Source organism: Pyrgilauda ruficollis, unplaced genomic scaffold, assembly GCF_017590135.1.
Source record: "Pyrgilauda ruficollis isolate IOZ18807 unplaced genomic scaffold, ASM1759013v1 scaffold52, whole genome shotgun sequence".
Lineage (NCBI taxonomy): Eukaryota > Metazoa > Chordata > Aves > Passeriformes > Passeridae > Pyrgilauda > Pyrgilauda ruficollis.
The window spans coordinates 3,636,704-3,777,381 of record NW_024526822.1 but is presented as its reverse complement, the minus strand read 5'-3'; the positions used below and the strand labels follow the sequence as shown (position 1 = coordinate 3,777,381).

The following is a 140,678-nucleotide window of genomic DNA, read 5'->3' as shown; positions in this document are numbered from 1 at the left end:
ATTTCACCTTGGTGAAGATTTACATTTATGTTGACAGAATATCTTAAATTTTCAGGAGTAGATGGGCATAAATACTTGGGAAAGGAATATCTTGCTGAGGACTGGGGCACAGCAAGCAGTGCTTTAATTGTCTTAAATTCTTCCCTGTTTAAGGCCCCTTCGTGGCTTTGAGTTTTACAAGGAAAACGGGAAAAGGGTTTGGTGAGCAAAGTTCAGGATTTGGAGAATGTGAAACATCCCAGCAGGGAAATATTTCTTTAACTCCTGTAATGTGTCAAGGAGAGAAGCACAACAGCCCAAGAGCTGGGGATGTTTGCCAGCTTCCTCTGGAGGACACTGAAATCCCTCCTGGCTGTTTATCCAAAAAACCCCGCGGCTCCGTGGTTGGCAGGCCAGGATAAGCAGGGCTGGTTTGTGCTCTGGGGATGGCAGAGGAGCGCAGGCACCTCCTGCAGGGCTGCCTGTGGGAGCTGCTGCTTGGAATGGCTTTGCCTGACTGATGAATTTATTCCTGCTGATGATTAAAACCGTTTGTCCCAATGAAACCAAACGCTGCTCGTGTTCACGCCGGTGTTAGGAAAATTCATCCACAAACACCAGAGGCTGATGTCCAGAAAGGAGACAGAGGAGTCCTGGAACTTTATTCCAATAAGGGGAGAGGCCATGGGGCATTCCCCTGGGATCTCTCCGATTTTTGGAGGACTCAGCCTCCTTTTAATCCCAATTTCCCAGCCACATTTCCCTCTCTCTTTCCCCACTGGCTGAGGGACTTGAGAGGTTCAGACTTCCCGGAACACCTGATCCCAGAGATTCCCCTCTAATGTATAACCCTGCCTTTTAATGTTTAATTCTTATGGAATTTAGGGTTTTTCCCCATAGTTTCTTTCATCTTTCAATATCCAATTTCATTGATCAGCCAACCTACATTTTATTTGTACAAGCAAATATCTTTTTCCATTCACCAATCAGTGGACTCCTTCCCATTGTTTCTTTTCTCTCTCAGTGCTGGTTTTATCTACCAGCAGCCCCACGCTGGTTTGTAAAGACAAATCCGCTATTCCTGTCACCTGGAAAATGTAAAATCCTGAGCCTAGCTCTTGCTGTGCCAATGCTGATCCTTAATCTAAAGCTCAGCTTTGATTCCCTTCACAAGCACACGGTGAAAACCAATTCTGAGTTGGTGAACAGTCAGTGAACAAAAAAATCCTGGAGTTTTGATGGCTCTGCTCCAGTGAAAGGATAATTTACCTCTTGGGTTTGTGATGCCTTTTCCCCATAGGTTTGTTTTAACATTTGGAGAACTCAGAATTTTGCAGCTGTAAATAGCAAACCTATTGTTTTAACAAAGGTTTAAATAGGTTATTAGGTTAAAATAGGTTTAAAAGTTTGTTTTAAGTTTTGTAGAACACAGAATTTTCTAGCAGTAAATAGCAAACCTATAACAAAATAGGTTTAAAATATTTAAATACATATCAATGTTTGCTTTAACTTTTGGAGAATGCAGAATTCTCCAGCTGTTAGTAGCAAACCTATTTTGTTTTAACAAAATAGGTTTAAATTAGCTTTAAAAGGTTTAAATTGGTTAAAGGGTTTAAAAGTTTGTTTTAACTTTTGGAGAATGCAAAATTTTCCAGCTGTAAATAGCAAACTTATTTTAACAAAATAGGTTTAAAAGGTTAAAATAGGTTTAAATAGGTTTAAAAGTTTGGTTTAACTTTTGGAGAACGCAGAGTTCTCCAGCTGTAAATAGCAAACCTATAACAAAATAGGTTTAAAAGGTTTAAATTGGCTAAAAGGTTAAAATAGGTTTAAGTAGATTTAAAAGTTGGGTTTAACTTTTGGAGAATGCAGAATTTTGCAGCTGTAAATAGCAAACAGGTTTGAAAGGTTAAAATAGATTCAAATAAATTTAAAAGTTGGGTTTAACTTTTGGAGAATGCAGAATTTTGCAGCTGTAAATAGCAAACCTGGCTGGAGAGATGGGCTCAAACACTGGATCTGCTGATGAGACAAGCGAGGCTATTCCCGAGCCTTGGAGGGAGGGGAATTTTATAAATTAAATGTTCTGTGAGCCGGGTTTTGGCAAGCAGTGGGGGGAATGTGAAACCCGGCCGGGCAGGAAGAGGTTTGAGAGTTGTTGGTGTAAGATTGCAAAACCATGGAATAGCAGGGGCTGGAGATGGGGGCAGGCAGGAAGTTTGTGTGCCCTGGAATTCTGCTCCTGGGACAGAGAAGCTTTGCCTGACATGAACTTCGTGGCAAACGAGAGCAGCTCCTGTGGAGCCTGGCTGGTGTGAGCTCGGGGTCTGTGGGGTCACAGCATTCCCTGAGCTCAGGGCTGGGGAAGGACCCAAATCCTTCAAATCACTCACATCTGAATCCCCAAATCAGTGTTTGGAGACAGAGCCCTTTACAGGGAAATAGAAAAGAGAGAAAAGAGTGGGAAAGGGAAAAAGAATGGGGAGAAAACACTGAAAAAGGGAAAAAGAATGGGGAGAAAAACTGGAATTTTATAACACAGTATCTTTTATAACCACTCAAAATATTCCTTAAGGATAAAGCAGCCAAATGCTGTAAAATATCTCTATTTTTTTTGTCTCTGGAAGGATTTCCAGGCACTCCTATATCTGTTGGGGTGTTTTCTGTGCTGTCCTGACCCTCATCAAAACTTCATGAATGAAGCAGGCTGGGACCAGCTGGGAGGGGAGGACTCCTGTGAATCCCCAAATCAGTGTTTGGATACAGAACTCTTTACAGGGAAATAGAAAGGAGTGGAAAGGGGGAAAATAATGGGGAGAAAAGAGTGGAAAATAGAAAAAGAATGCGGTGAAAAACTGGAATTATAGCACGTGTCTAATTCAGTACCTTTTACAACCACACAAAATGCTCCATAGTGATAAAACAGCCACATGATGTAAAATATCTCTAATTTTTTTTGTCTCTGGAAGGATTTCCAGGCACTCCCATATCTTTTTGGGTGTTTTCTGTGCTTTCCTGACCCTCATCAAAGCTTCACGAGTGGAGCTGGTCCCCGCTGGGAGGGGAGCTGCAGATAACCAGCTGCTCTGATAGTTTCAATAAACAGCATTAAATAATTTGTCTGGGGTTAGTGATCTAGCAAGTGCTGATTAAGGATTAGATTTGACTCATTTGCTGGAGGCTCCTGATCTATTTAAATGCTTATTTCACCATGAGAGAGCAGCATATGTTCACCTCAGAGTGCCACTGAGGGAGCTGGGGGTAACAGCAGCAAACTGAGATGTTGAGGGTGGCTGACTCTTGGCCTCAGTGACTTTAGCACAACCCAACAATAAAAACATGCATGGCTGTGGTTTAATCTTCTGGTTTATGCAGCAAATGGGAATTTCCAGAAGGTTCCTGTTTCAGAGCCTGTATTCGTAATGTCCCTTTAAAGAAGGGATGTTCAATAATAAATAACAGATATAAATAAATGGTATAGAAATAGAATACTATAATAATAAATATAAAAATAATTATATAATTATAATCTAAATATAATATTATAAAAATATATAGATATGATATATCTAATATATATGCTATATAAAATATATCTAGATATACTATTATATAAAGAATAGCATATTAATATAATATAATAATAATTATTATTATTATCATTATAATTATTATTAATACTACAGTTTTTTTCCAGAGAGGCTGATCTGGTGATTTTTGTAGACAAATGGGATGAAAACTTACCAGGAATATTTCAACTTCCTTTCAGAGCAGGCTGGTGCATTTGTCAGGCCGTGGTGTGACCTGACAGACTTGTCCCAACCCCAACCCTTTTTAGCCTGGATCACCTTTGGTTTGTGCCAGGCTCCTCCCAGCTTTAGGGGAGGTGTGGGAGATAGTTCAGCCGTGTGGGAAGGTGTTCGTGGGGTGTTTTAGCCATGAACTGGTGTTTTGGGGGTATTTTAGCCATGTGAACAGGCATTTGTGGGGTATTTTGGCTATGGTATTTTGGTCTTGGGGGGTATTTTGGCCATGAACTGGTGTTTGTGGGGTATTTTGACCATGGTATTTTGGTTTGGGGGGCATTTTGGCCATGGTGTTTTGGTTTGGGGGGTATTTTGGCTGTGAACAGGTGTTTGTGGGGTATTTTGGCCATGGTATTTTGGTTTGGGGGGCATTTTGGCCATGGTATTTTGGTTTGGGGGGCATTTTGGCCATGAACATGTGTTTGTGGGGTATTTTGGCCCTGGTATTTTGGCTTGGGGGGCATTTTGGCCATGAACAGGTGTTTGTGGGGTATTTTGGCCCTGGTATTTTGGTTTGGGGGGTATTTTGGCCCTGTGGGCACTGCAGTCACTGGCCAGACCTGATCCCCAGCGTGCCAGGAGCTCCTGTGCCAGCAGCCCCCCGTGCCAGCCCGGGGCAGGCAGTGCCAGCTCTCCTGGTGGCAGGGCTGGCACTTTGCAGATTTAGCTGATATCATCTTCCCACACCAACCCCCTCGTTCATTTCCTCTGACAGCCAGGGCTGGTTTCCATGGAGCTGCTTCATCCATACCTTTAAGAAACCTTTTTTTTTTTTTTTCTGTTCCCCTATAGACATAATTCCAGGTTTCTATGGCAACGTCTCGGGAGGGATGGGCTGTGATGTTTTCAGCAAGGCTGGAGTGATCCCTGGTACCCCCCAGTGTGGCTGTGTGCCTGGTGTTGGTGGGGTATTTTGGCCATGGTATTTTGGTTTGGGGGGTATTTTGGCCATGAACAGGTGTTTGTGGGGTATTTTGGCCCTGGTATTTTGGTTTGGGGGGCATTTTGGCCATGAACAGGTGTTTGTGGGGTATTTTGGCCCTGGTATTTTGGCTTGGGGGGCATTTTGGCCATGAACAGGTGTTTGTGGGGTATTTTGGCCCTGGTATTTTGGTTTGGGGGGTATTTTGGCCCTGTGGGCACTGCAGTCACTGGCCAGACCTGATCCCCAGCGTGCCAGGAGCTCCTGTGCCAGCAGCCCCCCGTGCCAGCCCGGGGCAGGCAGTGCCAGCTCTCCTGGTGGCAGGGCTGGCACTTTGCAGATTTAGCTGATATCATCTTCCCACACCAACCCCCTCGTTCATTTCCTCTGACAGCCAGGGCTGGTTTCCATGGAGCTGCTTCATCCATACCTTTAAGAAACCTTTTTTTTTTTTTTTCTGTTCCCCTATAGACATAATTCCAGGTTTCTATGGCAACGTCTCGGGAGGGATGGGCTGTGATGTTTTCAGCAAGGCTGGAGTGATCCCTGGTACCCCCCAGTGTGGCTGTGTGCCCCTGGCACACACGATGGCACTGTTCCCTGCCCTGTTCCTTAGTCTGGAATTCTGGATCCTGTCTAATATTGTGGGAAAAAAAAAACAAAAAAAAGCCTGAGGGACTGCCTGGCTTAATAAAGCTCAAACTCTGAAAGTCATAGATCAAAAAGGGAAAAAAAAAAAAAAAGTCAAGATTTTAGCTGTGCCACTTGTGTTGCCATAAAGGTGTTTGAGATGGAAAAGGAATGGTGGCATAAACTTCATTCAGTGGCAGTGAATATTCCAGGAGGGCAGTGATTCCTTGAGGAAAGCTTTGGGTGTTAATATTTAAGGAGTTCTGGAAGAAATATATTTAACATAAATTGTTTAAAATATTTTAACTGATTGTATATCTAGAGAAAAAGAGTTTAAAAGAAAAACTTGCAGTATTTTTGGGAGGAGGAGGAAAGTAAAATATTCACAGTAAATTCTGCAAAGAATTCCACACAGAACTGTGTAATTCCAGGAGAGGCAGGAAGTGGAGCTGCTTTGTGTTGGAAGCAGAGCAGAGATCAGGAAAGGACTGGAGCTGAAAGGGCAGAGTCTGATTTGAGCCTCTGAGCGTGGTGGGGCTGATCTGGAAAATCTGGAAATCTGGTGGAAAATCTGTGTTGGCACTGATTGTAAAAGGATATTACACATTTTTGGGAGAAAACGTGAGGGCAGGCCTTAAACTCCCTGGAACAGAGTTTGGCCACATTCTTACAACACCCAGCAGCTTGAACTTCAATTTGCACTGACTGGGGGAAGATTTGTACATCTAACAAAAACTTCTGATCTCTGATTTGTGTCACCAAAGAGTCAAGAACAGCCACGTTCATGTTCCCACATCCTCCACAAATCCAGGGATGTTTCACTTGTTCTGATCGAGATGGGAGCTCTGGATGCTGAAGGGATTTCTGAATCACATCCTGTGACTGCAATCTTGCAATTCTTCTTTCTTTGAAGAGTTCTAGAGAAGGAAAAGGGGGTAGAAACTCTCCCAAGGAAATTAGTCCTGCCTGTGTCACTCCAGTGATTTGGGATTGTATTCCAGTGGAGTTGAGTGAGAGGAAAATGGAAATGCTCTGCTAATGACTCATCAATAGAGGAAAAATTCTGTCAAGTTTTGTGAGTTTGGCTGAAGTGCTGAATTCATTGGAGTGTCTGGAGGTGGATCATCAACTGCTGCATTAAAGAAATGATGTGAGCCTTGAGTCTCCTGCTGGAAAACTGCAGCTCTTTTGTGTCCCTGTCACTTCTTCTGGAGCTGGAGGTGACTGATGAGGACAGTGGCCCTGGAAGGGATCAGCTCAGCCCTCACATGCATCTCTGCTGCTGGGATTGCTTCATCCACTCCTTGTGTGGATTTTCACTTTCAGCAAGTGAAGAAACGTGTGAATGTCAGGAAAATTCATCCACAAACACCAGAGGTTTGTGTCCAGAAAGGAGACAGAGGAGTCCTGGAACTTTATTCCAATCAAGGGAGAGGCCATGGGGCATTCCCCTGGGGTCTCTCCAATTTTTAGGGAATGCAGCCTCCTTTTTATCCCAATTTCCCAGCCACTTTTGGAGGACTCAGCCTCCTTTTTATCCCGATTTCCCAGCCACATTTCCCTCTCTCTTCCCCACTGGCTGAGGGATTTGAGAGGTTCAGACTTCCCAAATCTCCTAACACAGACCCCCCTCTAATGTGTGCCCTCCTTTTTCTTTTCCTTGTGTCAATCACTGAAATTCCTATGGAATTCATGATTCTTCCCATTGTTTCTTTCATCTCTCAGTATCCACTTTTATTTACCAGCAGACCCACAGTTTGTAAAGGCAAATCCCTCATTCCTTTCATGTAGAAGCCAAATTCCTGCTGCAGCCCCACTGACAGTTCCGGGCAGGTGGGAAGAAATCCCTTCAAGCTTTACACACCTAGCCAGGCTGACCCCTCCTGCCGTGAGAAAGGATGGGTGGAATTCCTCTTTGCTCCCAAAAAAATCCTGTCTTTAATGTTCTCTGTGTCACATGAGCTCCTCTCACCTCTCTTTGCCCCCTGTCCCAAAACCAGCTGCTGCAGACAGGCGGCTCCTTGGGGCAAGCACCGTGTGGGGACACATCAGGACGTGCCTGAGACCCTCCTGGCAGCTCTGCTGGTGGGGAGGGGGCTGGGATGGGTTGGCTGAGCCCCTGTTATCCCACAAACAGCTCCAGTGCCTTCCCAGGCATTTTGTGCCACAGGAGAGGGAGCACTGCAGGGTTGTGCTCTCGTTTCACCTCTCCATTTGCTTCCCCCCTCTGTTGATGTTACTTCAGAGTGTTTTGTGCATAAACCCTGTGCTTTAGGGGGTTATTATTAGCCCCTATGAGCCCACCTGAAATAAAACCTGAATTTGAGATATCCAAGCTGTGCCCACCTGAAAAACAAACCTGAATGTGAGATGTCCAAACTGTCCCTGGCAATGGGGCAGATCAGTGTCACATCCCCTGCTCTCCCAGGTGGGAACAGCTCCCTCTGGAATGGAGCCTGGGCTGCTTCCAGGTGTCCTGGGGCAGCTCTGGGGGCAGCTCTGCTGGTGGGGAGGGGGCTGGGATGGGTTGGCTGAGCCCCTGTTATCCCACAAACAGCTCCAGTGCCTTCCCAGGCATTTTGTGCCACAGGAGAGGGAGCACTGCAGGGTTGTGCTCTCATTTCACCTCTCCATTTGCTTCCCCCCTCTGTTGATGCCCTTACTCAAGAGTGTTTTGGTATTTTTTTTAAAAAAGGTCCTTTGAGACAAGTAATTCATGGTTTTCTATTCTTCTAGTCTTAATATTTGGTGTAGGTTCATTAGAGAAAATGATTTGTGGAAGCACCTGCTGAGGAATTGTGCTCCTGCCAGGCTGCCCTGGTGCTCCTGCAGCTGCAGGAGGAGCAGTTGGTGCTGCAGTTGGTGCTGCAGTTGGTGCTGCAGTTGCTTTCTGAGCTTGCTTAAACTCCAGGGAAAATCCCTGAAATTCCTGCAGATCAGGGCCAGGGTTGTTGAAATGTGAATTTTTTTAGTCACAAAATGTTAAATTTTTTGTTTGCTGCCTCTGGCTCTGAGAGCACTCCTGGGGTGGTGCTGGGAAGGGAATCCTGGAATCTCCTGCCTGATTGTCCTGCTTCATCCAGCAGCATTTCCCATCACCTCCCATTTCCCCCTCCTTCTTTTCTGTCCATCCTGGGTGTGCCTCCCCTCCAGCACCCTGCAGCTCCCAAAGGGGCTGGGACAAATCCCCAGTGCTTTTTTGGGGAATAAATTACCCCAGTGCTTTTTGGGGGTGATAAATGACCCCAGTGCTTTTTGGGGGGACAAATGATCCCAGTGCTTTTTGAGGTTATAAATCCCCAGTGTTTTTTAGGGGATAAATGACCCCAGCACTTTTTGGGGTACAAATTATCCCAGTGCTTTATTGGGGGATAAATTACCCCAGTGCTTTTTTGTGGGGGATAAATTACCCCAGTGCTTTTTGGGGGATAAATGACCCCAGAGCTTTTTGGGGGATAAATGACCCCAGTGCTTTTTGGGGGGACAAATGATCCCAGTGCTTTTGGGGGGATAAATTACCCCAGTGCTTTTTGGGGGATAAATGACCCCAGCACTTTTTGGGGGGACAAATGACCCCAGCACTTTTTGGGGGATAAATTACCCCAGTGCTTTTTGGGGGATAAATTACCCCAGTGCTTTTTGGGGTACAAATGACCCCAGTGCTTTTTGGGGGATAAATGGCCCCAGAGCTTTTGGCAGAGGTTTCCCCATGGACTTGGCCCAGGGTGGCTGCCCAAGGTCTCTGCTGAGTGTTTAACCCCATAAGTGCTGCACAACCACACACATTTCACACTGGCTGTTAGAGATGTGTGCTCTGCTGGGTGTTTATTGTGTAAATATGGCAATTTTAGTTCAAAAACAACAACAAAAAACCCAGCTACCAGAAAGGAGAAAAGTGTGAGTAGAGGATGTGCAGCTGTGCTTGTTGATTGTAACTTGAGGGGGTTTTTATATGAAACAACAGCAGTTTCCCTAAAGTGTTTGTGAAGGAAACTGCAATAAATGTGGAGGAGTTTGCTGCTGGAATTGGAGTGTCGATGCTAAACAGAAAAAGAATTGCTGTGTTATGTAGGTCAGTTTTGTAAAACAATGCTTCTTGGACAGGGGTGTGCAGAGGAAATGAGGAATGTGGCTGTGCAGGTTGTAAATATCAGTCTCCAGTAGAATTATTTGAATTATAAGGATGGCAGAGGCTTTTTTATCCTCAGAAATAAGCTCAGTAGTGAGTGCTTCCAGTCACAGATGGAATTGCTCAGAAAAAATGTGAAGGGATCTCTTGAATGTGAGCTCATCTAAGCCTCTTGCTTCAATTGATATTCACATCTTTTAGCTCATTAGTGACCCATTAGAGTGAAATAATGGATCTTTGTCCCTTGCTATTATAGCTAGCTCAGGTTTGGTTTTATTCTGAATTTCTGCAGTTATTGATCTGGGAGATAAATGTGATTTTTCTGCTTTTATGTCTCAGAGTCAGAGCTGTGCATAAACCCTGTGCTTTGGGGGGTTCTTATTAGCCCCTATGAGCAGGTCCCACCTGAAATAAAACCTGAATTTGAGATATCCAAGCTGTGCCCACCTGAAAAACAAACCTGAATGTGAGATGTCCAAACTGTCCCTGGCAGTGGGGCAGATCAGTGTCACATCCCCTGCTCTCCCAGGTGGGAACAGCTCCCTCTGGAATGGAGCCTGGGCTGCTTCCAGGTGTCCTGGGGCAGCTCTGGGGGCAGCTCTGCTGGTGGGGAGGGGGCTGGGATGGGTTGGCTGAGCCCCTGTTATCCCACAAACAGCTCCAGTGCCTTCCCAGGCATTTTGTGCCACAGGAGAGGGAACACTGCAGGGTTGTGCTCTCATTTCACCTCTCCATTTGCTTCCCCCCTCTGTTGACACCCTTACTCAAGAGTGTTTTGCTGTTTTTTTTTTTAAAAAAAGTTCCTTTGAGACAAGTAATTCATGGTTTTCTATTCTTCTAGTCTTGATTGTTTTGGTGTAGATTTGTTAAAGAAAATGATTTGTGGAAGCACCTGCTGAGGAATGTGTTCCTGCCAGGCTGCCCTCAGTAAATATCTAATTCCTGTAATAAATATCCAATCCCTGCAATAAGTATCCAACTCCTGCAATAAATACCCAATTCCTGCAATAAATATACAATCCCTGCAGCTGCCTTTGAGTTTGATGTGGTGAAAATGTGCTGGAGATTCCCAGATTGCTGCAGATTCCCCCTCCCAGGCAGTGCTGGGTGTTCCTCCCTCCCCAGAGAACAGCTGGATCTCCTGGAGCTGAGAATCTCAGCTCCCTGGGAATCCCTGCTGCAGAGATTTGGGGCTGGCAGATGATGATTGTTTTTATTTGTGTGACAGGAACCTTCTGGGTGTCTGCAGCAGATGCTGTTGAATCCTCACTTCTTGACGGGGAGAGACTCAGCCTGCTCCTCCATCTGGCTGGGCTTCTGCCTCCTCATTAGGTGCTCTGAATTTGGGATAAATGGGCAGATTGTTGGGATCTGAGCTGCCTTGGGGATGCATTTTCATGTCGTAGGCACACAGCTCTTGGAATATTCAATTTATCTGCCCATTCCTAAGCTTGGAAAAAGCCTATAACAACTCCTGCCCTGAGCACAAGGACCTTGTAAGAGCAATTAGCAATTAGTTTCATCCCTGTTTTCGTTCCAGCTGGGATCAAGTTCTGTCCTAACACCAGGACAATTCCAAAAACTTAGTGTGGAAGCGGAAATTTCACTGAGATTTGGTGAAAGTTGTGTAAAATTCAAGGATTACCCGAGCTATGACTGTGCAGGAGCCAAGTCTGTGAGCACACACAAATCTCTTTCCCCTCCATGCCTCAGTTTAGGTAAAAGCTGGTAAAATTATTAATTACTTTTACCATTTAATGAATTATTAATTACCTGTGCTGTACTGGAGGGGGAAGTATTAATTAATTAATTCACCATCTGCAAACACTCCCTGGAATCTGATAATAATTCTTTGTATGGTCCAAGGAAATGCTTGAAGCTCCTGAGCTGCTTTCAGCATGGTTAAACCCAGGGATAACTCCTAAACACACTCAGAGGTGATTGCAGAGACAATTTCACATCTTTTTGTGAAGATCAGAGATGCAACAGGTCCACTCTCTTAGGGATGAAATTTTGGATTATTCTCTTGGAAGTGGAAGAGAAAGAAAACCAACAGATGCCCCAAAGTGAACAGATCTGCTGCTTTCTTGGTACACAAATTAATATTTAAATACAAAAGTTTTACCTTGAAGAACTGCCTTGAGCAGCTGGAAGTCACCCTGCTCTCAGCAGCACTGTAACTATGCCTAATTATAAATCCCATTGGTTATTTTAGACCCAAATCAGCCACTTAGATCAGCTCTGTGCCTTGGATTTAATTACTGGATGTTATTCACGCTGATGTGCGAGGTAATTGCCAGATTCCAATGTATTAAAAAAGACATTTATCTGATGCTTCACTGAGCTCCCACTTATGGGGCTTTTCTTTCTTTTTCATATCTGCTTTTTTATTACACCCTTGCCAAGGTGTCATTGTGCAGCTTAGCCCCAGGCGAAGGCACGAGAGGCACAGGAAGATGATTTTTTAGAAAATAATCCTGTAAATGTCATTGTTTGCTCAGATCTAATAGTGGCTGGCTGGCAAGAAGTGGGAGTGAAAGAGCACGGAGGCAAAAATGAATGGCAGATATATTTATAACTAATGAAAAGATCCTGCAAGGAGCTCAGCATTCCTCCCTGCAGAGGTTATTGACTCAGATGCTGAGGCTGGGCTGAATAATTTTGTAACTTGGAGTCAGAACTTCAGAAAGTGAATTTGTGGTTCAAAGATTTCATCCCTGCCTGCCTTCCAACTCTGTTCCAAATGGAGTGGCATCATTTGGAATTGGCTTTTTCTCCCACCCCTCTCCTGGCTGGAGCTGGAATTTGAGCCTGGAATCTGTTCTGCTTGTGAAATATTAGTGCAAACTTGAAAATAGCCTTATGTAGAAGTTCAAAAATAAAGCCCCCAACACAATAAACTCTTAAATAAGACAAGTTCCAATGTGGCTAATTTGGATCCTTTCTGAGATTATCTGCTTTTCCTCTCTTCACACATAAAATAGCATCACGTTGCATTTGTCATGGCCCTTGGTTCAAGATGGAATTTGAACAGAAATTTGTGTCTTTTGGGAACTTCCCCATGCCTGGAAATCACGCCAAGCACAGCAGTGCCGTGAAATTTGGTAGGAGCTGTAAACAAAAAAAAAGCAGAGACAAAACCAGCAGAGGTGCAATATCGAAGCAGCCAGATTGATGCTGAATTTGAGAATATTTTCCTGTTGCCTGCAAATTGAGTTATGGTTCAGACAGGGTAGGAGAGAAATTGCCATCGTGTGTATGACAGAATTGGAGAATTCTGAGAATTAAAGCTCAGCAAACACTGGTGGCACCCCCACCCAAATTCAATAAAGAAAAAAAGGCAGGGAGATTTTCAGACACATGAATTATTCATTTCCAGCAAAACAGATTTTCTAGCTCACAAGCAGCTGGATCCCAGTGTCTGCCTTAGCTCTGATCAGGAAGGAGAAGCAATAAGGAATTTTTAATTTTCTGTTTTCCACTTTGAAATGGATGCTGGTTTTGCACTGTAGTTGGTGACAGGACATGGAATTTTCAGCTCCCAGAACTCTGGAAATCTCCTGGACTGTACATTCTGAGAGACTTTGGAGATCACCATGTGCCTTATGTTCTTTCTTAAATTAAACTTGCACAGTTCCAGTACATCAGGCAGTGCTTAATCTCAATGTTATCTGGAAGGGAATTGAGACAAAATGTGAAATGGCTTTCTCTGAAGGACAAAGGAGTAAAATGCAGGAACTCTGATATCCAGGCTCTCAGCAAGAGCATAGCCATGCCTCATCTGCCTGGCTTTAAGGAAAAATAAAGATATTTTGGGGTAGTTCTCCTCAGAAGCTGCACTGGTTGCAAACCTGAATTGCTGAGGTTATTTCCAGGGCAGCTCAGGTGATGTGTGATGTTCCCTTGACAGGTAAAACCTTTCAGTGCTACTCAAACAAAACATCATTTCTGAGCACAAATCTTGGTGTATAAAAATAGGAATGGCAATGGTTTAATGTGATTTAAAACCCCAAACAGCTGCAGAAGCATCACCTGTTGGCTTCTGTTGCTACTTGTATGTTAAAAAAAAAAAAAAGCCTGGATGTGGCACTGGGGGCCAGGGTTGAGTTCAGGGGTTGGGGCTGGGTTGGACTCAGTGGTCTTGGAGGTCTCTTCCAACCTGGTCATTCTGTGATTCTGTGAAAAGGGAACACAAAATTCTTTTAGCTGATGGTTATTAGTGGAGTTTGTAGCTCTGGGGATACTTGGAATTGATTCCTGGGCACTTCAGTGTGAGCTCCCCAGAGCTCCTGACGCTGACCTTGATCGAGATTCCCTGCACAGTTTGACCTTGTTTTCCCCAAGAGCCACATAAAAAATGATAATTTTTTGGGAAAAAAGAAGCAGATTTCTGGTGACTTAACCATTAAACACTGAAACCTATTAAACACCATCGCAGCAGCTGCTGGGATCTGGGTCAGAGAGGCCCTGGCACTGAAGCTGTGTGGGTTTATTGAGTTTATTTACAACCTGTGCCAGCAGGGAAACCCACCCCGGGCATCCTTGGCAAAGGAAAGCAAAGGAAAATCTCAGCTGGGAAGATGCAGCCGGGAGGGTGGTGATTGTTTGGGCAATAGCTGTGGTTGTTTTTAAGATATTCAGGATATTCACTGTGTTTATCTGGTGTTTCACACCTGCAGGTGCACACTCAGGTTAAAATTCCTGCCCCAGGGATTCAGTTCAGTGAATTCTGACTGCACACAATAAATGTGGGGTTTACTTTGTGACAGAGCTTTTCCACACTCTTTTAGGGTAACCTCAGCCTGGCTGGGGATTGTTAATTATCTCTAAATAGATGCTGCAGGTGAGGGAATGCCTTACATATATTGCTATATGTTTTATAACATACAACGTTATAAAAATACATCTATTTTTATACAAACCAGAAGCATGGGGATGAGTTTTCTGTGCATATTTCATGCATCAAACACGTTTTGGGGCACGTAATACACACTGAGAGAGAGCTCTGTCTGTGTTCTGTGAGATGTGCACACTGGTGGGGGTGGGAGCTGCCCTGGCATGCTTTCATTCCCACACCACAAGTGCAGGATTAGGGGTGTGAATGGCACAGGCAGCTGGAGGAGAAGGGTTTTCAGCTGTCCACGAGGGATTTTTTTAATGGATCTTGGGGAGATGGTGAGGAGCAGTGACAGTTGTCCTCAGGCATTTGCCTGATTGGAGGCACTGAGCTTTGCTGCAGTTGTGGAGGGCTGAGCTGATGGACAGGAACTGTATTTATAAATTCACATATATTTAGTATAAAATGAATTCACCCATCATAGGAAAGAATCTTTTCTGTCTGAGGAGTTCAGAGATAGTTTTGATGTTTCCATTTGGCCTCAGGCAGAATAAAACTTAAATCTTTTCCTGGCAGACATTCCCTTCCCTGGTGTTTCTGTAGGAAAAAGATGTGTTCTTGAAATTGTTCAATCAAGAAATATTTTTGAACAAAGATGTGTTCTTCCTCTTGAAATTCCACAAAGGAAAATGATGCCACTCGTTTCAGGGTTGTTTCTGTTTTAAACATATGACAGAAAGCAGAAACACTCCAGAACACTCCACTTCCAACCATGCTGTTGGTAGAAAACCATGACCCAGAGGGAGCAGTGATTTATTCTCCTCAGGCTCAGATGTAGAGCTCTGTGTTCCTGGATCTGAATTTCCTCGATCTGAATTTCCCAGATCTGGGTTTCCTCGATCTGAATTTCCCGGATCTGGCTTTCCTGGATCTGGGTTTCCTGGACCAGCCAGGGCAGCAGCAGGGAAGGCACAGCCAGGAACAAGTCCCAGCTTTGGCCAGACACGGATGTAAATTGGAGCCAGGCCATCCCAAAGGGACAATCCAGCACTGCTAAAGCACCTGGTGGGTTTTGTTCTGGGCTGAAACAAGGGCTGGGATGGGGAGCAGACCCACACCACTCCTGTATATGGGATGCAGGAATTGAAATTCCACTCTCAGCTATGCTGATCAGGGCAAGCCTTTCCAGGCTGGCTGCTTTTTCTACAAATAAATCCCTGCATGTACCTTGAATGAGAAATGAATGATCTTGGGAGAGCCTCAGTCGCTGGCCTGGAGGGTGCTCTGTAACAAAACCTTCCTTCTTCTTTAACTTGGGAAGTATTTGTTTGGTCCAGGTGCTGAATGGAAGCAAACACCCTGAGCTGGCTGCTCCTGCCTGGGCTCAGACCAGCTGGGCTGGGCTGGAGGAGCAGGGATTTTACCTGGAGAGGGGAAATGCAATGTCCAGAGCCCTTTGCACTCCCAGCCTTGTCCTCCTGTGCTCAGTGCTGTGCTGTGATCCAGCAGCTCAGTGCTGTGCAGGGAGAGGAATTCCACGGAATTCCTTCACACACCAAATCCCAGGCTCCAGTGGAAATTCACTCTGATGGATCACCCCCTGCCCTGTGATGGACTGAGCTTAATTAATCCCTGATCCCCTCATTAGATTTAGGAGGAGAAATGAGCTTCCCTTGCTGATTCCAGCAGAATCCCTTGATCAGTGAACAGGCAGTGCCAAATCACTCCCTTCACTCCTCAAACGTAAAGAGAACTCAGACTGTCAAACGGGTTCTGAAACCTGTGCCCTGCTGCTGTCTGCCGATGGATTATCTCTGCCAAACCATGACACTGATTTAATTTGGATTGTTTGCTATCTTTGGCTCCACTGTCCCCTTGAATCTGGAGAGGGAACAGCGCCTGAAGAAATGAACTGTGAAAGTTCTGCCCTAATGCTGGGAAAATGCTCCGTGTGCTGAGCTGCTGGAATCACATCTGACAGCTCCTGGGATTCTGGGGGTATCTGAAGCATCTGGGGGCTGCTGTTGTGCATGAGCTCAGAGCTGAAGTCCCGGTGAAGGTGGTGCTCTGTTTGCAACAATTCATGGCTGGGAGTCTTGAGGGGCTGTGGCTGACATGGGAATTGTTGTGAAAGGGAAGGCACAAATAGATATTAATCTCTAATTAATGCCTTATAAATACAGAATATCTATATGAATTAATCCCGAGAAAGGCCTTTTTTTCCAGCTTTTCAAATACTGTTAAAATGGGCAGGGACCAATATGTGGTGGAATAAATATTCATCAAGTTGTAGCTCTCACAGCAGAGACTGGACACAAATTGTTACCCAAGGCTGGGGATGGCAAGGCTGTGATCCCAGGAGGAGCTGAGAGCTGCTGCTCCCAATTTTTTGGGACGGGTGCCCTCCTGTGATGCACTGGGACTTCAATGATGTGAACACCTGCCTTTAATTCAGAGGCCAAAACCCAGATAAATTCAAGTTCTGTACCAGAAAGAATTGATAGAATTTATCCAACAGCTGATTTTCCCACTGACTGGAGTTTGAATTGAAATATTGCACTGAGGAGGGAAAAATTGAGGCAAGCATGAGCCTCAATTGGCACTGAGGAATTGGGAAGAGGAATGTGTGAACTCTCCTTGTTCCAGACTGTTTTTGGTATTTCTTGCCTGTGAAATTTGTGTCACCTGCCTGGGGACAGTGCTGGGGCTCCAGAAAACAACACGTGCAGGGATCAGGTGTCACCCAGCCCAAAGCACAGGGCTGTGCCTGCTCAGGGGACAGCAGCTGCTGCCAGGGAGGGCACTGAAATGAGAATTTGCTCAACACGAGTCGCTTGCAGCAGGTTCTCAAATTGTAATAGAACTCATCTGATTTAATGTGCAAAGAGCAAAGTGTGGCTGAAGTCCCTGTCTGAGATCCAGCTCCAAAAATAACGCGTGTTCTTGTAGAAAAAGGTTAGAATGTGAAGGTAAATGTGGATAAATGTGTCGGTTTTTCATTTAAAAATCACAAAATTACTGCAGAATTTTCACAAAAACATTCCCCAACCACCACCACCACCAACAAAAACCCCAAACAAACAAAAACTAGAAAAAAAAACCACAAAAAAAAAACCAAATAAAAAACCAAAAACCAGAAAAAACCAAACAAAACCCAAACCAACAAACCCCATACAAATAATCAAGCACAACACACCAACAAACAACTCTCTGCATGGTTTTGAACTTTGGAAAATCAGAATTTTGACTGAGCAGGGTCATGCCTGTGTTGCAGGTTCCTCATGCAGGACCTGCCACTCTCAGCTGTGTGCACAGGGAGGGAAATAATTTGAAAATGATGTTGAACTATAGGAAAAAGGGGAATTCTGCTTGAGTTCTTCCCAGGCTGGAAGTGCTCCACTCTCCCTGCCTGGCCTGGCAGAGCCCCTGCAGCCAGATGTGGTCTGAGTGACTCGCTTCAACTTCTGAAGAAGCTGTAATGTGTTTCCTGTGCTCAAAAATAACTGCTTTTAATTAATAAAATTGGTTTTTTACCATGTACTCTCAGTGCCAGCTCCTACTCTGTATTCACCTTCTCCCATTCTGTCCCTTAAACCCATGGGAAAGCCCTTATGGAAGGGACTGCCAAAGAATCTGGGCTCATGTTCTTCCTTCAGGGAAGGGATTTTAATATTTTTACAGGATTTTTCTTTCCTAATTGCTTCATTTGCAAGCCCTTTTCTGAGGGCCCTGGAGCACCCAGAATATCTGAGGAGGAGAAAGGCTGTTGATCAACCTGGAGCATCGACAGCCATTTGTTTTTGGAATAAACCCATCATTAGATGGATCATTGAACTGCAGGAATAGTCACGAATGGAGGCTCGGGAGAGGGTGCTGCCGTGGCTGGGACAGAAATAGTCCCTGCTCAGGCTGGAATCTCTCACTCTGGGTCAGGTGTTGGAGCTGGCTCCATGGCAGGGCTTCTCTCTATTCCCAGAGCATCAGGCAGGTGCCCGGCATCCTCTCTCGGGATAAAAATGTGCCGGGAATGCAAATGAGGGTTGGGCATTAATCCCTGGAGTGCTTGGAGTTAAAGGGGCAGTGCTGGTGACCCCCGGGGTACAGGGAATTATTTCATGTGTAAAGGAGGTGGGAAAAGGAATTTTCTCCAAGGGAGCTCTGCTGGAGTTCAGCGGGGATCAGGGTGAAAAATCAGCCTGGTGACAGCACCAGCTTTTCCTTGGGTAACAAAGTGGTGACCAAAGCTGCTCTGGGCCAGAGCAGCGTGGATGAGACTCTTGTGGATTAATTGGACAATTGCTGTGGGCATTCTGGGGGTTTGCAGTGCCCACCGTGCTGGAGGATCACACCAGAGCGCGAGCTGTGACCCTCATTTGTACTTGTTGCTGCAATTAAATGAGGCTCTTGTGCCGCTGATGAAAGATTCCACGGGAGATCAAACTCATTAATGCACGGAACAAACCTTCATGACAACCTGCAGAGGGCTGCTCCTGCCCTCCCCCGGGGCAGGGAGGGGGCTCTGTGAACATTCACATTCTCTTGGATAAAATTCAGGAGTGATGCTGCTGTGGGGGTTTGGTTGCCAGAGCCCTGGGAAAAGGTGAAATGTAATTTTTGGTATTGTGAGGTAGCCAGGAATGCTTCAGAGTGTGTGGTGACAAGGTGGAAATCGTGGCAAGGTGTGGGAGAAAAGGGATCAGAGAAGATGCAAAGCTACCCATTCAGACAAAATGGCAATATTTGGAATACTGGCATTTTGTCTGAACTGTAGATTTTTGTTTCTTGGACTTAAAAAGAAAACAAGAAACCACATTTATGTGAGTTTCCCTTTTTAAGTGGGTGCTTGTGGAAGGCATTCTGTTTGTGTGTGTGCACCTGGTGCATGGATACCAAGGTGACAGATTCACCAGAAATTCATCTGAAGAGCTGTCAAGCTATTAACTTACAGAATGAGCAGAGCAAAAAGGACATGCAGAAATTAAATATAGCACTTGAGTATTTAAACTGCTCTGTCATTTGATTGAAATGTTTCCTTCCCCTTGTTCCTGTTGCTATAAATCTTCCTTTCCTGACACATTGGCTCTGTCCTAGATGGCAGTTTCTGATGTTCAGAGTTCCTGTGAAGTTTATTTTCAAACAAAAAACGAGGCAGTCCGTGCAAGAATAACTATTTTGATTTGGGTTGACAAATATTTTCTAACCTGAAGCTAATATTTTTAAAGGTTCAGGCTGTTGAACAATGAAAACTGAAGCTGTGTCAGGTTGATTTAGAGATGTTTTTGTGGGTTTGTTTTTGTTTTGGGTTTTTTTTTTTTTTTTTGAGAGAGAGCACGCTTGAAATTCACGCAGCTGAGTTTTAGTCACTGCCTTAGAGGATTTTAATTTTATATTCTATTTTTTAAACATGAAAATAGGGCCTCATGCAGGATCAGTCAGCGAAATTCAGAGGACACTGATGGAGAATCTGTCACAACATTTTTCCTGATTTGATTTCGTCACCAGAATTTTGCAAGCCGTGTCCTGTGGCTGCTGCTCGGGGTGTCTGACCCTCGCTGCAGCTCCCGGGGGTGTGGGTGCCTGGCAATTTCCCCTTTGTCCCGCTGTGAAATCTGTTCTGCACGTGTGGCTGTCCCTGTGTGGTGTCTGTGGGTTCCTGCACCTCGCCCCCTCCATCCCCCACGGGCATTTTGGAAGCAGCATCGCCCCAGAGAACTCTTTTAAATCAGCTTTCACTCGCGTGAAACTGAGCTAAAAGCCCAGACCAGTTCTGCTGCCACCTGCTGCTGCTGCTGCTGCTTTTTTGGCTGCTCCTCAATCCCCCTCCTCCTTTGGCTTCTCTGCGAGCAGAGAACAACAACAAAAAAAAAGCCAAAAAAAAAAAACCCCAAAAAACAACCCACCAAAAAAAGAAGAAATAAACAAATAAAAAAAAAAAAAAAGAAAAACAAAAAGAGAAATTATTGAATTATTGTGAAAGGAGGCTGGAAGTCCAAGCTCGCTCGCTGCCTCCCTCCCGGGCTGGGCTGGCTGAGCAGGAAGGTGGCACAAAAGGGACAAAAGGGACAGCCCAGCCCAGCTGGCTCCTCCGGGAGGCTCTTCCCTCTCCTTGGCCCTTTCCTTCCCCCGCCGGGTTTGCGGCAGCAGCGCGCTCGGTAACACAAACCCTCTCTCGGGATTAGGAGCGCGGTTACACTTGCGGCAGCTGCCCGCGTGTGTCTCACCCGCTACAGAAACAGCGCAAGCTGCTCCTGCTACTCTTTCTCCTGATTTTTATCGAGCCTTGTTCCTCCCCTCCCTCTGTTTCTCTCTCTGCCCTCCCCACAGCTCCACGCCGCTCCTCTCCATGCTTGCCTCGTCTCTCGAGAAGAACCGCAGCCGAGTTTGCCTAGAGCAGCCCCGGGAGACTTTTCCTTTCCTGAGCCAGCAGAAGGCAAAGGGGGGCTGGGGAGGGCAGCTGAAAGCCGGCCAAGCCCTGTGGCAGTGCTAAACCTGCTTTGAGAGAGAGCGGGCAGGGGAGGGACCTTTTGTAGAGGAGAGAAGGAGAAAAGAAACTTGAAACTGGCTTCCCTTGTGACACGAGTGTGTCGCGGCCATCCCCTCCCACCGCGCCGGTTGTTCAATGAGAGCACGTGAAGAACATGAGGTTTCCTGCTTGAGAGGGAGGGCAGCGCCGGGGAGAGAGGGAGGAGGAAGGAGGAAGGCGAGTTGTGGCTTTGCGGTGTGGTTTACGCCGAGATCAGAGCTACGAGTGCCTGGGGGTGGGAGCAGAAGGAGAAAGGGCGTCTGATGCCAGCTGCCAACATGACAGAAACCCTGCAGCTCCCGGCGCTGCGGGTCCCCGAGCAGCAGGTGCTGGAGGGCGGCTGCGCCTGGTCCAGCTCGTCCACCCCGACCCTGCGCAGGAAGCGCTTCAAGATGAGGCGGATGAAGAACGTGCAGGAGCAGAGCCTGGAGGCTGGCAGGTACCAGGAGTCTCCTTCCTCCAGCAAGGAATACCTGCAGCTCCCATCCATTGAGATCACCCCCTCCAGTGACGAGGACACCCCCTGGTCCAACTGCTCCACTCCCAGTGCCTCCCCGCGCCGCAAGCGCTTCCTCCTTCGGAAGTGGCTGCGCGTCCGAGAGAAGAAGGAGTGCAGTGAGAGCAGGTAGGTCCTCTGGCCGCTCCCTTCCCTGCTCCCTGCCCAAAATAGGCTGGAAGGGTCTGTTGTTCCCCTGGATGTGCCTCTTCCCGGATTTTGTCCTCGCCTGTTGGCTGGAATGTGGCGTGGTGTTGGTTGGATGTGCTGGTGCCAGAGGAAAAGGCCTGGGAGCTGTTTGGGAATGGCAGGGCAAGGCTCTGTCCTCGCTCGTGGTCCTCCAGGTGACACTGAGCCAGTGGGTGAGAAGATTTAACCTCACTGAGGTGTCCTGAGGAGACCTGAGAGAGAGAGGAGTGACCTCTCTGCTGGCATTGCCTGCATGGGAGTGATGATGCCAAACCCTGCCAGTGTTTTTGGGTGATGCTCATTCCCACCACTGAGACTTCCCTTGAGATCCTTAGTACTGGGACAAAGAGAGAGACACCAAGCAGCCCAGTGGGTCTGTGTGTCAAGGTGGCTGGGCTCAGTCCTTGGCAGCTTTCCAGACCTGAAAGTCACACAGTCCTTTGGCTGGAAAGGGCACAAATCATTCCCAAAGGCCTCCAAGAGCCTGTCAACACAGGGAATTCATGCCCAGGCATTGTATTGTGTGGCCACAGGAGATAAAGCTGCACCTTATGTAACCCTCTGCAGGGCACCCCACATGCAGGGCAATTAACTCTTCCTTTAACAATCTACATGCAGCAGAATTAACTCTAACAATCTACATGCAGTGCAATTAACTGTCCCTTTAACAATCTACATGCAGCGGAATTAACTCTTTAACACTCTACATGCAGCAGAATTAACTCTTCCTTTAACAATGTACATGCAGGGGAATTAACTCTTCCTTTAACAATCCACCTTTCCTGAAGGCCTAAACACACAAGACACTTTAAAGATTTCTCCAAGAAATTGATATAAATTTATAAATCCTAAGGCTGGTTTAGTGCAGGCCAAGTTTTCTTCCTCTGTTTGCAGCTCCTGTGCAGCTGATCTGTGGGGTTGTGTTTAAAGGATGTGCTCCACTTCCAGAAAAAGAGAAACCTTTAACATTTCTGCACCCACCAAACCACACTGACTCACTGCCTGCTGTGGTGCTTGAGTGTTTACAGGGCAGAGCTTTGAATATCCACCCTGATTATCTGATAATTTTCCTTTCACCAGGTCCCTTTAGCAAGGTCAGTCTGTCAGCTTATTAATTTTTAAAGAACTTTCATCAATGAATGCATGCCATTGAGGATCTGATAATCCCTCTCAGCAAGTTAACATTGAAAAACATCTCTTGGTTTAGGAAATATTTCTGATTTAGAAAATATTTCTGTTTGAGGAAATATTTCTGATTTTCACGTAGCAGTGGTGGTGCAAGCAGGGATTCAGGCACAGCACGCAAAATGGGAAAGATAACGCATGAGGCACGTGCTGAAGTGTCAGAATATTGAAGTTATGCTCAGAAGTTCACAGGATAAAGGATCCAGTCCTTCAGCTGAGGATTTAATTTGGATTTATTGATGGTGAATGAGTTTCTGGCAGGCCAAGACACGTTGCTTTTGGTATGAAGGTGGAAGAAAGAGCTACATTTCCTTATACATTTGCAGTTTACATACGTTGCCATGCTGACAACTTCCTGCTCATTCGTCCCCAAGGGATTTTTTGGCGATGTTTCGGAAGCAGTGACTGGAAGGAAGGTGAAGTGGTGGACATTAGCATACCAAAGCCAGCCTGGCACCTCCTTTCTTCAGTGCAGCAGGATCCAGATCCACCCCTCCTGCCCCGGGAAACACGGTGCTCTCAGCTGGCATTTTTCCAGGGATCATCCCTGGGCTCTCCCACCGCAGCAGCAAACAGCCCCAAGGAGCATGTGAAAAACGCCAGTCACTTGGTTTTAGAATTTGAAAAGTTTAATAGTAATAAAATGGTTATAAAGATAGTAATAAAATTAGAGTAATGAAAAATTGGACAATTAGGATTAGGACAATAGGAGACAATAAGAAGAAAGAGTTAGGGACAGTCCAGGTACCTCTTCCTGGGCAACATAAGCCACTCGCTAACAGAGGATTAACCCTTAAAAGCAACAGCCTGTTACATATTCATACATCTCATAGATGATGCATAAATTCCATTCAAACACAGGATTCTGTCTGGTCAATGTCAACTTCTTCCTCTGAATCCTGACAGCTCTTCAGGGCTGAGCGAGGCAGGAAGAAGTTAGTTAGTTTCTTCTGATAATGGAGCAATAAATTCTTTTTCTCTGAAAGATTTAGGTGTCCTGTGGCTGCTGTCTTGGTGTGAGTACCTCCTTCCTCTCTTTAAAAAAAGTATCTTACATAGCACAGTTTCTATTTTAACATTATGTTATAAGCTAAAACTATATTTAACACACTACTTAAGAAAACTAATACAGCTTAACTTTCTAACGTAACACATCTAATATTCATTTGAATACTTGCGAAAAGCCAATCATAAAATACACATTTTTCACAAGCAGAACCTGTGGGGAGCCGGCCATGGAAAGGGTGAAAAACCCTGAGGGGTTTCTGGCATTCATTTGACAGAGATGTGGGGTAAACTTTGCTGTGCCCCCAGTGAAATGTAACTTTTGCAGGGCAAGAAGCTGTTTTGCTATAAACCAGAAATTGCCTGTTTGCTGCTCCTGCTGTGGCAGGGTCAGAGAGAGCCCCTGCTCTGCCCTCTGCTCTGCTGTGCTGTTGGTGACAGATGCTCCCGGTGTCACCTCTGTGCTGTGTGATGTTTGAGGGCAGCAGGGACAGCTGTGCTGGGGGGTTTTGTGCAGATCACTCACCAGGCTTTCATTTCTTCCATTCCATTGGTGGTCTGTCACTCTAGGACACAAAATAAACCAACACGGACACTGGGATCGCCAAGGTGAAAAGGAGGCAGTTGAATTTCTGACTCCAGCATTTAGAGATTTTCAAAAGTGACAGTGGATTGGAGGGTGACAGTGCCACCTCTCCAATGCCACTGGACAAGCCAACAGTCCAGCAAATTTCTCCTCTTCAGAAAAGAATGCAAAACAATAATTAATTAGAGAAAAGCGTGTGAGAAAGTTCATTACAGGAATGTAAACATCAGAAGGTTTAGAAGAACTTAAAAACCAAGGCAGCAGTGGTCAGTGCCAGTGTCCCAGGGATCCCCAGCGTGTGCCACCCTGTGCTGGGAGTGCAGGTACCCCATGAGGTGTGCAAATCCCCAAATTTACCTGCTGAAAGCAGCAGCCTGCAGGCTGCGGCCCCAGCTGGAGAAACAAACAGAAATAAACACAGTTTGCTGCCAATCACTCCACTTCTCTGCTGGAATCTCATTTTTTGGGTACCTTTTATCCCGTCCCGCGGGCAGTAGCTGTGTGGTGGCAGGGTTTTCCCAGGAAAGCTGGCAGGGAGCAGGCTGTGCCCCAGCTGAGCTGCTCCTCGCTCTGCTCTCAGGGCCCCGAGCAAGAATTCTGTGGCCAGCAGCATCCAGCAGCATCCAAGTGAATAAACAAACGCTGTCTCTAATGCTCCAGGTCTGCTTTTCCCACCCGGAAACTCCCACGTGCTGGTTAGTTTTTAACAGCTTGGGTAATTGTGAGCTTTGTTCACCTGCTGGCTCTCTCAAAGCTGACAGAGCAGGAGGGACGATGTTCTTTTCCTTCCATCAAACCCCAGGGATGGTTGGGAGAGCCTTTCCTGCCCCTGGCACTCTGTGTTCAGTGTGAGGAAGGCAATTCCTGGGGGTAGGACTGTCCCTGAAACTGTCCTTGTTCAAAGAATGATGGCCCAAACCTCAAGGTTGCTGTACATATGATAAATGGGATGGTTTTTATGAGGGATGCAGACAGCTCCTCCTCTACCCCTCAGCCATCATTTGCCAGCCAGGTAATTAAGTTATTTACCTTTATAAACTGAAGCCTGCACACAAGTACACAATTTTTTATTTAAATTTTTTATCAAGACATGCTGATGTTTCTTCAATCTGGTGGCATTTTGCTGTGCATGCAACCTGCATGCATCATTGATGTGGGCATAAGGCAGTTGATCAGCTTTAATTTATTATTTACCTCTCCAAGCCAGCCTTGCTTGTAATTTCAGGACCTGCACGTGATTTTGGGGCAAGAATTGCTGAGTAGATCATTCAGGCTTCAATTTAAGGACAGCTCTCCCTTTGGCCTAAGATCAGGACTGCTTAAGGATGAAATGTTGGTGCTGCTAAAGATGCAAAACTTGTGGATTTTGCTGGAGCAGTTCATGCAGCAGCTCTTGACACTTCTGTAGATGAATTTACTCAGGCTGGTTTTCTGCTGGAAACTCTGACACTCACTGTGGATTCACCCGAAAGGAAAGACTTGTCTGAGTCCTAAAATGCCTCTAACACATGAAAAATGAAGTGTATTATGAGAAGAATTCCATCCCAGCTCAGAAAAGTGTCTGTGCTGAGGAGCTGGAGGTTTCTTGAGCTGCCAGCTACGCAAATGTGGAGGTTTTTCAGATGAAATCCTGGTAACTTATCTCAAAGTATGGAACAAATGAGGGGAGGCTCCAGCACTGCTCAGCTCTGGGCTCTGAGGCTGCTTCCCTTCATGTTCTGAGGTAAAAAAATCTCCTTTTTTCCTTAAAAACCTTTCTCTTGATCCCTCTAGTGATATAAATTAGTTAACAGTTAATTGATTTGTTGGAACTTGAGCTAAAATTATTTACAAATTGGTGGCTTAGATATTTTGAATTGGCTTATAAAGGCAAATGAGCCTTTAATTTCAAGTAGCCCATCATGCTTTTGCCTTCCTTAATTAAATTGAAATTCACTCTGAGCATTTCTGGGAATAAATTAATGGTCATTCCCCTTTTTCTAACTTCAACATGTGTGCAAAACATTCTGGTATTTTCTAGAGGAAAAATCCTGGGTGATGTGATTTTTTTCTTTTTTTTTCCCCTAAGAAACTGCTGATGGTGAAAAGCAAAAAAACCAAAAAGCTGCAAGATTAATTAGAGGTTGTAGAGGTTATAGCTCCTCTTCCATGATGGAAAAGTGACCCAGGTCTTTGGGAATGTCCTGGAGGAGTTTCCTGGTGAGGAGAGAGCTGCTCCAGCCCTGGGGGGTTTTGGTCTCTGTTCCGAGAAGCTGCAGAATGAGCAGCTCTAAAATCTGCAGTTCTCGGTTTTTGCTGAACTTCCACCTCCCAGCTGTGCCTCGGAGGGGAGGAAATGGGGCTGCTCCTCTCTGAGCAGCACAGCAGGAATTGGGAAGTGGGTGCGCGCTGGGCTCGCTCATTTCTGCTGAAATTCTTGTAAAAATCTCTTTTGTGTGAAGAACCGACGGCTCCACTGGGATTTCATCATGGAAGAGGCAAATGATTTTTTCCCCTCCCATTTTTGCTTGTAGCTGGAGCTGGTTAATTGAGGATTTAGGGAAGACAAGTGTCACATAGGGAAAGCTGTTGGTCTCCGAGGGAAGCAGCTGCTCTTCCCTGCTTTTGGTGGCTTTGGAAAATCCATGAGCACGAACCTCAGTGATGGGATTTTTTTTTCTTTAAGAAACTGCTGATTGTGAAAAGTGAAAAACCAAAAGATCAAGGTGATAGATCCTCTTCCATTATGGAAATTGATCCAGGTCTTTAGGAATATCTATGTGGTGCCTCTTCTAATCTGAAATTTGAAAACACACAAATGACGGCTTGGTAGCAACTCAGTATTAATGAAACTTTTTCCTTTTTGAACCTGCAGGTTCAAATGAGGCCTAAAGTGCTCCCAAAAAAGTGATTTTTTTCTTTCTCAGCTGCTGCATGCCTATCTCCTGGGGGTGCTGGTGTGCTGTTTGTTGGGATTGCAGATTTTTTGCCATTTGTTTCTGGTAGTCTGTGCCAAGTGACTGTGAATTCTGCCAGCCCTGGTATTTGTTTGGTTTTTGGTTTTTTGGTTTTTTTTGGGTTTTTTTTTTTGGCTGAACCTCACCGCCTTTGTGCAGTAGTTTGTGGTTTTCTTTTAAAATATTTGCCTTCCAGTATTTGTGTGGTTTAGGGTGACCAGTCACCCAAGAGCATTCAATAGGAGTGATTTACAAACAGCCCGGGACTGAAACGCTGTAGATCTTATCTGGTCAGCAAATATTTGCCATTGGGCCATCTGAGATCCGTGCCCTGCCTCTGCCTGCCGATGGAATTTAACAATTAATTCCCATTTTCCTTATCTCCGTGGCTTTCCACGGGTTCTGTTTCCAGCTCAGGGAAACAGAGCAGTCTGCTGCTGGTCTGTAAATAAGATGTTGGTGAAAGGGCTTGTCTGGAGCGCGGGGGAGGCTGGTGTTGATGTTTTTCTTGGTGAAATGAATGAGGTGAGAGGAGAGGACTCGGCCCTTTTAACCCTTTGCAGCAAGGAGAGGTGATGGTCTCAGTGCAGGTTCACACTCCAGCTCTGAGTGTGGCGCTCATCCTGGGGCTCTGGTGACATCTCACCTGTGCCTTATCTATTTTTGATCATTTCTAACGGGTTTAGACTGCAAACACGGCTTTGCACCCTCCCCATCCATGAAACTGAGCTGAGATGGGAAGGTTTGGAGCAGGAGGTGCCTGTTTGGTTCTCAGGAATCTCTTGGAGACATTAAAGCCTTTCCAGCACCTAAAGGGGGTCACAACAAGGCTGGAGAGGGAGATGTCACAAGGACATGGGGTGAATTCTGTGAATTCTGTGACAGGACAAAGGGGAACAGCCTTGAACTGAAGGAGGGCAGGTTCAGAGATGGGATTTTGGGAATAAATTCTGCCCTGGCAGGGTGGGCAGGCGCTGGCACAGGGTGCCCAGAGCAGCTGGGGCTGTTCCATCCCTGGATGGGTCCAAGGCCAGGCTGGACAGGGCTTGGAGCAGCCTGGGACAGTGGAAGGGGTCCCTGCCCATGGCAGGGGTGGAATGGGATGAGCTTTAAGGTCCTTTCCAACCCAGACCATTCTGGGACTTTCCTCGTGCTCTCCAAGTCCGGGAGCCTGCAGCACCCGTGGCAATCTGGCTCTGAAGGCTTTGAATTTTAGGTTTTGAATTTTAGGTTTTGAATTTTAGGTTTTGAATTTTCGGGCTGAAAGCTTTAGGGCTGCCCAAGGACAGCCCTTCTGGACTGGTTGGTACCCCTGGAGCTGGGGTTTCCCCTTGGTGTCCCTCCATCCTGGATTTCCTCCTGCAGGAATCTCCTGACTTTTGCCATGGCTCAGTCCCTGCCCCACAGTGGGTTTGGGGTACAGGGACTGGGTTTTCCAGTTTGGAAGTAGCCAAAACTGATCTCTGGCTTAAAATTGTATGAATTTTAAAGTGTAAACGAGGCAGCAGGGATGGGAGAGATGTTCCTGCTGGTCCTGGGAAATCCAAGGTGGGGGCTGCATTCTGGCAAGGAGGAGCAGAGCCAAAGCTGGGAATTGAAATTGGGAATTGGAATTGAAAGATAAAATTGTCTTTGAGGAGCTCCTAAAGCCCCCTGTGGGAAAACACTCACGAGGACTTTGCTTCTGCCACGCCCAAAGCTTGGGGCTCAATCTCCTTTTATTGCCCTGTTTATGCTGTCAAGGAAAGATGGATGAGAAGAAGAATTTTCCAGAAGAAAATTTCCAGGAGGATTCACCAGGAGAATTTTCAAATGAAGACTCTTTGCACATCACCCTCTAAAATATTCAATTTTCATTGCAAATCTTCTAGACTTAATTAAAACTGAGCTCTGGGTTAAAATTATATGGATTTTAAAGTGTAAAAACCCTTTAAAAGGCACAATGAGAACTTCTTTGCCAGTTTGGAAGTAGCCATAACTCACACCAGGTATTGACACTGCCATCCTCTTTCTGGTGGCTGTTTTTCAGGCACCCTAATTATTTTATTATTTTATTTTTATTATTTTATTATTAATTTATTATTATTTTACTATAGGTTTTAGGCAGGTAGAGTCAAGTCTTTGTGCTTGCAGCTGTGAGAATAAAAAAAAGCCTTTAGTTGTTCAAATAACCAAAAAAACCCTGTGAATTTTAACTGAAACCTTGATGTGTTTGATTATAAACATATAATATGTGTATAATTTGTTTGCATATCTTTCAGTTCCCGAACCTGTTGGAGAAAACATTCATGTACTGTGAATATTTTGGTAGATTTCAGTTTAAAACTGTTGCCAAAGTTGTTGAAAACAATTGAAGAATTTGTATCCCTGATTGGCAATTGTCAATTTTTCCATTTTTTTGGAAACAGGTGATACTGAACACAAAGCCTAACAAATAAAGGGGTTAATTAAACAAAGTGAATACAAAATACTCATCTGGGTTCAGACCTGGAATTCTCACTAATAGCTGGGATTTTTTTTTGATAATGCTCCAAACTCTTTAACTGATCCCATTTTCCAGCTCTTTCTGTCCTATTTCTTCCCTTATCCCATTCATCCTTCACTGTGTTGAAAAAAATAAATCCTTGGATTAAAATTCTGCCAAAACCACCTGGAGGTAGAAAAGCACAGTGGGTTTCTCACCCACACACAGGAGCTCCAGAAGGTTCTTGGTGTGCAAACATTGACCTGAGTGCCTGAACTTTGTGAAATTGTGATAAATATCTTCTGTGGGAGACCTGCTGAGCTCTGAAAGGCTGTTCATGCATAAAATCAGAGATCCTGGCTCTGCCTTATCCTTCAGAGGCTGAAACCTCGGAATAAAATGAGACTTTTCTGCCTTTTTAAAATGAATATTAATAGTACAAAATCTAGTTTATAGCTCAGGACTTCCCAAGTGCAAGAGAAATATTGAAATATTTAAGGCAACAACAGCAAAATTCAAATTTGCTTCAAACAAAGTGTGTGGGATCAGAACCCCTGTGTTTAGTCAGTAGAAAAATGGGGTTTTATGTGCTTGGGTTTCCTGGATAAATTGCTTGGTGGAGGAGTGCTGGAAGCAGCATCTTCAAAGATTTAACTGTTAAAAGGTCTGGTTAATCTGTGTTGAGGATTTGTCTTCATTTTCTAAACTAATAACTAATGAGTTTGCATGAGAATTAAGGAAAAACCGCAGGGCACAAAGCTGAAAGTATTTTTATTGCCTTAGAAATTATAGGAACAAAAGGGGCACCCTGGGCTTGTGCACCTGAAGATTTAAACCTTTTCCAAATTCAAGTTTATCACTTGAGCTTTGGAATGAGAGCAGCTTGTTTTGCTGATTTCCTGAGAGTTTATCCAGCTTTTTTGACTTTCTCTGTGGATACAAAATGCTGTCTGAATACTTCTTTCCGTGTTACTCCTCAGAACAAATCCCACCTTTCTTCATCTCCTTTTATTTTAAATTGTCATTACGCAGTTCCAAAGGAACAACTTAATAGCAGGTTATCCTCAAATGGACTGAAAAACATCACAAAACAACAGGCTCTGCATTCCAACCACTCTGAGCATTTTAGTGAATTTAACAGCTTCACTGCCTAACAACCAGAAGGTTGAAATAATTTTATGTTGTGTGAAAAGCTCCCAAAGCTTTATGCACAGCACAGCTCGTGCTGAAGGGACAGGTGGATAAAAAGTGATTTTTCTCGGAGTTTTTAATTGTTCGCAGTCTGGAGCTGAGGTGTTGAATTTCAATGAGCAGCAATACCTGGCTCCTGTTAAATTTTAAACCTTCATTTGGAATGTGAACTTTATGGGGTGGATGAACAGGAAGAGGTCTAAGGTTCATTTGAGCTGTCCCAAAGGGAGTTTGCACGTGCTGTTCCCAGCACCGCTGGCCTGGGACAGCCTGGGAATTCTCCTTGGGTAAGTTTGGTTCCATCTGCTCTGAAATGGGAATGTGGGTGAGAGGGTTTTCTATGAAACAAGAAATTAGAGAAATAATCCCTGCAATGCTTGCCCAAAAGGGGGAATTCCTCTGGCAGAGGAGGGTAAATGTGGTTCCCCCTCTGCTCTCTGGGCCACAATGAAGCTCAGAAGTGCAAGAAAAATATTTATTTGCTTTAGGAATGTGTTGTTCTTATCCAGCTGTTGATTTACAGCTGGGAGCCAATACAGAATTCTCCTTCCCTTCTTGCAGGAGTTTTGTGCTTTCCCAAGCCCAGCCTCAGAGGCTGATTTCTGTATTGGTTTTTCAAGGATTTTTATAACTATTGATCACTAATTTCACTTTCCTGAATGCTTCAGCCTGCTCTCCCCTCTCCCATGACTGCAGCAATGTTCTGGGGAGGCACAAAGAGTGGGCAGTGCCAGGTGATGTCTCCCAAATGCCAAATGTGTCCCCAAGCCAGGTGCTGTGCTCTCAGAAAGGTCATTTTCAATAAGGTGGAGCCCTTGATGGCCTCAGAGAAGCAGCTGGTCAAAAGAAGGTGGCTGAGGAAAAAATTAAATGAAATTTTGATTAATTGGCTTTTTATTCCTTGTAGAAAACTGCAAATTCTTTGGCAAAAACAAAGAGTCCCTTTATTTGGTTTAATTATCAAGTACACTTCATGGAAATGTGCTATTGCACATTTTGGTACCCAAAAAAAATGCACTTTTGGTACCCAAAAGTTTTCCCCAAAATAGATGTTACTGGATAAAGTTGCTCTTTGGAATGAAAAGATGTAATTTTGTGGAGGTTTATTTTATCCCATATTTATATTTCTGGGATGTTTTACATCGATGATTTCTATTTCTGTGTGCAGTGCAGCAGAGCTGTGACTGCAGGCAGTGATACATAATTAAATTAGCTGGATTTAACATTTCCATCCTGCCAAGAGAGAAATTTACCCCAGTCTGAGCTCCCAGACAAGTTTGTGCTGCTGCTTTGCAGTGATTTCAGAGCCAGCAGAGCAGGGGGGGGTCTGGCCAGGAGCCCCTCCAGCCTTCCCTGGAGCAGGAACCCTGAGGAGCCCCTGGAGCTGCCACAGGGGGATCCAGGAGAGCTCCACAGGATAAATGTGTAGGAAATTCAATTATCACCCACAAAGCGCCCATTTCAGCGGGGACAGTGACATCTTGTGGGCTCAGCTTGCAAGTCTGGCCAGGAATTCAGCGCTGGCCACTTCAAAAGTTGGTTTTTACTGCCCTTTTCTGCTTCTGCCCGGGACTGGGGAGGGTATAAACACCCAGCAGCTTGGTGTTGGAGTGTCTGCCTGTAAGAAATGATGAGATGCTGCCCAGGTGATGGGCAAGGTCACTTTTATATTTCAGGAAGTTCTCGGGAAAGTCTCTCACAGTGAAATTAAGAGACTCCTCGTGTTAGCTGTGAATCAGATTTAAACTTAATGCCTGCTGTTGGTTCCTCCTTTCAACCCCAAATGTGGAGCGTGAACCTTGTGTTTTCCTCCCTCTGGATTTACAGCTGAGTGTTCCAGAGGTCACAAAGAGGTTTTCTGTGATCTGGATTTGAAATTGAGTGTTCCAGAGGTCACAAAGATCTGTTTTTCTCCATTTGGATTTACAGCTGACTGTTCCAGATGTCACAAAGATGTTTTCTGTGGTCTGGATTGAAGCTGAGTGTTTTACAGGAGGTTACCCAGCTCTGTCTGTGTTTTCCTTGATCTGGATTTAAAATTGAGTGTTCCAGATGTCACAAAGATGTTTTCTGTGATCTGGATTTAAAGCTGAGTGTTCCAAATGAGGCCAATCAGCTCTGTTTATGTTTTCTTCCATCTGAATTTTAGATGAGTGTTCCAGAGGTCACAAAGATGTTTTCTGTAATCTGGATTTACAGCTGAGTGTTCCAGAGGTCACAAAGAGGTTTTCTGTGATCTGGATTTACAGCTGAATGTTCCAGAGGAGGTTCCCTTGCTCTGTCTGTGTTTTCCTTGATCTGGATTTAAAATTGAGTGTTCCAGAGGAGGTCAGACAGATCTGTTTTCTCTGATCTGGATTTAAGCTGAGTGTTCCAGAGGTCCCAAAGAGATTTTAAACTGTTTTAAACTGGCTTTAAGATGAGTGTTTCAGAGGAGGTTACTCAGCTCTATCTGTGTTTTCCTTGACCTAGATTTAAAGCTGAGTGTTCCAGAAGCTGCAAAGATGTTTTCCTCAATCTGGATTTAAGATGAGTGTTCCAGAGGTCACAAAGATGTTTTCTGTGATCTGGATTTAAAATTAGTGTTCCAGAGGTCCTAAAGCTGTTTTCTTCCATCTGGATTTAAACTGAGTGTTCCAAAGGAGGTCAAACAGCTCTGTTTGTGTTTTCCTCCATCTGAATTTTAGATGAGTGTTCCAGAGGAGGTCAGACAGATCTGTTTTCTCTGATCTGGATTTAAGCTGAGTGTTCCAGAGGTCCCAAAGAGATTTTAAACTGTTTTAAACTGGCTTTAAGATGAGTGTTTCAGAGGAGGTTACTCAGCTCTATCTGTGTTTTCCTTGACCTAGATTTAAAGCTGAGTGTTCCAGAAGCTGCAAAGATGTTTTCCTCAATCTGGATTTAAGATGAGTGTTCCAGAGGTCACAAAGATGTTTTCTGTGATCTGGATTTAAAATTAGTGTTCCAGAGGTCCTAAAGCTGTTTTCTTCCATCTGGATTTAAACTGAGTGTTCCAAAGGAGGTCAAACAGCTCTGTTTGTGTTTTCCTCCATCTGAATTTTAGATGAGTGTTCCAGAGGTCAGAAAGATATTTTCCTCAATCTGAATTGAAGCTGAGTGTTTTAGAGGAGGTTGGACAGATCTGTTTCCTATGATCTGGATTTAAGGTTAGTGTTCTAGAGGTCACAAAGATGTTTTTTTTTTGTGATCTAGATTGAAGCTGAGTGTTCCAAAGGAGGTCAGACAGATCTGTTTTCCTCAATCTGGATTTAAGATGAGTGTTTTACAGGAGGTTACCCAGCTCTGTCTGTGTTTTCCTCAATCTGGATTTAAAATTGAGTGTTCCAGAGGTCACTAAGATGTTTTCCTCAATCTGAATTTAAGATTGAGGAAAGAGGAGGTTAGACAGATCTGTTTTCTATTATCTGGATTTAAACTGAATATTCCAGAGGTCACAAAGATGTTTTCCTCAATCTGGATTTAAACTGAGTGTTCCAAAGGAGGTCAGACAGATCTGTTTCCTATGATCTGGATTTAAAATTGAGTGTTCCAGAGGTCACAAAGATATTTTCCTCATACTGAATTGAAGCTGAGTGTTTGAGAGGAGGTCAGACAGATCTGTTTCCTATGATCTGGATTGAAGCTGAGTGTTTGAGAGGAGGTCAGACAGATCTGTTTTCTATGCTCTGGATTGAAGCTGAGTGTTTTACAGGAGGTCAGACAGATCTGTTTTCTATGCTCTGGATTGAAGCTGAGTGTTTTACAGGCGGTTACCCAGCTCTGTCTGTGTTTTCCTCAATCTGGATTGAAGCTGAGTGTCCCCAGGAGGTTCCCCAGCTCTGACTGTGCCTGTTCTGTGTTCCAGCAGCCAGCAGAGCAGCCAGCAGAGCAGCCACAACGATGACTCTGCCCGCTTCCTGAGCCCCTCCATGCGCGAGGACAGGTGAGTCTGTGCCCCAGTGAAACCTCACCTGCCGAGCTGCTTTCTTTTCCTTGTATTTCTCACAGCTGGTTAACAAAAAATGGGGTTTAAATTGGTCTTATCAATGTCTAAAAAGGTGCATTTTTCATCACCTTGAATGTGAGACAATGAATCCAGCCAGGATTTTTGTCTAAAAAGCTGCATTTTTCATCACCTTGAACATGGGACAATGCATCCAGCCCCTGAAAAAGCCAGAATTTCCTTTTGGGGGCTCATTCCCCAAACTCCAGCTGCTGCAGCAGCTTCATCAGACGTGCTGTGTGCTGGCAACTAGCACCTCTGATCCTTAAAAACCCACAAATGGAATTTCCTGAGTGGATCCTGTCCTCAGCAGACACCTCTGAGCCTGGTTGTTTTGTTCACTTTTGATGTGTTGTGGCAGTCCTGAACTCTAGATTTAAGCTGGGTTAATTTGTGTGCAGCACCTGGGTGAGAACTGCAGTGAAGTTCCAGAAGAAACTTTAATTTGGGTTGATTAATGACAGTTTCAAATTGCAGCATTGGCACAAAAGCTGTTGATAACTGATTTTTGGTGTTTATTTGGATGCATGATTTATGGATTTTGCTTTGCTCAGAGCCACATGATGAGGAGTTTTGCTGCATCTTGTAGGTCAACTTTTGAGCCTGAATCTGCTGAGTTTTCTTGTGCTGGCCATGAGCTGTGAGCCCTGAGTTATCACTGATTTATTTCCCTTGCACTTCTTAGAGCCATCTAAGAAGAAATGTGATTTATGTTGGTTTTAGAAATGTTAGATGCATTTTCCATCAGCCTGAAAGTGGGAAAATGCATCCAGCCCCTGAAACAGCAGGAATTGAGAGTGACCCTAAGGAGCCAATTAACATCTCATATTAAAATTCCATATCCCACGAGGGGTTTTGGCTCAGAATCAGCACTTGGGAGTTGCAGCTCACCTTCTCCTCCAATTACCCATCTCCCCATGGCGGTGGAACCTGGACTAATTAACAAAACATCCCTAATTGACTGACAGGTGACTGTTTGCAGCCAGGAAATAGAGTGGGACAGCAGAGCAGGGGGGTTCTGAGGGCATCACCTCTGGGTGAGGTGAAATTCCATTTCAGCTGGAATTCCACAGGTGAAACAGGGTGAGGATTTGTTAAAACATTTCTGGGTGTAGCAGCAGGGAATCATTTGGAAGTGATGCCCGCTTCAGATGGATTTTAAAGGGAGCATTTAGGATGGTGATAATATTTTCCTGGCTGGAAGGGGCTGATTTCAGCAGCACAGGCAGATCTCAAAACTATTTATGCAAAGCCAGAGCAATGCTGAGCCTGCTGACCTCTTATATTTAGGACCAGCAAAGTTCCTGCTGCCTAAATTTAATTACAATTAACTCCTATTTGCATGGATCCTAAATTTATCTATGTGAGGGATAGTACATTACCTTTTCTACTGGTGTTTTGGTCTCATTGCTGATGTAATTCCCTCAGCCTCCACTGGTGCAGTCTTCCTTTGGATATTGGTGGTTTGTGCTCATGAAACTTTACCAAAAAGTAACTCAAACACACTTTGTAAAGTAAGCTGAACAAGAATTAGTGAGAAGGCTGACAGAGCCTTTGAGAGCTTGCTGTCTGCTCTTATAAATAACACAGATTAAGGTTGTTTCTGAGGCATTTGAATCCTTTAGATCCCCCAGAAACTGAATGAGGAGCATTTCTTTTTGATACTTTTAGGTGGTATTTTTTTTCTACCAGTAACAAAGGGTCCTCCAAGCACAGATTTGAAGCTCTGAGTTTCTGTTTTGAAGAACTCCGAGGCAGTTCTGGTCACTTATCCATTGACTATTGTACACCAGGGCTTAAAAAAACCCCTAAAAACCCCACAGCCACCCAGGGTTTCATCAGAGCTGGAGGATGTGAGCAGAAAGGAGGGCAGGGAGCCAGGTGCTGTGCCTTGGGAGGTGCACCTTGCCTTGGCACGCTGCCCTGGCATCCCAGAGGAGAGCAGGAACAGGAGGAGCCTGGGATGCTCAGAGCAGGGAGCCAGCACAGCTGGGAAAGTGCTGAAAGAAGCTGCCCCAGCCAAAAGCAAAGGGCTGCTGAGCTGCTTCTGAGCTTGGAAAAAGGAGGGACACCCAGCTGAGGATGGCTGGAATCCTCCCAGGCAGGATCCTCACCAAAGGCACTGCTGGTGGAGCTCCCTTCCCAGCGAGGGATTCCCAAGGGAGCTCCTGGAGGTTTTAGGAGAAGGCTGAACATTCTGCCCTGCCCTGGATGCATCTGGGGCTCTCTGGCAATCCTTCCTCTGGAGGTGTGAGTGCTGCCTGCAGGGTTGGGAGGTGCTGCCATGGTCCAGAAGCCCTGTCCTGGCACAGCATCCTGTGTGTGCCACCCCTGCGTCTCCTCCCTGAGGAAAAAACTTTCCCTCTGCAAATCCATGTAAGTTCTGTCTCTGCCATGCCCGGGTTGTGCTGAGAGGGAGCCACACTTCATTTTGGGGTAATAATCTCCTTTATGGGTGTTTTTAGCTGGAAGAATTTAGTGGGATGTGCTGGAAAGAGGTTGGGTGTGAGTTTAGGGCTCGGTTCTTCGCTTGCTGATTGCCTGGGTGAGTCACTTGTGTCGCTGTTTATGAAATCAGGAGAATTCCTCCTCTACCTCACAGGAAAACAGAGGTGGGGAATTTAGTTTGAGTTGCTCAGATGCTGAAACACCACTTCTGCATAAGTACAAATTCAGGCAAAAGGTTCAAATGATTGTGCTTGAGTTAAAATAATTCCAGGGGTGGGTAAGGCTGGGATTGAGGCACAGATTTGGGTGAGATGTGTGCACATAAGACACCCCACAATTACTGAAAGGAGACAAATTTATGCATGAATTACCTTGAATTTCCACCAAATTAACCCCAGATTCATGAGCCTGTCCCTGCTTGATCCAAGGACTTGTTCTTTGTCTGAGGCACCCATCAGGTTTAAGGATGCAAAGTGTGTTTTAATTAAAAATTAAGCTACTGAACCAGAGGAAAAATTAGTCCTTAGATTCAGCCTAAGGAGGAGAGAAACTGCTGAGGAGAGGAGAGCATGGAAAGCAAGGTTGGAAATGGAGGAGAGGGAAGTGAGAGGTAGTTTACAAGAGATAATAAAAAAACTATTTACACAAAACCCCAAATAAATCAAAATTATTTACATTTACACTGCTGTAAATCCAAATGATTTACACAGAGATCATATCTAATGGAGGAAATGGGGAAGCACAGTTAACTTCAAGATCTCTGTCCCTGATATATCCTGCATGTCATTTTAGTTCCTTAATCTGTGCAGCTCCTAATTCTGCAGTTCCAGGGCTGCAGGGCTTGCTGTTGCTCTGAGCAATCTCATAAAGATTTCTCAAAGAATGGATCAAAATTCACCAGACAGCTTTCAAGGGAATTAGGGGAAAGTTTGCAACAGAGACAAGTTGAAGAAATTCTGTTGGCTGCTTGAATTTTCCCAGGAAGTTGTGGGGAGAGCAGAAAAGAGGTCAAAGTTTGAAAATGGATAAATCCCATATTATTGATGTTCTTAGGGCTTGTTTATTCTGCATCTGTCTCCCTCTGTCCTTTTCCCTTTGGCACAGCATTCTGAGCCCCTTTTCCTGCAAAGATCCAGCCCAGATCCTCGGCAGAAAAGTCCTGATCCACTCAGACCCCTGAGCAGCTTTCACCCCTCAGAGATGGATCATCTTCAGGGAGGTTTTTAAAACTCTTCTGCCAGGACTTGGAGGCTGCTGAGCTCTCACAGGCTCCCTGATCAGAGCCCTGGTGCTTTTGCAATCGCTTGGAATTGAGTTTGGATTTGAATCTAGCTCCAAACTCTGAGCCAGTTTGACTTAATATTAAATACAGAGTTTAACCAGACTGCTGGAAGGGGTTTTTTATTATAAAAAAGATGGTTAATATTTAGATTATGTCCCTTTTTTGCCCCTCTGGCTGACAAGAGCAGCTTAAGCTCACCTCTGTTCCCCTTGGGTTGTGAGCAGAGTCAGTGAATGAAAACACCACGTGCCCTCTGTTCCTCAGATGCCACCACTGTTCTTTTGGGGATTTTATTGAAAGTTCTGGACTTTTCTGGACTGGTTCTGACTCTTGTGGACTGGTTTAGCCAAGCTGAGGTCAGCCCTGCTGTGCTGTGCTGTCACTGGGTGCAGGGGAGGCCTGGCAGACATCAGCAGTGATGCTCAGCAACACGAGGAGGAGGTGCAGACGTGGTTTAATGCCCCTCTTTCTCCTCCTCTGAGACACTGGGCAGGCTCCTTACCCTCCCTTCCTCTTCCCAAGAGCAGAGGTTTGTTGTGGAGCCACACTTCACTTCCAGCCTGTGAGTAATGAGCACCCCATCAGCTCTGTGCCCTGGGAATGCTGGAATTCTCGGAATATTATAGTGCAGAAGAAGCTGGGATGTTTTTTGGGGCCTGTAACTTGCACATTTCTGTTATTTTCAATTACTCACACCAATTTCCATGGGAGTGAGTGACCCAAAGGTATTTCCCTGTGCTCCTGAGCCTCCAGGTGTGGCTCCCCTGCTTGGCAGTGCCCAGGCTTTGCCCTCAGCAGAGCCCTGCAGGGAGGCAGTGCCCGTGGTGCAGCATGGCTCCCATTTTAGCTTTGTTGCCCTGCTCAGGGCTGCTTTCCCAAGCAGTGAGGTGCCAACTGGCTGTGCAGAGCAGGGCTGCTCGTTGAGGGGATTAATTCAGATTTGTTCTGCTCGCTCCTCCTTCCGCCCGGTACCGAGCGCAGAGAAGGAGCCCCTTCTGAGAGGGGATGTGTGGCCACTCAGCCTGTTTGATTGCCTGAAAACGGTCCAGTTGTTGGCCTAATCAAGGCCAAGACCAGGAAAGAGAGACAAAGCCATTGTGGGCTCCTGTTGCAGCACTGAAACTTCAGTCCTGCTATAAAATTCACCATCACAGAGTCGCACAGAACTTAACTGCTCCCAGCTTCCCCCAGCCTGAGCTGAGGCTGTCAAAGATGCACAGAAGGGAGAGTTTTGGGAGGGTTTACAGGGCACAGAAGGGAGGGTTTTGGGAGGGTTTGTTGGGCACAGAAGGGAGGGTTTTGGGAGGGTTTGTTGGGCACAGAAGGGAAGGTTTGTTGGGCACAGAAGGGAGGGTTTTGGGAGGGTTTGTTGGGCACAGAAGGGAGGGTTTTGGGAGGGTTTACAGGGCAGCCTGATGTTAGTTCTGTTTGTGTGGCCAGGTTTCTGCAGGGAAGGGCTGCTTTGGGGTTTGCATTGCAGACTTGGCTGTAAATCTCGAGGTCAGAGCTGCCCAGCTCCTCTCATGGGGATGCCTGGTTAAGCTGGGCTCTGTGGGATGCCTTTAGGGGCTTAGAAGTGTCCTTCCAGTCTTACTGCATGGGCCCAAACCCAAAGGATTTGGGAATTTTGGCTGTACTAGTCATGACAGCAGAGTGAATGAATGCTGGAAATGAGTGCTGCGCTCCCTGAGAAAAAGCAGAGTGTGGGCAACACCTCTTTGTGTGCCTGTCACAGAAACCCACCTTCCTTCGTGCTGGGAACATTTCAGCTGGGCTGGCATCAGCAAGCGAGGTGTGACTCATGCCATGAGTGTGCCTGGTGCTCCTGCTGCACAAAAAAAAAAGCTCTGGGAGTGAATTTGCCCCTTGCTTCCACCCTGTGTGGGGTGGCTGCTGAGTGCAGTGCAGTGCCACAGAGGTGCTGCTCAGTTAAAATGGGGTGGGATGGGTGCAGCTCTTCAGGAACCCTTTTTTTTTCCTGACATCTTTTCCTTGTGAATAATTGCAAATCCGGTTTGCTGTTGTGACTAAAGTATTTGGTTAATATTATTTGGGTGTAGAATTTCCTAGGGGGTGTTCTGGGACCTGGTGTGCTGGTTAAGGGGAAGTGAAAAGTGATCTTAGACACACAGAACTCTATCTGTGGGTCTAACCAACAGAGAAGACAAACAATATGTGAGAATGCTCATAATAGAACACATCCCTTAGCTGCTTTGCAGCCAAAATCCGGTTTAAAAGGGGAATTTCCCATTTCAGAAGACTTCCTGGGAGGTGGAAATGTGTATCCACTTAATAAAACTCCAAAATGTGATGTCAGACAGCCCAGCTGGACCCCAGAGTGTCTCTTCTTGTGCTGAAGGGTTGAGTTGGCAGATGGAGCTGCTGCTGCTGGTGTCTGTGAGGAGTCACTGCCATATTTTCCCTTTTTACAGAGATTTTTACCTCAAAGCAGTGGAGTGGAAAGGGTGTCTCAAGGTAGGAGCCCCTTGGGTTGCTACAGCTTTAATCTGCTTCTGTTTTTAATAAAATCTCAGAGATTTCAAGCTTCTCTTAATCTTGGGGATGAGATGGGGCAAAATCTCTCAATTTGTGGTGACTTCTTTGATGTGCAGTGGGCAGGGAAAGGATAAATGCACAGGTGAGGAGAAATAGTGCAGGGATAAGTGAGACAAAACCCACTTGTGGAGCCAACACATCAGCAGGCAGGACTGGAGGGCAGAAAAACGTTTATTTCTTACAGCATATTTCCTTTTGTTCTCCCCCTTGAATTTTTGGAGGATCTGGGCCCTGAATAAACTGGATTTTGGCTGGTTAGCCCTGGCTGAGGGAAGCTGAAGGCACAGGGCATGCTGATCCTTCTGCCCTAGCAGCTGGAGGAGAAATTGCTCTTGAGGCACAGTGGTGCTGCCTCAGCTTGCCCTGGGGCTGGGCAGGTTGTGAGTGCTGGGAAGGGATCTGGGAATGCTTCCTTCAGCTGGAATGCCTGTGCTGCTGTCCTTACAGAGACCTTTGGATCTCACAGCCATCAGCTCTTTCTGAATGCAGCTGCTCACTGCAGGGCATTTCTTCTTCATTCTCTGTAGGAACAGAAAAATTCCACTGGTCTGAACTGGGAATTCGAGGTGTTTTGCACTGGTTTGGTGAAGGATCCTCCTGCTGTTGTGCTGGAGAGAGCTGAACAAAGCAGCTCGCTCCTGACTTTGCAGTCAGCACACACACACACCTCATCGTGGCCTGTTGTGTGCTTTCAGTGCTGTAAATCTTTGGAATATGAAAAGATTTGCAATGGTTACCTTGGGAAATGCGAGCATCTTCACGTTTCACAGTCAGCAGTCAAAAGGAGAGGTAGCAACCATTCAAGAGGAGTGTGGAACATCCTTTCATGCATTTTACCTCTGCAAGGCATCCCCTGGCTTCCTTCTGAGCTGAGCATCCACACTTTTCCCCAGGTGTTTTCTCCCGTTTCAGGAGATTTGGGAAAAGCTGGGATAGTGGTAGTGGGCAGTCTGCTCGGTCAGTTCTGCCCTTGAGAATTCCATTCCAGTAACCATTACCATCCAGCTCTCTTTGTTTCAACAGAGAATTCATTCTCTCAGCTTTCTGCATCTTACCCCACAGCAGCAGTGCATCTGGCAAAAGGCTCCAAGGCAGCTGCTCCTTTAAAATGGAATTGCCTGCGATGGGAGAAATCTGAGAGCAGAGCAGAGCAGAGCAGAGCCGCTGCCTCCTGCGCAGCTCCAGCTCCGTGGAGCTCTCTGCTCAGCTCTGCCCTCTCATCAGCCTCGTCACTGCTGCTTCCTCTGGGGCCAGGCTGCAGTGAGCACAGCAAGCCCCAAAGCCATCCCAGGGCTGTCCCCATGGCAGCCCTGCATCCCTCCACGCTGGACTCCGAGGTCACGGCTCTGTGCTGCTTTTCCCCCTGCCCCACTGTGCGTGTGTAACCCAGCTGGGATTTTATCCTCTTTGACTCCAGCGGTGTTTCCTCCCCTGCTGCTGCAGGGAGGCTCCCTCAGGTTGCTGGGAGCTGGCCTGGGACAGATCCCCCCTTGCTGCCGATGACTGTAACCGTGTGAGTGCTCGCTGACCTCTGCCTTTCTTCTTCTGCTTCTCTGCCTCCCCCTCCACTCCCCTGGCCTTGCAGAGTGTTTGTTGTGCATCTTGCTGAGAAGGTGCTGGTGTGTGTGGGACAAGGTCAGGCACTGGGATGGCACCAGCCCAGCTCTGTCCTTGAGCCCCTCTGCTTTTTTTCCCTCTTCTCCTCCAACTTTAACCCAATACTTTTCCTTAAGCTCTCCCTGCTGCCTGCTTTCCTTTCCCTCCACGAGCCCTGCCCCAAACCTTTGGCTGCTGAGTGCTGGCTCTGCTGAACCCCTTCCTGCTGTTTCAATGCCATTCCCATGGGAATATGGGCCTGTTTGGGTGGCTGGCAAAGCTTCCAGCTCTGTAAGACTTCATGATTTCTTTACTCTGGAAAAGGATCTTTGCTCCAGGCTTAGGCTTCTCTATGTGAGTTCAGGCTTTGCGCAGCCCCTGCCGCCCATCAGGGCCCTGAGAAACCAGGACTGATGCTGGGCTCCCCAAGGCAGTGTGGCTCTGTGGGTTAGGGGATCCTCTGTCCTCTGTTGCTGTTGCCAACCTTTGTTCTGCCCTGTTGTTGTTGCCACTGCCACTGGGAGAGCCCTGAAGGGGCTGGGGGAGGCTTTCAGTGCTGCTCTGAAATGCCTCTCTGCAGCCTCAAGTTGTGTTCTTTAGCTGCTTTCTTCTGTCTCAGGTTTCAGAAATGAAGGATTCAGGATCTTTCTCCTCCTCTGCAGTCATCCCTCTGATGGCTTTTGTTCTTAAAGCCAAAAAAAATATCACAGTGTGCGTTCTTCACTGCTTTATCTGAAACTGGAGGTTATTTTTTAATAGGATATTGCATGAGATACCCCATAGATCCAGATGGGAACAGAAGGTTTGGTTTCTCCAGTGTCTTTGTGGATGATCCCTCAGGCAGTGCCAGCCCAGGGACTCCAGGCTGTTGGACTGCACATAAAGATTTATCTTGATGGACTGGAAAGACCTCAGTTCCAACAGGTCTGAAGGCTTTAGGGATTTAAAAGCACTCTGATTTGGGGAGTCTGCATGTTCAGCATGAGGCTGAGTGAAAATCTTATCCTGTTCAGGTGTTGGGCTGTGGTGTGATGGGAATTGTTTCAGGCCCTGAGATAATTCAGGATCTCCTTGTCTCTAAGAGCAAAACCAACCTGGCCCCAAGATTTCTGCCCAAGGCAGTGCCCTCTTGCAGTGGTTGCAAGTTCTTGGCAGTGAAGACAAAATTAGGAAATTACTTTCCTTTGAATTGACGAGAAAAGGAGAAGGGGCATTTCTCTCTGAGACGTGCCATGAGTCACAGAGTTCTCTGTTACCCAGCTTTGCAGAGTGACTGAGCCTTTCCCGGGCTGGGAGAGGTTCTTGCACCACCTCAGGCAAAAGGAAGGTTGAGTTCAAACAGGCAGGACAATGAGGGGAGGCAAAGAGCCAAAACACAGTGTGAAAGCAGGATTTTTAAATTCTAATATTGCTCAAGAAAGCAGCAGTTACAACCTGAATCATCCCAGCTTCTCTGCCTTCCTGGTGCTGCCCCTCATTCTCCCGACACAAATATTCTTCCTATCCCCAAGTCTCTCTGGGGAATTATTTTTCTCCTGTTGATGGAGGGCTGTTTTTCTTCACTCTCTAATTCCAAGTAGCTGAAGGTGCTGTGCTGCTGCTCCACTTTTCTCTCCCCCCGAGGACCTCCAGGGCAGAGGCTGCAGCCCCAGCTCAGAAATGGCTCTCAGGCACTTTCTGCCCTGGCCATGGAACTACAGCTCCCATCATGCCCAGAGAGAGAGAGAAATGCTTTTTTTTTTTTTTTTTTTTTTTGCTGGAAATGAAGCCTCATGTGACTTCCCAGCTGCTGCAGCACAGAGGGAGTCCCTGCAGAGTTTTTTTCCCAGGGAAATGGAGGTGTGCCCTGGCTGGCAGATGCTGTGATGGCATCTGCAGCGCTGCAGATCGCTGCTGACTTCGGGAAGGACTCGGGACTGTGCCCACCTGCCACGTTTTGCTGGGGATCTGTACACCTGTAACCAAGGTGCATACCAATTAAACTCTCTCCTCCTTACATTCTGACATTCTCTCTGGCAGTTCTTCCTCTCTCCCCGTAACATTTCCTGATTTGTTTCTGATTTCCCCTCCCACTGCTTGTGTCGCTGACAGGTTTTGTTTTGCATGCATTTCACAGACCCAAACAGGGGTTTTTTGGGTGCTTCCCTAACTCCTGCAGCCTTTTCTTCTTTTACCATATGGGAGAATCACAGTGTGGCTGAAGTGGTGCCTCACAGGCAGCACATTGAATTCTCTGCCTGCAGGTCATGCACCTCTCTTGGCAAATTAATCTGTCTGAGCCTCTTCAGCCCTTTGTTTGCACTGCGTGGGCACTTGAAGAAGGGAATTTTTTAGTCCCTGGGAGTCTTTGAGAGGTGAGGCTGCTCTGGGGGGTGTGGAGCCATACAGAGGATGCCCTGCTGGCTGTGAGCTGTGGCTCTTGGAAGGGCAATACCTACAAAAAGCAATGTTCCCTAATTGTTAAGGAATCCTTCTGGAGGCAATTGGGAGCTCGGGCTAACAGGACCATGGCTGTGGCTATTTATAGAGCCTGGCATTCCTACCCGGAGCTCAGGCATTTCACAGTGGGCTGTTCCCTTCCGAACACTGGACTTCCTCAGGAGATGTTTCCTGTTTGCTTTTAAGTTCAGGAGCTGCTGCAGCCACAGGGAGCCTCTGCTGTAAAGAGGCTGAAACGTGGAAATTCAGCTTTTTCTGAATTGCAAAATTATGACTCTTTAGCTCAGGATTTGCTGAAAGTCCTTCATGAAGCTGTTGTGCTTTTTTTTCTCCTTCCCACGCCGTTGTGAACTTGGAGAGAATCACAGAAGTAGAAATGTCATTGAGGGACATCAGTGGCTTTACGAAAGAGGACTTGGGGAGCAGAGGGTGTGGATTTGCTGTTTGTGGATCTCTGTCTGCACTGGATGCCTTAGGAGGTTGAAATAAGTGTTCAGAAGAGGGGCTTTGTGTCCCTGATAAGGCTGTATTTAATGGAATCATGGAATGGTTTGGGATGGAAGGGACCTTACACCACCCAGTCCCATGGCAGGGACACCTTCCAGCATCCCAGGCTGCTCCAAGCCCCGTCCAGCCCAGCCTTGGGCACTGCCAGGGATGGGGCAGCCACAGCCAGGGAAGGATTCCTTCTCATACCCCATCCAAACCTCCTTTCTTCCAGAGGATTTGTGTGTTCTGAGCACAGAGGAGCAGTGTGCCAGCGTGGGTTTGTGCAAGCACGCATGAACGCATCGCAGCACAAACAGGGCAAAATGCACATTTCTGTGTGCCAAGGCAGGAGCTCTCTGTGCTGATGGCCCTTTCTGGGGCTGCCTTGGTGCTGAAGGTTCCTGCCTGTTCCCAGCCTGCTGCACCCTCTGCAGGAGGGTGACAGCTGTGCCCCTGCCCTCCAGCACAGGCTGATCTAAAATATTGAATATACCAACCCCTCCTGGGTCTGCCAGGGCTGTAAAATATTGAATATACCAAATCCCCGTGGGTCTGCCAGGGCTGTAAGTTAAATATTGAATATACCAACCCCTCCTGGGTCTGCCAGGGCTATAAGTTAAATATTGAATATACCAAATCCCTGTGTGTCTGCCATGGCTGTAAAATACAGAATATACTAAATCCCCATGGGTCTGCCACAGCTGTAAAATACTGAATATATTAAACCCCTGGGGGGTCTACCAGGGCTGTCAAATATTGAATATACTAAACTCCCAGGGGTCTACCAAGGCTGTAAAATACTGAATATAATAAACTCTTGTGGGTCTGCCATGGCTGTAAAATAGTGAATATACTAAACCTTCATGGGTCTGCCACAGCTGTGAAATATGGAATATACCAAACTCCCGTGGGTCTGCCAGGGCTGTAAGTTAAATATTGAATGTACCAAACCCCCCTGGGTCTGCCAGGGCTGTAAGTTAAATATTGAATGTACCAAACTCCCGTGGGTCTGCCAGGGCTGTAAAATACTGAATATAATAAACCCCCGTGGGTCTACCAGGGTTGTCAAATATTGCATATACTAAACATTCATGGGTCTGCCAGGGCTGTGAAATAGTGAATGTACCTAATCCCCATGGATCTGCCAGAGCTTTAAGTTAAATATTGAATATACCAAACCCCTGTGGGTCTGCCAGGGCTGTAAAATAGTGAATATACCAAACCCCCGTGGGTCTGCCAGGGCTGTAAGTTAAATATTGAATATACCAACCCCTCCTGGGTCTGCCAGGGCTGTAAAATACTGAATGTACCTAATCCCCCTGGGTCTGCCAGGGCTGTAAGTTAAATATTGAATATACCAAACCCCCCTGGGTCTGCCAGGGCTGTAAGTTAAATATTGAATGTACCAAACTCCCGTGGGTCTGCCAGGGCTGTAAAATACTGAATATAATAAACCCCCGTGGGTCTACCAGGGTTGTCAAATATTGCATATACTAAACATTCATGGGTCTGCCAGGGCTGTGAAATAGTGAATGTACCTAATCCCCATGGATCTGCCAGAGCTTTAAGTTAAATATTGAATATACCAAACCCCTGTGGGTCTGCCAGGGCTGTAAAATAGTGAATATACCAAACCCCCGTGGGTCTGCCAGGGCTGTAAGTTAAATATTGAATATACCAACCCCTCCTGGGTCTGCCAGGGCTGTAAAATACTGAATGTACCAAACCTCCCTGGGTCTGCCAGGGATATAAGTTAAATATTGAATATACCAAACCCCCGTGGGTCTGCCAGGGCTGTAGGTTAAATATTGCATGTACCAAACCCCCGTGGGTCTGCCAGGGATGTAAGTTAAATATTGCATGTACCAAACCCCCGTGGGTCTGCTCCCTGGGGTGGGTGTGTGGCAGTGCCTGTGCCCAGGGCAGCAGCAGTGCTCTGGTTTCGCAGAGGCTGAGCTCGCCTTCGGTGTGTTCAAACCCCTCAGTGTGTTCAAACCCTGCCATAAATCCATGTTCGGGTCCCTGCGTGCTCCTGCTGCGTGCCTGAGCACCGGGGATGAATAAGCACTTTCAAGCAGTGATGTTCTCGCCCTCAGAGCTTTAATTTGCCGGAGCTCTGCAGTGTTTTCCCTGCCTCCCTCGCAGCCAGCTCTGCTCTGCCTGCCCGCTGCCAGGGCAGCTGCGAGCTCCTGGGGCTGCCCGGGCTGCTCACAGGCTCCAGGCTGATTTACTGGAGCAAAGTAGGCCAGGAGGACCGGCAGGGAGAAGCTGGGGGATGAATGGGGCGGCATGAAGTCAGCGTGCTCCGCCAATCCGGGCAGGGCCACGCAGCTACGGATGCCTCTCGATGCTGGCACCGAGCGCACCTTGCCTGGGGCTTTGGTGCCTCCAGCCCGAGCTCAGCGTGCATCAAAGAGTTACTAGGTCAGGCCCAATGGTTTGAGAGTGTTCTGTGAGGTGAGTGTGCTCAGGGGGATGCAGTGAGCAGCCTGCACCCCGCGTTCTGCTCCGCGCCTTGCAGTGTGCCCGTGGTCTCTGGTATGGCTGTTCTGCACCATCGCTGCTTCACCTGCCTGCCTGTCCCCCCTCACTCTTCTCTTCCCTCCCCACATCCATCCCCCTCGTGTCTGAGCACTCCTCCTGTACCTGTGCACTGCCCAGAAACCACCTGCTTTCTTCCTGTCCTCCTGACTCCTGAAATGCCCACTCGGGGAGGGTGGGCTGGGGTGGGCTGTGTGACTCTCCCTTCTTGCAGGGAGGGAGGATGAGCAGCTGGCTGGAGCTGTTCCCTGCCCACTGCAGGCTGGGTTGTTCCCTTCTCCCTGCAGGCTGGGTTGTTCCCCAGCTCACTGGGAGCTGGGTTCTTCCCCTGCTCACTGCAGGCTGGGTTGTTCCCTGCTCAGTTCAGGCTGGGTATGTTCCCCAGCTGGCTGGAAGCTGGGTTCTTCCCTTGCTTGCTGCAGGCTGGGTTGTTCCTGGTTCACTGGGAGCTGGGCTATTCCCTTCTCCCTGCAGGCTGGGTTGTTCCCTTTCTCACTGGAAGCTGGGTTGTTCCCCAGCTCACTGCAGGAGTTCAGCCTGGAAAGGAAGCTGTGAGCAGCAGGAGGAGGAGCAGGGTCCTCTCTGTCCCCCAGCATCCTGCTTCCCTTGGGTGCCATGCCTGCATCCCTTGGGTGGTGGCAGGGGGGAACAGTTGGGGGCATAGCAGTGACTCAGGTCTTGTGCCAGGCTCCAAACAAGTTCCTAACCTGGGGCCATCCCCTTGAGATGCTTTTCCTGCCCTTCTCTGGGGGGCAGAATCTTGGCACTAACCCCTAAGCGACTTTCATTGTTCTCATCCTCCTGTCAGGTTGTTTGCTTGTTGTTCTTCATCCTCTTTTGACTCTCCCTTTCTCTCCCCTCCCTCCCTCCCTTCTCCCCCGTGCTCTTGTTCACTGCTAGGCCAAGCAGAAAGCATGGAGACGTCTGATATGGCGACAGCAAAGGTAGGATGGAAATGCTGCCGGCCTCACTGTGCGTAAGTGGTTTCGCTTGGCACCTTCTTACTCTGTCTCTCGACCTTTCTCCTGCCCCTTGCCCACCCTCCCTGCTGCTGGCAGAGCCAGTGATCAGTCTGGACCCTGCTGCTGGGCTGAGGATGGGGTTTGAGCCCTGGGAGGATGTTACATTCGTGAGGCTGGAGGAAATGCTGCAGTGTTGGTGCTGGAGGCAGAGGTCAGGGTGGGAGAGAGGGAATTTGGGGGCTTTTGGTCCCTCCGTGGCATCTGAGGTGGGAGCAGGGATGCTGCTGAATGAGGAGGGAGTGACACTAGATGGTGCTTTAGGGGCAGCTTTCCACTCCCAGGGACGGTTGTGTGAGGAGAAATTCCTTCTGGCAGCCTCTTTAATTTTTTTTTTCTTCTTTTTTTTTTTTTTGGAAAGGATGTCGGGGGAGTGTCAAAAGCGAGAAAGTAATTCGAGCTTATGGATGCATCCACCCTTTTCTGTGAGGCTTCTCTGTTGCCTGTGCCCTGCTTTCACAGGGCTGTGGGTTCTGCTTTCCTGTGGGCTGGCAGCCTGGGAGTCTGGGAGGGGAGCTGGGTGGATCCCGGTGGGTTTGAGGGCTGGGAATGGCTGGGAGGCCTGGGGAGCACCAGGCTGGCACCACGGGGTGGCTGAACACCATGGCACGGTGCCCGTAGAGCCAAGGTTTGCTTTCCTGGCCACCAGAAGGACTGTCCTTGGGATCAGAGCAGGGTTAGAGCGCAGGGGATGTGTCTGCAAAAGGTGTTTGGGGCTTTATCTCACAAAGGGATGAAGTTCAGCGTGGCTGGAGGGAGCCATGGCTTGCAGGGAGTGGGGAAGGGCATTAATAATTACAAATCTCTGCTTTTGAGGCTGCTCTGGCTGGGTCCTCCAGCATGGCTGTATTCCAGGGAGAAACTTCTTCCTGGGCATAGAATTCCCTGCTTAAACCCCTCACTGATCTCATGGGCAAACCGGTGCTGGTCACACATTGCAGGGCTCATGTCTCAGCTAGAATCTGAGCTTTCCCTGTCACATTGATCCCAGCTCTCACACTCCATCCTTTTCCATTCCACTGCCCAGAAGCCTGGATGATGCTGGGGAAGGTTTTGCCCCAGAACTGGGTTGCTCCTTGATGCAGCTTTTGAGTTTTTTAAGTGTTTATCAATAAATTGTATGATGTGCTTTGGGATAAATGTTGCTTTATAAAGGTGAACTCATCCTCATTCTCATATTTGCTGAAACCTCAACTGCTGCAAACCCTCTTCAAGCTGGAGGGCTTGGAAAAAAAATATCATTGAGGGTGCTGAAGGGTCTGTGGCATTTCAGTTAGAGTTGTGGTGGCGTTTTGGGGAACTCAGTTTTATCTCTGGCTTGAAAAACAGACATTTTCCATGACAGGAACAACAGAGTCACTTGAAAATTGTTTTTCTCTGTACCTGTTTTTTGTAGCTTTTGGTTTTAATCAAAGGGAAATGTGACCTATAGTGCTTTAACATCTTAATGTGAATGTACTGAAAAAAAATCTAATTATCTTTTTGGAGAAATGGAAAACTGAGTGGAGTTTGAACCTTCTAAAACAGATACAATTGGGAATTAGTTATGTAGACATTCCTGGAATGTGCACAAGTTCATTTGAACTTAAGCTTGGCAAGTGCTGACATTTAGTCCCCAATTCTTTATTTAAAACACCAACATTCTGTTTCTTTGCTGACTTTGAGCCAGTTACCCCTGGGAGGAGTTTGGAGCATTAAAGGAATGTTGTTAATTTTGCTTAATTTCTGCTGAGGTCAGTCTGGAGGAATTTCTGGGGAGGTTGAAGAGATTTGTTTCCCCGTGCTGGAATGCTCCAGCAGTGGCCATGGGCTGGGATGTCAGGATGCTCTGTCACAGCTGCTCTCCACTGTGTCACCCTTCCTTTTCTGCTGAGGCACCTTCCAGGCTGTCTCAAGAACTGGCATTTCTTTCCATGCCGGAGAATGGTGTGTTCCAATGTTTGTGGCGCCCCAAAAAAAGGAGAAATGCAATTTTAATCCATCATTCATCCTCATCTTGGGGCTTTTCAGAGCTGTTGGTGGCCTTGGGGAGCTGCTGTGGGACAGGGGCACGGGGCTGTGTCACCTCCAGCTGGGCTTGGCCTGCCAAAAGTGAAACCCCTGCGTTGTTCCATCCCTGCTGAGTGCCAGGGAAAAGCAAATTAAACTCTTAGAGAAGGGGAGGGGAAATCAGGTCAGTGTGGAGCTGGTTGAGAAAGCAGGGGTCACTTCCCAGGTGAAATGGAGATTGGAAAATCAGTGAGCTCCTTTCACCCCTGGCACTGCAAGGTTCTGCCTCTGTGCCCTGCAAACACACACATGGAAATCCTCTGGATTTTCGGATGTTGTGAGAGATATTTCAGCTGGTTTGCTTCTTCCATCCTGGGGGAAATGTGTCCTCTCCTGAGCTGGAAGGGGGTGCTGAGTGAAGGCAGCCAAGGTGCCTTTTTACAGCATCTCAGAGGTTTTCAGAGCTGATTTCACAGAGGTTTTCAGAGCTGATTTCACAGAGGTTTTCAGAGCTGATTTCACAGAGGTTTTCAGAGCTGATTTCCTTGGCTTTCAGCAGTAGCACTTGGCTGGGATTGCCTGGAGAAGTGTCTGCGAGGGGAGAAGGACAAAACAGCTGTGTGTGAATAAAACAGTGCTAAATATTCAACTTTCACTTTCTGTGGTTGCCTCTGTGCTTCCAGCTTCCCCCCAGGCCCTGCCCGGGGCGGTGGCAACATCCTGTGCAAAAATTGCATTTTTTTATTCCACCACCAAGCCCCAATTCCTGCCTGCCTGTCCCTGGTGCAGATGTTCCTGCCTCTGCAGAGGTCATGTCCAGCCTCATTTTATCTGGACAGCACCATCAGTATTTCTTTCATCCAAGTAGGGGGTCAGGAAAGAAAAACAACTCTGGTTTTGTGTATTCCAGACCTAACTTTTAAAATCCATGATAGTTTGTACTTACAGGTCAGGAAAACATCCGGTCTTTTTATCCAACCCCCCCCCCCCTTTTTTTTTTTTTTTTCCTGCTGCTCCTGATCTCCCAAGTTTTCCTTCAGTTTTGAGAAAGTTCTGCCTGGTTTTGGCTTTGTTGCTGTTTTTAGTGTTTGTGTGTGTGCTGCTGCTTGACTTCCTCCTCCTGGAAGCAGCCAGGAGCCCCAGGGGAGGTTTTATTAATGGAATTCTTCATCTGGACCAGGAATACTCAAAATGTTACTGGCACGAGGCCAGGATCCAAATTATCTTAATTCTTTTTGAAGTTCATGAGAATTTTTTCCTGGGAGAAAGGACAGGGATGAGGCAGGACAACACAACCACATGAACTTGTCTTATTATTTATTGTTTGTGCTGAGCAAATGATGCATCTAATTAAAAAATGCGATTCCCACCCCCAAATAATCCAAATGGCATTCTGATAAAATCATTGGATTTACAGCCTTTATGGCTGGAGGGGAAAATGAACCTTTGGTCTGACATCCTGTATGAAGGATGAAAATGGTGAAAATATGTATTTATGGCTCTGTGAGGGCACCTGCACATCCTTCAGAGCTGCTGTTCAGCTCAGCTATTATGTTTATTTTCACAAAACATCAAACTCTAAGGAAACCCAGTGTTTACCCTTTTATGCCTATTTTTAATTTTTCCTATGGAAAAAGAATTTTTACCCAAATACCAATGCCTTGGGAAAGCTCTTTTGAATGCAAAACATGATCACGAAAGATCTTTGCCACTTAAATTGACATTTATAGACAATATACCAATGAGGCATTTTACAACCATTTTCAGAATTACAACCTGCACTTGCACAGAGCAGTGAGAAGCAGGGATTTACAGAGCTTCCCTTTCCAAAACAGGGGCCAGGAATGGCTTTGGACCCCTCCAACCACAGCTCTGTTTTTTTTTTTTTTTTTCCATTTTCCCCTTTAGTGGGATGGAGTAGGTAGATAATTAATCTGGAATTCATCTTGCATGTGACTGATAGGTATTCTTAGCTCTGAGGAGGTGGCTGTGCACAGCCCATCCCTGCTGATACCTACAGCTGCTTTTGGCTTGCCTAATTTCAATTTAAACACCTTTTTTTTTTTCCTTTTTCCCCACTGGAATAGTTAAGTGCAGAGGACTGGGGGGAAAGTGAAGGGTTTGTCCATTCTGGCACAGCTGGATCAGCCAGAATTTGGGGTTGGGAATACCTGAGTGGGGGGTGACCCACAGGCTCCTGCTGGGAGGATTTTTTGGCCAGCACATTCCAGAGGTGGCCAGCCAGACATTTAAACAAACACCTTCCCAGCCATCTTCTTCCTCTGATAATATCCCCACCCCTCACATTATTTGGCTAAATAAAAAAGAAAAAGGAGAAGTGCATGACTGCTTATCTCTTAATACCTTTCTTGCCTGAGCTTTGATTTCCAAACATGTGACTCTGCAGCATTAGGCTGTCCTAGATTTGCCAAGCTTGCAGGTCTCCTGACCCATTTTTACAGCATTTGTGATTTGCCTCCCTCCTTGACAACCTGCAGGCCACAGCTGCAAAGCTGCTCCTGGAGAAAAGCCCAGCCCAAAGCCCAGCCCAAGCTTGTAGAGGTGGGACCTAAGAAGGGCTGAGGCTGGGATTATGAGGGGTGAGAGTTGTAGGTGTTTTTTCCTGTTTGTCGTGGGGAAAAACCTGTGCCTGACTTTATGGTTAAACGTGTGCTTTTTGTCTAGAAATAAACAAAAAATGCGCTGCAAAGTTGTTGTTGGAGCAAATTCCCAAGGCAGGGATTTGGGATCTCCTGCAGAACTCCCCGTTTCAGTGTTACTCCCCCAGTTTCTCAAACTTCAGCCCAAGATGCTGTTTCATTTCACTTGCCCTGGAATGATCCAAGCCCTCCAAAAGTGACATTCTGCTGAATTCAGAACTGGAACTTTGCTGCTCTTCATCTCCTCAGGGTTTGGGAGAACCAGAAAAAAAAAAATCTCTTTGTTGTTATTAGGCACAGTAGGAGAAAAAAATGGACAAAATACCATTTAAAGCCCTTCAAGAGAGTAGAATCTTTATTTACACACAGCTCTCTTTCCTCTGCCACCCCTAAAACTGCTGAATTCCTGCAGGATTTATAATCCAGAGTGTTCCTATCCCAGGACCAAACCCTTCAGAGCTGTGTGGAATAAGTGTGGCTGTCCATCCCCAGCACTCCCAGGCCTCACTTTTTGAAGAACTTTACTGATAAATAATGAAATTATAAATTATTTGAGATACATGCCCCACTCCCCACCTCCTGCTGCATGCAGTGTGCTCAGAACCCATGAGATAAATAAGAATTCCAGGGAAAATCAAGGTGCATTGCAGGAAATGGGGGTGGTAATGCAATATTTGGTATTTTTCCCTTCGGGCCAGGCCTTGCCCTGTGGGTGTGGGGTGCAGGGGCTCTCTGCTGCTGCTGGGGGGGCAGAGCTCTGCTTCTGCCCTGAAAAGAGATGCTGCAACAACAGCTCTGCAGTTCCAGAGTGCCAGGGCTGCCAGATAGGATCCCCCTCCTCAGCTCCAGGGCAGGTGCTTGGCCCCTGCCTCACTGAAGATTTTGGTTTCCATTAGGAGGTTCAGTTTTCCATTAGGAAGTTGGGTTTTCCATTGGGAAATTGGGTTTCCTGTTAGGAAATTTAGTCTTCCATTAGGAAATTCAATTTTCCATTAGGAATTTTGGTTTTCCATTGGGAAATTCAGTTTTCCATTTGTAAATTCAGTTCTCCATTAGGAATTTTGGTTTCCTGTTAGGAAATTCAGTTTACCACTTGGGAATTCTGTTTTCCATTAGGAAATTCATTTTTCTATGAGGAAATTCAGTTTTCCATTAGGAAGTTTGTTTTTAGGAAATTTGGTTTTCCATTGGGAAATTTGGTTTTCCATTTGTAAATTCAGTTTTCCATTTGTAAATTCAGTTCTCCATTAGGAATTTTGGTTTCCTGTTAGGAAATTCAGTTTACCACTTGGGAATTCTGTTTTCCATTAGGAAATTCATTTTTCTATGAGGAAATTCAGTTTTCCATTAGGAAGTTTGTTTTTCCATTAGGAAATTCAGTTCTCCTTTTGGAAATTCACTCTTCCATTAGGAAATTCAGTGTTCCATTAGGAAATTCAGTGTTCCATTAGGAAATTCAGTGTTCCATTAGTTCCCACAGCCCTCAGGTGAGCCTCAGGGGGGCTGACTCTCTTCCCTTCAGGAAGCTGCAGAGGGGATCTTTGCCAGGAGCTGTGGTGATAGGACAAGGAGAAATGGGTGCAGATTGAAATTCGGGTGACATATCCCAGCTTCTGGAGCATCAGCAGGGATGGATTTCTCTTTTTTGGCCTGAGCAATCAGCTCATCCCTGCTCTGGGGTAGTCAGGGAATTGGAGTGGTGCTTTGGCAAATGCCCCCCAAGCATCAACCACCAAATATTGGAGCAGTGGCAGAGGGGGGAGAGCCCTGGGCTCTGCCTCTTCCTCCAGCTGCCCTGCGTGGAGAGGTCCTGGTGCTGCAAGAGAAAAGCAAATCAACTTCTTGCTGCAGGAAAAGGCCAAGGGAACACAGCCCACGTGTGTGAGGGGCCTTCAAAAGTCCATTCTCTTCTTGATGGCCCCAGAAACTGATTTCACAAGTGGGGAAGCATGGCCAGGACTGAGGGGAGTCTGCAGGGGAGATGGAGAGGGGCTTTTATGAGAGTGATGGGGCAGGGGGGATGGCTTCACACTGACAGGGAGGAGGGTTAGGTTGGATAATCAGAAATATTCTTTACTGTGAGGGGCATGGAGTGACAGGGCTGGGTGGATGGCTTCACACTGACAGGGAGGAGGGTTAGATATTAAGAAATATTTACTGTTAAGGGCATGGAGTGACAGGGCTGGGTGGATGGCTTCACACTGACAGGGAGGAGGTTTAGATATTAGGAAATATTTACTGTTAGGGGCATGGAGTGACAGGGCAAGGGGGGATGGCTTCACAGTGACACAGAGTAGGGTTAGATTGGATAATACAAAATATTCTTTACTGTGAGGGGCATGGAGTGACAGGGCAAGGGGGGATGGCTTCACAGTGACACAGAGTAGAGTTAGACTGGGTAATAGGAAATATTCTTTACTGTGAGGGGCACGGAGTGCAGTGTGGTTTCACGCTGATGGAGAGGAGGGTTAGGTTGGATAATTGGAAATATTCTTCACTGTGAGGGGCGTGAGACTCCCAGAACAGAGAAGTTGTGGATGCCCCATCCCTGCAAGTGTGCAAGGCTGGCCAAAACACTCTGGCAGGCACTGTCCCTGCCATGGCTGGGGGCTGGCACCAGCGGACCCTCGCTGTGCATCGCACACCACGCGGCAGCCCCAGAGCGGGGGGACAGCCCCAGAGAGGGGACAGCCCCAGAGAGGGGTTGGATAATTGGAAATATTCTTCACTGTGAGGGGCGTGAGACTCCCAGAACAGAGAAGTTGTGGATGCCCCATCCCTGCAAGTGTGCAAGGCTGGCCAAAACACTCTGGCAGGCACTGTCCCTGCCATGGCTGGGGGCTGGCACCAGCGGACCCTCGCTGTGCATCGCACACCACGCAGCAGCCCCAGATCGGGGGGACAGCCCCAGAGAGGGGACACAGCCCCAGAGAGGGGACAGCCCCAGAGAGGAGAGCAGCCCGAGAGTGCGGCACAGCCCCAGAGCGGGGTCAGCCCCAAGTTGGGGATCAGCCCCAGAGTGGGGACAGCCCCAAATCGGGGGTTACCCCAGATCGGGCACAGCCCCGGAGTGGGCACAGCCCCAGAGAGGGGGGGTACCCGGGAGAGGGGCACAGCCCCAGAGCATGGGTCAACCCCAGAGCGGGGAGCAGCCCCAGAGAAGGGACAGCCCCAGTTCAGGGGGTACCCCAGGTGGGGCACAGCCCTAGATCGGGAAGACAGCCCCAGTTCGGGGGGTACCCCAGGTCGGGCACAGCCCTAGATCGGGAGGACAGCCCCAGGTCGGGGGATACCCCAGGTCGGGGGGTTCCCCAGAGCGGGCACAGCCCCAGGCCGGGCACAGCCCCAGGTCGGGGGGTACCCCAGTTCGGGGGGTACCCCAGGCCGGGCCCAGCCCCAGTTCGGGCCCAGCCCCAGGCCGGGCCCAGCCCCGAGGGGGCCGGCAGCGGCCGCGGGCCCTCAGCGCGGGGGGCGGCGGGCGGAGCGGGCCCGGCGCTGGCGGCGCTCGGCGCTGGCGGCGCGGGTGCCATGGCATGCTGCGGTCCCGCCGCTGCTGCACATGCTCAGCAGAGAGCGGGGCGGCTCAGCCCCAGCCCCCGGCGCTGCTGCCGCTGCTGCGGGGAGCCCTGCGCGCCTCGCCGCGGCTCCGGGGGCGCGGGGGGCGGCCGTGCCCCGGCTCGGCGCATGGGGCTCGGCGCTCCCCGCGGGACCGGCCGGGGCTGCTCCAATATGTGCTGGGACCTCTGGAGCTGTCAGTGGGCAGACAAGGACACGGGCAGCGGATTATCGTGGCTGTACTAATGAAAGGGTTCAAGCTCGCCTGGTAAGCGCGCGGTGGGGAGGAGGGCTCGGGGGGGATGCTGTGGTCCCCCTGTCTCCCCGAAAAAAAAGGGATGAGCTCCGCCGAGTTGGCGGCGCGGCCGCTGCGGCATCGCCGGCGGGATCTGGGTGCGGGGAGGGAGGCACCGGGAGAGGCTCCGGCGGTGGATGCGGCGCTGGGCCGCTGCTGTCCGGGCAGCTCCGCATCCGCCGCGATGCGCGGAGCGCTCCGGCTGCATCCCCCTGCCCTGCTCCGCTGCCCGGCTCTGCCCGAGCCGCATCCCCCAGGAAAATAAGCACGGGCAGTTTGTGCCGAAGAAAGGTGGGGGATAAAAAAGTGTTTTGGATGCTGCGTGCGTGGCATGGCTCCTGCTCGGCTTGTCCTTTAAGCAGCGGATTTTGGGGATGCTCCTCGCTGGCGTGGTGCTGTAAGGACATCGATAGCAGAGTTCCACGGAGCCCGGAGCTGCCGGCAAGGTACCCGAGGGCTCGATAATTCTTTCATCGTTCCTGCGTGTTTTGGGGGGAAACTCACCAGGTTTGGCTAAGTGGGCAGTGAAAGAAAACATTGTGTGGGTGAAAGGCAATTGACAAACTCGGTGTGTGTGTGTGTCTGAAGTGTTCCCACGGAGATATTTTGTTGGTCAAGTTTGTATTTTACAGGGGTAGGTAAATATAAATATATGTATATGTGTGTGTGTAATAGGGGATACAATTATATATCTCTATATAAAATATAATATAAACTTGACCACCAAAGGCTTACGTAGAATCCCGAGTATATCAAAACCACTTTAAATTTCCAATATGTCAAAACCACTTAGTTGGAATAAATAGGCTTTGAATTATGATGATGAAATTGATTTAACCAGAACTTTATCAGATGGGAATGGTTCCACAGTTAACAGTGGAATGTGACTTCGTAATTTGGGTTGAATTGGATGACAAGGGCAATGGGAAGGCCTGTTTCTTTTCCTTAATCCTTTTTTTTCTGTAATGAAAAAGGAAGTAATCATAGAAATAACAGCCTCCTTCTCAAGTGTGCTAGTTTGCATCAGGATGAATGTGGTGCTTTGAGATCCTTGCCTGTAAAGTGTGAGAAAACAGCAAAGTTATTTTGCATTTGTTATTTTACTTATTGTTGCTATTTTAATTTTATGTCTTTTTTCTGTGTAAAAAATAAAAGCACTACAGTATAGCACTAGGAAGCATCTTGTACTGGGCCCCAGGGGACAGACCCGAGCCAGGGATGACTCAATAGGTCATATCTTTTCTAATTTCTCTAATTCTGTCTTTTATTTAATTACACTGAGAGCCTTTGAATTTTCCCTGTGTGTACATGGCTCTGTGTCACACAGGCTGTACAAATGATACAGATATTAGCATTTGAAAATATTACACGATTTTTTTTTTTTTTGGAGTGAAAAAAAGCCCCTCTCTCGCAGTGATCCGCTGCCTTCTGTGCTGTGCAGTTGGGCTGAGGAGTTGCATAATAGCTCAGTGGAGTACCGGGAGAGCAAAGCATGTGCTGGAGATGCTGGGAACGCTGGGATGGAGTGGCTCTGCAGTGACATGGCCCCGCTGCCTGCCCACAAACCCGGCAGGTCGGTCCCTTCAAAGCGGGGTTTTGGCGTTCGCAGTCCATCCCAGCGCTCCGGGCAGCTCCGGCTGGAGCATCCTGCTGCTGTGCTGGAGGCTGCCTGGGGATGCAAGCAGATTACAGCGCTGCAGGAGGTGCTGCCCGGGCTGCAGTAGGTGACGCTCTTCCCTCTCCGTTCTCCGGGCTCCCGGCAGGGCCCCGGGGGCTCTGGGCAGTGCTGAGCCCCTTTGTTCTCCATAAAGATCCCGAGCAGTTCCCCCAGCTCTCCTGGAATCACTTGACAGGTGCTACCCAAGCCCTGCCTCTTCAGCATCCCCCTTCATCCCAGCCCCAAAATCAAATATTCTGATTGCTTCCCTTATTTAATTATACAGCGTTCTGGATCTCTGCAGCTGTCACTCTGTTCCCCCTAGGATATTTTGTTTATTTGGTTGTGCTGCAATATCCAGAGCAGGAGGGTGAGTTAGGGATGTTATTTCAGGTCCTGTGTGTTTGTCCCTGCTGGATTGATTGGAGGAGCACAGATTTAAGGACAGAATGAATGCAGGGCTCTCTGAACCTGCTTGGGGTATTTAATGTGGGTTGGACAGCCTTGATACAAAATGGGCTTAGAGGGTTGGTATTTATATAAAGAAAAAACATCCAGTGCATGGGCTGCAAACAAATCCTCTGCTCCTTGGTGCAGGAGCAGCACTGCTGGGGTTAACCCAGATTTCCTCCCGGAGCCATGCTCAGAGAGACACATGATTTCTGTCTGTACCAGGGAGGGACAGAAAGCTGTCAGCAGCAGCAGCCTGCTCTGACCCTTAGGAACAGGACTTGCCTTTCCCAGTTTTCAGGCCCCACATCCATCCTGTGCCGTGGGATCACACCAAATCCCACTGTGTGTGACATCAGGGAACCTCTGGGCCTGTCCTGGCCCAGGCCAGCGTGCTGCTGCCTCACAGCATGCCCTGCATTTCTTGCAGCTCGCCACCTCACCCTGCCCAAAATGATCTCATCCCCATCTGGCCGGGGCTCTGCAGCTCGGCTGGGGACAGCCAGGGGGGCTGGGTGACATCGCAGCGTGCCAGTGGCACGATGCAAGGGCCTGTGTGGCGTCACACCGCTCCAGCACAGCGTCCTGGTGGCAGCAGTGATGCTGCAGCCCCCGAGGGTGCTGGCAGGACAGATGACAGCAGCGGTTTGCCTCATCACGGTCTGGTGTCTTGGTTTAATTGGTCGTTTTTGTGTTTTAATGCTGTTTCCGTCTTTACGTTGTGACCTGGTATTGTGAGAGAAGCTTTTGCCTCCAGGCTGACATCACTGTTATCTCACAGCTCCTCAGGGACTGTAATCAGCCAGGCCTTACATCTCAGAAAGCCAAAAACCACAGCAGCCTTTCCCTCCCCTTCCATCTCAGGCCGTGCTGCTTGCCCTGCTCTTCCTTCTTAGGAGTTTTGGGGAGCTCATGATCCAGCAGAGATGGAAATTAATTTAGATCTTTGATGAAAAATGGAAATCTAATGCCAGAAGAGCATTGCAGGGACAAAAACAAGCTGGTGGCTGAATTGATGTCCCATAAATGGGATACTGAGTAAAACTCTGCTCGTCTGATTTTCCTTCTTTTGTGGTTCCTTCTGCATTGCTTGTGCTGCTGTGTTGCTTGGAATAGTTCTGAGCTGCAGAACCTGCGATCTGGAACCTACAGAGAAAAGAAAGGCCAAAGGCTCCACTAAAAATAAATCTGTAATTCATTTTTCTGCTAGTGCCTGTGGGTGAGAAAAAAAAAAAAAAACGAGGAGCCTAATACAAGTCCACTAAAGCCGAGGAAAAGCATTGCATGCAATTCCCTTGGCCAGGCTGTGCTCGTGGGCACCAAGAGAGGCAGAAATAGAAGCAGGATCAGCCCAGCACCAGTTTCTGTCCTGGGCTGCACAGTGCCACGCTGGATTAATACCTGCAGTGGCAACAGGCTGTGAAGCACAACTTTTATTTTAGCAAAAGTCTGAAATTACAGTGGAAGGAGACCTCTTGAAATAAAACCAAGGCATTTTCAAACCCTTGATCTGAGACTGGGTTTGCTGTGTGATGATGGACTGGCAAAAGCATCCCTTTAATATTTTTGTTTCTTATGTGGTTGGTTCTTGGCATCAAGTTTTGATTTAAATTTGGAAAAACATCTGTAATTTTGTCCTCTAATACGTATGTGCAGATTGAAACCTCTCTGAGGACAGGCAGACAGAGCAGTTCTTTGACTGAGGCCATGAAGAAGCTGCACTTTGCAGCACCCAGAATCTCTCCTCCAGATCTCTCCTTGGGCTGCAGATTATTTTGGCTAATTGAATCCCAATCGCTTGTTTTGCTGGGAAATTGCCTTCCCCTCTTATCAGATAGCAAGATCACCTTGCTCTCTGTCTCCAGTCCTCAGGAATGTCAAGGGAAGGGCAAACTGGAGTGGCTCTGCAATCCTGCAGCCTTTGCCCACTCAGGGCCTGGAGCTGAGGTGAATGAGGCAGCAGTGGGGCTGTCCCAGAGATTCTTTTCCCCACTAAAAAGCCTGAAGATGTGGAAAAATCAGTCAGGAAGAGATAAAACATGGAGCTGAGGCTGCTGGATGCTGTTTGAGAGCTTGGTCCCTTCCTGAGGGAAGGAAGGTGCTGCCTGTGGGAGCTGGGGGTTGTGAGAGGCCCTGGTTGTGCCTGGATCTGTCATTGACCATCTTCATCCTCACTGTGCCTCTGCCCCACTTTCCCTGCCTGCAAAATGAGGCAAACCAGCCTCCCCTTCCTTCTCCCCCTTCCAGCAGCAGAGATTTTCATGGGACAAGTGCTGGAAGGAGGTGTGGGACAGAAATCAGTCTCCCCTTCCTTCTCCCCCTTGCAGGAGCACAGATTTTCATTCCCACATTTTGGGAAGGAGCTGTAAGAAAGAAAATCAGTCTCCTTTTCCTTCTCCTTCCTGGAGCAGAGGAAGGGACAAGTTCTGGAAGGAGGTGTTGGACAGAAATCAGTCTCTTCTTCCTTTTCCCTTTGCCTGGAACAGAGATTTTCATGGGACAAGTGCTGGAAGAAGACGTTGGACAGAAATCAGTCTCCTCTTCCTTCTCCCCCTTCCAGGAGCAGAGATTTTCATTCCCACATTTTGGGAAGGAGATGCTGGGCAGAAATCACTCTCCCCTTCCTTTTCTCTTTGCCTGGAGCAGAGATTTTCGTGGGACAAGTGCTGGAAGGAGCTGTTGGACAGTGTCCCACGTTTTTAAGTGTCTGATTCACCCCGTGTGTGTTGATAGTTGTGTTGGACTGAAGAGGAGCACTCACATAGCTGGAATTTCTGCTTCATTTCTGCTCAGCAAGTGGGCAGGGGCAAGGCCTGGAAGAGGCAAAAATTGCCATCAAAACCCTTGTGGTGCTCCCTGACACAATTACTGTGTCCTGGTCAAGGCCTCTTCTGCTTTTTCCAATTGAAATTCCAGATTTCTCTCTATTTTAAACAGTTTAAACTTTGCTTGATTGACCAGCTGCTGTGTTTTTGCTTGAACCTTCCCCAGAACTCCTCTGAGTTCAGGGCCCTCGTTAGAAAGTGAATCTTAATGCATTATTAATTTAATTGATGATTATTATGACTGGTAACTACTAATTTCAGGATTTTGAGCCTGTTTGAAGTAAATTGTAGAAGTTGTGGTAATATATCCAAGGATGGAATATCCAAGCTCAGGAAATGGAGACACCAAACCCAAAAAGCTGCACAGAATTCCTTTTCCTTCTGGGTGCCCTTGCAGAGCCACGTGCTGATGCAAGATGCTGGAATGTTCTCTGAGCTTCCCCTTTCCTAAAGTTTTCCTTTTGGCCAGATTTAGGCCTGTGCTGTTGATTATATTTTACATTTTCCAGCGGTTTATTCCCCTGTAACCATTTGTCCAGGACAGAGTGATCTCTGTGGTCACAGCCAAGTGATCTGAGGGCAGATGCTCTGCTTTTTTTCCCAACTAAAAAAAGATGCAAAATGCTGCCACTCTCCTTTGACAATGTCACAGCCACTCCATGCATGTGGCAGAGGAGCAGAGAAAGAGGAATTTGGGGATTTTTTTTTTGGAGATTCATATATTTGGGGTATGTATTTTGAATAATTTTCAAACCACTCAGAATACCAGGTTTGGTAGAATGTGGTTTTGGACCACAGCTAATTTCAGGCCTTGGAATTGGAAGGAGAAAAATGGAGGAGAAAATGAGTGGAATGAAAAGGACTTTGGGGGACAATTAGGTGTATTTTGAGGAGTAGCAAAGATTTGGTAACAGAAGAAATGTCCAGCTATGCACATAAAATTAGAACAAGTTAGCTGGAGGGGGAACACACAACTTGTTTAGTTCAAGAACAGCTCCCTCTAATTAGAGTCGTTCCCTTAATGAGATGCTGAGCAAATCAGGCTGTGTGTAAAGGACAGGAGGAGGTGGCCAGGCCTGAGCTTTGCAGAGATCATTTGCAAGGTCCCAGCCCTGCTGCAGTGGGGACACACGAGATGCTGTGAGTTAAAAGGCTTGCATGCAGACAGAGGAGTTTCAGAGAGCTGCTGCAGAGGCAGAGCTGTAATTTTGGTGTATTTCTGACCCCACAGTACCAGAAATAAAGCAGCTGTGGGGATGTGGAAGGAGTGCCCTTTGCTGTGCAGCCCTCAGAGATGGAATTTGGCTTTTTTCAGAGCTGTCAGCTGTTAGAGAAATGTGATGCACAACCTGAAGCACATTTTGGGAATGAGGTTTGGGAGGCAAAGCCAGGCTTAGCTGTAGGCCATGAAAGAAGGATGTGTCTGGAGGCCAGGGCTCCCAGAACCTGAGCAACATTCAGAGCCTGCTCCAGGGCACTAAAGCTGCAGCATTGCTTCAAATACCTGCTGTATTATTTTTCCAGCAGGAAGAACAAGTTCCCCGTGGATTCTTTTCTGTTTTAAAAGCAGCTGATAGCACAACTGATCTGGGAAATAGAACTGTTTCTAAAATTGTGTTGTTTTACAGCAAAAGAGGCTCTTAAAAACAGAGATTTGCTGTGCTGGGAGATTTTTGTGCCCTACCTTCAGTTTAGAGGAAGAGATTCCATCCTAAATAGTCAAGATGGACAAAGGGTAGAAGAAAGGAAGTGGAATTAGTCCTGGTTTGGAGATGAGGCACACAGAGATTAGAGGTGTTTTTCCTTTTAATGTGTTTATTAATAGCTGTGTATTAATTCCCTACTGGAAGCTTAGCTTAGGAGAGCAAAAAATTTTTATAGCTTAAACAATTCCCTAAAGAGAGCAAACTCTGCTGAAGTAAGAGCAGGATGAGAAGTGCAAACATCCATCCCTCTCCCCTGTACCTCCCACAGGGGACTTGCCCAAAGCCACAAACTGAACCCTTGTAATTGTCCCAAAACATCCTGGATCCTTATAATTGTCCCAAAACATCCTGGATCCTTATAATTGTCCCAAAACAACCCGTGCCTTGCTCGTATTTGAAGATACCACAATTATCCTGAGGATATCTGTTCTTTCAAGGATCCCAGATTAGGAATTTGGGATGATTTGGATGTCACTTTGCAAGATTTCCCACAAACTCCAAATCCCATGGATGTCTGCGTGTGTCTTGGAAGTTTTGGGGACAAAAATGCAGCAAGTCAAAACAAAATCCTTGAAACTGTAACACTCAACCAGCCCTAATTTTGCAATCATAGATTTGCAATCATTGCAATAGATTAGGTTTGGAAACTGGGCTGCAAACTGGGCTGCTGCCTCTTTAAAAAATGGAAATAATGGAAAGCAGAGCTAGAGACGGAAAGAAGTGTGATATTATTGAGGTATTGATCCATGCTCCTGCCAATGAGATGTCCTGTACAGGGCCAGGAGCTTGACTTCAATAATCCTTGTGAGTTCCTTCCAGCTCAGGATATTCTGTGGTTCTACAGGTCTGTTTGTGTTTATTAACAGTTACCTGTTGCTGTTTATGAACGTGACAAGTGAATGAGTTTATTCCACTTCTCTCCTGCTCCTGGCTGTGAGGATTTGACTTCAGCCTTGTTTCTTTCCCACAATTTCATATCATCCCATTGCTCATTGTTCAAAAAAACCCCAAAAAACAACTCCAAACCTTTTAATACAGCTTTCCTTTTTCTTCAATATTTACATTCCTCAAATATTTGTTGACCACTCCACTTTGTTTACCCTTCAAGTCTGTTTTCACAAACGAGCCTCATGAGTGCCGGGATGTTTTTGTTGCTTTCCTTTGAACTCATTGCTCGGTAAAGAAAATCTGTCTGGTTCTTTGCCACCCTTCTAGACGTGTTCCTGGTTGGGACTGACGGATCATACAGAGCAAATATTTCATCATTCCCTGATCAGTTCCCAGTCACATCAGCCCTTCCTGCTCCTGTATCATGTTGCAGGGACATTTTTCATTTGCTTTCTGCTCTTCCCCTGTCCATCTGTGCTGCTTTCTTGCTTTCTGAATTCTTTAAATTGCTGGCTGTGGCTTCGTTTCCTCTCTTGCACCTGCCTGGAGTATGTACAAAGCCAAGGACAGCAGCAGGGCTGCGTTCCTGCTTTTCCCAGGCGGGAATCAGGCACAGCCTCTGTTTATTTTTCCCCAGACAGGTTTTTTTAAGTGTGTTTATATACACTTTCAAGATGAGTCACATTGTTACCTTCTGCATTGTGGAACCTCCGTGCAGAACATGGCCTTTCCCGGAGCTTGTATTTGGAAATGCCCGTGTGCTGAAGGCAAATATTTCTATTTATTCTAAATATTTCCTGTTGCTGCCTGCTGTTCTAGCAGGGAAATCGATGGTTTGAAGGTTTAGGAGTGTGTGCAGCCCCTCAGGGTGAAAAGCCAAAGCTTTGTGGGAGCAGGGAAGTGGAATTTCGAGGTAATTGGGATGTTTATGTCCACGCTGACTGCTCTGCTCCTTTGTCGTCACAGAAGTGCTCCCTGGTGGTTTGCACCGCGGGGAGGACGGGGATATTTAATAAAGCTCTGCTCGGGGTGCCGGGGCTGTGCAGCAGCACGGGATTTTTAATGCGGCTCTGCTCGGGGTGCCAGGGCTGTGTGGCAGCGCAGAGGAGCTGTGCCAGGGCGGCAGAACCCATGGGTAAGGGCAGGAGAAGAGCAGAAATCCTGCAATTCCTCCTCGCTGAGAGCAGTGAGGAGCAGTCAGGGTTAACCGGGTGATGTGGGACATCTTTAAATGGCAGGAGAGCAGAAATCTTACAATTCCTCCTCGGTGAGAGCAATGAAGAGCGGCCAGGGTTAACCGGGTGATGTGGGACATCCTTAAAGGGCAGGAGAGCAGAAATCCTGCAATTCCTCCTCTCTGCGGGCAGTGGGGAGCAGTCAGGGTTAACCGGGTGATGTGGGACATCCTTAAAGGGCAGGAGAGCAGAAATCCTGCAATTCCTGCTCAGTGAGGAGCAGCCAGGGTTAACCGGGTGATGTGGGACATCCTCAAAGCGACAGCGGGAGCTTTTCTCCCCAGTGGGCAGCGGCCGGCTCGGATGCCAGAGCCGGGCAGCGCATTGCAAAGGCGGCTTTGTTCCAGCCATGCCGGGCCGTTATCAGAGCGAAGAATCTTTTTGTCAGCTCCTTTGGCTGCCCTGAGATGCCTCGGAGCAGCAGCAGCGAGGTTCCCCGGCGGTTCCGTGGGGTCTCCCCCGGCGGGATCGCTGCGGGCTGCGGGGAGCAGCGGGGAAGAGCCGCAGGCAGCTCCCGGGAAGGGCCATCCGCTAACAGGTGCCCGTGGAATCCTTTAAATCCTCGTTTTTTATCTCCCAGGCAGGCGGGGGATCCTTCACTTGTGTGTGTGTGTGTGTGCTGGGAGGTCAGAGTTCCTCGGGATAAAGGATGCGCGGCTGGGATGGAGATGCGGCTGATGGGGGATGTCAGTCGGGGTGGAAGGGATGTGGGGGAAAAGCTGGGGAAGACTTAAGGTGGAGAATATTCCCAGTGGCATCCCAAGATGTGTTGATGTTGGGTTTGAGGTGAAATTTCGGTCCCTTCTGGCTGCCCCTGCAGTGACACTGGAAGTAGAGTGGCAAAACATTTAACTCTGTGCTGAGGGAAGAAAAGAAGGATCAATAATGGAGGCACTACTGTGATGATTTCACAGGGACCTGTCATTAGGGTGAGCTCCTGATTCTGGTCTTCTTCTTTGTGGGTAGGGCAGCCTTATTCTCCACCTTGTTCTGTGGTCATGGGGGCAGGGGCTGCACTGAGCAGCTCTGCAGGGGTTTTGGTCAGTTTGGGGGTGAGCCCAGCAGATTCCAGGAATCTGGAAGGAAGGGCCAAGTAAAGTTCAGTAAGTCAGTGGGAGCAGGGGTGAATCCAGTTGGATTGGGGTCGGAAATCAGAGGTGGCACAGGGCAGGTCTGAAGGTAGAGGCTGGGCAGTGCTGTGTAGGAGGCTGCAGAGGCTGGTAGCTGTTTGGATAACCAGATTGGAACAGCTGGGAGGAATGGAGAAGCTGGAATATCCATAACAGAACAACACAATGCAGAAGCACTCACTGCACCAGCCAGGGCTGGAGGAAGAGATTGGCCCATGGAACCATTTTAGGACAATTAGGACAATTTCCCTTCTATTTATGAATGAGCTGCGAGCTGTTCCAGCTCAGTACAGCAGGGCAGAGGGAGCAGAGGGGTGCTGGGTGCTGGATGGGGCCTGTCTGTACCAGGAGGCTGCTGCAGGCCAGCCCCTGGCACAGCTCCGTGCATGTTCATTCTGCTCTCCCCAATGGCAGCTATTGAAGCTTTAGCCAGATGTCAGGGAGCTCTCCCTTTGTGCTGAGCCTGCACAGGAGCAGCACGACTCGGGGCTGCTGCTCAGTTCCTGGGAGCACAGAGCGGGTGGCTGTCTCATATTCCCAGTGGCATCCCAAGAACTCATTTGTTTGTTTTGGGTTTGAGGTGAAATTTTGGTGCTGCTGGTCCCTTCTGGCTGCCCCTGCAGTGACACTGGAAGTAGAGTGGCAAAACATTTGACTCTGTCCTGAGGGAAGAAAAGATAAATAATGGAGGCATTACTGTGGTGATTTCACAGGGATCTGTAATTAGGCTGAGCTCCTGTTTGTGTTATTTTTCCCTGTGTGCAGGGCAGCCTTCCCTGGTTCACCTGTTCTGCTTTTCCCGTCATCCTCCCTGAAAAGGGGAGTTGCTCCTGCTGAGATGCACTCAGGCCCGTGTCTGCCTGATCTCCCCAGCCCTCAGCACGGTGCTATAACCCCAATAAAGGCAGGAGTTCTTTTTGTTAGTGCTCCATCTCAGAGACATCTGCTGGCGTTCTTGGTGTGCCTGTTAATCTTCATTTTCAAGCGCACTGGCTGCTGGGTCCATTATCTGTCAGAGCACAGCAAGGGCTTCTGGGGTAAGAGATGCACCAGTGCAGGAGGACAGAACACGCAATGGCTCCCCAGGAAAAAAAAATGGATTTAGTGCCAAGCAGAGGCTGACAGGGAACTCCAGGTGTGTGAGTGGTGCATGGTTAGAAATCCCAGAGAGGGGATTTGTGGGTGGGCAGCTCAGCCAGCCTTTCCCACCGCATCATTCCAGCCTCCAGGTGGGATCTGCTGCCTGTCCGTGCTGCTCTGCATTTCTCCTGACATCTATCCTGCAGTGCCTCTCCGTGCTGGGATGGGATTCTCTTGGCCTCAGCCGACAGGGGAAAACTGGTTTGCCTTGTGCTACTCTTCCTCCTCATTTTCGGAGATCACTGATTTAAAGAAGGCCAGAACTACATTAAACCCTCATGGGCATCACTGTGAACTGGTAGCTGTGACTCCTCAGGGATTTGGGACAGCCCATGGCTGGTGAGGAGCCTGCCTAGACAGATTCTGGCCATGCTGCAAATGCTTGTCCTGGCTGGTGGAGGCTCCAGCTCTCACTCCAGCACTTGATGCTGAGCCTCTCCATAGCACAGCCTTATCCCCCCCATCCATCCCGCAGCCTTTTCCCCCCCATCCATCCCACAGCCTTTTCCCCCCCATCCATCCCTGCAGCCTTTTTCCCCCCATCCATCCCCACAGCCTTTTCCCCCCCATCCATCCCGCAGCCTTTTTCCCCCCATCCATCCCACAGCCTTTTCCCCCCCATCCATCCCCACAGCCTTTTCCACCCCATCCATCCCCGCAGCCTTTTCCCCCCATCCATCCCCACAGCCTTTTCCCCCCCATCCATCCCTGCAGCTCTCTCCATCCAACTCCTGACTGTCTGAGTGTGGTGTTGGGGACAACAGGTAGGGCTGTGTTTCCTGGGTGAGGTGGGACCTGCTGCCGGTGAATGTCTTTAATTCTGTGTGGTTCCTTTTGTGCAATTAAGGAGAGCTAATTAGCTCCTCTTAGTGCAGTCTCCTTGCAGAGGTAGCTGACCTCTTGTTAATCCTGGATTAAGTTCTTACTAAGAACTGGCTCTTTGTGTGTCCCAGTTAAGATGTTGACACTTTGTTCTCTCTCTCCCCTTGTTCTCCTCCTCCCCCTCTTCCTCCCCATGCCCGTGAGCACATGATTGCCTGCCTCCTCCAGCCCCCACTGCTGTAGGAATCCATGGACTCTGTGAAAATGCCACTGCCAGCTCAGAAAGAGCTTTGCTTGGTCTGGCACCTGTCTAGGAGCCCATTTTCCACAAGGAGAAAGGGAGAGTGCTTCTTGTTGCTTGACAGGGTGGGAATCCTGTGGGGTTTGAGGAGCAGCACCTGTGGGCTGAGCAGGAGTTGTCAAACAGGACCAATACCCCAGCCAGAGGATCCCCCTGTCCCGAGCTGTGCAGTCAGGAGTCCACCCATTCATTCCTGGAGAGGGTGAATGGCAGAAAAGCAAATTAAACATGTGCAAAATGCTAATTACCACCCAGTTTCCCACCAGTGTTAATCCTGCATCATTTCCCACCAGTGTTAATCCAACATCTTGAGGTGTTGCACTGAATTTTCCCTCAGGACATGTTTTCCTTCAATGTTTCTTGACATTTCTGTTGTGTCTTTTTCAAAGGCAAGGCTGGAAATGCAATGCAAGTGTGTCCCCCTGGTTCTGTTCTGAGCTCAGCTGACAGGCAGAGATACTGGGGAAGAGCTCTCCCAATGGCTTTAAGTTTTCAAACCAGATCATGTTAAAGATGGGCAAAGAATGATGGGGGGAAATGAGAAACCCTCCGTGTTGACCCATCCAGGTGCTCATTGTTGCCTGACATTCTGCAGACAGATTTTAAAGGCTTCTTTTTGTTCTGCACCGCTGGTGTGGCTTACAGGGAGGGTAGGATTGCTCTGGAGAGCTGATCCCAGCCCCACCTGATGCTCTGCAGGCCTGGACATCCAGGCCCTGCTGTGTCCCACGGATCTGTCACCAGCCCTGGGCTTTAATTACTCGGCCAGTGCCTCATTTCCTCGGGGCTGGGAGATGCAATATGCATGAGAGTGCTTGTGTTACAGCAGCACAACAGCCCTGCAGGCGCTGCAGGGGCAGTTTGGGCAAGGAGAAGGTGCTGCCTGCCTGGGCACTGGAGAGCCTGACCCAGGAAATTGGAGCATCCTCGGAGGGAGGGATCCCCAGATGTGGCTCTGGTGCTCCTGCAGGGCTTGGCAGAGCTGTGCTGTCCAGGCTGAGGGGTGTGACCGTGCCATGCTCAGCAGGCAGATGCTCACATTGTCCTTCACACATGAAATAAAGTCCTTGTCTCGAGTCTTGAGCAGCAGACTCGTGCAAGCGAACCCAGCTGACATAAAATGCATTCTTGCAGCTCTTGAAGGAGACAGGAACTTGCAGCTTTATGTCCAGAAGAGCTTCCTTAAAGGCTCCTAAAGATCCTCTCAGTGCAGTTTTATCCAACTTTTATCACCATGAAATGAGCTGTCTGCAGTGCCAGGGATGGTGCTGCACAAATGTAAAAACTCTTTGTCCTTCCAAGAGTTTGGGGTGAAACTTTGCAGGTCTGACCAAGTTTATAAAGCTTTGAGGTTCTGTGTGGTTTTCCAGATTCCCCATAACTTTGCCCCTTGCACACCATGCCAGATAAGCCTAAGAAGCTTTTCTCTGAGTAAACTTTATAAATATTGCATTTTTACTGCTTCTCACACAGTGCTTTTGGAAGGAGGACTTTTGTTTGATTCATCTTCTCTCTGACAGTCTGAAGGGTGGGTTAGACTTAACCTCATGTCTAGCCTGCCACTCCATGACCTGCTTTGAGCCTTTGTGTGTTCCAGATCTGAAGTAGCCATTATATTGAATTTATCTCAGCATTTGGGTCAGTGTAACTCATGTGACTACTGAAAAATAGCATCTGTTCAAACCTTATAATTCATTCAAACTAAAGTATCAAAATTTGTGGAGGCTAAGAATTTTGGTTTTTAACTATTTTCTCACTTTCTGGAAGAGAAAAAAAACCACTGAAAGATCCATACAAAATGGGACCATTCATATATCTCATTCCAAGTGCTGTTGAATGCAAAGTGTGAGGCTTGAATTGATTCTGGTTGGAGGTACAGAACAGTGTTTGGGAGAACACAAACCCTTGCATAATAATGCTTGCCACAGATGGGTAATTGAGCCTTGAATTAGTTACAGTGGTTAGTTTTGTTTGCTTCCCAAAATAGGTTTCTCTTGTCTGGTCAGGATTTATCCAGCTCCAGCTTTCAGCACTTGCAGCTGATACCCACAGTGGGATCAAACCTGGATTCCAGGTGAGCAGTTCAATCTTGCCATTCCTTGGCTGTGCTGGAAGGATTCAGTGCCACTGCCTTTAGTGCTGGTTGCTCTTCTCTGGATTTATCCAGATTATCCACTCACTGAACCTGGGTGCAATCCTACACATGGCGTTTCAGTGGGAGTCACACCATCCTTGGGTATTGGGAGTGGGAAAAATTGAATTTAAAACGTCATTTCCTTGAAATAAATTTCTAATTCTCCAGCTGGCAAACTTTGGGAAGCATTTGGAACAACAAAACTGACCTCAGGCTGATGGATGCAACAAAGTTATTAGAACAGTGAATTCATGTGCACCTAGGTGTAATCTGTGAGTAATGTGAAGGTGATGGTAGTGTTGTGGTATCCAAAGGTGTGTATGGTGGTGCTGCTTTCAGTTTAAAATCCTGTGCAGCCTTTGAATCACACTGATCTGAGCCTGCTGGAGCACCTCCTGCTCCCACTGATGCTGATTACAGTGGAGTGATGGATAATCAGCCTTTTGGGAAGATGCTCTTCTGGGAATTAGCGCCCAAAGCTGGGACTGATTGTCAGGAGAAGAGAAAATGCTCAACCCTGGGTGTGGAAAGGGCAAAATGTGACAAGAGCAGCAAAGGGCAGAGTGCTCAGTATTTACAGCATTCAAGGAACAGCTCCTTGTGCTGTCAGTGGGGGCCACTCACAGCATCCCAATTCAGTGTAATTCCACACGTGGACACTTGTGCTGAAATCAGGGATGTCAGTGCAGTTCCAGCTCAGTTCTGCTCTATTTCCTTGCACACACAAGGCCTGATTTCACAGACTGGGAGGCAAAGTGCAAGCTGGGTGATTGTTTTGCTCTCACAACCCTTCATCTTAATTTTGATTGTACTAAGAGGGACTTACTTATTGTCCCTTATTTATTGTTTTGAGAGGGACTGAAGTCCATCTCCTTATTCTGGAATAAAGATGTCCCCAAGCAGGTTTGGAGGGATACAGTGTGCTCAAAGGAAACACCACCTACCAATGCTGAAAAAGCTGTAAACTTTGCTTGATTATGTTTCTTTAAAAATCCCAGGCCTGTTTACACATGGATAAGCACGGCAAAAGAAACAAACAAAAAAAAGAAACCAAATTAGCTTCCTAGACGGAGCCGGCTAAATTGAGTTGAGGTCACCTTAACTCTGAATGAGCGTTGTTTAATTCAGCTCAGATAATCCACGTGGCCACTTAATTAGGGTTTAATTTTCCTGCCTGTTCTTGCTTACACGCTTTGAAACTTTCTCCCAGCAGCGCGTGTGCGGCAGGGAGGACAAAACACAATGTTTCCAACCTGTGGGATTTTAACTCCTAGGGTTTGTTGATGTCCTTGGAAAGCATTTGGGGTCGCTTTTTTTGGAGCTCCTCAGGGGAGATGGGAGCGGGGTGTGCAGGGAGGGAGATGGGGAGGACAAACACATTTCCAACCTGTCGGATTTTTAACTTGTAGTGTTTGTTCAAGCCCTGGAAAAGTGTTTGGGGGTCTTTTTGGTGGGGTGATGAGCGGGGCGGGCAGGGGTGGGCACTTTCTGTAAAACAGGGAGGAGAAACACAACATTTCCAACCTGTTGGATTTTAACTTGTAGTGTTTAAATCCTCGAAAAGCATTTGGGGGTCTCTTTGCCGGGGGAGATGTGAGCAAGCAGGCAGGGGTGGGCGCATTCTGTAAAACGAGGACAAACACAACATTTCCAACCTGCTGGATTTTTAACTCGTAGGGTTTTTTCAGGCCCTTGTAAAGCGTTTGGGGATTTCTTTGCCGGGGAGATGCGAGTGGGGCGGGCAGGGGTGGGCGCATTATGTAAAACAGGGAGCACAAACACGACATTTCCAACCTGTCGGATTTTTAACTCCTAGCGTTTTTTCAAACTCTTGTAAAGCGTTTTTTCAAACTCTTTGCTGGGGTGATGCAAACGGGGTAGGCACGTTATGTAAAACAGGGAGGACAAACACAACATTTCCAACCTGCCGGATTTTTAACTCGTAGTGTTATTTAAATCCTCAAGAAGCCTTTGGGGGTCCCTTTTTACGGGGAGATGCGAGCGGGGCGGGCACATTATGTAAAAGAGGGAGGACAAACACAACATTACCAACCTGTCGGATTTTTAAGTCCTAGAGTTTATTCCAAACATTGTGAAGTGTTTGGGGGTTTCTTTGCCGGGCAGAGCGGGGCGGGCAGGGGTGGGCGCATTCTGTAAAACGAGGACAAACACAGCATTTCCAACCTGCCGGATTTTTAACTCGTAGGGTTTTTTCAAGCCTTTGTAAAGCCTTCGGGGGTCCCTTTGCCGGGGAGATGCGAGCGGGGCGAGCCAGGGTGGGCGCATTCTGTAAAACGAGGACAAACACAACATTTCCAACCTGCCGGATTTTTAACTCGTAGCGTTTTTTCAAGCCTTTGTAAAGTGTTTGGGGGTCCCTTTGCCGGGAAGATGCGAGCAGGGGTGGGCGCATTCTGTAAAACGAGGACAAACACAACATTTCCAACCTGCCGGATTTTTAACTCGTAGGGTTTTTTTCAAGCCTTTGTAAAGGGTTTTTTCAAGCCTTTGTAAAGTGTTTGGGGGTCCCTTTGCCGGGGAGATGCGAGCGGGGCGGGCAGGGGTGGGCGCTTTATGTAAAACGAGGACAAACACAACATTTCCAACCTGCCGGATTTTTAACTCGTAGGGTTTTTTCAAGCCTTTGTAAAGTGTTTGGGGGTCCCTTTGCCGGGCAGATGCGAGCGGGGCGGGCAGGGGTGGGCGCATTATGTAAAGCGCTGCGCACGCGTGTGCGCGGAGCGTGTGCGGCCGCACCGGGCAGCATCACCGGGGGGACGGGCATGGGCACGGCCGGGGCCGGGGCAGCGTGTCCGGCAGCGCCGCGGTGCCCCTGAGAGCCCCGGCAAGGGCCGTGCCATGCTGCAGGAGGTGAGTACCCTCCCGGCCGGCCGCACGAGTGCATGAATGAATGAACCCCATGAGTGCCGAGCGATCCCGGGTGGATTCCGCCTAGCCGCTGCTGCTGCGCCGCTCCACGCTCCCGAATGGCTGCCAGGTTAGTGCTGTCGCTGTCACACATGTGCCACACGCAGGGCTCCATCGCACACAGGCGCTCTCCGGGCAGATTAAAGCTGGAGTCCATGTTGGTTGCTGCTGCTGCTCCTCTGCGTTCGGGGGACTGGGAAGCAGGCGGCGTGACATCATGGTGCAGAGATGCTTCGTTTCTCTTCCTTTCCGCGGGCCGATCCCTTTTTCATTTTAATTCTGTTTTATTCCCCCCCGTTGTCTCCCCCCACGCACGTGCCCTGCCTCTCCTGCAGGGCGGAATTGCTAAAACAGCCTTTTCAATTGTTCGAAACAATGGGCAAATCTGATTGTTTGGGTTCTTTTTTTATTTTTTATTTTATTTTTTTCCCCTCAGCTTTCATTCCCCTCACCCCTCCCCATTTCCCCTTCACGCCCTGCTGTGTCCCCCATCCCCCATTCCCACTGTCCCCCATCCCCCATTCCCACGGGGACACTTATTCCTGCCATAACATCTGGGTCCAGGGAAAGAGGGAGGCAGGAGGGGGTCGGGGTTGGATGTGTCACGGAGCTGCTGCAGGAATATGGTTGGATTTGTTTGCCCATGTGCTCTCCTGCCTTTACAAGGGCTCGTGGTTCCGCTCTGCCTTCCTCTCCCGGTGTTTGTGTGTTTGCACTGACGGGGAGAGGCAGGATTTGGTTTGTGCCCCTTTTTCAGGCTCTGCTCCAGAGTCTGTACAGGTGGCTTTTTGTTTTTTTAATATTTTTTGGCAAGGGAGAACAGTAGGAAGTGAGGATTCATTGCACTGTGTGTATTCATAGACAGGGAGATTCTGCTGAATGCCCTAAAAAATTGCTTTTTCTTAGATTACTGGTGGCTGGCATTGTCCTGTGCATCATGGAAATGCTGCTTCAGAAAAGAGAATATATTCCTGTTCCCTTGCTCCATTAAATCACATGCATCTGCAGGAGAAGCTGGTAGATTTAGGATGCAGCTTGTGATTTTGACTCACTAGGATGGAAACTTCAGGTCAAATCTTCAGGATGTATTTACAGCAATGCAATAACTCAGAACCCCCAACATTGTCTTGGAGAAGCCCCCAGTTGACAAATAGCTGGATGGACCCCCCATCTGATAAACAGCTGGATGGAACCCCCATCTGATAAACAGCTGGGTGAAGCAGGAGAGAATCTTTTTAAGGGCAGGGGGACAAGGTTGAGCCAGGTCCTCAGGACAAAGGGCACTTTGTGGCTCTTGCACTGGGGGGCTCTGGCCCTCTGTGGTTTTTCTTGGAGCTGCTGCATGGCTGGAGCAGAGCAGGGGGATAATGCACGGAGGGGATCGATCAGAAATTGTGGCGTTGTTATTTTCAGAAAGGTAACGGGAGGAAACATCAAGGGCTGAACAAAGGGAAATGGCTTTGATCCCAGCTTTGAAGATCACAACATCTTCCATTAACTTGTGACGGCTGTGCTGACGAGCTGTGGGAGTGAGTGGGACGCTGCAGAGCTCCAGCTTTGTCTCCTGCTGCACAATGTCCCTGTCCGCCCCCGCTGGCTGCTCCCAGCCTTCCTCGGAGCCTTCCTCAGGCTCGCTTCCACCAGGGCTTTGTCAGCCCTGCCACAAGGCTGGGATGTGCTCAGGGGGATAAAGTCCACGGAGCCTTGCTGGAGTTGCAGCAGGGAAAAGTGCCTGAGCTCTTCTGGAGGGAATCAGGGAGTTGTACCACACCTACATCCCCACCCAAAAGTGGGCCTGGCTGTTCTTCACCAGCTCTGTTGCTTTATCTCACTCTCCCTTGAAATAAAGCACAGATGACAGCAGCATTGCATCCCCAAAGCACTGAAAGATTCTGATGTTAGCTTGGAAACAACAAGGATTAAAATAACCAGCTTGGATTTATTTTAATTTTTATTTTGATCCTTTGAGCTGTCAGGTTTTCAAAACTTCCCTCACATCAAAGATGGTTGAGCAGTGTCTGTTGTTGTTTTGTTTATTTTTTAAACAAGGCTTGCGAGCTCTGTTCTGTCCCAAGTTCCAGGCTTGGAGATGTTGATGGAAGCATCAGACATTGCAGATCTTGCTGTTAATTACAGGAGCTGTTGACTTTGTGGTGGGGAGGGGAGGAAGACAAAGCCTGGATCTGTTCCTCCTTGGGAAGTACAGCTGTGGAGTGGGTGACCCGCAGGTGACTGTGGTGGGGCTGTGTCTGTCACCTCCAGAGGGATGTGACATTCTCACTTTGTGCTGTTTCCCCTTCGCTGCTTCCCAGATTTCTTTGTGTTATCCATCATACTTTGTTTTATGCGGCTCGCCTTCCTTTGGAGCAAGTGGAATTACAATAATTTGTGACTGAGGGAGGGGTTTAGGGTGTGGTTTATAACCCATGGGGGTTCCCTGTATTTAAATGACCCTTTCCAAGTTGTGACTGGTGCATTATTGGATTTATTATTAAGATCTCTCTTGTTGCATTTCAGAAACATTTTCCAACTTTTCTTTGGGATTTTTGCAGTCACTCCAGGCAGGAAGGGAGAGGTTTCTTCCAAGCTGGCCGAGGGGGAGTTTCTGTGAGAGATGAGGCTGTTTGTCCATGGGTCTGTCTCCAGTGGTAACCAGGATCGGGTGATCCACGGGGACAATGCCATGGTTAATAATGCATCTGCCCATCCTCGCTCTGCTGGCTGTGGGCAGAAGGCAAATTCCTTCCTAATGCTTGCAGTGATTTGCTAATCCTCTGAGGCATAATAATTGCATTAATTTTATTTCATGAATATGTAAACATGTGATTGGATGTCATGGGAGGACAGCATTCTGTAAAATGTCAAAATAGAGTAAATCTTAAAACAAGGCTGGACTTTCCTCCTAAAAAAAACATGCAGAAGGCAGACTATTTTTATCATTCTTTTCAAAGCACTTGTCATGAAAGACTCCTTGGTTTTTGCACAGCCCTGCAGGTGTCATTGCTTTTTTGACTTATTGCTTTCTCTTTTGTCTCTCTTGCTGGGAGATGTAATAGAAATATAACATTTTGTTACTGCTTGTAGAGCAATGGTGAGCCCAGGGAATTGCTCCAGGATCTGTGCAGGTTTTCATTCTTGGATTTTCAATTTGAAGGGAGTGTAGGTTGGTGATCAAAAGTTGTTACCATCTGCTTGCTGTTTGGGAGACTGCATAATGAGCTTCTGAATCTCCTCGTTTTCCAGTGATGTCAGACTGGATGGCAGAAAAGTATCTTTGTAGGCGTCTAATTAACCCCTCTAATAGCTGCTTCTGAGGAGAATTAACTCTTTTCAGTGCTGCAGCCAGGCCTGAGGTGCCTTCTTGACCTCTCTGCTCTTTTCCAGACTACCAGCACAGTTCTGTGTTGTGCTCGAGGATCTCCTCTGGTCTCGTTCAGGAAAGTGTAGGCACAGGCTTGGCTTTGCACAGCCCATGGATTTCAGACAGAGAGAGTTCAGTATGTGCTTCAATGTGTGCATCTCTGCTGGTCGGGGGACATATTGCTCAGCACTTCCAGAACTCAGCTCAAATTGCAGCACCAACCCCAATTCTGGGCCTGGAACAGCTCGTTACAAGGTCGGTGCTGCAGGGAGAAGTGAGTAATTGCAGGATGACTCTTGGAAAGCAAATTCTTTTGAGAAATGAGAGAAGACTTGGAGGCCTTTAAGCTTTCCAGATCAGGGCTAGCTTGAGGAAATCCAAGGGGTTGAGAAATGCCCTGCAGGGAGTGGTGTGGGTGGTGTTTTTCTGCCCCCTGAGCTGGTGGTGGTCACAGCTGAGTACCTGAGGCTGCTGCTTGTTTAGCTGAGCTGCTCCAGTTGCAAAATTCTTTGGTCCTTTTCCTACTTGTGGCTGAGTTCTAATTCACATCCAGCAAGTGGCAGAGCCGAAGGGATTTGCTGTGTTGAGCTGTGTCACAGGTGCTGTGACAGTGCCCTGTGGAGCTGGCTGCTGGCCCTTGGGGCGCTGTGATTTGGGAAAGAGCTGCTGGTGTCACTCCCAGGGATGGCTGTGATTTCAGAGCTGGTGGGATGGACAGACTTTGGTGTCACTTCAGGATGCTTGGGTGTCGTTCTTGCAGAATTCATTTACCAGACTGCAGCAAAGGCAGGTTTCTTGTGGAGTTCTCCATGAAAGCTTTGTAAAGAGTTCCTTTATGGTTTTAAGAGCACCAAGCTTAACTTGTGGAATACCTTTCCAGAAGTGACTGCTTGGTGAAGCTCTGTTCATCACCTGCTTCAGACCCTTACAGGAATACTCTGTTGGAGGAGAAATTTGGCCTTTCTGTCTCTTGCCTGCTGTCTCAGGGGCTGGTCCGTGCATTGCCAAATGTTCTTTTTCATCAGCTGAAGGAAAGCTTCCAGTATCCCAGAATGGTTTGTGTTGGAAAGGCCCTTAAACAACCTCTGTCCCATGGGCAGGGACACCTTCCACTATCCCAGGTTGTTCCAGGCCCTATCCTTGGAGTTCCAGGGATGGAGCAGCCACAGCTTCTCTGGGCACCCTCTGCCAGGGCATCCCCACCCTCACAGGGAACAATTTCTTCCCTTTATCCAACCTAAATGTCCCCTCTTTCAGTCTGAATCTATAACTCCTTGTCCTATCCTACAATTTCTGCTAAAAAATCCCTCTCCAGCTCCAAGGTACTGGCAGGCTACAGATTCTCTACTGCACTGCTGCAGATATTGATGCTTTTCCTCCACGTCTGAGCAGAGTTTGGCCCCTTCCCACCCACACCACGCTTGCTGATGGTATTTTGATGAGGTTTTTCCTTTAGGGACAGCAAGGACATAAACCAAGGAGACAAACCCAGCCTTCTGTGCTTTCACATGCTCCGTGCAGAGGTTTTCACCTCTTGAGCAAAGGGGCTGCTGCTTAGGTGGGCTTGTTTGTGTTCTGTCCCTCACTTAATCTGTCTCATCTACTGAAGGCTGCTCTGCAGGGGGACGTGAGGCCCTGAATGCACTCGGGGCAATTAGGTCTCTAAAGCGTTATTTATTACAATTATTTTATTTTCAAAGTGGGTCAAGCCGTTTTGGCATTTCAGGCGTTGATTCCTGGTTCAATTGCGGGCCTTGGTCGCCATGGCAACTGCAGAAAGCGTTCGTCATGGCTGTGCCTTGGGCTGGATTCAAACTCCAGGGAACGAGCAGGAGCAGGGAGAGCTCTGAGGGGCTCGGGGCAGGGGCAGCCCTGGGCTCTCCGTGCCCATCCTCGCCGTCATCAGATAACACACTCCTCATTTTCTCTGTCTGTCGGGTCCTTCGTGTCAGAAATATTCAGCTTTTCCCAGTCAGCAGAGAGTAGGAGGGGAATTCAGCCCTCCTGGGTTTGATATTTGTGCCACTGACTGCAGGGAGAGCCAAAGAAGGAGCCCTTGATGTTATTTTTCCCCCCTTATTTCTGCAAAGGTGAGAATCCACACACGCCTAATATGATATTTGTGGATGGATTTAATTTTTCAAACCAAAAAACAGGCTTGAAAGACAGAATCTGCCCAAGGTTGTGCTTGGCAGAGCTGGCATCAAAAATTGTGGCTGTGGCAGTGTGTGAGCTGGGCAAAAATAAAATTGCCAGCTCTAAGCAATGATCTGAATGCATCTAAATGACCTAAAACATCTAAGCTGGTGTGCTCCTGTGCAGCTGCAGTGCTAGGGCATGCTGGGCTGTGACTAAAAACCCACCTTAAGGGGCTTTGTAAGACCATAAAAAGACTGAAATAGCACCAGGCTTTCCAGCATTTTTCATCTTGAGTTTCACCTGCACGCTGTGGCAGCTGTACCCTGGTTTTGAGCCGCTCATTCTGAGCTTTAACTGAGCAGCAGCAAAATCTCATAGCTGCAAACTGAAAGCAAACAGAGGCTGGACTGAATTTGGCTTGGTCTTTGCAGAGCTGCTCTAAACTCAAGCTCAAAGTGAAACTGAGCTCACACAAACTGAAAATGAGTTGTGTGTGGTAAACTCAGGTTTTGTAGAGCTGTGGAGGAAAAAGTAGTACATGTGTTCAGACAGGTTTAGCCAGTGATGTGCTAGGCAGGGACACTGGCTTCAAATTCCTGCCTTATGTTTTTGGGGACTTCTCACACAAACCAGCTTGTGTTGCCTCACCAACAAGCAGGGCCAGCACAGCCTCAGAATTTGGAGGTTTTAACTAGAAGCTTGCCTTTTCTACAGTCTGTAAAAATGGCAATTTAGAACGGTTTCTGTCTCTGGGACTGCTGCTGCTGAACTTGGAGTCACTAATGTAGCTCTGCTGTGCTGCTAAAATTGAATTTAGCAGGAGCACAGACCAGGTGAAACACCCATTTTGACTGGGTCAGCAGAAAATCTGTGAAGGAACCTGATGCTTTTTAATACTTCAGTAAACTAAGAAATCCCTGATAATTTTACTTCATGTTATACCTAAACTGTGGGTAAACTCCCAGAGCTGCTGGGAGAATGATCCAGACCGTGTTTTGGTTTGTCTTTTGCTTCAGTTATTATTTGGGAGGATTAAATCTTGAATATTGCTACAGTTATTGCTACACTGGCTTAGCATTCAATATTCCTGTGCCTTGTCCAGGGAAAGGGAGGGCACAGGACAAGATGATGTGACAATATTTCCCATGGGGATGTGCCATTGCTCTGGTGAAGAGCCCCAAGCCAAGGGGAATTGCTCTGCACTGGAGCTGCCTTGGGGTTTGGGTGGTATTTGAACAGATTTTTATTGCTCTATATCTGTATTTCTCATCCTTCTGGGTAGAAACAGGTAACAGAGCAGAGTTTAACTTAATCCACCTTCCTGCCTACAGAACATTTTGCACGCCCATTTTTCCCCAAGCCTGAAATGAAATTCCACACTTTCTAGGGGTGAAAACATCTTCTCAGGGGCTCCTGGGAAGCTCCACGCTGCTGTTCCTGCCCCGTGCCAGCTCCTAGGAAATCTGATTCTGGCCCTGTTTGCATAAGCAGCTTGGCTGTGTGCTTCCTGCAGGCTGCTCAGGGAAAGTTTCATCACTCGTGCGTTGACACAAGCAGTGAGCAAATAAAGGAGAATTTACGAGAGCAGTTCATCCAAAACCAAGCCAAGCCAAACCTGGGAACTGCTGGGGGAATGTGTTACACTGGCTGCTCGTGTCTTGTAAAATGGTTCTGGCATCTTCAGAAGTAAGGAGAGATGGACATGGTTTTTATCTGGGAATTAATGAAACCTCAGGCACGGGTTCAGCTCCTCTAGGTTTTTGGGGAGGAAATGATCCATTTGGAGTACACTGCTGTGCATCATTGTGATTGCTGCGTGCAATTTGGCTTAAATCTTAAGAGTCTGATTGCAACAACTTCTTTAACTCAGTCCCTTGCAGTTGTAATTCCTCCATCCTTTCCCTGCTGCCTGTGCTGTCAGATGTGGCCTGTTTGGTGTTGCTCATAACAGGCTCCTGAAGAAGTTAGCACAGATCCAGTCCTTGCACAGGCTCCTCTGTGACCTGCTGACTTGAGCAGCGCAGCTGGAAAAGCCTCGAGGATGTCTGGGCTGGTCAGAAATAGATCTGACTCCTGAAGGAAATGAGTGACGGAGGGAAAAATGGGTGTAGTGTGTGGTGTTTTGAAGAGTCTGGCAGGAAGGAGAGGCATCAAAAGAGAAGGAGCAGTGAGGAAATCTGAGTTTTCCTGTTCTGTGTTAGTTTGTACATTACTGGCTTGCTGATCTAGGTGCTGGGGTGTTTGCTGAGGAAAGAGAATGAGAAGTTCCATTCCCCTCATAATTTCTGTAAAGCTCTGAAAGGCCTTGCTTTTCCCATTGTGAAAAAGGAACTTAATTTTTATTTTTTTTTTAATCACAAAGACTTTTGGGTCACAGCAAACCATTTTCATGCCCAGCTCTAACTGGTGTGGGAAAGGATGGTTCTGTACAGGAAATGCTGCATTGAATGTCATCATGACTCCCCTCCCAGAGCCCCGGGATTTCTGATGCTCTTTGATGGGGTGTTTTCTGAAAGGTGTGACCCCGTTTTTGTGCATCCTGTTGAGAAGAGCTGCACTAATAAAGGAGGGGCAGAGCGAGGCTGTATTGAGAACACGCTGACACCTCTCTCGTTCTTGAGCTCACATTTGATTTTTCTGAGCTCAGATCATCGTTTGAAACTCCAGGAGCCCCAAGGAGCCGACGAGTTCCTTCTTGTGGGCGTTGCTCTGTGGTCTGAGGGCCTGGAGGGTGGTTGGAGAAAGGCTCTGCCAGCAGTTCCTCTGCCTCTGCTAAAAGAGAACTGCCTCAATCCACGGGGGGCGATGGTTCAGGAAGCAGCTCCGTGCTGCGGGCGCTGCTCAGCTCGGGGCGCAGCCCTTTCAGTCTGGAGATGCTCTAACCCTGCTCTCTCTGCCCTTGCTCTGCCCTGCAGTACCGCCAGTAACTCCAACCGCAGCACGCCCGCCTGCTCCCCGATCCTGCGCAAACGCTCGCGCTCGCCCACGCCGCAGGACGCCCCGGGGGACGCCATGGTGGAGAAGGGCTCCGACCACTCCTCGGACAAGTCCCCGTCCACGCCGGAGCAGGGTGTCCAGCGGAGCTGCTCCTCCCAGTCAGGCCGCAGCGGGGCCAAGAACTCCAAGGTGAGGGGCGAGCAGCGCGCCGTGTCCGCGGAGCTGGGCTCGCGCTGCTCCGGCTTCCTCCTCTGCCTTCTTCTTCTTCTTCTTCTCTGGCTGGTCTCCCTCCCTCTTCCCCCAAGGTTCTGCTAACTTGGGGTCCTTCACCTGGGTCAGAGGTCAGCACAGCTCTGAGGTTACAGCTTTCTCTAGGACCTTTCTAGGACCTTTCTCCAGGTCTCTTTCTCGAGGTCCTGTTCCTTGGGAGGCTCTGTGGGAAAACTCTGTGTTTGAGGGTGCCAGGACGAGGGAAGAGATGAGAATCTTGACTCCATGTTTCAGAAGGCTGATTTATTATATGATGATATTATATTATATTAAAAATGCTATACTAAAACTATACTAAAAAGAATAGAGAGAAAAGATCAGAAAGCTGGAAAGGAAAAGCAAGGAATGGAATGAATAACAAAAACTCGTGACTCTCAGAGTCCGACACAGCTGCATCTTTGTTTGGTTATTAAGTAGAAACAACTCACATGGACCAACCAAAGGTGCACCTGTTGGTAAACAATGTCCAGACCACATTCCACAGCCATCAGATAGTTAATTGTTTACATTTCGTTTCTGAGGCTTGTCAGCTAAAATAGGAGAAAAATCTTAGCAAAGGATTTTTCATAAAATATCATGACTACACTCCTCCACCAGGGGTTTTCAACAGGCCTTGAAAATCAGCTGTTTCAATTGCTTTTTATCACCTGGATCATGAGATGAATAAGGTTTCCCCTGTGATGGGCCTGTGCATTTCCCCAGTCCTATCCAAGCCCTCTGAGATCAGTTCAGATTGCACAAAATCACTTCTCCAACCCTCTGCCCATTCCTTCCATGGCTGCAGTGTTACAGCTGGCTTGCCCAGGGCAGCTGACATTTACCCCAGGAAGGTTTTGTGTCTTTGGACCATGTTAGAAACAGCCTTGTCTTTGCTGTGTAGGGAAAGGGGTTTCAGGTTTGGCTCTAGATTTTTGTGTGAGCAGTGGGGCCTGGGAAAACACACACGAGAGCCTGGGGTACCAAACAAACCTTTGATTATAACCCTGAGATCAGTGACGTGTCAGCTGTCAGGAGCACTTGTGTTTGCCCAGATTTTTGAGGTGGGATGTTTCAGCCTGAATAATTTCACAGACAGAACTCTGATGGCTTGTATAAAATGAATTGTTTGATTTATTGCTGGATTGTGTCACAGACAAGAAATCTTCATCCCCTCCCCTTTGTGGCCACTCAGCAGAGGGAACAGGACTCAGTGGCCCACATTCTGATCTCTCACCACTCTGGGGGGGAGTCTGTGAGTTCAAAAGAGGGGGGAAAAGGGTTTTTCAAGCTGAATCATTGGCGTTCTGAGGTTGCCCTTGAGGTCAGCCTGGCTTCCTGTGCACGCAGTGACCTACAAACCCCGTCCCAGCGCTGGGTGACACCCCCAGCACGGCCTTGCCAGCACTGTGTTCCCAAAAGGAAGCCATGGGATGGGATGGGAGGCAGGAGGATGCAGGGCACGCTGTGCTGGGAGCCACACTGGGGGTGCTCGCAGGGAAATGGGCTCCTTGGGAAGGGGAACCACAGAGAGGATTTGCATCACCCTGGCCCTCAAAAGTAAGGTCATGGGAGTGAGATTTTACCAACACGGTGACTGCTAAAGCTGAACTTTAATTCCTGGTGCTTTCCACAAGGAAGAGGGGGTACAGTGCTCTCTGTTGGGTGTGTGGGTTTTCCTTCTCTTGATCTGCGAGGTAATTTTTCTTCTTTCCCTAATTTCTCTCTTTTCATTCCTGCATGCTTTCTCTCCGATTAAGTCACACAAGCGCCTCTCCAAAGTAAGCCTTCTTTTTTCTCTCCTGTCCCCCACTGTAGAGCTGCCTCATCACTCAGGAACCCTCCCTGTGGTGCTGAGTGCTGACCCCAGTCAGGCATTCTCCTGCTGTGGCTGTGAGAATGTCAGCAAGAGCTCAGCCCCGTGCCTGTAGCTGGAAGCTGGGTTCACTTACATCACTGGCATCTCGCTGGTATTTGCTCACACAGACTGAGAACTGGCCTGTTCATCACACCCTGCAGCTGCTGCCAAATCATTTCAGCCTTTAAGTTCTGCTTTCCCCTCTCCCTTGGAGTGAGCTGCTGTCTTTGCCAAGGAGAAATCCTCTGGAGTTGAACAGAACCATGATCGCTTCTCTTTCCTTCTTCCCCCATGATTTCAGAAACGAGAGTTGTTCTCCATGACTTCTTCCCTGCTTTTCATGATAAATAGCATTTTTGTGGCCAGTGATCTCAGCTTACTGCCCTTGCACGCTCTGCTGTGTGATGTAAATATTAAAGATCAGTGATTTCAAGTGAACCCAGCTTGAACCTGATAGAACAGACCTGTCCCAAATGAATTGTGAGAATTCATGGGCTCGCTCTGAGAGGTGATAAGTGGAAGATCCCTTTGTGGGTGCTTGAATTGGAGATAAGATCGTTTGGGATTTGATCTCACAGCTCTGTGCTGCCCTCAGAAGAGTGGAAAAATGAGAAACACAGGTGGGATGTTGTTGGAGAAAGTGCCAGGCTGTTGGCATTTCCCCTTTATGACAGCAGAATGGCTTGGATGGCTTCACAAAAATCCACAGAATCCTCGTCTTGGCCTTTCCCCAGTGGATGCCTCAGGTTTCCTTCTAGGCAAGTTCTCAGAGAGCAGTGCTGGCTCACTGTCCTCCCTTGGTCGTGGTCCTTGTGACCAGCCTGACCTTGCATGATTAGCTGGTGTCTGCTGGGAGCTTCCTGACGTTTTTTTTTTAGACAGATTGTCTTGTGCTTGGTATGTGTAGCTGGGATAACTGCAGAGGAGCACCGTGGGCTAAAGTCTCAAGGTGAGGAGTGGAAGAAGTGCTGTGCAAGGTGTGCAGTAGCAGAGTCCTGACAGGATTGCTGGTGAGCCGAGGTGTGTGGGCCAGGACAGGCTGTGCTGAGCTGGAGGTGCAGAGGGTTTGAGGACAGGGATTGGTGGGAAGAAGGCTGGAACAGAGGGATGTTTGTAAAATGTGTGTGCAGTGCTGCTGGGAGGTGCCTGCAGCCAGCCCCTGCTTCTCTGAGAGGGAAAAACCCAACCACTGTGGGGCAGCTGGAGGAAGTGAGGGAAGCGGAGCCCAGATGAGTTCAGAGGGAAGGGGATCCCAGGCAGGACCCCCAGCAGCCTGTCAGAGCCTCCTGCCCTGCTCACACGGAATATTCTGAGCTGGATCCACGAAGATCATCGAGTGTGCAGCCTGGAGCTCTGTTCTGTGCTTCCTCTGGCACAAATGAAGAATTTCCAGGCATTAACCCCCCTGCTTGCCCCCATGCAGACGATTCTGTTGTCTGCTCACACAGGGAGAGGTCAGCAACAAAAAAACTGGAGGGCAGAGATTCCAAACTCTCCTTTCCCAGCCTCTTCTCCTCTCCCCACCCATCTCCTGCAGGAAGAATGGTTTGCTTTCCCAACCTGTCTGGCTAATGAGGTGGAACAGCTTGAGCCCATGAGTTTGCTGCTGTGTTGGTGCAATTGCTGCCAGATCTGCTTGAGCTCCCTGCCCTCTTTTGTCTGTGCTGTTCTGTCGTGCTGCAGCGCTGCCGTCAGAGGGAGTGCTCCACCAGGAGTTAAAAACACTGGAATTGTCCCAGGGAGTGCTCCACCAGGAGTTAAAAACACTGGAATTGTCCCAGGGAGTGCTCCACCAGGAGTTAAAAACACTGGAATTGTCCCAGGGAGTGCTCCACCAGGAGTTAAAAACACTGGAATTGTCCCAGGGAGTGCTCCACCAGGAGTTAAAAACACTGGAATTGTCCCAGGGAGTGCTCCACCAGGAGTTAAAAACACTGGAATTGTCCCAGGGTGTGCTCCAGGAGGAGTTTAAACACACTGGAATTGTCACAGGGGTGCTGCAGCAGGAGTTTTAAACACTGGAACTGTCCCAGGGAGTGCTCCAGCAGGAGTTTTAAACACTGGAGTGCTCCAGCAGAAGTTTTAAACACTGGAATTATCACAGGGATGCTCCACCAGGAGTTTAATCCCAGGGAGTGCTCCAGCAGGAGTTTTAAACACTGGAGTGCTCCAGCAGAAGTTTTAAACACTGGAATTATCACAGGGATGCTCCACCAGGAGTTTAAAACACTAGAGTGCTCCAGCAGGAGTTTTAAACACTGGAACTGTCCCAGGGAGTGCTCCAGAAGGAGTGTAAAAACACTGGAATTGTCACAGGGATGCTCCAACAGGAGTTTTAAACACTGGAGTGTTCCACCAGGAGTTTAAAACACTGGCGTGCTCCAGCAGGAGTTTTAAACACTGGAACTGTCCCAGGGAGTGCTCCAGCAGGAGTTTTAAGCAGTGGAGTGCTCCACCAGGGGTCTTTAAGCACTGGAATTGCATCCTGAGGGAATCCTTCCCAGAGCTCTCTTTGCCACCCCGACCCCACACTGTGCCATGGTCTGACTCAGCCTTAGGCTTTTCTGGGACAGCTTTCCAAACTGAGGAAAACCCCATCTTTTTGCCAGTAGCCAAGGATAAAATATGTATTTATTAATGATTTTGCTCTTGCCTGAGGATAAAAGTGGTTTCCTTCAGATTCTTCCCAATGTCTGTAGCTAATGGTGAATGCTGAGGATTAATATTAAGTTAGGGGGAAATATGAATTTTGGTGCAGTCCTGGGGGCTGCAGAACAGTTTAGGTCAGGAGGGGTCTCAGGAGGTCTCTCACCCAAGCCCTGCTCAAGGCAGGGTTAAATCAGCTTGGTCCAAACCCTTGTCCAGCCACGTTTTGCAGCTTTCCAAGGCTGGAGATGCCCCATCCTGGCCAGGCCCCTGCTCCAGTGCTTAACCACTCTGGTGAGCAGCTTTTTCCTCCTCTCCAGACAGAACTGCCCCTCCTGCAGCCAATGGCTGTTGCACCTTGTCCCTCCAGTGTGCCACGATGAGAAGAATTTGGCTGTGTCTTCTCATCCACCCTCCCACCAGGTAGGACAGAGCCCCTTTAGGTAGTAGGCAGTGAAATTCTGTTTATTTGGGGCTGGGGTGAGGGTTTGGGGAATAAATTCCATCAATTTCTTGGAGTTATGGCCAAGAAATTTAGAAGTTTGGAGTTATGGCCAAGAAAGTTTAGAAGCTGGTTGGGCAGCGTAGCACAGATCAGGAGAAAGAGCTCTGGAATTCTGAGCTCTGGTTCTGTGCCTCTGCTTCCCCAGGTGTGACTTTAGGGATTTAGGGATGCTCCTAGAGCTCTGTGGCATGCCATTCACCTGGCAAAGGGTCTCAGTTCCCTGGGAGCAGCAAGGAGTGAGCTGTGGTGCTGCTGCCAGCGATGCTGAGAGGCAGAGGCTCTGTTTGGAGTTTCAGTTCAAGGTTGGTGTGTGACCTGTGTGCCCTGCAGAGCTGTCACCTTCCCTAGCAGTGCATGCAGATGTCAGGTCACTAAATCGTGACTATTTAGAGGCAGCAATTAAAGGCTTAGAGAAAATACTCCATTTTTCACATTCCTCCAGAGCTCTTCCTGGTTACAGCCCCCTTGTAACCACGAGCTCTGCTCTGTGCTCCTGTAGCATCATCTCTGCAAACCTGTCCCATCTTCTCCCTGTCTGTGTGCACCCCCCTCCTTCTGTTATTTATTTATTTTCTCTTTTCAGTTCTAATGCTTATGGTTTCTTTTTCCAGTATGACAGACTTAACCTGCTCAAAGTAAGAATATGTTTTTCCTTTTTCTTTCTTTTTTCCTCCCCCTCTCCATTTTACTGTCTCTTGATTTTCACAGTTTGCATCTCCCTCTCCATGAGTTTAAAAAAAAAAAAAAAGATAAATTAGAAGAGAGATTTAAGGGCTGAGGTTGTTTGGATTTTGGACAAGTCTGTTGAACTTGATGGAGGCAACAGCTGAGGTTAGAGTGTTGGTATAATTAAGGATGTTGGTAAAATTATGGACATCAGTATAATTATGGATCTCAGTATAATTATTTGTGTGGAAGAGCTTAAAGAAGGGCCTGCAGAGCTCCTTTATAGAGTACCCTTGATTCAGGGAAATTCAAATGTTAGGAGGGAAAAAAAAAAATAGTTCCTGCAATGAATGCAGCAGAGTGGACTGAAATCCTGTTGGGCTGTGCTGACACCTCAGCATGGGCACCCTGATTTAGAAGGCACAGTGACAGCAGTGCCTCTGGTGTGTGTGTGCCAATTATAGTTTGATTATGAGGGTTTTTTTTTTTTGTTTTCCCCAGGAATTTCTGAGTTACGCCTTTTGCTCATTAAGGCAGACAGATGGCAAAACAAATCTGCAGGAAAATCACTCCATCTCAGGGCCTGTGCTCCTGAGGACAAGGTGCTGTGTGCATGGCTCAGATTAATTACCCTGGTTCTTTTTTTAGTCTAGACTGGGTTGCATAAGGCTTTTTTTTCCACGTCCTACTTGCAGAGAGGGATGACTTCAACCCCATCCTTTATGAATGGATCAGGTATGGCCAAGTATGGAAAAGAGTGGGAAGTAGGAGGAAATTCCTCTGCCTGGAGGAATGAGTGTGGGATATGAGCCATGCTCTGTGTTCAGTCCCTCAGCTCATCTCCTTTCCCCAGGATCTGGGGGAAAAAAGGGGGTGTTCCTCTTTTTGATGTCACATTTTTGTATTTTAGCCAGTGTACTGTATTACTGTGGGGCTTTTCACGAGAGACTGGGAGCTCTGCAATGGATCCTTCAGAAATGGATCCAGTGAGGTTTTGTGGCTGGAGTGGATGCAGGGAACGTGGAGCAGGGAGATCCAGGGGTGGAACAGAGCAGCCCCTGCCTCTTCACCAAAATCTGTTCCAATCTGACCTCATTAACATTCCCCCTCCTTCCCTGTGGCAGAACAGCCTGTGTGTCCTTGGTGGGCAGGCAGTGGCTGTGTCCCTGTGAATATTCCAGGGAATTCCCAGTGAAATTCCTGCAGCCTCTGTGGTGAGGCACAGCGCAGAACGATTCCCTTCCTGTTCCAAACTGCCTGCAAAGCCTGGAAAATTCTCCAAGGTCAGAAGCAAGATGGCTTCAGAGGAGGAAAGGCAGTGAGATGTTGCTTCTGTCCTTGTGTGTTATCCTCAGCTCCCACTGCAGTGTTTGGGAGAGGGGACAGCACAGCTGGAGCTGCCCACCCTCGTGGGAAAGGCTCTGGTGCCCCCAGGCTTCACTGCCATGAGGGAAATACCCCAAAAAAGGGGGATTCCTGTGTCCTGAAGGAGCTCAGAGTCCTGCTGTTGGAAAGCCAGCCTGGCTGCGGTGGGAAGCTCATTTCCTCCTCTCCCTGTGCAGATAAATCTCACCTCCAGCTGAAAATTGCCAAGCGTGACTTTCCAAGCTGAGCCAGCTCTTTTGTGTGCTCCGATGTGGCGTGTGGCCTGTCCTCTCCAACCATCTGAAATGCCATGATAAGGATGGGGGAAAAAAAAATCACATGTGCAGATGATGCAAAACACTGTGCGCTGAAAAAAAAAATCCCAGCTTTTTTTTTTTTTCCCTTGCCTAGCTTCTCTAGCAATTTTCTACAGCACTTTTCCTGGCTCTGTGTGTGTGTGTCTCCCTTTTAAAATTCAAAATACCCTTGGAACATTTGTCTTTTGTGGGCAAAGCTCTGTCCCTGCCCTTAGCAGTGCTTCGAGGGCTGTTCAGGGCAATGTGAGTTTTACCACTGGGCCAGTGGAAGAATGAAGGCCCTAAAGAGGTGGCTGGCAGTGATGGTGATGATGATGGTGAGCTCCTCTGTTGCTGGCTGGCACTGCTGGTCTGCAGACAAGGTGACAGCATGTCTGTGTGTGTGTGCATGTGGACATGCACACCTTGGCCTGAACTGTTTCCTGTTCCAGACTCCTGCTGCTGGATTTGTCCCTTGCTCCTGTAACTGGGGATAACTGTGTCAGACCACGCTGTGAAACCCATTGAAATCTTCTGTTTAATCCCACTTTCACTTCACTAATGATCCAAACCAGACTGGACCTGCTTTCTCTGTCCCTCTTTCTTTTTGATCCTAAGATCTCTGTGCTGACTAATGCTTCTCTTTTATTTTGTCCTTACAGAAAAGCCAGAGTTGGTATAATGTAAGTACTGCCGTTTCTCTTGTCCCTGGGTGCTCTGGGCTGGGCGGGGGGACGGTGCCAAGGGGCTTTGCAGTGGCACTGGGGCACTCCGACCATTTCCAGGAGGAGGAGCTGGAAATGGCTCAGCACTGGCAAAGGAGGGCTGGCATCCTGAGCAAAGGGATGCCAGAGACAGAGAGCAGAAGCTTTGTCCTTTTGGTCACTCTGGTGATGCTCCCCACATCCTGCACCTCTGGTGTGGTGGCACGCGGTGACACGCGGTGACAGACAGAGCTGCCACCCTGCAAACCCTTTGCATCTCTCAGGGCGGTCTGGGGGCCATAGAGGAATTATTTTCTACCAACCCCAGAGAAACACCAACCACCCTTTGCTTCTGCCTTGGTGTTTTTCCTTTGTTCTGCCCTGCTCTGGGCACAAAGTCGGTGTCACCTTTGCACGGTCGGGCCCCCACCCTGGAGGTTCTGAAGTAGCCATAGGCAAACGCAGCAGCCATCCATGGCCAGCCACAGTTCCTGCCCTCCTGCAGCCATCCACAGCAGGATGGGGGCCAGCAGAATGTGGGATTTTGGCTGAAACAGCGAGGTGGGGTTTGCAGAGGGGAGAGGCAGAGTTAGGAACCTGCTGGGTGTGAACAGCATCGCAGGAAGAGACCCCAGAGGCACAGAGGGACAGAGGCAGTGAATAAAAGAAAAAGAATATTTATTTTAAGAACAAAATACAAACCAAGGTGGGCCAAACTGGTGGAGAAGTGGCAGATACGGACTGTGAGCAGATGCCTCAGTCTGACCTGGCTGCTGTCAAGCCCTGACTGTCACCAGCCTAGAGGTGACTTTGGCTCTTACTGCTTCTGCCTGTAGCTGCTGAGCTCCATTCCCTGCTGCATGATGCTTTGCTGTGCTCTGCTTCTGTGGGTCTCTTGTGTTTTCATGTCCTCTCTATCTTATCTTTCTGTTCTCTTGTTTTTCCTCCATATATTTTCAGCATGAGAGACAGTACATCCGGAGAGTAAGCACTGGCTGCGTTTTTTTGTGGTTTTCCCCACCCCACCCCATTATTTTCCTTTGTAAACAAAACAAAACAAGCTCATTTTCTAGTTAGCAGAGACATTCTGGCCAGATAAAAGCAGCAGTGTGAAAATATGGATGAGGCACAGACTCCAGGAAGTCAGTCAGTCCTACTTGGCAGTGTTTTTTCCATTAAAAATTTGCTAATGCATCTCCTTGATAGAGTTTCCCTTCTTTGCCAGCTCCTTCCAGGCAGGATTTTTCTGCCATTTGGATCATTCTGGTTCCTCCATTCCTCTCCTCTCTGAGGGCAGCTCTAGAAATGAATCATGAAACCTCACCAGTTCTTTGCCCACTTTCCCCCACTCTTGATTTTACACAAACCCCACTGTGCCCAGAGCAAACTCCACACTGTTCTGTGTGCCAGGCACTTTGCAAACCCAACCCAAAAAATAATCCCTAAAAGAGCACATGGGCCTCAAAGATCTGCAGGGCATCACCAGTTTGCTTCATTTTTTTGCTGCTTTTAACTGGTTCTTTTGTCTCTGGAACACTGCATTCCTCTTTGCCAGTTGGAACCTTCCCTTTCCCCTCTCCTGGATTCCTTTTTCTCTATTATTTATTTTTCCGTAAGATGCCACCAACTTCTCCTGCCTTGTGTGTTCTCCTGTGCTTTTTTGGGATTTCCATCCCTGCCCCGTGGAGGAGTGGGAGGAAAGGGGTGAAGTGAGCTCATGGTTGGTTTGACAGAGCTGCCCCTCTCTCTGGTTGTGCTTTCTCTGCTTGGCTTTGCAGAGGACAAATGCAAACTGGTGCAGGTGCTCTGTGAGATTGAGAAGAGAACTCCAGTTCGGGGATAAATGCACTCAGATTTTTGGGGTTTGCTTTGTGTTCTTGGCCTCGTGGTGGAAGAGCAGGAGGTCAGTGGAAAGGAAAAGTCCCTGAGGTGCTTCTCGTGCCTTTAGTGAGGAATTGTGTACATGGAGACTTTGGTTTGGAAATATTGTGGTTTTTAGGGGGGAAAAAATCTGTTGGTCGCTTGTGGTTTAACCATCAGTAGTGTTTGCTTTGGGTTGTGTGTCTGCACGGTGAATTATTGTTAATTCATTTATTATTTTAAAAAGAATTCATAGAAACAGACGCAGGCCTTAAAACTAAACTTCCTTTGTAGTTTTGCTGAAACAGAGATGTGCTTTACCCTGTACCCCTGAGGTGCTGTGAGAGGTGGAAATTTGGGTTTTCTTCCCTGAGGACACCAAGGAGGAGCTGCTCTGTCTGTGGGGGTGTCAGTAACTCCACACTTGTCACCCAGCAGATGCCATTCAAATGAGAGACAAACTGGAGATATTCTGCTGCCAGGGATAAAATCTCTGTCCTTCTCTCCTTATTTTCTCTGGGGTTTGGGCAAAGGGCCCCATTTCTGTGTCACTGAGCCTGACATTCTGAGCCTGGCAAATCTGCCGTGGTTTTCCTGCCTCATTCTGCCTCACTTGGGCTGTGAGCCCTTCTGCTTCCCTGTTCCCAAATGAGGCTGTGTGTCCCAATATCCTGCAGCATTTCTGCTGCTCTGCAGCAAGGCTTCCTTCTTAAATTCAGCACCAGGAGAGTCCAGAGGATGCTCTGGAAAACAGAATGAATAAGATGATCTTGAAAAGTTAGAGAAAACTCACTTGACACCAGGGAAGAGGTGAGATTTAAATCCATGAGGTTTTCACTTTGGCATTTACATCCCAAGGTCTGCCTTGCTCTGAATTCCTTTATTTTTATCTATCACATGCCTGAATATTTTTCTTTTTCCTTTAACTGAGCAGTGAAAAGACATCAATTGTCTCTTTCAGGTGTTCCTAAATATCAGAAATGTTTGCTGTCCCAGTCAGTGTGGGCAGGTCAATAGGAGCCCATCCCTTCCCTCCTGTGTTGGGGAGAGCAAAGTCTGCACTGAGGATTGCAGGGAGAGGGACAGGAGCCCTGCTCCTGCAGCTCTGCCAGCAAATTTGTGCACACAGGGCAGCCCTCAGCCTGGCAGGAGTTCAGAGTCCCTAAAATAACCCCAAAATGCCAGTGGGGAGGCAGGTAAAGGAGAGAGGCCAGAGTTTTCCTGATGCTCTGGAAAACAGAATAAATAAGATGATCTTGAAAAGTTAGAGAAAACTCACTTGACACCAGGGAAGAGGTGAGATTTAAATCCATGAGGTTTTCACTTTGGCATTTACATCCCAGGGTCTGCCTTGCTCGGAATTCCTTTATTTTTATCTATTGATAAAAATATCTGAATATTTTTCTTCTTCAGCTGACACCAGTTATCTCTTTCAGCTGTTCCTAAATATTAGAATATCAGAAATGTTTGCTGTCCCAGTCAGTGTGGGCAGGTCAATAGGAGCCCATCCCTTCCCTCCTGTGTTTGGGAGAGCAAAGTCTGCACTGAGGATTGCAGGGAGAGGGACAGGAGCCCTGCTCCTGCAGCTCTGCCAGCAAATTTGTGCACACAGGGCAGCCCTCAGCCTGGCAGGAGTTCAGAGTCCCTAAAATAACCCCAAAATGCCAGTGGGGAGGCAGGTAAAGGAGAGAGGCCAGAGTTTTCCTTTGGGGAAATGCAGGGAAAGCCTGTGCAGGGGAGCTGGCTGAGGATCTCTCGTGGATTGTGAGGATGCAAAGGGCTTTTGTGAGGAACTCTGAGCAGCTCTTGAGCTTCTGGAGAATACCCAGACATCACAAGGCTGATAAGAAATCAGCCCTGGCTGGCTCAGAGTGCTGTGTCTGTTCTTGGAGACCTCGTGGATGCCGCAGTGGAGGGGAAACTCAGCTGCTGGAAGAGTAAAATGTTCCCTATAAAGGCAAAGGGAAATTTTGCCTCATTTTGGGGAGAAAATCAGGAACACTTTTCCAAGGGTGGCAGGTGAGCCTCCCTCAGCAGAAGCAATCATGGAAATGGAGTTTAATGCAAAAATTGAGGCCTGATGAGTGAGCAAGGTGCTGAAGAGCCCTTTTCTCTGTAAATCAGCACAATCATCTTTGAACTCCCAGTAACCATTTCATAATGGTTAACTACCAGTAACTATTTAATCAGATTATTTCTGGAGCAATGTTAACTCCCTGCCTTTCAGGTGCTTTTCATCCTGTCAGATTTTCTCCCTTTTCTTTGTAAATCAACACAATCATCTTTGAACTCCCAGTAACCATTTCATCAAATTATTTCTGGAGCAATGTTAACTCCCTGCCTTTCAGGTGCTTTTCATCCTGTCAGATTTTACATGACTTTCAGTGTGTGGATGAATTACCAGTTGCTGGGTTGTAGAGGCACTAAATTAGCAATAAATTTTTGGTGCAAGATCCTGTGATGATGAACTCAGATCCATTTTCCAGCCCAGATCCCAGTGATTATTTGAAGCATCTTCCTCTGCTTTCCATTCCATTTTAAAAGGAGAAAAAGGAAAAAGATGGAAAATCTGAGCAACCAGAATGGGTTTAGAGGAGATGCTGTTGGACAGGTGACCGCTTTCTTTGCTGGTTTTTCACACCAGCCCTGCTGTCAGTGGGGTCTAAACCCTCCCACACAAGTAAGAAACGTGTTGTTTATTCCAGAAGCAGTGAGCTTCTGGAATAAACACAGTCACAGAATAAATAAATAAATAAAATAAGTCACAGAAGTCCATCAGTCATGAAAACTGGATGAGCTTTTCCTTCCCCCTCTCCTCTGTGCCTCGTGCCATCTCTGCTCCCTGTTTTCTGTGCTGTCCAAAACTCAGCATTCCTCAGGTTTTGTGTTCTCTGTGCTGTCCCTTTCCCCAGCAGTGTTTGCTGAAAGTTTCCCGTGGAGGATTTGTTTGTGTGGAACAGGGAGATGTCACCCCAGGGAGATGCCACCCCAGGGAGATGTCACCACAGGGAGATGTCACCACAGGGAGTGACCCTTGTGTCCCCATCTCCCCAGGGAGCAGCTCCCTCCCCTCGGCAGTGCCATCCTGTCCCATCTCTGTGTTTGCAGTGCAGTTAATGTTTGATGCCTCCAGCTCCAGGTCAGCTCTTCCCATCCCTGCTGGCACCATCTCTGCAAACACAGGTGGCTGGGGGTGGTTTTCATTTTTGTTCAGTCCCTTTTGGAGTTTCCAGCCAAGGGGCCATTCAGTCAAGCAGTGCAGGTGGCTGTAATGCCAATTCTTTGTCCTTCACAGGCTACAGAATGCTTTTTTTTAAATCATTCCCTCATCTTGGGGTGCAGATGGGTGCACTGCTACAGTGCTGAATGGAAACTCCTCTGTGCCCCAATGATTTTGGGGTGCAGCTGAGCAGACAGAGCTTGTCAGTGAACAAGCTGCTCCCCTGGCCTGGAGCAGAGCTCTGCGGGGGCTGGGTTGGCTTCCTGGTGCTTTTAGAGACCTGTGTGCCCAGCTCTGGAAGAATGAGGGGTTTATTTCAGTGTTTGCTCACAGCTGAGCACATCTGGTGCCCTGCTGTGGGCATGGACCTGGGCACTTCTGTGCCTGAGCAGGGAGCCGGAGAGGCTGGGACTCAGGGCAGGGGGCACAGGGGGTGCCAGCAGCCCAAGCAACCTCCTGGACCTGCAGGGACTTCATTCAGCCCTTCATTTCCAAAGTGGCCTGGCTAATGAATGAATCCTAGAAAGTCCCATTTCTTGGAGAGAAGAGTGGGCTCAGAGATGCACCCAGGAGTGGTGCAGCCCCTCAGATTCTGCCTGTGTGGGTCTCCCATGGCTGGTTCCTCCCAGCCACATCCTGTATTTTTATCTGTCACATGCCTGAATATTTTTCTTCTTTCTTTAACTGACCTGAGCAGAGAAAAGACACAGAATCTCAGAATTTAGAAAATCACAGAATCACTGGGTTGGAAGAGACCTCCAAGTCCAGCCCAACCCCAATAGCTCAATAAACCCTGGCACCCAGTGCCACATCCAGGCTTTGTTAAACACACCCAGGGATGGTGACTGCACCACCTCCCCGGGCAGCCATTCCAGAACTTTATCACCCTTTCTGTAAAAATCTTCTTCTTGATATCCAGCCTGTATTTCCCTTGGTGCAGCTTGGGGCTGTGTGCTCTGGCTCTGTCAGTGCCTGGAGAAAGAGCCCAGCCCCAGCTGAGCACAGGCACCTTTCAGGAGCTGTGCAGAGTGATGAGGGCACCCCTGAGCCTCCTTTTCTCCAGGTGAGCACCCCCAGCTCCCTCAGGGGTTCCTCTCAGGGTTTGTGTTCCAAACCCCTCACCTGCCAATTGTCTCTTTCAGGTATTCCTAAATATTAGACCGTCAGGAATATCTGCTGTCCCAGTCAGTGTGGGCAGATCAACAGGAGCCCACCTGCGTTTGGGAGAGCACAGCCGGCCTGAGCACTGCCGGCAGTGGGACAGGGGCCCTGTGCCGGCAGTGGGACAGGAGCCCGCGTCCCAGGCTCCCCTCAGCCTCCCCAGCACACTCTGTCCAGCAACTTTCCATGACAGGAAACATCTGCTGGGAGGCAGGGCTGGGTTACTGCAGGGCATTGGCCGCCAGAGTTCCCCAGCTCCAGTAACTCCAGGCATGTGGAGTCATTTTGGGATCTTCCCCGCCCGCCCCTTCCATGAGAAACACAGACACTGAGGCTGCCTTTGAGAGCAGAGAGGGACTGCAGGGCAGAGCCTGAGGCACTGAGGAGGCAGAATCGCTGCTTTTCTGCTTGCAGAGAGGGGAAAAGCTGAGCTGGAGCTGTTTGCCTCCCGTCGGGTCCCGGGAGCCGCGTGAGTCGCAGCGGGGCCGGCGGCCGGAGCTGTCTGGGGTCGGGGCCGGCACTCCTGGATATCTGGGGCTTGTGCTGCCCTGCTCACACCTCCAGGGCTCCTGCAGGGGATGCCCACAGCCAGAAGCTGCTGAGGCTGCAGCAGGAGAGCACAGAGGGTGCCCAGCAGCACAGTCAGCCCGATGAGCCTCTTTGGGAAAAGTCCTCTGGAGGGGAAATCCTCGCTGGGATCCTCAGGGGCCGCCTGGGACGAGCTGGGTGTGGGCAGGAGAGCGGGGGAAGGCACCTAAACCCCCTGAACTCCTGCCAGGCTGCGCCTCTCTCGGCTTTGGACACAAACGAGGAGCAGTGGGAGCAGGAAGAGCAGAGTTGGCGTGGAGCTGGGGAGCTGAGCAGGGCTGGGCAAGGAGATGGATTCCCTGCTGGAGTGTGGCTCCCTCTGGGATCTTTGCCTGGACCAAGAGCTGCCGTGGTGGGACCCAGAGGGACTTGTGGACTTCTCTGGAGGAAATGCCAGCCCTGGACCTGATGAAATCCCAGCTGTGAGTGTCTCTAAACTGAGCTGGTTGCACCCTGGCGGAGCTGCTGGGGCTGAGCAGAGCCTCTGGTAGGACAGGTTTTAGTTTGGGCTGCACTGAGCCCAAAGCTCAGCCCTGCAGGGATTATAATCCCTTTTCCCCACTCTGTCCCTATCCTGTCTGCTTGTTCCTGGAAATCTTGGGCTTGGGCTCTTGCTGGAGCCCATCTCAGACCAAGATCTTTTCCAGATGTTCAGGCTGGGAGTTTGGTGAGTACAATTCATATTTCTGTCATCAGCTGGTTGGCAGGTTTTACTCAGAGTGAGATCCCTTCCTCTGGGCCCACGGGGCTGCAGCAAGTGTTGCAATATTCTGTTTCTATTCCACTGAGCTGCTGCGAGGAGCAGGGAATGCTTTTGGGGGCGAGGGGTTGTCTGTGATTTGACAACCAACATCAAATCTGCTGTGATCTGACAGCTTTTGGCAGTGCTGTGAGGCTAATTCTAAATAAATTCTGTATTCCTCCCACCCCATTCTTAAGCAGAAACTGTCTTCTCTAATCTCAGAATTTTGGGGCCCTGGCTGGAACACGCCCACATTTCTTCCCTGGGAGATCAGTGCCTCGGGATTGTGGGATAAAGAGGGAAAATGTTGTACCCCAGGTGGTTTCTTCTCTGCATTTGTGGGAGAAAGAACCCTGCAGATTCTCTGGGAGGTGTGCTTTGCCCTGCCTGGTTCTGCAGGTGTCGGGAGCAGGGTGCAGGAGGTGTGGGCTGTCACACCTAAACCCCAAGAGGAGCCTGGTGTCCCTCCAGCCCCGCGTTCCCTGAGCCCTTCCTGAGGCCAGGACACAAAACAAGGGCAGGACACTGGGAGAGCCCTTCTGGAGCCCCACTGGAGTGTTCCCACTGGGGACAGGGGTGGCCATGGGGGATCCTGGGCTCTCAGTGACAGCGGTTGCTCAAGATCCTCTGGCAGGGCTGAATAACCCATTTTCTGGGGCAAACCCCCCATTTTCTAGGGTGAATCCCCCATTTTCTGGGGCAAACCCCCCATTTTCAAGGGTGAATTCCCCACTTTCTAGGGCAAACCCTCCATTTTCTAGAGTGAATCCCCCATTTTGTGGACTGAATCACCTGTTTTCTGTGCTGAATTCCCTATTTTCTCTGCTGAATGACCCCTTTTTGGATGGTAAATCACCCTTTTTCTGGGGTGAATCCTCTGTTTTCTGGGGTGAATCACCTGTTTTCTTTGCTGAATTGTTGTATTGCACTAAGACATGGATTCTTACACTGAATCACCCATTTTTGGTGGTAAATCACCCCTTCTCTGTGCTGAATCCTCCATTTTTTGGGGTAAATCACCTATTTTCTGTGCCGAATCCCCTGTTTTCTGTGCTGAATCACCCGTTTTCTTGGGTAAATCCCCCATTTTCTAGGCTCAATTCCCCATTTTCTGTGCTGGATCCCCCATTTTCTGGGGTGAATCACTTGTTTTCTGGGGTAAATATTTCTGTGCTGAATCCCCCGTCTCTGGTGGTAAATCACCCCTTTTATGTGCTGGATCCCCATTTTCTATGCTGGATCCCCATTTTCTTTGCTGGATCCCCCATTTTCTGTGCTGAATCCCCCATTTTTATTGGTAAATCACCCCTTTTCTGTGCTGGATCCCCATTTTCTGTGCTGAATCCCCCATTTTTATTGGTAAATCACCCATTTTGTATGCTGAATCCCCATTTTCTGTGCTGAATCCCCCATTTTTATTGGTAAATCACCCCTTTTATGTACTGGATCCCCATTTTCTGTGCTGAATCCCCATTTTGTATGCTGAATCCCCATTTTCCATGCTGAATCCCCATTTTCTGTGCTGGATCCCCCATTTTCAATGCTGAATCCCCATTTTCTGTGCTGGATCCCCATTTTCTGGTGTGACTCCCCCATTTCCTGGGGTAGCTGCCCCACTGCTGGCCACTGGCAGGTGACTGCTGCAAGCAGAGCCCAGCTCCCACCTTGGACAGCGTGCAGGCACAGAGAATTCCTCTCTGCAGCCTTCCCAGCCTGGATTGCTCTCCCAAGCCAGGCTCTCCTCTTCCTCTCCCTCCCTGCATAAAGCCCAAACCCTCCCATGGCTGCGATGGGAGCTCCTCAGTGCCTCTGCCTCCCCTCTCCTCCTGTCCCCGAGGTGTCCCTGTTGTCCCCACTCCGTGTCCTGGCCGTCCCTCTCCTCAGCAGCCCCTTTTTCTCTGCAGGTGTTGAGCCCCACGTACAAGCAGCGCAATGAGGATTTCAGGAAACTCTTCAAGCAGCTCCCGGACACCGAGCGCCTCATCGTGGGTAAGGGCAGCCCCAGGGGGCTCTGGGGAGGAGGGCAGCGCATACCCAGCCAGGTTTTCATTCTTAAATTCATCCACTGACACCAGGGCTTGATGGCCAAAAAGGAGACAGAGGAGTCCTGGAACTTTATTCCAATCAAAGGAGAGGCCAAGGGATTTCCCATGGGGTCTCTCACATTTTTAAGGCATGCAGCCTCCTTTTTATCCCAATTTCCCAGCCACATTTCTCCCTCTCTTCCCCACTGGCTGAGGTACTTGAAAGGTTTAGACTTCCCTACTACAAACCACCTTCTAATGTGTCCCCCCCCCTTTATTTTTTTCTTTTCCTTGTGCCAATCAGTGGAATTCCTATGGAATTTCTGGGTCTTCCCATTGTTTCTCTCACCTCTCAGTATCCAGTTTTATTTATCAGCAGACCCGCAGTTTGTTTGGAAAGACAAATCCCTCTCATTCCATTCATCAGTCAGTGGGATCCTTCCCTTTGTTTCTTTTCAGTGGTAGTTTTATCCACCAGTTAGTTGGTGAAGAGAAATCCCTCATTCCTTTCACCTCCAGACATTGCCACTGACAACAAACCTGGAGCACAGGGAGAGCCCATTTCCAAAGGGTTTTGCACTTTCTGATGGGTTTTCCTCATTTGATGGGGGATGATGTGATTTTTTTCTCCCTTTTTCCTCCCTTTTTCCCAGTGACAGGAATAGTCTTTCCAAACAAGCTGTGGGGCTGCTGGTAGATAAAACCAGCACTGAGAAAAGAAACAATGGGAAGGATTCCACTGAGTGATGAATGGAAAAGGATATTTGCTTGTACAAATAAACTTTAGGTTTGCTGATAAATTAAATTGGACATTGAAAGATGAAAGAAACAATGGGGAAGAAAAACCCCTAAATTCTGTAAGAATTAAACATTCAAAGGCAGGGTTATACATTAGAGGGGAATCTTTGGGATCAGGTGTTCAGACATTGCCACTGACAACAAACCTGGAGCACAGGGAGAGCCCATTTCCAAAGGGTTTTGCACTTTCTGATGGGTTTTCCTCATTTGATGGGGGATGATGTGATTTTTTTCCTCCCTTTTCCTCCCTTTTTCCTGGTGACAGGAATAGTGGATTTGTCTTTCCAAACAAGCTGTGGGGCTGCTGGTAGATAAAACCAGCACTGAGAAAAGAAACAATGGGAAGGATTCCACTGAGTGATGAATGGAAAAGGATATTTGCTTGTACAAATAAACTTTAGGTTTGCTGATAAATTAAATTGGACATTGAAAGATGAAAGAAACAATGGGGAAGAAAAACCCCTAAATTTTGTAAGAATTAAACATTCAAAGGCAGGGTTATACATTAGAGGGGAATCTTTGGGATCAGGTGTTCTGGGAAGTCTGAACCTCTCAAGTCCCTCAGCCAGTGGGGAAAGAGAGAGGGAAATGTGGCTGGGAAATTGGGATAAAAAAGAGGCTGAGTCCTCCAAAAATTGGAGAGATCCCAGGGGAATGCCCCATGGCCTCTCCCTTGATTGGGATAGTTCCAGGACTCACAGGACTTCTTTTTGGACATCTAACTCTGGTGTTTGTGGATGAATTTTCCTAACACCAGCATCCCTGCTCACACACGACTGCCCTTCCCAAACCTCACCTCCCGGCTGGTGAGATGCATCTGCTCCGGTGTCCTGCAGAACGGGGCATCCCCTCCTGTGCCCACGCTGCTTAAACCGGGGGAAAACTCACAGTGACACCAGGAGGGAGGAGACAGATGAAATCTGGAAATAGCACCTGGGATGCTGCAGAGGAGCAGCTGGTAAGGCAGGAGCGTCAGTCAGGCACAGAGATTGTGTGTGACAGGCCCCTGGAGGAATCAGCCCAGGGGACAGGCAGCAGCTGGGGCTCAGCTCCTGCCTTTGCCTTGGAGTGGCTTCTCTTGGTGCTGCTGCTCATCCTCACCTTTAGGCTCCCCTGATGCCTTTTTTTGGGCTTGCCTAGAAACAGAGGCCAGACAAAGTTTAAAGCATATGATAAATATATTAAATATATCCGTGTTTATATGGATTAAATATATCCATGTTTATATATATATATAAATATATATATATATGCATATATTTAAAATGTAAATATATAAAATTAAATAATATAAATATATCCATGTTTATATATATACATACATATATAAATAAATAATACAAGTATATCCATGTTTATATATATACACACATATATATATATATATAAATAATATAAATATATCCATGTTTTTATATATATTATATTTATATATGTTAGCATATGTTTATATCCCTAAATATATTAAATATATCCATGATATATTTAATATATTTAAATATATCCCCAGGGGGCTACACCCAAAATGGTGACAAGTTTTTCAGACAAATATAAGTTTGATCTATTTGCATATCAGGGGTTAATTATCCAATTACAATTTCAGGTAATGAAGTCATATTCCCCCAGTTTTCTCCCCTCCCCAGTTCTCTTTTGTTTATACTTTTTGGGGCCTGAGGCTGTCAAGTGTCCTTGAGTTTCAGGCCCAGAGGAATTATTTTTTCTGACCAAAACGTGAAAAGTTAACTGCACTTTATATGGAGTTTAGAGTCATGCACTGATGCAGCTCAGGATTTAAAAAACACAAAGGTAAAAATCTTAAGGCATCAGTGGCATCTTGTGGTGTTCTGCTCCTCACTGACCACGTGCTGTCCTCCCACAGATTACTCATGTGCTCTCCAGAGGGACATTCTCCTGCAGGGCCGCCTCTACCTCTCCGAGAACTGGATCTGCTTCTACAGCAACATCTTCCGCTGGGAGACCCTGGTGAGGCTCTCCCACTGCTGCTCACACTGCCTTTGGAAGGGCTCTTCTGCTGCCTTCCTCAGCACTTGCTGCCTTTCCTGGTGTTTTTGCCTACCTGGGAGACCCTGCTGGGGCTTTCCCCCTGCTGCCAGCCCCAGGACTCTGCTCACATTGCCTTTGGAAGGGCTGTTCCTGCTGCCTTTCTCATCAATTTCCCCCTTTCCTGGTGTTTTTCCCTGGGAGACACTGGTGAGGCTCTCCCACTGCTGCCAACCCTGGGGCTGTGCCCACATTGGCTTTGGAAGGGCTCTTCTGCTGCCTTTCTCATCAATTTCCCCCTTTCCTGGTGTTTTTCCCTGCCTGGGAGATAGTGGTGAGGCTCTCTCACTGCTGCTCACATTGCCTTTGGAAGGGCTCTTCTGCTGCCTTTCTCATCAATTTCTCCCTTTCCTGGTGTTTTTCCCTGGGAGACACTGGTGAGGCTCTCCCACTGCTGCCAACCCTGGGGCTACACCCAAAATGGTGACAAGTTTTTCAGACAAATATAAGTTTGATCTATTTGCATATCAGGGGTTAATTATCCAATTACAATTTCAGGTAATGAAGTCATATTCCCCCAGTTTTCTCCCCTCCCCAGTTCTCTTTTGTTTATACTTTTTGGGGCCTGAGGCTGTCAAGTGTCCTTGAGTTTCAGGCCCAGAGGAATTATTTTTTCTGACCAAAACGTGAAAAGTTAACTGCACTTTATATGGAGTTTAGAGTCATGCACTGATGCAGCTCAGGATTTAAAAAACACAAAGGTAAAAATCTTAAGGCATCAGTGGCATCTTGTGGTGTTCTGCTCCTCACTGACCACGTGCTGTCCTCCCACAGATTACTCATGTGCTCTCCAGAGGGACATTCTCCTGCAGGGCCGCCTCTACCTCTCCGAGAACTGGATCTGCTTCTACAGCAACATCTTCCGCTGGGAGACCCTGGTGAGGCTCTCCCACTGCTGCTCACACTGCCTTTGGAAGGGCTCTTCTGCTGCCTTCCTCAGCACTTGCTGCCTTTCCTGGTGTTTTTGCCTACCTGGGAGACCCTGCTGGGGCTCTCCCACTGCTGCCAGCCCCAGGACTCTGCTCACATTGCCTTTGGAAGGGCTGTTCCTGCTGCCTTTCTCATCAATTTCCCCCTTTCCTGGTGTTTTTCCCTGGGAGACACTGGTGAGGCTCTCCCACTGCTGCCAACCCTGGGGCTGTGCCCACATTGGCTTTGGAAGGGCTCTTCTGCTGCCTTTCTCATCAATTTCCCCCTTTCCTGGTGTTTTTCCCTGGGAGACACTGGTGAGGCTCTCCCACTGCTGCCAACCCTGGGGCTGTGCCCACATTGGCTTTGGAAGGGCTCTTCTGCTGCCTTTCTCATCAATTTCTCCCTTTCCTGGTGTTTTCCCTGCCTGGGAGACCCTGCTGGGGCTCTCCCCCTCCTGCCAACCCCAGAGTTGTGCTCAGATTGGCTTTGGAAAAGCTCTTTTGCTGCCTTTCTCATCAATTTCTCCCTTCCCTGGTGTTTTTCCCTGCCTGGTGCAGCTGACAGTTCGCTTGAAGGACATCTGCTCCATGACCAAGGAGAAGACAGCACGGCTCATTCCCAATGCCATCCAAGTTTGCACTGACACTGAAAAGGTACATCCCACCCAGCTGAGGCCACTCCTGCGTGGCTGGAAGGGCATTTGGAGTGTGTGGGGGGTTTTTCCAAGCTGGGAAAAGGGCTGGGAGCAGGGCTTGTGCTGAGCTGGGCTCTGGCTGGAGCTCAGGTGTGGGGCCAGGTGAAATATCCAGGTTTTACAGCAGCACATCTCTAACAGAGCTGTTTCAGTGCCCATTCCCTGGTGAGAGCCTCTCCATGAGCTTCACTCTGTGCTCTGTGGATGGCTCACCCCAGCTGGAAAGTGACTCCAAACAGCCTTGTTGTGTTCTTCTCCTGTTTTTTGGCTTTTTCTCAGCTGCTTTTTCTCTCCCTCTCTCCCCATCCAGCACTTTTTTACTTCCTTTGGGGCTCGGGACAGGACGTACATGATGATGTTCAGACTCTGGCAGAATGCTCTGCTTGACAAGGTACAGAGAGAAACCTCAGAGCTGGGGGGGATGGATGTGGGCAGGAGCATCACTTCTGGCTGGAAAACACCCAGGGACAGCAAAAACAAGTGTTTGGGCAGAAGGGACATAAAACACAAGTGGTTTTGGGCAGTAGGGACATTAAACACCAGTGTTCAGGCAGAGCAGGCTCATGACTGCAGAGGCAATTCCCTCTTTTTGCAGGGAATTTTTTTTGCTGGTGTTAATCACCCATTTTCTGGGGCAAATCACCATTTTCTAGGGGAAATCACCCATTTTCTGGGGTTAATCACCCATTTTTTGGGGTAAATCACACACAGTAGGTGCCACTCTGCTGAGGAATCAGGGTCTCAGGAGGGAATTTTTTTTTTTTTTTTGGAAGTCTGTTATTCCACAGTGGAGCAGCCCTCAAGAAAGCAGTTCAAAAAGCAGCAGGAATAACTCACTGTGCAGGCAGAGCTCTCAGTAAATCTGTGCTCCAGGAGTGTGGAGATCCAGGCAGGACAGAAGATGAATGTTCAGGGCATCCCAAATCCAAGTGAGAGCAGTTGTGGGTGCAGGGTGCACTGGGTGAGGGCTCACTGGGTTGGATTTTAAAATAAATCTGCTCCTGCAGTGCCAGAGACCCTGTAAATCCTGGGTTTGATTTGAGTAGCTGTTCCACAGTGGGGAGGGGATTTCTGGCAGCAATAAACCTGATGTCACACTGCTCCCAGCATCTCGGGGTGTCCTGGCTGGAATTCAGACCCTGCTGGAGGAATGAGGCACCAGGAATACCCTGTCCCAAAAAAAGTGGGGTAGGATTTAGGAGCAGAAAGGATCACCTTGCCTGTGGTTGTAACCTGAGCAGATTTTGGAGCTCCCGAGGAAATTCAGCGTCCTTGGTCTCAGGGTCAAGGCACAAGGGAGCTGAGACAGGGGGTGATAAACACAGGAAGCACTTCCAGAGCTCTTTTTCCAAATGTGGGATCTGTAGCTGGCAGGAAAAGGGGAGAAAAAGCTGAGTCCAGTTTTCCTGATAAGACAAGAGTGTGAGTTAATGTGTGTGGGAAGGAGGAGCAGTCAGATTTCTCTGGATGAAGTTCTCAGAGGCTTTTTTTCCTCCCTGCTTTTGGTTGCTGCTGTGGGGAGCTAGATTAAAAAATTCCTGCCTTATCCCATGCAGTTACTATGGGAAGAAATTCAAGCCAGCAACTCAGAAAAAGTTCACTGGGTTTGTTTCCCCTCATTACCAGAAATCTTTGTCGTTGGTCATAAGTTTCTTAGGGGTAAAAATCCCCTTTCATGCCTGTAGCACATCTTTAAATCACAAGTTCTCCTGCCCCATTTTTCAGAGCCTCATGTCACAATCATGTGGTGATCACTGACCTGCATCCCTAAAAATGGGCTTTTTTTAATGGGCTGGGTAATTAATTTTTTCTTCCTTACTTCTTTTTTACTTTTCACAGGGGTGTCTGGTGACACAAACTCCTTTTGATTCCAAACTGTAGCAGGAAATGTTTTTCTTCATTGCTTTAGATAATTTTAATTTTTAATTTCTTTAAATTTTTTTTATTTTATTTAAGTTTTAAATTTTTTTCTAGATTATTTTAGATAATTTTCCCTGAAGCTGGGATTCTTTGGGCAGCTTTAATTTTAAAAATAGGTGAAGGGGAGGGAAAAAAAAAACTCCTCATTAAGTCTTGGGGTTTGATGGAGCAGCAGACACTGAATGGGGGCACAGCAGAAGAGGTGGGAAAAGATCTGTATAGAGAGAAATGTAGGTTTAGAGCTTCCTTTGGGACATTCCAGCTCTGCTTCGTGGGAAATCCCATCCCTGAGCTGCTCTGGGTGCACTTGCTGGTATTTCAAAGGAACAGGAGATTGTGGCATGGAAAAATCACAGTGTCAGATTTGGGGCTGGTGGTGGGGGATTATTGGTGACAAGGCCTGTTTGTGCTCCATGGGGGGAATCTCTAGGCCAGAGATTAAATAAATAATAAAATATAACTATAATAAATAATACTATAATAAAACATTGCATATAATGGCATATATTATGTATATTTATATGTTATATATATAATTACATATTCTATATATTGTATATAATATATGTTTATATATAATATTTTATGTTACACATAATATGTAAAATTATATATATAATACATTATATATAATTTTATGTCTTGTAGCCTTTATTATATTTTAGTATATTTGTAATAAAATTATATAATTTTTATAAAATATATCCAGCATATATTATTTTAAAATTAATATTTAAAATAGAAAATGTTGCCGTAAATAAGTTACATATGTATAATTATAGAAATATAATGGCTACATTTATAATATTTTAAATATTACATACATGTATACATATACATGTACATATATAAATATATATTTCAATAAATAAATAAATAAATAGATATACATATATATACATGTACATACATATATATACACATACATACATACACATATATATAAATACGCATACATACATACACACACATATATAAAAATATGTAAAAATAAATATAAATAAATAAAATATATATAAAGTAAGTAATAAAAATTAAATAATAATGAAGTCCATAAAATGGAATTTCACAGAGCTGAGCTCACAGAAAGGCTCTCACCTCAAGTATCAGCATCTCTCACTTCTTTCAGGGCAAGGAATGTCCTGGCAGTGACAATCCCAGACTCCCAGTGTAGTTTGCATTCTTGGCTGCACACGTGTGACGTTCTGTGCCCCTGTTGCAGCCCCTGTGCCCGAAGGAGCTCTGGCACTTTGTCCACCAGTGTTACGGCAACGAGCTGGGGCTGACCAGCGACGACGAAGACTACGTGCCTCCTGATGATGACTTCAACACCATGGGGTGAGTGGGGAGGGCTGAGCTCTCTGGGAGGGGGCAGAGGTGGCCCCAGGGGAGCCATGCAGGGGTGCTGCATGCCCCAAATGCTGCCTGTGCTGACACATCTGGGACCTGGACCAGTGGTGGCTCTGGAATGTGTGATGCCTAAAAGGTGGGAGTGGAGGGTTCCTCGTGGAAGCTGGTGATGCCTTGTGAAAGCTGGCCTAGAGAGAGGCTGGACAGAATTAAAGAATAAAGCAGGGATTTATGAAAAGGCCTCCATGGATGCACCTTGGGCAGCACAAGAGCCCAGCCAGGGCTGCACCCAAGATGAACCAAAATGGTCACAAAATGCACGAGCGCTCACGGGGTCTCTCACTGTGATCAGTTCTGCTCCATGTGCATATTGGAGTTAATTGTCCAATTACAGCTTAAGGTTATGAAGCTCCATCCTTCTTGTTTTTCTCTCTTCAGCCCATGGTGTTTGTGCTCTTGGGCCTGAGCCTTCTATCGATTGTCCTTGGTCCCAAGGACAAGGGGACCAAGGACTATTGGTCAATTGTCAACAATTCCTTCTCAATTCCTAGAGAAGGAATTGTTTTGTCTCCCTGCTCTGTGAAAAGAGCTCACCATCCCCTAATATGTAGCTCAGAACTACACACTAAAGCAGCACAGGATCTGAAAAATAGAAAAGCTCAAACTTAAGGCATCACTGGGAGGGACTGAAATGCCTGCTGAGCCAGCTGAACAATTCTAGAAATGCCAAAGCACCCCGGTCACAAGGCCAGGCAGTGTTGCATGGCCAGAAAATGCTGATGCTTGTCAATCCCTGTATAAACACCCAAATAATTGTGGCTTGCTCTCCCTGCACTGAGCCATTCCTGCTTCTGGACAGCCTGGAAACTTCATAGAAACATTTTCACTTGCTCTGTGTGTGCAGCTGTAGCTGTTGTGAGAGGGGTAACCATAAAAACCTGTGTTCTCTGTGGCGTCCCAGCTACTGTGAAGAAATCCCCGTGGAGGAGAATGAAGTCAACGACAGCTCCTCCAAGAGCAGCATGGAGGCCAAGCCAGAAGCCAGCCCTCAGCTGCCAAAGAAATCTGTCACTGCCAGCACCCTGACCTCCACGGGCAGCAGTGAAGCCCCAGCCTCGGTGAGTTTTCTCCCTCCCCTGGCAGCAGGAATTTGTTTTCCCTGAAATCCAGCACCCCGTGGGTTGTATGAGGTTTGTTCACCTCCAGCTCCTCTTCCATTGCTGCTGATTTCAGTCCTTGGTTAGTGATGTTGTTACTGGGACTCTCAGCAGCAAGAGCATTTTCCTTTCTGTACTTCTGGATGAAAAGTTTTGGACATAAAAGGGTTGCAGTTTCTTCCCTGCCTTCAGTTATTCCCTGGAAAACAGTGTGTACCCTCCTGGTATGATGGCAGAGCAGACCTTGATTAGATATTACCTTAGGTTCTTTTAGTTTGTTCAGGAGCAATACCAGTATTGGACAATATTGTTCTTGTCTGAACAAAAATCCTGGTGGTGTTCAAAGCTTGAACACTGATTTTTTGAGAGGAGGTTCTACAAACATTGTATGGCAGTTGTCCTCCTCTCTCTATTTAATTTCCTGGTAAGTTAAAGCCAAATATTCAGAGATAGTCTCAGAGATGTGAGGTTTTTTGAAATAAAGCCCATTTGCAGGTGCTGATGTTGCCCTTGTTGTGCCCTGTCCTTGCTGCAGTTCGATGGAGTGCTCCCAGAAGAGGAGGAGGCAGTGGCAGAGAGTCCTGTGGAGAAGGACCTTGGCATTGCCAACATCATGGGAGAGAAGATCGACATCATTGGCCCTGTGAACTCCCCCTCCCTGGACTTCAATGACAACGAGGACATTCCCACAGAGCTCAGTGACTCCTCAGACACCCACGATGAAGGTGGGTGGGGAAAGGCCACTCCATCATCCACTCCATCAGGGCTCCTTCCAGCCTTATCCCATCCCTCCCTGTGAGGGAGTGGAGTGGTGACTACTGAAATCCTTTCTGGACCCTGAAGATGCAAAGAATTCTCATTGTGGGCTGCAGAAAGTGAATGTGTTTACATTTTAGGGTGTGGTTAAAAATTTTAGGATGTGCCTAAAATAATTAATTACCCCTTACCTATGTAATTAATTATCCCTTCTGATGTCCCAACTTCTTGCCCTGGGATCAGTGCAGGAAAAGAGTTGTGTTGCCTTGTGAAAGCTGGCCTAGAAGAGAGGCTGGACCAAGTTAGAATAAAGCAGGGATTTATTCAAAGGATCTCCTCCATGGATGCACCTTGGGCAGCACAAGAGCCCAGCCAGGGCTGCACCCAGGATGAACCCAAATGGTCCCAAAATGCACGAGCGCTCCCGGGGTCTCTCCCTGGGATCAGCTCTGCTCCATGTGCACATTGCAGTTCAGTGTCCAATTCCAGCTCAGCCCCTGCACTCCCATCCTGCTTGTTTTTCTCTCTCCAGCCCACGGGGTTTGTGCTCTTGGGCTGAGATTTGGATCATTTGTCCTTGGTGCCCAGCTGGAGCAGGAATTGTTTTGTGTCCCTGCTCTGTGCACAGAGCTCCCCATCCCCTGATGTGAACCCAGATCTACACACTGAAGCAGCACAGAATGTGAAAAATAGAAAAGCCAAAACCTGAGGCATCAGTTGAAGTACTCCTTTAGATTCCTTCTGAAATATTGAGGTCCTGGTGCCGTGAAAGTACATTTTTCATCACCCTGGAGGGTCATGGCTGGACCTTGAGGCTCTCTTTGAAGTCCTCCTTTAGATTCCTTCTGAAATATTGAGGTCCTGGTGCCGTGAAAGTACATTTTTCATCACCCTGGAGGGTCATGGCTGGACCTTGAGGCTCTCTTTGCCCACAGGGGAAGTCCAGGCCTTTTACGAGGACCTGAACGGGCGCCAGTACGTGAACGAGGTGTTCAACTTCAGCGTGGACAAGCTCTACGACCTGCTCTTCACTGACTCCCAGTTCCAGAGGGACTTCATGGAGCAGCGCCGCTTCTCTGGTGAGCTGCTGCTGCTGCTGGAGCTGCCCAGGGGCTGCAGGGCGAAGGGCTCTGCCTTGGAGCTACAATTTTGTCTGCTTAGGTGACATTCGGAGCAGATTTTGGGACAGAGTGGCCACAGTGCTGGTGGTAGCCAAAAGCAGCAGGATCTCTGTGCCCATCTGGTTTCATTTTCTAACAGCTGGAACAGCTTTTTTATGGAAAAAGCTGATTTTCTTATTTTTTATCATCACCTAAAGCCAGATCTTCTGTTCAAGGCTTAGCAGTGTGAGGGAAAAGCTCTTCTAGCTCCACACCTGACACAGACAGAGCTGCAGAGAGAATTCCTCAGTGTGTCCTAGTCCTCCTTTCCCTGTAACTGTAGGTTTGCTGAAGGAGATAAATCCCCAGCCTCTCCCCTTTCCTTGCCCTTGAAAGAGGGGAAAATACTCACATTTAGCACAGGAGGCCTTTGTTTCACACTCAGCTGAGCTCTAGAGCAGCCAGGCTCCCCAAGGGGAAGGAAATCCCATCCCCAGCTTGGTTATATGGCTCTGCCTTTCCCCAGGGGACTGACCTGAGGTCCCTCCCCAGTCACTTGACTGGAATGTTGTTTTATCCTCTCAGACATTATCTTTCACCCCTGGAAGAAGGAGGAAAATGGCAATCAGACCAGAGTGATCCTGTACACCATCACCCTCACCAACCCTCTGGCCCCCAAAACTGCCACAGTCACTGAGACTCAGGTAAGTGACAGTGGAGCAGGGCTGGGATGCTTGGTACAAACTTCTCTGAGAGTTATTTTCTCGTCCTGAGCATGTTTTATCATTATCCCTGTCCATTTTTCTGTTCACATTTCCTTGCTTTAACTTGCTGCCCAGTATCACTGCAGCCATGAATAGTTAATAGTTCCTGAAAGCACCCCAAATTTCCCAGCAAAAGCAGCTGAGTTTGTGAACAAGGCAGGGTTTTCTCACCCAAACTGGTGGTTTTTGAGCTGTGCTCAGCCCAGCAAATATTACTCAGGAAGTCAGATACTGCCTGACCAGTCCTTCTCACAGCTCCACAGGGTGTTGTGGATTTTTTGTTGTATTGAGGACAGTGAGATGATCTCTTTAAAAAGGTAAAAAAGGGAAACAATGCACTGGGAGGAGCCAGGCTGGCTGTTTCTAGCGGGGAGGAAAAGCTTCTTTCCATGTCTAGAGATGTGTTCAAGTGGCCAAGGGTAAATACTGAAAGTGAGCTTTAGGGATTGCTGAGAGTGAGCCAGGAAAAGGGGTCTGAGCACCACATTTCAGAGAGGGGGATGCCAGCAGCAAGGTGGGACTGGTGAGGGTGTGAGGAGAGGTGCAGGGAGCAGAAAGGAAAAGGGAGAGCAAAAGGAAGTGCACACCCTCAGATAAACAAACCATGGTTTATTTAATTCTGAGTTTGGCTCAACCACCAAAGCACCCCCTGTGTGTCCTCACTGCAGAGCTGGGTGGGAGCAGTCTGCAGGAAAAGCCATGCTTTGTCCAGGGATCTGTGCTGACCTGTGTCTGTCTGTCTGTCCTCTGGGCGAGGTTTGCTCTGGAGCAAAGGGAAAAGCACATCAGAAGCACCTGAAAGAAGAAAGTGATGCGTTCTTACGGTGTTTAGAATCACAGAATGATTTATGCCAGACAATTTATTAGCTAGAATTCATGCTAAAATCTCAGGTGGGTCCCTGACAAGGCAGACGCCAGAGGAGAGGTCCCACTTGGAATGGTCCCACTCAGAGAGGTCCCACTTGGAGAGGTTCTCCTTGGAGAGGTTCTACTTGGAATGGTCCCACTCAGAGAGGTCCCACTTGGAGAGGTCCCAGCGAGCCAGTCCCCACCTGGCACTGTGTGTAACACCTCTGTTACAAAATCCTGGAGGCAGGAGCTGAATGCCCTTTTAAAAATGTACTCACAAGAAGCATCTGGGTGAAACCCTGGTTTTCCTCTGCCTTCCCTTCGGGGTGAGCTGCTCGCAGCAGAGCTGCAGAGCGGGGCTGGGGCGTGGGGGTGTCTCCTGTTTGCAGAGTGCTGCTGGAGGTGCCAGTCTCTCAGAGCAGCATCCTGAGCACACTCAGAGTTGCCTTGCACGCTGTTTTTCCTGCAGACAATGTACAAAGCCAGCCAGGAGAGCGAGTGCTATGTCATAGATGCAGAGGTGCTAACTCACGACGTCCCCTACCACGATTATTTCTACACCATTAACCGCTACACGTTGACTCGTGTTGCCAGAAACAAAAGCCGACTCAGGTACCTCTCCTGGGGAGTGAATGATGAGCAAAAGGCACCTTTGGGAGGGGGTTTTGCTGTTTGGGTGTGTTAGGAGGGGTTGAGGGGGTTATTTCTTTGTTTGTTTCTTTTTTATTATTATTATTTTTTAATGCATTCCTCGCCAGCCGGCATTAAACACCTTTGGTTTGTCTGTGCTCCTGGAGTTCTGTGCTCCCTTGTCTCCTTGCCCCTGGGTTTTGCCCTTGTTTTAGCCAAACATGGGCTTTGCAGCTCTGAGCTGGGAGTCCTAAAGGCAGGTCTGGGACCTGTCAGGGACAGTGAGAATCAGGACAGAGGCAGCTGTGCAAGAAGAGAGGAGTCAATACCTACAAGAGAAGAAATCCAACAAGTGTTTAATTTTTTATTTTTTTACATCAGGGACGCAGTTTCAATGACACGTAGAAACTGTGTGTGTGTGGGTAATTTAAAACAAGTGATTCAATTGCTGACACACCAGCTGCTGTAAGGGACAGTGACTGTGCAGGGTTCTCTGGGAGTCACTGGCTCAGTGGCTCTGAAGATTCTGTCACATCTTCTTCTTTGTCCTGTTGCTGGGACATTCCTGTCACCAAGAGCAGGGGCAGGATTTTCACCTGCTGGGTTGCCATCAGTGCAGAGGAGTTACAGCAGCATCAGGGAGAGGATTTACAGATTTTTCCTGCCTCTCTCTTGGATGCAGGGGTTTGCAGAGCCTGTTAGCACTGCAGACTGTGATAAGCACAGGATGAACGTCCTGGGACTAAACAGAGGAATTGAGTACTGGGCAGAGCTATGTCCATGTGGCTTCAGTAATGATAATCCAAGTGTCTGCCAAATGGCCCTGGAGTGCTCTTGGGAGAGGCTCTTCCTGCCTTTGGAAGGATTTTTCCAGCAGTGCTTCTCCTCTGGAAACGTGAAGGGCTGAGAGCATTCCAGAAATAACAGTGTACATGATTATTTCCTGGATTTACACTGACAAAGACTGTGAGTTGACATCACCCCCAGGAAGCAAAACCAGGGGAATGACTGACCTTTGCCTCCTCACAGGGTTTCCACAGAATTACGCTACAGGAAACAGCCTTGGGGGCTGGTGAAATCCTTCATTGAGAAGAATTTTTGGAGCGGCCTGGAAGATTATTTCCGTCACTTAGGTAAGAGAGGCAATGCCAGTGGCACTCGTGTTTCCCTGGGAGTGGGCAGCATGAGCCAACCCTGGGGGGCTTACAAAAGGGAATACCACAGCTGGAATAAATGACCTGCTGGAATCAATCAGGGCAGCAAATCCTGCTCCCTGTCAGGCAGTTTGGGGTCAAATTTTGGTGAAAAGTGTGAGGAATGTGGAGCACAAATCTCTCAGACCCTGCGCAGCAGCTTCTTTGGTCCAGCTGATGCTTTTTTGGGGGCTACTTAAAAACAGTGGCCAGGCAAAATTAAGAGAATAAAAAGCAGATTTATTTATTGAAGGGCCTTCAGGGACATTTAGGGCAGGCAAAGCCCACCCACAAATGGAAAATGGGTCATGGGTTTTCACACTTTTATAAGTTGGGTCCATTTGCATATTGGGGGTCAGTCTTCCAATTCCAGCTTCAGCCAATGAAGTCATTGACCCCAAGTTTGCTGCCCCCAACTCCCTTTTGTTTCCATCTCTCAGGCCTGAGGCAGTGAGGTGTCCTTGATTGCCAGGCCTGCAGAGGAATTGTTGTGTCTGCCCCAAATGGGGAAGCAGCAGCTCCCACTGTGTGTGGAGTTTGGAGTTCTGCACTAAAGAACTGCAGGGTTACAAACAGGTGGAAAATAAGAAAGCTGAAATCCTAAAGCACCACAGCAGAGGGGTTAAACCTCTCTCTCTCTACAAAATGCTCCCCCTTGGTGCTGCAGAGAGCGAGCTGACCAAAACAGAGAGCACGTACCTGGCTGAGGTGCACAGACAATCCCCCAAAGAGAAGGTGAGCAAGCAATCCACGGTGCGGCGGCGGAAACGCGCCCACGCCCACCTGAGGGTGCCACACCTGGAGGAGGTGCTCAGCCCCGTCACCACCCCCACGGATGAGGAGGTTGCCCATCGAATCAAGCACGTGGCAGGTGAGCAGCTGGGGATGGGGACAAGCAGGGGTTTGTCACAGAGGGGCAGTGTTGGGCTTGTCTGGGTGAGGTGGAGGGTGGGTAGAGGATCAGGGGTTGCCCTTCCCTGTTTCCCATCCCAAATGCATCCCATCTCCTCAGGTTCCACTCAGACACGGCACATCCCTGAGGAGAGCCCCAGTGGCTTCCACCTGCAGAGTGTCTCCAAGCTGCTCCTTGTCATCAGCTTTGTGTAAGTGATGGTTTTTTCTGCTCTCCTCCCCAGCCGGCATTAAACACCTTTGGTTTGTCTGTGCTCCTGGAGTTCTGTGCTCCCTTGTCTCCTTGCCCCTGGGTTTTGCCCTTGTTTTAGCCAAACATGGGCTTTGCAGCTCTGAGCTGGGAGTCCTAAAGGCAGGTCTGGGACCTGTCAGGGACAGTGAGAATCAGGACAGAGGCAGCTGTGCAAGAAGAGAGGAGTCAATACCTACAAGAGAAGAAATCCAACAAGTATAAGCATTTTATTTTTTAGTTTTTTACTTCAGGAATGCAGTTTACAGATGTTTAGTGACACAGAAACTGTGTGTGGGTAATTTAAAACAAGTGATTCAATTGCTGACACACCAGCTGCTGTGAGGGACAATGACTGTGCAGGGTTCTCTGGGAGTCACTGGGCTGCCCCAGCAGGGCTCAGTGTCTCTGAGGATTCTGTCACATCTGGTCAACAAAACCTTTTCATGTCTGGTGCTGGGCAGTGATTTTGATGAGAGGTACAGCCAGAAAGCTACCGGACGCTTGAGAGATGATTTCTGCACAATAAGTAAAGAAACAGCTGAAGTGTGAGGGATTGGAGTGATTTTATCAGCTCAGCAGCAGGAGCTGTTTGGTTTGGGTCTTTCCTGCCACACCTTTCAGGACTGGTGGTCTTGGACTGGCATGTGCTCTCCAAGTGAGCTGGGAATGGGCCCCTCACGTCCCTGTGGCTCAGTTTAATACCCAAACTCACTGGTTTTATTGTTCCTCTGCCCTCGGGCTGACAGCAGGCTTCATTCAGTGCTGCAGTGCTCACTGGGCAGCTGCTGTGGAGCAGAACAGTCTAAAGCAGTGATCCAGGCTTTTCTGACTGGAGCTCAGCTTTTCCTTAAGCTCCACCTGGCTTTCAGAGAGGTGGGGAGAAGCTGGCATTTCAGGGCTCAAATGAGAGCTCCAGTTGAGCTCCTTTCTGTGTTCCCTGGTCCCAGAGGGGGCACAGATGCAGAGGCTTGCAGCAGCACCCAGCCAGTGATAAATGAGGTGCTGTAAGGTGCTGTCATGATGAGAACATAGCTCAGAGGTACCCAAGCTCTGTGCCAGCGTCTCCTGACAGCTTCACTTGGGTCACAGAGCCCTCTGTGGTGTTTCCAGAATATTCCTCTGGCCCGTTGCCATCCGCCTGACTGAACTGGTCATAGTGGGCCATTCTTCCAGCAAAATAACTGCACTATTCAGAGCCAGGCACCAGCCTGGCATTCTGGAATCTCTTCCTGGGGAGGAGCAGAAATGCCCCCCTGCGTGGTGGGGGTGAGAGGAGCTGGGCAGGGCATGGCTGGGGTGTGTCCCAGTGCTGGGGTGGGCATGGGGAAGGGAGGATGTGAACAGTGTGTGTGTGTGTGAGACAGTGCCTCACTGGGAAGGGGGGATGTGAACACTGTGTGTGTGTGTGTCAGTGCCTGCTTTGGGAATGGAGGATGTGAACACTCTTTGTGAGTGTGTGTGTGTTAGTGACTGCACTAGCATAGGGAAAGGCTGGCTGTGAGCACTGTGTGGGTGTCAGTGCCTCACTAGCATTGGGAAAGGCTGGATGTGAGCACTGTGTGTGTGTCAGTGCCTCACTAGGATTGGGAAAGGCTGGATGTGAGCACTGTGTGTGTGTCAGTGCCTCACTAGGATTGGGAAAGGCTGGATGTGAGCACTGTGTGTGTGTCAGTGCCTCACCAGGATAGGGAAAGGCTGGCTGTGAGCACTGTGTGTGTGTGTCCGTGCCTCACTAGCATAGGGAAAGGCTGGCTGTGAGCACTGTGTGTGTGTCAGTGCCTCACTAGCATTGGGAAAGGCTGGATGTGAGCACTGTGTGTGTGTCAGTGCCTCACTAGCATTGGGAAAGGCTGGATGTGAGCACTGTGTGTGTGTCAGTGCCTCACTAGGATTGGGAAAGGCTGGATGTGAGCACTGTGTGTGTGTCAGTGCCTCACCAGGATAGGGAAAGGCTGGCTGTGAGCACTGTGTGTGTGTGTCCGTGCCTCACTAGCATAGGGAAAGGCTGGCTGTGTGTGTGTCAGTGCCTCACTAGGATTGGGGAGGGCTGGCTGTGAGCACTGTGTGTGTGTCAGTGCCTGCACTAGGATTGGGAAAGGCTGGCTGTGAGCACTGTGTGTGTGTCAGTGCCTGCACAGCTGCCTGCTGTCCCCAGGAGCCCAGCTGTGCTGAGGGAGCTTCACCAGCAGTGCAGGCTCACGGATTCCTGTCTGTCCTTCTGCCTCTCCTCCCTCTGCTCCCTTCCCCCTGTACCTCCTGCACTGTCTGAGCCTCCCCCTCCCACCCAGTTTGTGTCAGTCCGTTTCTAACCTGCAGCTGCTCCGTCTTTTCTCTTCCCTGCTCCCATTAGGATCTGTTTCAGGTACTGTCTCTCTCTTTTTTTACCTCTTTACTCTCCCATTTCCCTCCCTTTCTCTGCATTCAGCACATCCACTCACCCCGCCCTGTCTGTCTGTCTGTCCTCCTGGCTCACACATTTCTTCCACGAGGTGAAGTTTTGCTCACTCAGATTAAATCCCCACTCACAGCATGGACTGGGCCTCAGACACCTTCCTGAAGGGCTGGCTGTTGTCCCAGGTGCTCCTGGCCGGCAGCGAGTGTGGAATGCTCCTGAGGTGGCTGTTTTCTTGCTTCCTTTGCAGTCTGGTGCTGCTGGTCATTCTCAACATGATGCTGTTCTACAAACTCTGGATGTTGGAGTACACCACGCAGACGCTGACGGCGTGGCAGGGCCTGAGGCTGCAGGAGAGGTACAGCCAGGCCTGCTGGGGCTCTCCTTGGCTTCTCTGGGTGTCAGGGGCTTCCCTGTCACACCAGAGCTCTGGGCTCTCACTGCTGTGCAAAACGCGTGAAGCTGAAGGGCTGTGTGCATTTCCCCTGCAGCTGAAGAGCAGAGTTAAGGCCACAGAGGATGCTCTGTGGATAAATGTTCAGCAGTTTTGGGCTGAGGGGGTCACTTCCCCTCCTCTGATGGCCAAACTTCCCTCTGTATCTGCAGCATCTTAGAATGATCCCTTTGTGTCAGAGGAGAATTTGGGCCTGGGACACACGGTCTGTCAGGTTTGTGTTTTGGAAGGTGTGGATGCAGATGTCCTGCCTGAGTGGTCTCTGGTCTGTTTTAGAGGCTGAGAACATCCTGCATCCACTTTTCTGAGGTGTTTTTGTCCCCTTGTGTCCCTTTTTTTGGAGTCCCAGTTGCTCCCTGGCTACACTTCAAGCATTCATAGCCATGTGCTACCTCTGTGTTGGAATTTTTTGCCCTATTTGTGTCATTTCTCCTACTTAGCAAAGGAATTACTATCTTCCCCATACCAGCCCTGCTACTTCCCCACAGAAAGATACTTTAGGTGATTATAGATACTTTTGACTTTATCTTTTTTTGATTTTATCTTTCTATGGTGCTCTTGGTGATTTTTAGACCACTACAATAGTATTTAAGTACAGAACTTACATCCTGGTTGCACAGTGTGATGTGCAAGTGCTGGAATTACGTGGGTGGCTCCACGTGGGTAATTTTTGTGTTGCAGCCACGATTGCTGTGGAAGCACCTGAATCCATCCAAGCACCTGGAATGCTTCCATCTGTCCTGAAGGGAAAGGCTTGGAAAAAAGAGCCAGAGCAGCTATTTCTCACAATAAAGGCAGAAAGGGACCTGAGGGACAGCATCTGGACAGGAGGCAGCAGAGTGCCCTGGGGGCCAGGAAGGCCAGTGGCTCCTGGCCTGGCTCAGGAATGGGGTGGCAGCAGGAGCAGGGAGGGCACTCTGCCCTGCACTGGCACTGCTGAGGGCACAGCTGGAGTGCTGTGCCCAGCTCTGGCCCCTCAGCTTGGGAAGGACCTTGGGACACTGAGCACGGCCAGAGGGGACAGCGAGGCTGGAGAGGGGCTGGGAACACAAACCCTGAGAGGAACCCCTGAGGGAGCTGGGGGTGCTCACCTGGAGAAAAGGAGACTCAGGGGTGCCCTCCTCACTCTGCACAGCTCCTGAAAGGCGATGATCTTGGAGATCTCTTCCAACCTGGTCATTCTGGGATTCTGTGAAAGAGAAATCTCTGTCCAAACTGGGATTTTATGACCCTTGCCTGTGTTTTTGTGGCAGGTTACCCCAGTCTCAGTCAGAGTGGGCCCAGTTGCTGGAGTCCCAGCAGAAGTACCACGACTCAGAGCTGCAGAAATGGCGCGAGATCATCAAATCCTCCGTGATGCTCCTGGACCAGGTGAGACTGCACAGTTGCAGGCAGGGCTGTGACCAGGGTGTCACTGTGTCCTCCCAGTCCTGCTCCCCATCCTTCAGCACCTCCTGCTTCCACCACAGCCCCTCAGGTCTGCCAGCTCCTTTAGAGCCATCTCCTGCTGCTGGTGGGTACCACAAGGGCAGTCACAGGGGGCAGTGGCTGCTCTCTCCCATCAGAGGGGTCCATGCACGTCAAGGAGAGAGCCCTGCAGGGCCAAAAACCTCATATGGGCACATTTGGTATCTCATCTGTCATCCCAGCTTGGAGAGCAAACTGGTTTGAGCTGAACCCTGGATTTACATGCAGCTTTCAGGGAGGAAGGGGACAAACTCTTGTAGCATAAGTCCAGGAATTTCGGGGCGTGCTCCCTAAAAAGCACACAGGGCTGCTGAAAACACAGTCCAGAAATGAGAGCTGCTTCCTCATAAATGCAGGAATTTCAGGGTGTGCTCCCTAAAAAGCACATAGGGCTGCTGAAAACACAGTTCAGAAATGAGAGCTGCTTCCTCATAAATCCAGGAGTTTAAGGGTGTGCTCCCTTAAAAGCACATAGGGCTGCTGAAAACACAGTTCAGAAATGAGAGCTGCTTCCTAAGTCCCTAAATGTGAGCTGCTTTCCCCTAAGGAGAGAGAACTTAGGGAATGCCAATCCATGTCCTTATCACACAGTTTCAGCAGCTCACCTGGGTGTAGGTAAGGACAGACTTCAGCCTCCTTGGCTCCTCAGCACTGTGCTGGTTGTCACACAGGAGTTTATTCTTACCCTGGACTCTGCTCACCCCTTCTCCTGGAAGATGGTGCCCCACGTTCCCAGTCCCCATTTGTGCATCCCAGCCCTGACTCCCCACTCCCAAAACCACAATACTTGATACAGGGAAAAAAAGAAAAAGGAAACCCCCAAGTTCTCTCCTCTAGGGTAGCACCACAGTGGAGAAATCTCTTGTCTTGCAGATGAAGGATTCTCTAATAAATCTCCAGAATGGCATCGGGTCCAGGGACTTCGGGTCAGATCCAGAGGAGAAAAGGAAACGTTTCCATTAACAGGCAGGAATGCAGGAGGCCAGAGGACGGTGTGCAATATGTGTAAATAGGATATATAAATATATATATAAATATATATATATATACAGATATAAATATATATATTATATACAGATTTTAAGAGAAAAAAAAAGAAAAAAAAAAGAAAAAAAGCCTAAAGAGGGGAAGGAGTGACCTCCAACACTGGCTGAACTGGAGGGTCTCTGGGCGTGTGGGGGTGTGTGTGTGGGAGGGCTGTGCTCTCCCAGCACTGAGGTGTGCTGAGGGCCGTGCCCAGCTCTGCTCCCTGGGCCCGTGCACCGCTCCTCTGTAATATTCCTGTCTGTCTGTCTGTCTGTTTCTGTTGTCTCAAAGGGAAGCATCAGTGTGAGTGCCCCCCTGCCCGTCCCCATCCCCTCCCTGCGCATGGAGGTCCCTGCTTGGCTCTGTTACCTCCCAGAGGGGACACTGTCACCTCCCTCACCCTGCTGCCTGCAGGGCACACAGGGCTGGCAGTCGCAGTCAATCCCTTGCAGAGCTGCTTTGGAGAGGAGGGGGAGCTGCTGTGGCTCTGTGGAGGGCAGATCCCCCTGGCAGGCCCCTCCTGGGGCAGGAATTTGCTGTCAGGGCAGCCAGGCTGGCTCAGAGAGCAGAGCACAGAGGTGACCGAGCTGCAATCCCTTCCACAACCCCCCCGTGTTCCTCCTGTCCTGATGCTGCAGTGAGAGCCAGGGGAGGGTCTGCCTCCCAGGTGTGTGAGAAGGGGAGAGCACACCTGTGACAGTGTCCCCTTTTCCTGTTCTCTGCTTTCCCTGTGCTTGGGCCCCTGCCACTGAGCCACCCCTGTGCTGCAGGTCTGCATCGCTGCTGGAATCACCACGGTGGGAGGACCCAAATTTAAACACAAAACCAAAATTAGGATTGATTTGCAAGCACTCCCACTACCCAGCTCAGCAAATCTCTCTCCTGTTTGTTCACCCAGCCCTTGTCTTGTAAAATCTGTGGGAAAACGGGGGAAAAACCAGCTTCCTTTCCTTGCCTGGGATAAACTTACATAATTGTATCTATGCAGCAAGAGCCATCACTGTGGATAGTTATGTGACTGCATCTGAGGAGCAACAAGGCTTCCAAAAATCCAGGAGAGGTCAGGAAGGTGACAGGGACCATGGGAGGAAAGGAAAAAGGGCCCATCAGAGGGTGGCAGGACAGAGCTGGCTGTGAGGGTGTCTCCATCAGCTGGGTAGTGCAGCCCTGGGAGGCAGCCAGGTGCCAGAGCTGCACTAGAAGAAAGCCAGTGTGCATTTTCAGTTCTTCCGGGGGATAATTCCAGAGTCCATTAGCAGCCAGATGGGGAAGAGGGGCAGCTTGGCTGTGCTGTGCAATGCACAAACCCCATGGGGATTGGAGTGGGGATGCAGGCTGCTTCTTGAAGTGTTTAATAAATGGTTTTGCCTCTCCCCCCAGCCAGGTAGGTGATGAGAATGTGAGTCCCACTTTGTCCAACACTGGGATTTTTCCACCTTCTGGCTGGCAGGAGGGAGGCAGCTGCACATCCCCAGTTTGGAAATGGTGCAGTTGTAGCTCCTCCAGGATGAATAATTGGTCTCACACCATTCTGTAGCACAGAATATCCTCAGTGCAGCCTGAGGAAAACCCTCTGAGCTCCCACTTTCCAATGGATGCAGGAGTGACCTGCTGATTTCTCCCCAGGACCAAGTGCTAAACACATGCCCCACACAAGACTCCCATGTGCAGGAGCATGGATGGAGCCAGGCTATCAAAAGGACATTTCAGACTGTGAAAGCAAGCTCCAGCTGGGGAAAACCAGAGAGTAATGGCTATTTATGACTATTTATTTAATTTAATGCTGCTGACTACTGTACTGCTCCCTGACTTTTTCCCAGGGAGGCTGCTGAAATGGCTGCTGTACCATGAAACTGAGGTGCTAGGGCCTGGGAAGGGCTTTCTGGGGCTCATTTTCCCCACTGTGACTTGCCAGACTGTCCCAGAGTCCCCCTTCCCCCTCTTAGCCACTCCCACAATTACTAAGCACACAGAATTCCCCTGCTGCTGGGATTTCCCTCTTCTAGAATTTAATTTCAAGCACCAGGCAGGACCACACAGAGGAATCCCTGGGATCCACCCTGCCAGGAAAGAGCAGACTGTGCAAGAAGTACCTGGAATGTGGGGTCTCTTCCATGCAGAGAGAGTCAGAGAGGGTCACAGATAAATGCTGCTGATCAGTGTTTGCTGCTCACATTCTGTCAGGGAGGCAAGGAGCCCTTTTTCTCCCCCTGAATCCTTTCTCCTGTGCAGATTTCCTGCTGCAGGCTCAGGATATTCCCTCAGGCTGAGCCCCAGAGACAGAACTGCACAAGCTCTGTTAAATCACTGTCAGGCCAGGCAGCTGTAGCAATCTCACCACTGATATTTGTCCTACCTGCACATTAAAGTGGGTTTTTTAAATTGTTTGACACCCATCCTGCCACTCAGCAATGTGAATTCCTTCAATGAGAGCACAAGGGCAGCAGAACTTGGTGCTGCAGTGTCCTTCACACTGAGGGAGATTTCTTTTTGAGGCCTTAGGGCTTTGGCTTTTTCTGGTTCTTTCTTTTTCCCACTTGGCAGCCAGTCTGCCTGAGAGTTGGATGGGATTCACAGTCTTGTTTTGCCTCTTAATCTCTCACAGTAGTAATAAAAAGGGGAAACACAAGGTCTTAAGGCACTAAGGGTGAGGGTTTAAAGAAAACCTTGGAGTGTTTTCACTTCCTCTGCAGAGCTGGGATAGGAATCAGCTGCCCCTGAGCAGTCCCAGCTGACAGGTTAATTCCTTCTGGAGCCAGAGACAATTTTGGATTACATTTCCTGGAGGGATCAGTAACACTTTCTAGGAGTGAGAGGCCTGAATAATGTTACAGAGGGTGGTGCTTCCCCCAGCACTCACAGCCAAGCCTGGCTTCCAGCAGCAGGGTTTTGCTTCTCCCCTTGCTCACTCATCAGAAATCCCCCTGGATTCTTTCCAGGTGCATTTCCCCTCCCAGTCTGACCCTTGCACCTGCACATCTGCTGGGGTTTGATTTGCACAAAACAGGGATTTTTTTTTATTATATTTATTTTTAAAAAGGCATTTCTCCAGCCAAGCATGCAAAAGCAATGCCAACAGCTTGTAGCCTAATTCCTGCCAAGGAAGATGCTTCCTGTTGGGAGGAGGGAGAAGGGGGAGCAGGAGGCTCTGATCCACCAGTTTGTGACATCCTCACTGATCTTACCTTGGCACAACCTCAGCCCTGATAAATACACACCTTAGCTTAGCTTATCTTAGAGTTCTGGCAGCTGGGATTGGAGTGGATTTGAGTCCTGGGTAAGTGCTGTGCAGCCAGGCATTCCCGGAGTAGATACCAGAGGTTTCTACAGCAGCATCTGCCTGTGAAGCCTCTGAAGGACCAAAAACCAGGTTATTCCAACCAAAAACCAGATTATCCCAAGGCAGGGGCACTGCTGGGCCTGCACATTCCAGAGAGTAAATATGGGAAAATGAAAGGCAGAGAGGCACTTGCAGTGGGAAGGAGTTAGCTGTTAACAGGATAATGAGCTTTTTGGGTGCTCTGCACTCCAGGCACTCCTCAGTCACAAAACTGTGCTGTGAACTCACACTAACTGATACTGACTTGTGTCTGAGCCCTTCCTGCCTCCCTTTGGGACAGGAGAAGGGAGGCACATGCCTTTGATGGCCCCTGAACTGCCTGTGTGACACACAGGCTGCATTTACACCTCTGGCTGCTGTCCCTGTCTGCTGGGTGACACCTGACCCTGCTTGGATGCTTCTCATCTTAAAACAGAAACCTTGGGCACAGGGAATGTCTCTAGTGAAGTATGACCCTGGGTTGTAAGAGGAAAGGTTCAAAGCACAAGGCTTTGCTGGATTTGGAGCCCTGAAGGCACAAAACTGCCTGTGAGATAACAGGGCACGTACTGGGAGATCCCCTCTAGGAATGCTAATCCTGGAATGCTAATCCATGTCCTTATCAGACAGCTTCAGCAGCTCACCTGGGTGTAGATAAGGACAGACACTTCAGCCTCCTTGGCTCCTCAGCACTGTCCTGGTCGTCACATAAGAGTTTATTCTTACCTTTCTGCAAGAAGGTAGAAATTTCTTTTCCAGAGAGTGGCTGAAGACACTTTTGGTCTGGGCACTTGAGACCTTTTGGATTTGCTCTGGTGTGCTGCAGCAGCTGTTCTCCCCGAGCACCTGCCCTTCCCCACGAGCACAGAAACACACTCCTGATTTACAGCTGGAACTGTCTGGTTCCATGTTACACTGAAAATCAGTCTTAAAATCACTGTTTAAAGCAGCAGCGCCTGGCTCAGGGGAGGCAGCTCTGTCCTGTCTGCCCAGGCAGCTGCTGCCACCCCCAGCTCTTGACAGATCAGTGCTTTCTGCACTGCCTGCTCAGCTCCAAGAGGCTCTCCCCACGGATCTCTGCCAGGCTGCCACTGACACAGCCCATGGCACAGTTCCCTGGCCTCTGGCTTCATCTTTCCAGCCTCAGCACCACTTAAAATACTGACAGGGGCTTGCTTAAAACACAGCTCAGAACAGACACTCTGGAACCAAAGCCTCCGAGGGAAGTGGCTCACAGAACACCTGTGCCAGGGTGGTTCCTGTGCTCTCTGAGCTCTGTGGCTCACAGAACACCTGTGCCAGGGTGGTTCCTGTGCTGATTTTCCAGCCTGTTCCCCACTGGACATGCTGTGATCACTGTGGCTCACAGAACACCTGTGCCAGGGTGGTTCCTGTGCTGATTTTCCAGCCTGTTCCCCACCAGACACGCTCTGATCTCTGTGTTTGCAGTCTCTCCAGCACGAGTCTCTCTGTGCCATAAAACCTCTCTTTTTCCAGATGTGCACACTGGCCAAATACTCTCGTGTCTTGGGTGACTGTGATCAAGGCCATTCCCTGATCTAGGCAGACAGCATGGGCTTCTCTTAGCATGGATCATGGCATGCCATGCCCTCCTCCTCTCCCACACGTTTTGCAGTGCTTGCTATGGCTTTTCCCTGTCCCCTCGCACCTCTGCTGCTGGACAATCATTACCTGTGTCATAGATGGTCTGACCTGGTGCTGTCCCTGCCTGCCTTCCCCTCCTGCAGTCTGTATGCTCTTCAAGTGAATGTGTTTTGTTTTATTTTATTTTTTTTTTTTTCAGTAGGGAAAAGGACTTCCTTCTGCTGAAGGAATTATATTTGCACATGGCTCGGGGAGGTTCCTCCTCTGGCCGTTTCTGTTACCTCACTCATTTAGGCCAATTCCATTGCTAACGTTAAAGGCCACCTTCCCTGACCCAAACCCCGAGAGTAGGTAGGGAATGAACCCCGATGTGCAGCTCAGGTTCTGGAGCTGCCCAGTGGAATCAGGATTTGGGAGAGCAGCTGTTACAGCTCCATCCAGCAGGGAGGTGGAGCCTGTGCCACGCACGTCATCCCCATCTCCACCTGCTGGGAAATGGCCCTTGGAGAGCAGGGATGGAAGCACCGACCTGGCTCTGGGCTGGATGTGGAGGGAGGGAAGAGCAGCAGAGCAGTGGCAGCATCACAACCTCCCACGAGCAGCCCAGGACATCACCATTCCAGTGGGATTTCATCTCCCACCCCGTGCTCCAGGGCTGGAGAAAGCTGCTAAAACCCTGGGGCGTGTTCTCCCCACGCGGGTCCTGCAGTTCCTGTGCACAAGGGATGATGAATGAGGGTCTGCTCTCCTCAACACAGCACAGGAGCGGCTCCTACAACCACCACAGGCACCTGCTTCCCTGCTGGAATCCCCTCCAGACCCAGGGGCTGATGGCTGAGGTGACTCTGGGGTGGGTGGGGGAAGGATTGTGGGTTTGTTTTAGGAGTTGTCCCGACTGTCAGAAACTTTGCGCTGTGCGCAAAAAAAAAACACCACAAAAAAGCAAAACAAAAAGCAACCCGCGGTTCAAAGCGATACTGGAACGTACGTGCTGGAATGTAGGAATTGTACAGGCTCTGCAGCCAAACTCCGTGTAAGTAGTTAGTACCATGGAAGTACGGTATCAATTAAAAAATCTATCCAACAACCAGCGTGGCTCTTGGTTCTTTTTATTGTCCTGCCTGTTCCAGAGTCTCCTCTCTCATTCCAAACACACACAGAGTCTTTGCCGGGACTTTCTCTTCCAGGTCTTGAAGAATCACCAATTTTTAAATTATTATTCCTTTTTTCCCTGCGAGATTCTTGAGCAGAACTTTGCACCCCGTTTCCTCCTGCTTGGAACACCGTGAGGCAATGGTCACCTCTGTCTGCAGGAACTGGAAAAGTGAAAGATTTGTCCAAAAAAGCATCCAGAAGACGCCTGTGGGACTCAGGGAGGTGCAGGACAAGGGGATGGCCCTTCTTTACCACCTGAGGTAGCTCTCAAGAAGTTCTTGGGTTCACTCCTGTTTTGATTTAACAGTATGACACCAGAGGGTTTTCTGTGGCTCACAGGGACTGAGGAGCAGAGCTGGAGTGGGAGAGAGGTGTCCTAAAATTCAGCACGGGCTCAGTGCCGTGGGCAGTGCTGGAAACCCCAGTTACAGCCCAGTCCCTCCTCTGTGGAGCTCAGGATCCTGCCAGGCAAACTGGGATAGGGAAAAAGGTGGCTTCCAGCTGAATATTCTTGGATATTCTTTTGGATATCCCTTTTGGATATCAGGATTTTGGGAACTGGTGCCCAGACTGTGAGTGTGCTTTATCTGGAAAATGTGCTCCCCTTGCCAGGCTTGGCTCTGGGTTTGGGAGCAGTCCTACTACCAAGACTGCACTGGAGTAGTTGACTTAAAGTTGACACCCACTCTAAAAAAAGGGTTTTGAACAAGTGCCAGTTGGAAATCTGGCCTGAGCCTGCCTTACAAATGGGGTAATTTCCATGATTTTAGCGAGCACGTAAAAAGCAGCAGAACAAAGCAGAGGGGATTCCGTGGGTGGGGAGCATGCCTGGAGTCACGAGCACGTTGGAGCTACTTACAAGTGGAGCAGAATTTGTCAACTCTGGCAAAGCAGCACAGGCTCCATTGCAGCAGGGACGTTACAACTCTGCCGTGCAACAAGCCCAAACCTTCCCCACCTGGTTTTCAGCACAGTTCCACCCTGACCAATGCTTCTGCCTTTTCCCCCTTCCAATCCCAGCTGTTGAGCTCAACTGATCTGCACTGAAGGGCAGAAAACAATTTTTATTCTGCTTAACCCTCAGAAAAGGGAAGTTTGCATAGGAAAGATGGAATTTCCAGGGTGATTCCCAGGCACCAGAAGATCATTTAGGATTAATCCATACTACTTATACCGGTGATTACCTCAAGAGAGAATTAGGATTAACTGGGAAAAGTGGGTGTTTTCTGTCTATCCCTCTAGATGGTGCTGCTACAGCACCAGAGAACCACCACAGTTATAAAACTACAACCATTTTACTAAGCTGTGAGGGCTGTGCATCCTATTTATTTCTCCTGCCTACCAGCATGAGGCTGCCTTCCTTTTTGGGGTTTCCCAGGAAAAGGTGGATCCCCTACCTTGTCCTGCTGCCTTGCCAGTTGTTGCAGGTTCCTCCTCCCACTGTGCACTCCAGGGGCACACCTGCTGTGCCAGGCAGGTGGAAGGGGATGAGGGGTTTGACACTTGATAAATGAGAGGGACACAGGGGATTCTTATACTTACATCATCCTGCTTCCCAAAGCAGGAATACTTCTTGGTCTGTATTCTCAGTTCCCTCCAGAAGAAAGTGTGAACATGACACAGGGAACTGTCCTTCCTACTATACACTTCCAATTTTAGTGCATTACAGTCCTCACCCTACTCTGCTTGTGCATGGACAGCCTAAAATTCAGAGTGATTTCATTAATTAATTAAATTCTTCCTGTTCTAACACCAAGAAAACCGCTTGGGCCACAGTATGTGGTGGAATAACCCCCTAAGAGATCCTTGTTCGCAGTCCTGCAGCTCAGAGCAACGTGCCATACATACCCTTAACCTCTGCAGTGGAGAAGTAGCACATTTAGCAAATAAAGGTGGTGGTGAGAGCAGCTAAGAAGTGACAGGTGACATTTACAAAGCCATTGAGGTGATGGTGAAGCGGAAAGTCGGGAAGGAGCCGTGCTGCCCACACCCTGTGCTGTTTGCTCCGCATGCTTCCACAGAGGAGTCCTTCAGCACCGGGCTGGCAGCTCAGGTGGGGTCACAGGACCAAAGTCAAGGCTGTACAGAGTCCAAGGCAAATGGAAGAGAATTTACACTTCCCCGTGTTCCTCCCCACGGCGCAGAGCTCCCCCTCAAAGCTGGCTGGTGTGGCATGGTCCGTCTGTCTTCAGAGCCCCTGCAAGGGAGACAATTCCTCTTGGAGCTCACAGGGGTGAGGATGGCAACAGAGTTAGCACAGGAACTGACCGCAGGTGAACGAGAGAGTAAAAGATCCAGATTTTTATCTGTAGCACACAAATTCCTTCCTAGAACGTGTTTCTTTGGGAGACAGAGCCCTTCCAGTCCTCATGGGCACAGCTGCAGGGGAAAGTGAAGATTCCCAACTCCACAGCAATAGGTAAAGGAGGCACAAATACATCGTGGCCTGTGTTGGTTTGGGGGTTCAAGCAATACAAGTACACCCCACACCTAAAGACACCTGTATGGCTTCTAAGGTCGCTGGGGGAGCTCCAGAGGAGCACAGCCATGCTCCAGGAGTCTCCAGCCCCACCACAAGGAAGCTGAGGGGTGGACAGACACAAGGAGTGACCACTTCTTCATGACCCACCTTGGCGCCGTTCACTGCGCTGCCTCCCCTCTGCTACTCCTCCACAGGCACAGCACAGTTCTCCTTGTTTTCCGATGGAATTGCAAGATAGTCTGTCCTGTAGTTGGAGGGAAGGAGGAGAGCACACAGTGTAAAGCCCAGCTTGGGTAAACTCACCTTTGCTGAGAGCCTGGAAGCATCTCTGAGGTAACAAATGTCACCTGTAGATGCTCACAGAGGGAAACTCCTTGGCACAGGCAGGGGCAAACACCGAGTCTTCTCTGCCTTCCTATGTACAAAGAGTGCTCTAAACCAAGCCAGGTGTGTGAAAAGATGGGAATGGGCCAGGATGAAACCAGACCTTCCAGGAGAGCATCTCCACGTGGTCCAAACCTGGAATACTGCTCACTCCCTGCCTGGTGTGTGGTGCAAGGGGGCAGAGTCTTGGTGCTCCTAAACACTGCAAGGACTTTGGACAAAGCAAACGCCAACCAACCCATGCCACAGCAAAGTTCAGTCTTCCTGCAGTCTTCTAGCATGTTTTAATCACTACTCACTTTGTCAACCTTATTGAGGATTTCTGGCACACTACACAGGGTCTGTCCCATATTGCAGACGCCCTACAGGCACAGGTTCCTGCTGGTACAGAAACAGCTCCTTGGGGTTTTACAGTACATGAGGTGAGGCAGAAGGAATTAATATTACACAATTTATTCAATCATCAGGAAGAAAAAATCATCAATTTTAGACCTGATTATCCTGTACTAGCAGGGGTCTATACACATTTGAGAGCTCTGGGACACGTGAAGAGCTCTTGCAGAACAGATCTCACCTCCAGGGGTTCCACACTTACGCGTTTTCTTGGGCAGCCTCCTCTGCCTTGGAGACCTTCCTGTAGCAATAGATCATCTCAATCAGCAGCCACAGAGTGAGGAAGACCAGCAGAATATACATCATAATTTCTGAGATGACAGAGGTGAAATCTTCTCCAGCTGTGAATAAAATGAAACAACCCCTGATCATTTCCATGCAGCTCCATGGACAGTTTCCACCCTTGTGTCATCCTTCCTAACCTGCCTTGCCAGAATCTCCAGGTGCCTTTAGGCTGTGAGGGGGCAAAAGAGAGGGACCTGCAACAGGCAGGGATCGCAGAGGGATCCAACACGCACAGCCCTGTCTGTGCCTCGCATCCTGTGCCACCCCCGCATCCTGACGGATTGCTCACCTAGCTCATCTTCACGCTCTGTTTCCTCCCTGTGTCCCACTCGCTGGTGTTACTCGGCTCTGTTGTGCCGCCAGTGATTTGTAAAGGATCAAAACACCGAGGTGCTCACAGGGGAGAGGGAGGGGAAGGGGCAGACAAAAGGGCTGAGAGCTCCCGGCCCTCTCTGAAGAGAGCAGCAGAATCCCCTGCACTGTCTGTAACATGCCGCGATTGCAGCACTGAACCCAGCAGCACCCAGAGGAACAGAAAGACTCAGGAGCACCACAGAGGGAAGGAGGAGAAGCAGGAGGCTGGTATCAAAATGGAGAACGAGTCGTTGTTCCAGGAGGGAGGGGGCGGCAGCAAGGAATCACTGCGGCTCCCTGGGAAAGGCATCGCTGTAACATCCAGAGCCGCCACCGGAGGAGCTGGAAACCTCTGCTGGGGCCTGCCCAGCTGTGCCCAGCTGTGCCCAGCTGTGCCCGGCTCACTGTGCCTTCCCACACCACACACAACCAGCCTGTGCCCAGAACCAGCCTCCAGCCACCAAACAAGCCACAGGTTTTTCCTCCTGAGCCGCGTTTGTCAATTGCAAACTCAGAGCCATCTCCTGCGGCGCAGTGACAATCTCTGTCCCTGGGTGACAACACCCACGGCCAGTGACAGCACAAAACACCCTCCTACCCTCCTCCACCATGGTGAGCTGGACCACCCTGGCCAGTGACAGCACAAAACACCCTCCTACCCTCCTCCACCATGGTGAGCTGGACCACCCTGGCCAGTGACAGCACAAAACACCCTCCTGCCTGTTGCAGTGTAATGTCATGGCTTGCCTCAGTTACCCCGGTCCTTCCCCAGGTGTCAATCCCCTCTCCTTTCCCCCGCCCTGACTCCTACTGGGCACTGTCTATCAACTCAGAAATTCCAGGGGGCATCGAGTGATTGGGCAGATTCAAAAGATGCTCTCCCTCCCTGGGGGCCATTGGCCCATCCAGGTGTCCCTCTCACCTGAGACCTGCCCGCCCCATACCTGGTTGGTGGTCCTTGGCTGCCCTCCTGCCCCTCTCCCCCGGGTAAAAGGGCAAGCACACCACATGCTCAGAGTTCTGGTGGAGCTGTTGCCAGCTTCAGGGGCCATGCAGCCCAGAATAAAACCTCTGGATTAAAACCCTCCATCAGGACCGGCTCCTTCCTTCACCATCGCCTTAAAAGCTTCTCCAGCACAGGGAGGCCTGAGGAGTGACCTTCTTCCACAGCAAGCTCCAGCCACAACCACTGGAGCTCGGGCGTGCCCGGACGTGTCCCCACGTGCCCAGCTGTGACCCACAGCTAGCCAAAGCGTCCCTGGGGTTGGAACACCACAGTTGCCGCTATTTGGCTCAGCAGCAGGGCTGGACGAGTCAAGGCACGTCCCAATCAGCGATATTGGTAAAAACCAATACCTACCCTCCTCCACCACGGTGAGGTGGATCACCCTGGAGCTCTGGAAGAGGGGCCGGTGGATCTCGAACTCGAACTCGCGGGTGATGTTGCAGGTGTAGACGCCCGAGTCGTTCAGGGTCACGTTCAGCACGGTGATGGACACGTCCTGCATGTCTTTGCTGCCGTTCCACTGGATCCGCCCGCTGAAGCGGCTTGGAAATTCGTGGTTTGTTTTCCTGTACTCGTAGATCTGTGAGGAGATAAATATAAATGGATATATAGATCTGTGAGGAATATATATATATATATATATATATATATATATATAAATATAGATAGATCTGTGAGGAAATAGAAAGGGATGTGCTGGTTAATTGTCACTGTCATATTTTCTGGAAGAATGCCTTACCCAGGATTTCTCTCCTGGGAAGCTGAGAAGCCTCAGAGAAAAAGGAAAACAATGTTATCTCATTTGCTTCTCCTGTGTTTTGCTGCTTTGGAATGTGGTAGGTGATTGCTTCATTGGTTGCATGTGAATTGTTTTTATTTATTATGGCCAGCTGTGTTGGACTTTCTGAGAAGAGAGTCAGGAGTTTTTCATTATTATCTTTTAGCCTTCTGTCTGTATCCTTTCTGTATTCTTTAGTATAATTTAGTATAGTTTTAGTATAGCATTCTTTAATATTATATAGTAACATAAAATAATAAATTAGCCTTCTAAGAACATGGAGTCAGATTCATTCCTTCCTCCTCCATCTGGGGAACCCCGAAAATACCAGAGTTAATCTCTGCCTTGGACAGCAGCACAGCAGGAGCCAGGGGCAGCATCCCCCTCCAGCTGCACTCAGGGATGCTCTGAGCTCCCTTGGTAACAGCAGCTATTCATATTCCATCATCCTTTGCCTCAAAGTATCAGGTGACTTTACAAAAGACAGGAAAATTAGTGATCAGGAATTCAATATCTCCACCAGAGAGGGAGAAGAGCTAAGGCACAGCAAAACACAGATGCACGTGGACACAAAAAATCAGCAATGGAACAGAAAACTGGGATTCTTCATGCCTAGCAATGTGCCTGTCAGTCATGCATGTGAGACCACCTAGGAAAGAACCTCAGAATACCCACAGTGAAGACCAACAGCCCTTTTTGGGAAGCCCTGGGGTATTCAGCTGAGATGGAAGTGCTGCAGGGCAAATATGACAGTGTGACATTCTGGCTGACCACAGTCCCACCATGACCCTGCCCACCCCAGCTCGCTTTGGTTGGAGTTCTGTGGGTTGCCACTGGCAAGTGGATCCCCTGGGGCACTGGAAGAGAATTCCCATCTCATTCCTTAGCCTGGTCCCTTTTGTTCTCAGACAGAAGGAGAATATTTGTCATCCTGCGTGGCCCTGCTCAATCACAGCCACTGATTTAATGCTTCAGAGTCAGATAACATAGCTAGAAAGAAATGTGCACTCAGCCTTTATCTAGTTCTCCATTTCACCATTCTCTCTTGAATTCCAGCTGCTCCTCATCTGTCCAATTTCCATTTTGATTCACTCTGAAAATCAATTTTACCTTTTCCTGACAGGGATCCAAAGCAGCTCCTGGAGATCCTCCCACAGTTAGGATAACACAGCTTTCTCTGAGGCAAAGAGAAGTAAATCCTGCCCTACAGATTTATTTTTATTAATTTCATCTCCAAAAGAACAGCTTTGGGATTCAGAACCAATTCAGACAAGGGTACCAAGGGTCAGTCATCTTTGACATCCTCAGATCCTGGGCTTGAGGTATTGAGGGAATGGGTCTGGGAATTGGCATTGATTAATCTACAACCCAAATGTTTGACCTCAGCAACCGACTGCAGCTTTTCCAGCCAGGAGTTCGTGCTGTGCCCAGGTGTGGGAATGGGATAAGCAAGGAAAGAAAGAGAAAGGACTCAGATGCCAGTGATACCTACAGGCTCATCCTTCCCCCCGTTGGGCCTGTAGAACCATTCCACCACCGTGCTGGCTGTCACCTCTTCTCTCTTCATGCAGGAGATGCAGAGCAGCTTCATGTCCATCCCTTGGACAGCCTCTGTCTCAGATGGAACTTCCACACACACGGAGGAACAAAATCCAGCTGGGGGAGAGGAGCAGCAGAGAAAGAGGTGTTAGGACAGAATTAGAGAAATATCAGTTATTCACATCTTGACATTAATGTCCCTAATGGAAAATGGCTTGATTTATTACTAGTGCTGTCTGATAACAGATTAAGTCTCAAATGTCAAATTTTACCAAGCTTCCTTCTCCTGAGATATTAATAATTCATAATAATTAACAGAGGGTGATCACTTCACACAGATTCACCTCTCCAGCCTCTGCTTTGCCACAACTTTCATCTTTTCCTGGTAATTAATGCCACTTTAAAGGCATTGTTCTTTGCCTCCCATGCGTGCTGGGCATGCTCCTGTCAGAGCAGCAATTACAGTCTGGGATGAGGGGAAGCCCAGAATTCCAGACTGGAGGAACAGCTTGCTCTTTGTGCTAAATTGGAAGGTCTGGATGCTTTAATTCAGCAAAACTGGGAGGGTCCATCACCCTTCCTTTCCCTGGGATCCATGGGCACTACTGGGAACCAAGGGGCTTGGACGGGAGTGAATTTGGCAGCAGGAGGAGTTATTGATTTCCCAGGCATTCCTGCTCAAAACGCTTCCAATCAGAGCTGTGCTAAGGCTGGCAACTCTCGAACACTGCTCTTGCAAAGAGGACAGAAATCGTTGCATGTGAAGCCACACAATCAAGCAGAAAGGGATTGTTTCAGCACCACATCTCCGACCAAATCCCTGCTGACATTTGTCCCCCGGGCTAAACAATCCCGGGCTCTGTGTGTCCAAGGCTGTCTCCAGAGCCCAGACGCTGACTTTGCTGGCTGCTCCCTCCTCCCCAGCCTCTGAGGCACCATTAACCCACTCTCTCAAGCAACATATTATCCCGGGACTATTCCTGGAAGCAGCCTGGGTCCAATTCTCCCAATACTACCAGCTCCACGGACAGCAGCAGCTTCCAGGGAGAAATAAGAAAAAAAGCTCCAGGATCCTGCTTTTCTCTGAGAGTCTGCACACACAGACAGGCACCCACACACAGGGCTGAAGACACACGCACATCGAATGTGGCAAAACCACCCAGCCTCTTCTCATGGCAGGAATCAAACTGCAGCTGCCATCGATTGATTAACTCCAGTTTACACAGACTGCACGGGAAACCGGCACTAAAACACCTCTTAATGGGCTGCACACCCTCCCCGAGGCAACTCGATGTCAAATTACGCTGCAAACCCCACACCAAGAGCAAACAGCAAAGGACCAGCACATGCTTTGTGCTCGGCACTGAGGTGTTTTCACTCCCTCACGCCCACACCAACTCCGCACGAGCGTAATTCCCTTCTCCCGACAACAAAAACCCCACTCGGAGGGCAGGTACGAAGGGATCATCCCCCTTCTTTCCAGCGGCAAGCCCCGGCGGGGCTGGGTGGAGAGGGATGGCAACACCTACCCCAGAGCAGCAGGGCGAGCGCGGCCGCGCAGAGCATCCGCGGCAGCGCAGCCATTGTTCCGAGCCGGGCCGGCGCTCGGGCTCCTCGGCGCGATGCTCCTGGATGCTCTTCCCCCGCTCGCTGCGCTCCCGGCGCAACAGGATGCCGGGCGGGGAGCGGCCGGGCGGGCGCGGTCCGGGGGCTGCGCTCGGCCGCGGGGGCGGCAGCACCACGGACAGAGCCCGAGCCCGGAGCCCGCACGGAGCCCGAGCCCGGAGCCTGCACGGAGCCGGAGCCCGGAGCCCGCACGGAGCCCGAGCCCGGACAGCTCCGCGGCTCCGCGGGCGCGGCCGGCGCTGCGCAGGGCGCGGGCGGAGCGGAGCGGGAGCAGCTTTGGATCAGCAGCAGCAACAGCAACAGCAGCGTTGCAGTAACAGCAGCAGCAGCAGTGGTAGCAGCAGCAGAAGCAGCAGCAGCAGCAGCAGCAGCAGGTGCCCCGCGCAGGGAGCGGCTCCGCGGGGCGCGGCCGCGGCGCTTTTGTTGCGCGGGCTGCGGGGCGCAGCGCCCCGCGGGGAGGATGCCTGGGAGGATGCCGAGGAGGATGCTGAAGAGGATGCCGAGGATGCTGGAGGAGCCCGGGCGGGGGGCACGGCCGGCACATGCGCGGCCGCCTCCCCCGGCCCCGGGCGCGCCGGGCTCCTCCCGGCTCAGCGCAAGCAGCCTGGGGCTCCGGTGGTCCCCAGGGCAGCGCCCAGCTTGGCTGGAGACATCACACAGAGGATATCACACAGTCACGGAGTGTTAAGGCGTTGGAATGGACTTTAAAGCTCAGCCAGTCCCACCCCCTGCCATGTTTGGGGACAACTCCCACCAAGCCACATCCAACCTTCGAGCACGTCCAGGGCAGCCACGACCTCCCTGGATGCCCTGTCACCGCCCTCACAGCAAAGCATTTCTTCCCAAAAACTGAATTTCTCCTCTTTCCATTTGTACCCCTCGCTCCTGTCCTGTCTCAACAGATCAGCACCACTGTCCTGCCTCCAAAAAAGCCAAGAGGTGGGGGGGGGAAATGGGGGGAGTTATCCCTGTGGGGTCACAGAAAGGCCTCTGCTGCTAATAAGTTTAATACTAACATTTGCACGGCTCTGAAGGTCACAGTTGGAAATACTGGGAAATCCTCTTGCCTCATGTTCCTGCCTGATTCCAGGGAATTTAATGCCAGCAGCAGGCTGGGCTTTCTCTCCTTGGACGGGGGCCACCGTGCCCTGGAGGGCTCCTGCAGCTTTGAAGGTCACAGTGCACAGAGAGGGGGAAATGAAGCATTTGTTACATGTACTCCTTTTAAAGCACCTGCAGCTCCACACACAGCACAATCTATTGAGTTAAACCTGGCCAGCCCCACCAGAGGATGACACGGGAGTGACTGGCAGTGCCAAAACTCAGCGTGCAGGTGGCCAGACCCACCCAGAGATGTTTGCAGGCAGCAGAAAAAATCAGCTCCAGCTGTACTCGGGCTCTCAGCTGGGCACTCCCTGCTGGTGGTGGCCACTGCCACAGCTCTGTGGCCTCCCCAGGGTGGACACAGGGGCACACACGTGAGATCAGGTCCCTGCACTGCTGGAGCGAAGCAGGCACAGAACAAAGCCAACACTTTTCCTAGACATCACCTAATTGTGTTTGTGTCAGCAGGCTGCATTCATCATCTGCCAGCGGCCACGCGCAGCAGCTGCCTGCACGTCACCCTGCACAGGCTCCAGTGGCTGCTCCAAGCAATTCCCAGCTAAGGACACCCTCCTGGTGCCTCCTTCTGCCTCGCCGTGCTGACTGCACAGGTTGCTGTGCCCACAGCTGACTGGGATTCCTGAAATCTTTGCAGCCTGAAGTGTTCCAGCAGGGACTGGCCAAAGCCACACGCTGGCTGTCAGGTTGTTCTCACTCTCCCCTCTGCTCCCAGGCTTCTTTGGGCTCCACTGCACTCTTCCAGCAGCCCAGCAGAAGAAAACAAACCTATTTAATGTACCTGCAGGAGCCAGGTGTGACCAGGGACACCAACATCTTGCAGGTTGCTGATGCCAGCATTCCATCCCCCCCTTAGGAGTCATCCATCATGGATATAGAAAGCTTAAAATCTGATTTCCTCCCTGGGAAGACAGAACAGCAAATGTGATACCCAGAGCTGCATGAAGGACATTGAGCCATTTCTTTTATCCCATTTCCCCTTGTTATCATCACAACAGAACAAAGGGAAGGCAGGTTAAGCCACAAGGATTTGCTCCTACCCCTTCTGGAACAATCCATGCCATGCACAGCAGATGAGTGCTGGGGGTGGGTTTTTTATAGCCCCAGGAGCTGCTGGAAAACGTCCCTGGCTCTCTCCTTTGACAACCACCTGTTCCACAAAGCACCATGGAAATCAGAGCTATTCCCAGGCAGCCAGGTGCCCTGGCAGAGCGCAGAGCAGGGATCAGCAGGGCTGCACTGTTTGTGCTGCTGCCGCTGTAATTACATCTATTACAGAGAATCCTGCCAGGGATGAGACTCAGGGGCCAAGAGGATTAAGAGGAAGCAGCAGCTCGACCACACTGACTCAGTCAGAGTCACTGACTGACCCCCAGCCCCTGCTGCTCCTCAGGTAGAAACAGAAACCTTTTCTCCTCTAACCCCGGGCACCCCAGAGCCCGCCTGCCAAACAATTCAAATTATATTGGCAAACAAACGTCCTGAAAAAGTAATGAGTTTTCCCTCAGAATCACTCATGTTCCAACCCCAAGTACTTCATTCCAGACCAGCGTTGTAGCTGCTATTTAAAGAAGGGAAATGGGGCCCTGAGGTGAAGAAAACCTCTGGTGAAACTGGCCTTGGATTTGGGTGGATTTTGGGATGAAAAGCTACATGTCAGGGAGGTCACACCCTCTTCCCCAGCTCTGGAGAAGTTTATTCTTCACCTCGAGCCTACCACAGACAAGCTCCAGGGTGATTTGCAATAAACACCTGTAGTCCCCCCAGATTCCTAACCTGCCACAAGCTGTGTTGGTTTTGTTTTCAAAGCAAACCTCTCTGGGCTCTCTCAGAGTGACTGAATGAAAGGGTAAGATCATTTCACTCTTGCTACAATCTGGGCTTAGCTGGGAACCACTCCAATGTCGCCCCGTGCCTGCTTAGGACAGGCAGCAAACACCTCCCTGCCCTCTTCAGGAAAACATGCAAATAATCAGGATGTCACACTCAAAGCTGTTTCAATTCTGAGCCCTGCACGAGAGATGGAGAGCAGAGATCCTCCCAACCCCATCCCACGCCAGGATGATGCACAAGCTGCTCCTCCCTGCCCTGCCCAGCCCCGGTGCCTCCAGTGGGGGGCTGGGGGACAGGGGTGGCCTTTAGGGCACCACAGAGGGCACTGCCACTCCAGGGGACAGGGGGAAGGGGATGCAATGCTGAGAGAGAGAGAAATCTTGACTGTAGAGGGAGAAATCTCTGCAAGAAGCAGCCCAACTTATCATGCGGGGGTTGCTATGGCAACCCACCCAGTTAATGCTTCACAGGAGGAAAAAAAAAAAAAAAAGAGAAAAAAAGGCTGAAAAGGCTGGCACTTGTGCACAGGCACAACAAGACGAGGAGATAAAAATAATTTCATCACCCTGCCCCCACTAATCCCTCACTGTCATGGTCCCTGAGGCTGGGACAGGGCAGTCGGAGCGTGTCTGGGCTCCTCTGCCGTCCCCATCACATCAGGCCGGCCCCGCCTGGCTGCCAGGGGACACAGCAGAGCCACGGCCGGCATCAGCTGCTCCCAGAGGAGGAGGTCCAGCCCTGCAGGGCTCCCACAGCCAGCCCTGCAAGCCCCGAGGCTCAAAATGCAGAGAGCCCCTTGGTGCTCCCCACCCTGCTCCCCCCGAGCAGCTCCAGCCGGGATTTGGA

The 140,678-nt window shown here is 48.7% G+C and overlaps 2 protein-coding genes across 10 annotated transcripts; one reads left to right on the top strand and one right to left on the bottom strand.

Annotated features, from left to right (window-relative positions):
- Positions 1-20,983: 20,983 nt before the first annotated feature.
- GRAMD1B (GRAM domain containing 1B) lies at positions 20,984-121,984 on the top strand. Of its 7 annotated transcripts, none has more exons than XM_041480524.1 (20): positions 20,984-21,451; positions 34,747-34,821; positions 83,382-83,592; positions 91,648-91,668; positions 101,165-101,249; positions 103,962-104,065; positions 105,613-105,708; positions 106,060-106,140; positions 108,892-109,007; positions 109,981-110,137; positions 110,712-110,901; positions 111,868-112,011; positions 112,618-112,736; positions 114,115-114,257; positions 115,305-115,408; positions 116,136-116,339; positions 116,481-116,571; positions 119,255-119,362; positions 120,712-120,829; positions 121,799-121,984. In XM_041480524.1, the coding sequence occupies exons 1-20, from the start codon at positions 21,090-21,092 to the stop codon at positions 121,886-121,888; spliced, it is 2,619 nt and encodes an 872-aa protein (XP_041336458.1). In that variant the 5' UTR covers positions 20,984-21,089; the 3' UTR covers positions 121,889-121,984. The 7 variants fall into 7 exon arrangements, with proteins under 7 accessions (XP_041336458.1, XP_041336457.1, XP_041336461.1 ...); XM_041480523.1 differs by having other exon boundaries at positions 34,744-34,821; XM_041480527.1 differs by lacking the exons at positions 20,984-21,451; positions 34,747-34,821 and adding exons at positions 44,592-44,729; positions 49,133-49,176.
- A 5,983-nt stretch (positions 121,985-127,967) lies between these two features.
- SCN3B (sodium voltage-gated channel beta subunit 3) lies at positions 127,968-138,892 on the bottom strand. 3 transcript variants are annotated; one of them, XM_041480520.1, is made up of 6 exons: positions 138,781-138,892; positions 135,205-135,368; positions 133,289-133,514; positions 131,492-131,630; positions 130,660-130,756; positions 127,968-130,227 (listed from the first exon to the last, which is right to left on the bottom strand). In XM_041480520.1, exons 1-5 carry the CDS (start codon positions 138,860-138,862, stop codon positions 130,693-130,695), a joined length of 675 nt encoding a protein of 224 aa, XP_041336454.1. In that variant the 5' UTR covers positions 138,863-138,892; the 3' UTR covers positions 127,968-130,227; positions 130,660-130,692. The 3 variants fall into 3 exon arrangements, with proteins under 3 accessions (XP_041336454.1, XP_041336456.1, XP_041336455.1); XM_041480522.1 differs by lacking the exon at positions 138,781-138,892 and adding an exon at positions 136,781-136,980; XM_041480521.1 differs by lacking the exons at positions 127,968-130,227; positions 130,660-130,756 and having other exon boundaries at positions 131,465-131,630.
- Between the last annotated feature and the right edge of the window lie 1,786 nt (positions 138,893-140,678).

Excerpts from the sequence above, each read along its gene's own strand:
- GRAMD1B (XM_041480523.1), top strand. The coding sequence starts at position 21,090 with ATGCCAGCTGCCAACATGACAGAAACCCTGCAGCTCCCGGCGCTGCGG. Across the intron at positions 91,669-101,164 it reads AAAGCCAGAGTTGGTATAAT|GTGTTGAGCCCCACGTACAA; the intron begins GTAAGTACTGCC and ends TTTTCTCTGCAG. Across the intron at positions 114,258-115,304 it reads AGAAACAAAAGCCGACTCAG|GGTTTCCACAGAATTACGCT; the intron begins GTACCTCTCCTG and ends GCCTCCTCACAG.
- SCN3B (XM_041480520.1), bottom strand. The coding sequence starts at position 138,862 with ATGACTCCTAAGGGGGGGATGGAATGCTGGCATCAGCAACCTGCAAGA. Across the intron at positions 133,515-135,204 it reads ACGGGGGGAAGGATGAGCCT|ATCTACGAGTACAGGAAAAC; the intron begins GTAGGTATCACT and ends ATCTCCTCACAG. Across the intron at positions 131,631-133,288 it reads CCTCACCGTGGTGGAGGAGG|CTGGAGAAGATTTCACCTCT; the intron begins GTAGGTATTGGT and ends TTTTATTCACAG.